Raw genomic sequence first — 138,783 nt, forward strand, 5'->3', positions numbered from 1 at the left:
AGGAAAGACCAAACTTTTAGCCAGCAAATACAGGATTGACTAGAACAGGCGACATTTGCATATAAAAAGCAAGACACCGACACTCTAGCACTGTGGACTCTTTCAGGAATGTGGAGGATTAAGTTTCCTTCTAGGCTTGAGAGCTGCCCCAGTGTTTGCAATCCTGAATGAAGTTTAAAAACACCGCTTACCCTCTGTGTTAAAACCTCACAGCTATTACCTTGAAGCTTTGGCAGCACCACACACACATAAACACACCATCAGCAGCACCTAGAAAAGCAGCCGAGTCTCATTTATAATCAGACAAAATATACAAGTGTCCCGCATCTTATCTGCTGGTGAGCAAGCCGAATGCAGAAAGGAGAAAAAAAAAAAAAAAAAACAGGCAAAGGTAACACAAAATATGTGACAGTTTATCTTGGGATATCTCAGCTCAGAGCAAGCCAGATTCATATCACAGTCGGACACCAGCAGGACAGGGCAGCTGTGATTTATTATAATTTCTTCTGGTGTCTATAACAAGATCCTGTGGTAGATTTGTTTTTTTTAACAACAAATTAACTTAAAAAAAAAAAAAAAAAACATGTAAACTTTGTTACAGTGTACACTTCCATATTATAAATAACTGGGATCTCAAAGGCAAGCGGTCCTAAACACCAGCAGCAACAGGATGCTCCGATTTACAGATTCACTGTAAACCACAAACACAACAAAAAAAATACTAATTCTAAAACCTGCCCATTCCCACAGAGAATGAATGTGCCATTATCACAGTGAGATATCCCAACATAAAAAGCTCCGATGACATGCACCAACCCTGAATATCTTTTATACAGTACACAAAATGTAACATGTAAGACTTAAAAAGGTAGATTTTGCCATAAATACCTGATATACATAATCCCACTTTAGTTCCCTATTAAGGCAAATATGCTTTAAGTTTGGGGAGTGCATAAAGCGTCAGTGTTTCTCGTAACTGCGTGGGTGCAGTTGCATATATACCTACTATATGCAACTCGCCTGTCTTTGTCAAACATGCAGTTTTCAATGTATAACGCAAGCTAAGGATTTAGCTCAAATAAACCCTCATCGTGTAGGTAATTATTATAACCATTACCAGAATAGTTATTTCAATACATAAATCTATCAAAAACAACTCCAACCAGATGTTTTCTGGTTATTCGTGGTTAACAATGACAGTACTGGGCGTTCTTTTCAAAATATAATGCTCATACCTCTTTAAACTTCACCTTAGCATCAATACAAAAAGCCTAAAAGACAGCTCTACTCAGAGACAGACAATACTCACTGTACATATCAACAACCAGGATACTCTAAGTTCTTAAATAGTCGTTATTTCTACAGCGGTATATCTTCTAAGTTACACTCGACAACATTGATATTACATAGGATTACTACATAGATTATGTCGTCTGGCTAGTTTCTGACAGCTATACAAAGGGTACTTTTCAACACAGAATAGTCCTTTGGGAATCACAAAAGATATTTGGTTGGTTTCTACGACGACTGTTACAAACTGAAGGGCATTACTAGCTCACAAACGCCATTGAGTAGCCAGGATGAGTTTCTCCTACAGTACATGATTAAATCAGAGTTGGTCTTTCGACATGCAGCTAACTGCTTACCTGCGTCGTCAAAAATCGGTTGTTACCATTAACCTCACACTCGAGCATTGTGGGTAATTAAATAACTTCGGACTAAGGACAATAACATGTTTACACACGGAAATACTCTGCATACCACTCTCAAAGTATATGAGTTTAAAAGCCTAAATATTTTCTTTGTTCTTGGTTGTTTGTCTCTTGAGCTAATCATATAGTAGAACTATTTCTGGAGTGACTTAAGTTGGATGGAGCACTAAGACTTTGAAAATTATTACACCCTCCAAGTACTCAAATTTCTATCAATATGCCATATTTTTTTTTATTCATCCTAGGTACTGTGCACTACTATGCTGAGACATTTATTCAGCATTCATCTGAGAACTAGTTAATAAACCATAAAAGAGAGGAGCGTCAGTGTGCAAGGTTGCATGGCAAAAGATCTATGATTCAGTGCCCTCGAAAGTAGAGTAACCCATACATATGTGCACGTAAACATAGTAACTACTATGATGGGCTTTGGGGTATTTTTATCAATTCTGTACAAGAGTCATTATTAACATGGGCAAGTTTAACTTAAGAGCACATTTCTTGGCCGAGTAGTGACACCATGTGCAAGCTTTTGCTACTGCTACGTTACGGGAAGTTTATACATGACAAACGACTCCAAAGTGCTGCTACAAGGAAAGCACTAGATCTGAATGATCCTGGTCTGGCACTGTGTAAACATTGCCTTCAACTCGTTCTCTTGGACCTCGTTGACAGCTTCTGGCTCAGGGCTTTTCTGTACCTTTGCAACTGCAAAATTGATGCCCTGAGTGAATCCCGCCTGGGTCATGCTGGCCACCTGGACCATGGAACTCTTGATCTTGGCAAAGGGGGACACCACTCGGCTGCCGTTGCTGTCGGCAGGCGAAGGGCCGAGGCTGCCCTCCACCTGTGAGCAAGCGCTTTTCTGAGAGCCTCCTGAGACTGCAGAGCTAGGCTTCTGGATAGTGAGGAGGCTGGAACTGGAGGTAGAGGATTGGACGTCTAGCTGGGATGGCCTGGGGAGCTGAGGCTCCTCCTGCTCCATCTGCTCTGAGCTTGGCTGCTTGTTTGAGTCTGCTGGGTTCTTTTTATGCACAGGCACTGCAGGGTTGTGGAGTGGAGGTATGGCAGCTTGTGGCAGCTCTCCGAACACCTCAACAGGTTTGGTCTGTGCATCCTGGATGAACTGGTGGCAGTAGGCATCGATGGGAGTACCAAAGTCAATGAGAATGGCTTCTTCAGCCACTGAGGCAGCCCCGGGAGACTTGTCATCACTAATGTGAGTTGAGCTTTCTTGCTTCCCGTCACAGCCCGTGACCCGGATAACAGAGGGTATATTTAGCTCTGCGCTACCGATGGACTGGGAGCGGCTGCCCAGTCTGGGATTTGATGCTACGATGCCGCAGCTGGGCAGCACATAGTCCACATTTTCTAAGGACCCAGAGCACGGGTGCTCCGGGTCTGAATTATAAGAATCTGAATCTGAAGAGTGTCCATAGTTTTCATTACCAATGTCTTTTAGGGCTCCCGTGCCAGCGACGTTATCTGATGTCTCCAAGCTGCTGTCCGACTTCCACAGGTTGACATGCATAGTTGGCTTTAGAAAATTGACTTTTACATCAGGCTTAGAGAAGCTGCCCAGCTTACCGAGGGGCTTGAAGGGGCCGATGTTCACATTTGTCTTGGTCTGTTTCACTTTCTGATTTAGAGTGGAGAATTTATTGAGGATAAAACTTTTGCCTTGTGCAAGGCCGGAGCTCCCTTGAACTTGGTCAGCAGGTTTGTTCTGGATCCCCATGATATCCTCGTGAGGTTTACTCTGCCGCCTGGAAAACACACGCAACTTAAGTCACAGCTCTAGCTGCTGTCTAAAAGTTGGCAATGCAGTCTGAATGTTTAACTTCGTTACACTGAAATCATATCAAAGAGAGACCGAGACGAATGCTAATCAGCATAATTTGTACTTACCTCTCCAGCTTCTTTTCAACCACAAGCAGGTCATTCCCTGTAGCCTGCTTAGTTATGCGAAGCATCTCAGCTATGCACTGCAATGTATCTGTGAAATGTCACAGTGTTAAGTCTTAAGCAATATCTGCACAGTTTAAAGTGTAAAACTAACTTTTTCTCATTTTATTTAAAGAATTCAAATAGTCACACACTACCTTTCCCATCATCCTCGGGATTTCGCGTTGCAGCTCGCAGCGTGTGAAAGTATCCGCTAGTTTCCTCGTTCTTGAAGTGCAGCCGCATACAGCAGAACTTTGGCTTCCCGAACAGAGTAGGCTCAGGACCTGCAATGCGAAGTGCAACTTCTAATATCCGTTTGTAGTGATTTGCTTCCGTTTCATGAATCATAATGAGCGCAGATATTTCTAAAAGGTTACGGAAGAAACTGTTAAGCACACTTTCGAGAAGTGTTGAATGACTCACTAAGTCTACAAGAGCTCTCACTTCTCCTTGGAGTTTAACTTCTTACCAATTTCGATCTTTTCCAAACCCTCTAAAATGAGGCGTTGGTACTGGTTGACTTTATCTGCTTCTTCATCATAGCTACAAGGAAATAAATGTACATATAAGTCAAATATAAGAGTTGGGGGTTTTTTCTTTCGCAAATTTAAGGTTCAACTTACAAGGCAATATAGTATGCTTTATCAGACAGGAGCAGCAGCACATCTTCATCTTTGTTGGTTGCATCAATGAGGCTGGTGGGAGATAAGAGAACAGTGGGATTAAAAGAGCACGGAAAAGCCTCGATGGAACTATAGTTCAGCTATATCCTGATTATATAAAGCCATTAAGCATCAACGCACAGTCAGAACAGCATTTCGCTCACCTCATGTCACAGTTTATGAGGGCCCAGCCTCCGTGAAACTTCTCATCGTCTAGTAACAGCAGCTGCATGTAGGTCTGCAGGAGGAGGCTGACCTGCTCCTGGGCCCCTCTTTGGCTCTCCTTTTCTTTTTCTTCATGCTCCTTCTCTTTACTGAAGATTGAGTAAAGGTCCTCCGTCACTGGCAGGCCCATCATCAGGTCTGCAGACAGAAGCAAAAGGAGTTTTAACAAATGCAAATTAAGGATTGATTTCAAGACACTATAGGTAGAAACCAATATGAGTAGTTTTTTGTTTTCAAATACCAATCACTGCTTGTCTGTAAGCATCCCTAAAACGGTTCAGATAGTAGCGATTGGCTGAGTTCACCCCGTCCTTCATGACACCGGCCAGTTTCCTTTCTCCCGTCCTGGTGAAATCCCCCTAAAATAGGACAAAAAGTGTTACCTTTAACTCGTCGCACTGCTTTTTTTATTTAATTATTTGACGACCTGAGTGCAGTGCTAAAAGGTTATGTCCATATTTGTGACATCCCTTTTTGTTTAAATATGGCTTACCTAACACTTGTGTATTTGCACATTCACAGTTATTGCCCAATATGACAATATGTGAGAAGTACTGTTTCTGTTTTTAACACTTTTTTCTCTGTCAAGTCTTCTAAAGAACATTTAGAATACTAGATGCTTCCCTGTGTGTCATTTGGTTCTGAAAAGGTGCTGTTCAGTAAGTTTACAGTAGGAAAACATTACACTGTACTCAGATTTGGGTAGCACTTCTAAGTAGGATTATCCCAGACCTCATACAATTAAGATACCTTGAGAGCTGCTGTGCCAGCGTACTGTCTGCTGATGGTGTCACCGTTGTTTGCCCACATGACCTGATAAATCCTGTAACACTTGAGAGGCAGAGGCTGCTCTGGAGGCATCACACCCAATTTCTTCAGCTGCAGGAAGAAAAGCACACATAAAATGCAATCCTTGATATTTATAATGGTTATGACCTTTTTTTTTTTTTTAATAATCAGGATTTCTAAAATATAAGTTATCATAAACAAAAAAAATCCAGAAAATCACACCTGTTGTTCCATCACTACCCGGGCAATAGCAGCTTGGACCACATTGGTCCTGTCAAGACAGTCCATACAGTTTACTCTGAAGATGCCCTCCTGCTTGCAGATTACTCCTGCTTGGTCCACCCTGGCAGAGGGACACACAACCAGAATCAAGACACATTCACAGAAATCGCATTTTGACACCAAACCTATCATGCTATAGTGCTCAGGTGGCACGACACTTACCAGGCCCACTTCATGTCAGTGATGATGTCAGAAATGGCATCTGTCAGTATCTGCACATTCTCAAACTTCATGCCGCGGCTGAGAAACAGGATACAAGAACCATACAGGGGAAGTGAATGTACTGTGGTCATATATAGATTGTGAAATTCGTGTAAAAGACGCTCGTGTAAAAAGGGTCTGTCTCACCAGTGCTCGTGAAAGTCGAATGAAACATAAGTGAGGTTAGAGTTGTTGTACAGGAGGACTTGTTTCAGATATGCATCACCAATTATCTTCTCCCGCCCACTTTGATCCACCAAGTTAACGATGACCTAAAGAAGACACCAAAAAGTGCTGTCACTGGATTTTTAAGATTTTTGGGTTCAGTGAAGAGTGAAAAAATAAATATTAACTTTATCACATGAAGAAAAAAAACAAACTGGGAAACAGGCTTAAGTCTTTAAAAAAAAAAAAAGCCAACAGCTGAGCTCATCACAAGCTTAAATAAAAGTACTGCTACACTACTGTAAACACTATCTGAAATAATCCAAGCTACTGACAAGCAATGTCACTGATCATTAGCAGGATGTTCTGCTTTAGTTACAACAGGAAGCGGGTTATGCAAGCACTATGTATAGCTGCAGACACCACAACCCAAAGTAAATAACAGAAAATGCATTTAATAAATAGCCTAAGCGGATATACGAGTATGCACTCTGGTGAGGAACACTCACCTGCTTCTTGTACAGTTTAAGTTGTTCTTCAAAGTGAGCAGCAAAGTAGGTCATAGTCTCCTTCTCTCCTGAAATGTCAGGTGAAAATATGCATTAAAAACTTTTTTATTATTATTGATTCTGGTGAAAGAGTTATTTATGTTGTTTCCAATGCAAAACAAGGAGGCAGTCACAGTTAAAATAATTTACTGATTACAATCTATAATTTATGCAAGAAATAAAAAATAATAATAATCAGAGCAAGGGCAGAGAAGGTAGGCTACAATTTTTAAGCTACCAAAAAATTTCATGAGAAATTGCTACTGGAAAGATTTCTACACAAAGAGTGTCAGAAACCATCAGTTTAGGTCTAAATACAAGATAGAGCTCTACTGACCTTTTTCTATCCGTGGCCGGGGGTTGTAGCGATACCCTGCCTGACTCCAAAAGACAGGCACAGAGCCACGAGTCTGCACAAAGGACAGAGTGTGGCTGTGCACGTGAATCAACTGCTCCGTCTCCACATAGTTAGCTACATGGCCGTCTGTATCCACTCCTCTGCGTTTGTACCGCATCCCTTTGGGGGAGAATAATGCATGTGTATTTATATCCTGGATCATGCTTCACTTGCAGACAATAAATCAGCTAGCTACCAGAATGTGCCTTAATTACTTGTTGCAGCCCATGCAACTGGACTGAATCAGAGCATGACTCCCCTAAGGCAAACTCTACCTGCGCGGTGGCGGCTACGTCTGGAGATCAGGGCCACAGTGAAACGAGGATGGATGTCATCAACACAAGTGATCTCCTTTGGTGGGGTGTCAGGGCTGCTCCGCTCTTCATCAGAGGTCTCATTGTAGTTTACCACCAGTTCCTCCACCTGCACAAAGCCTTGGATGATTGGTATCACCCAGAAGTCAACCTCTGGGACCTGGAACGTTCAACAGACATTAAAAAAAGAAAAATAGCCAGACAGATTAAAATTTAGTTTGAGGCCAGGTTGATAAGAAAGTACTTTGCATCCCGCCTTTGAGTATTTTCATGCTGCTTTTGATAACGCCCTGGCATTTATCAGTACATACAAATGCCACATTTAAACAGCATGACCAACTACACTCTTTTAAGCTGACTATTTTACAGAAAATACAATGACTCTGTAAGCAGTTTTCAGGAGAACACGGTGTTTTCATTTAATTCTAATTACTCAGGCCTGAAAATAGAAAAGCAGCACTAAGCAGACGCTCTCTGTATTTCCCAGTAGATGGGTGGGGCGGGTGTTCAATACCTGAAGGTCAATAAGTTCTTGGATCATGTGTTTATTCCAGAAGAAACGGTCATCCACCTTTAACACAGAGTAAAAACACAGTCAGCCACAATAAGGAGTTTGTGTAGTAGACATAAGCAGAATAAAATAACTTCAATAACTCCAAACCTGCTTCCACAGAGGCATGTCAGACTTATCAGAGTCTCCTTGACGCTGGACACTGTTTGTCAGGTCGTAGGTCATGCTGTAGTAGAAGGAGTCTGAGTCCATGAATATCTTGTACAGCTCATCCAGCAGCCGCCTCTCCAGGCGTTCCTTCTCTTTGTTTTCCTTGACCTGGAAAGCAGGGGAATACTGGATTGGGCAGGTGGAAAGAAAAAGTAAGTCAACAAAAGAAGGAAATCCTAGAAGAACTTCAAAGCCTTCACTAGTTTGAAAGAGAGGAAAGGTAGGGGATCAGTTTCAATATGATAATCCATGCTTGTGTGTAAAACAAAACAATACCTTTTTCTTGATGGGCACAGCAACATTAGATTTGATCTGACTTAAAGTTTTCATCAGCTTGGACTCATCTGGAGACTGGGCCAGCTTCTCTGGTTTGTCGATGCCAAAGTGATGCTTCTTGCAAAGCTGGAAAAAAAAGAAAAGAGGATGGTCTATCAAATTTCTGCAGCTTTACAAATCGAAACATGATAGTGATATTTAGACCATCAAACACGTTCAATGGGACGAGGACAGAGTTGGAAAAAAAAGTGAATTTGGTATCAAATGTCAGATATTAGATAACCTCTACAAAAACAGCCAAATAGGACACTAGAGTAAACTATAGTAGCAATACTACTACAGGGCTGCTGTAAACAAGCCAACATCTACACTGATGCACACACCAGGATTTCTATGCACAAAGGGAGACACGTGTTCATTCTGCGCTATAAGGGACAAGTGGACAAGATTTAAAAGCCATTGTGCTAACAATCCACCGCCATTATTACTCACTTGGAAATATTCTGTCTCACCATCCACGAAGCTCCCCTGAAAAACTCAAATCTCAGCAATCAACATTCTTTGCGGTCTGCTGCGGTTATTTTATGTCTGCATGTATTTTTTTTTTAAACTAGATATGTGCGGGCAAAAACAAAACTTATCTAAACAACTTCTACACCTCAGTCCATTCTCAGAGCTGAATCATACACTGACTCATAGTGTATTCTTGGATACATTAATACCAATTTAGGATTTTAACTGTTAGAAGTACTGCCCAGGGAACTGAAAGCATGATTAAAACAGAAGTTAAAGAGCAGAATAAACAGCCCATGTGTGCACACCTCCAGCTCGAGCTCCTGAGGCTCTTCGTCAGACAAGGGGATGACGGCGATCTTGGTGATCTTGTAGACTTTGTGGTTTCCCGGTAAGTGGCCGACCAGCGCTTTCTGACGGATTAACACAAGGCCGAGAGGAAGATCTGTCAAGAGGAGGGGAGAAGAAAAAAAAAAAAAGGTGGGGGAGTTGCATCACGGGTGCAAAATTCCTCACATTCTGAAAATGTGTGAAGAAAGCAGCTGCACATCGGTCATTAACGGCAACACAAGAAATCTCTTAAATAATATCGCTTATACTAGAATGTATAAAAACAACAAAAGCACTCTGCATCATACAAATCGGGGCTTGTCATCAATTGAATCATCAGTATTGATTCACTCCTCTTGATTACTACACAGATTTCAAAGCTCTTTCACACATTTCTTTTCACACCTTTACTGGTGAACAAGAAACATCCTGAGCACCGGATGATTTGGCGGCTCAAAAGTCCAAGCACACACAGATGGAAAGCACTGGCGAGAATGCGCCTGCTCTGCGAAGTGTTCAAAGGTCTTCCGTGCTCCACGTACCTGTGTGAAGCTGTATCTTTCCAATGACACCTTCCACCAAACCCAAACACACTGGGTTCCAAGCTAACAGCAGGTCTGTGGCTGAAAGAAAAATACAGAGATGAAACACGACAACAATGCTGTAATACATGCTCTGCAGCATATAAGAAGCCATAAGTAACATTTTTCTGCAGACACAGTTTGTCTGTTTTTTTTAGTCACAGTTTTGCATATGAGTTAATCAAACAAAAGTACAGTAGTCATGACAAAACGACAGTCATAGTTGGCTGGTGCTCTGTTACATGCAGGAACTTGTTTTTTGTTTTTTTAATTAATACTTAGAACACTCTCAAGCCTAGATGATGTGAACGCTGTGTAAAGGTGGTGACAACTCACAGGCAGTAGATTTTCTGTCTCAAACTTGTAAGGTCTCTCACTGTTTGTTCGTGCATATCTATATAAAATGACAGCTATACACTTGCAGGAAAGTCTGCCTGCTTTCATTTTATTGAATAAAATGTGATATGATGCATGAAAAGACAAGCTTTGCCTATTTATTTATTTTTTATTTCCGAACACCAGGTCAAGTATAAGGTCAGCCCAGCAAATAAAACGCAATGTTCTGCATTGGTGAGAGATTACACATCACAGTGGAGGAAATTGGAAAAATGTGAAGGGCGTGGCTAAGGGTGGAGAACATCAACTGTAAGCTGCCCTAAACAATGAGTCTTCCTGTTCCACAAGGCAGACAATTTAATGTGCGGGGGAACCGGCTGGGAGGGTCCCCACAAGAAAGGTCTAGAAAACGGCAAAATTAAAAAAAAAAAAAAAAAAAAAAAAGTAAAAAAACCAAACAAACAAAAAACCAGTTAAAAAAAGTAACAACAACAGCTTCACATAGAAAGTACAATCAGTGAAATACTTAACTATGTGCGAGAGAGTGGAGTGGAAACGCAGTGAGGAGCGGAAACCCTTTTTCCAATTAAATAATGAAACAGTGGTGCAACTAAAAACCTGTTCAGGATGGCTGCACAACCATACTACTTCAACTGCCACAGGGGACAACCTGCACAGCTCTTGTGCTGACTCTCATAAAACTTTTTCTTTCCCTTCTGCTGGGAAAATGTTAATACCACAGGCCTTGGTATTCATTTAACATCAAAGCATGTCCAATCATTAGTCACAGCTGAGCCAGTGTTTCAGTACTCGCTTATGTGACTCAACAGCCAGAACCTGGCAATAACACTCAATATGCTAGCTTTAAATTTTGGTCTGAATGCACTTTTATATCGGAATTATATTATAATTTAGCTCTCATTAATCAATCACTTTTCCGGTTTTTTCACCTTCTCGTTGTCTTGTTTTATATCAGATTTGTCTTTAAAAAAAAAAGAGCTGAAGAGTGAGATGCACCTTCCAGTGTGTAGCATAAAGAGCAAAGTCAGAAGTTTGAAGTCTGTTAGGGGTGTTGGCACTATCGAAATGAAAGCAAAGAAGCGATCATTTCAAAGCTTGGGATCAATGCTTGAACCATTAAAAATACCGTTTAGCAAGCATTTGTTGTGTTTAACGGAGGCAGGTAAATTAGCTTCGATCTAATAATCATCAAAGGGTTTATCACAGAGATGAATACGCGTCAGACACGAGAGATTAAGGTTGCTGATGTGTTTGAGGTGCACTGGGACAAAACCCATTGAGCACAGTGATGCTGTCAGCTTAAAACAAGCCAGCAAAAACGACGCTTCGTCTTGACTTTAGTGGTAAGTCCAAATGTTAGTGGCACTGTAATGTAATGTTAAATGGCCGGCTGCAGCAGTGAAAAGCGACATCCACATCCAGTACCTACGTACCAGGTCTGACGGTCATCATCCCGTCTTTTCGGCTGCACCACAGAGCACGGTCCCCGCTCTGAAGAATGTAGTCGTCTTTAGCTTGAAACAACTCCATTTTTGTCTCTTCAGGTTACACAAAAACAAACAACTAGCTGGTCCGACAGCCCGGTCCTGGTCCTTCACGTCTCGACGATTAACCGTCGATAGCCTCGGTTAGCTCGTTTCCCACTGGCTCGCGTGCTACTAGAGCTAGCTACCTAGCGAGCTAGCGGGTGCAGCAGCTGGATGCGTGTCGGATTTGTTTATTCCACTTCTGTGCATATTGATACTCAAACTCGCTCTGTACCGGAGTAGCATCCCTTCCCACGGTCATGCTGGACAGAGTGAAGGCGGCTACACATCAGTGAGTGAGAAACAGCCCCGAGGTGAAGCAGCGGTGAGCCGTTCAAGACGTAATAGGCTGTTTCCTGGTCTAAACAATGACACGTGACATCCGTCATCACCGGTGTGTGCAGGTACTGATCATAACCCCCCACCCCCATACTGTTTGCCATATGATTACTGTAATTGTTAACTAATCTTATATTTACACTTTAAAGGACTAAGAAGCAATAAAAATGTTACCAACACATTTCCCAGGTGTTATTATTTAACCAGCCACCCTATAAGGGCACAATACCACAGCTAAACCAGTACTGGGCTTAAATCTGAATGATAAATGCTTTCAAAATTAGGCGGTTATCTGCTTGAATAACCACCAGAGAAATATAATATAATCGTTAAACTCATGTTAGAGGTTAAGCTCATTCATCAGTGAAGGGCTCATTTTAACTGTCCACACCCATCCAGGAAAAAGAGGGCAGAAATGTTCCCAGTCATGATTCACTGTGAGCCTTAGGGAACAGGGAGGGAGCAGCTGACCTCACACTGTGTGATAACTGTTAATCTCACCATGGAAAAGTCTTTAGCAGGAAATAAGGCAGACTTAAGACAGCTGCCTACTAGGCACGGGACACGTTTGCATTGGAAATGGAGGATACACATACTTGTGTTTATTAAAATCAGGCTTGATTTGGTAGCTGGCCAAGTGGACATATACGTATACATATATACAATTCAATTACCTGGTAATTTTCTTGTCCTTGAGTAAACGATTAACATAAAAACATAAAATAAAAAGGCTCACACTTTGAGAATCTTTGGGAACCCAAGCATCAGTCAAAATTCATGTCAAAGTCATTTTATTTTCAGCCATACCAACGTGAATTTCTTTCATCAAAGCTACTAATAAACCGTGATCAACATTAAGCCACGATCTATAATTTCTGGTTAAGAGTGTTAGGCAGATGGCTTACAGTCTTGTTAGAGTAATAAATTACTACACAAACAGTGTGATCATAAAACTGACAGACTATAGTGTTTTGGGGGGTATTTTATCGCTGTTGGCATCTTTAAGGCTTTTAGGGCCATTTGTGTGTGTGTGTGTGCGTTAGTGTTATTACAGATTGTGGCTTTGGTAGTTATACAAGGACATTCTGACAATCTCTTAACTGCATCTCCTATTTAGCACCAAGTGCTGATTGTCTCACATCTCAAGTAAGATACAAATCTCACCCTCCATTTATTATTACACATTCATTAATGTACCAAAATACTTCATATAATGATATAAATACTAATATCATGATTTGAAATAACGAGAAAACCAATTCACATACAAACACTCAAACACATCAATCAAAACTCCTTTAACTGATATACTTAAAACGAAGTGCTGCTGATTTTCAGCATGATACAATTCAATGATGGCAAAGTGCAAAGACAGCAGAATCAGTAATGCACCAAAAAGCAGCTTCTAATAAACATATTCACTGTGTTCTGTGACAAAGCAGCTCCAACATGGCCATGTGGCGATAAAGGGGGAGAAATGCTTTCCTTGTTGACTCAGTTTAGCAGAGTTCTGCTTTAAAGCCCCGACGTTTGCACTTGTGTACAAACACGTGTACCAACTGGATTGTGAAAAGCTTCGTATGATATTCGATCAGACAAAAGGCAATTACACATGACATTTCTTAAGAAAATACTTATGCTTCTCTTCCATTTATTGAAAAAAGGCCTCTTATTTAACCCTTGCCTGGTATTTGTTGTCAACCAATAATCATGACGGCCGTCTTATTATAAAGACATCGGCACAACATAGAAGGCAACAACATTGGCTTGAAAAAACATGATTGCACTGAGCTACCATCAATTATGTGCTGAATGGCTGGACATACCAACACTGTTAATCAATGCATGCAACTTCCACAAATGCTGTAGGTAGAGGAGGAGGAGAGTTAGTCAGAGCAGACTTATCCACTATCAAATATACAGCAGGTAATCCCTCTTGACTCTTTTTATGAAGTGTGCAGTCATTGCGATGTCTCCTTTGTCATCTCAATGTTCTCCTTCATGCTGGGCTCTCCTTTCTGTCCCTCCATCACAGTCTCCTCCAGTTGCTCTAGTTCTTCCAGTATGGTCTGGACGCGACGGACTCCGTCTCGTCTCGCTTGCCGTACGTCTGAACGGCCCTCCGGGTCGACAGAGTCCAGCGCTAAGAGCTCTTTGGTGAGCAGCTCCTCCAGTAACAAGTATTTCTTATCATTCTTCTTCCCATCAAAGCACTTCACCTCCTGCTCCAGTTTAGCGACTCTTTCCACTATCTGCTGTACCTTAGCTAATCCTGGGTGGATGGGACCCTGAGCAGCTTGTCCAGCCTCTACTTTTCCAGGTGGGACCTCTGGAGGAAAAGATTTCGTGTCCTGGGGCTCTGGTTTTGGAGGTATTTGAACTGTGATGTCTGAACTGTGGTGTTGTGGTTGTTCAGGTTGCTGAGGCTGTGGAGACGTTTGAGGTGGTGCCTGCTGAAACTGCTGTGGCTGCTGGAACTGTTGAGGTTGCTGAGGTGGAGGCTGCTGGAAGTGTTGAGGCTGCTGAGGTGGAGGCTGCTGGAAGTGTTGAGGTTGCTGAGGCTTTTGGACGTCGGCTTCTGTGTGCATCGGCTGGGGGAGCTGCGTGTTCTCGGGTTTCTGCTGCATGCTTTGTTGTTCCTGCTCCATTTTCTGTGGCGGCTCTCTCGTGAGGATATGCTGCTGAACCTTAGAAGTCAAAAACAATTTATTGGAATCTGTCAAAATCTAGGCCACAGCATGCTAACAGGGAAATCAAAGCTTTATATATATCTGAAGAAAACAAAAAACAACAACACGCCAAGTGAATACACAGAAAAAGTAAAATTACCTGTGGCCTTTCTCCCATCACTTGTGATATAACAGGTGACTGGCTTCTGATGTGAGGAGGGAGATGAATGGAGGCAGTATCGCGGTGCTGAGGAAACAGAGTTGGCGAAGCCTGTTCCCGGGGGGGCTGCATTGCAGCAGAGTAGCCGGGCCATTCATCTGTCTGAAGACGATGGAAGGGCTGCTGATGTTCTGGGTAAGGGATGCGCTGAGAGTAAACTGAGGGATTTAATTGAACCTGTGTCTGTCCCCCTCCACCCTCATGAATCACTGGTATAGGGATATAACCAGACTGGAGACCGGTGCTGCTGGGACGTGAAGGTTGGTGATGCGTAACAGTATAAGCCTTAAAAATAAATGACCAAATTAAAACAGTCAAAATTCAGTAGTTGTTTGAAAATTGGAACATTTCTGCCTACTGTAAACATTATACTCCATCTGGTGGCACATTTAAACTCAATTCCCACCTCTGGTGTCTGTGAGACAGGCGAGCTGGTCTTTCCAGGCTCAGAGGAGGAGCTGTCTGACGGGCCATGTAAAGGCGATCTAGGCCTGCAGTGGAGAACCGGCGTTGGGGAAGGTGTCCGCCCGTCTGTCCGGATGTTCTGTGCAATGCTCGGCTGGATGTAGGAATAACACGGGTGCTGCTGCTGCCTCAGTTCTGCGCCTTCATGAAAGACTGGGATGGGAACATAACCTGGGCGAAGAATGGGATGCTTCATCTCCCTCACAAAGGTCTTCTGTGTCTCCTGAGGACTTAGTTCTGGCTGTATGTTGGGTCCATTTGCTGACACTTCTCGAACCTGAAACATAGCAATATAGCAATCTATATAACCTTATACTCAGATGAATTACAGTTGCTATTGTAGTTTATTGCAAATTTTAGGCATCGGTTGATTACAAAATGTGCTTTAATATATTTTTACCCAACTTATTCTTGCTCATGGGTGTGTAACAGAAGCAACATTACTTTTATATATGTTAAATATTCAGCTATAAGCTCGTCCACTTAAAGAGTTACATTTAAGTCCACGTACAACAGGACATTTTACGATGTCCCACTAAATGTTTTTTTCAAACTATTAAGGAATTTTAAAAAGGAAAGTGTTTTCCGTCCTGAGGTAACTGCAGAGGTTACAGTTTAAAATGTCACAATTTCGCAGAGGGATGCCAAAAGTATCACCTCATTGAATCTTTGATATGTGAACCCACAGGCTCTGGTGTGTTTCCCGTCAGACAGCTTGCTGTTTCCGTGATAAATATTATTGTTGATTGTTTCACAATCAGAGTAACATAACCTGGATGAATGTCCTGACTTATCCAACAACAACAGTTAGCACATCCTTGGATCTAATAATATCAGCCAAACATTAGGATTTTTACAGAGAGAGGAAATGTGGTTTGCTTTGATTGAAAAAAAAAGAGTAAATATACGAGTTCTTTCCACATAGAACAGTAAATTCTTTCTTGAGCAACATTTATTCATCAAATCATATACAATCCCAGGATACATTTGTATGCATACAAAAGTAAAATGTAATTAAAAGAAGGGGCTGGGTACTACAGTGTGACTAGTAAATCGATGCTTTAAATGTCCATTTTCTACTGCAGAAAGGCGCTTGTTTTCTATTAGTATTACTTTAGAATAGACACCTGCAGTTGACAGCTATGGATGGGTACAAGCAACAGGTCTGCCAGTTCAGCACTCAGTTAATGGCATAACTGAAAAGTGACAAAAGTTGTACCAGCTGCCCAAAACACACCCAAAGTAAACACCTACAAAGCAAACACTGCATTTATCTGTAAATCAGTGGCATTCTTCCAGTAGGACTAAAGTAATGAAATAGCCGTGAACGACCCTTTGCCCTCTGCCACTATGGGACACTCCACGCTGCCAGCACCATTGCACCAATTTTATCCCCCAACAGCTGTGTCTTTCTAGCAGATTCCTCTGGACGCTAACTTTGGACAACAGCGTCTCTCTCTCTGAGACGAAAGATTACCAGCTGGCAGGCTGTGAAGCTCACTTCAGCCCACGGGTTTTCTCTGCAGACCTGTGCGCTTTCACAACACGGTTTTTAATACAGCTGAATGCGATACGCGGGGGGCAGCCAGCGCCCGGCTACAGCCGTACACAACCGAAGCAAGTGGACCAGCCTCGATCCTTGTAAGGGAAAAAGTTTAATATGAGCAGGACGTCGCAGCAGTGTTTTCCACCGTGAAAGAAACACATTAAAATACCGGGGAGCTCATCATGGGTAGCCTTTTGCATGCTGCAGAGTGAGTCATCGAGTAATAATAGTGTTAGATCATGACTCGGGAACATATCAGAGTTGATCACCCGTTATAATGGGCTTATGAGCTGTCCGTGAGGGGGAGGCAACGGTGCCAAACAGGGCCTACGGTCAACAAGACTAATATATAACAGTGATGTAGCGCAAAGGCTTCTGCCGCTTTAACAACGCAACAAACCAAAACATGCACCACAACCGACGCACGTCGACAGAAAAAAAATAGCGGCGAAACTGCCGTTAGCCGTTACCGTTAACTAACCAACTTTATCCCGCCGCTCTTTTACCTTTTTCGTGTCGTGTCTCGGGTCATTCCAGGTTGTGGTGCGGTTGTTGTGGTCCACGAAGAAGGGCCATCCAGTCTGAGGGTCAATTTTTACTTCCCAACCGAGGGGGAGAGGGTCGTTGTCATTACTCGCCATGGTCAGCATCGGTGACTGTGTCTTCATGCCGTTCATATTGCTGGCTGTCGAGTACTGAGACATTTTATACGGGCGACGGACGCTTTAAAGATTCCTTCAAGTGACGTGGAAAAGTGGGCTGGAAGTTTCTCGAAATAGCAGGGTTAATGTTGGGGGCGGACAGCGCTGGATACAGTGGCATGGGTTCCCAGATTTTTTATGTCGCAGGCAGACCCCCCTCACATAGGCACAGAGTAAACCCTCGGTATTTATTTATTTTTGCCCACCCCACCAGGCAACCTTTTTTTTCATCTTTGCTGTAGCTAAATCACAGTGTCCTGTCTGGGCAGAGAAGAAATCACCCTTATGTCTACAGTGGGCACTGTGGACCTTCCTCAGTTTCCCTTGCCCCTGGACCATTTTCCAAGACAAGGGAATCCCAAAGTGTTTGCTTAAAAAGATGTTCTCCAAATAGATGTACTCAGACTCCCACGTGATAAATGCTGTCCAAGGGAACTCAGTCTGGGTTTGCATTGATTTGGTGCACAATTATGTAACTGGTGGTGTGATAAGTGTGGGCACAGTGACACGTCTAATGACTGATCTTTCTTAATCAAAGGACTACTCCAATTGTGCCCTGTACTACAAGGAAAACACCAGTGCAGCAAACCTTTGATTTCGTGGGATTAACAGTGTCACAAAGGTTCGACACATGGATTTTTAAAGGTGTTTGATATTTTGGACATTGCAGGCAACGCCATCTAATATTTGCATTTTGACACTCCAGAAAATACACACGTGATTGACAGTAATAAAATATGTGTATTAAGTAGCTTATGGGAGCAATTCGTTTTAATTGGATATCTGCCTGCAAGGAGGGGAAGCCAAATTTAATTGTTGCAAGCCTGTCAATTATATCACCGTTAATTACCCATCGCCACGCTTTTCTTAATCCACCTCAGACGGTTTCTTATGGCTGTAAAAATATCACGGTTGCGCAACACAAAAATTAGAGCCAGTAACATTAAAGAGTGAGAGTAACTAAAGTCTTTTTAAATGGAAAATTACTAGTAGACTTAAGAATGACAGGGGATAATTTTTTACGCATTTGTCCTTTAATAAAAGTCCTTCAAAATAAAAGCGCCCACCATGCGCCAAGTTTAAACCACAAGGAAAAAATAAAAATGAGGGGGGAAAGAAAAAAAAAACACAATGTCTTTGGCTAGTATAAAAAAGTACAATTCTTTGGTACTGTACACCCAGGGTTATCACAACAGTTCAGGCAATGAACTCAACAATCTTGTTATTCAACTTTTTTTTAACATATATGTTGACATATAATTTCCTTCCATCCCCCACTCCACAACCACTGCCTTGTTGTGACTAAATATTTAAAAGAGTTTGTTAAAAAAGCGTGAATGTACAAGTCAAACGGGAAATTTCTTCACAGTGACATCTGAGCTCAGATTCGAGAAACCTCCTGGTGGTTCGCGCCACTGCCTTGAGCCGTCAAATCTCGGCATTAAAAACAAGCGTACCTTTGCTTTGCACTTCAAAATAAGAGTTTCGTATGCAGCTTCCTTTGCCAAAATGAATAAAATAAGTACACATTAGGTTTGCTCTTTTGGCTTTTTACAGTTAATTAAAAAAACCGTATCATTCAGAAGTAACGGTCTTTAAGAAATTTTCATTTTTTTACAATTAAGAACATAAAAAACCCTTTTATTACTTCAACCTTATGTGACGGGTCTCTTCCTGCACACGCACGTACGTACTCTGGACTCTCACAGTGTGACGTATGCCCTGGCGCCCGGTTAGCTAGCTTCTAAGCTAGTTAGCTAGTTGCGGTTTCTAATTGCCAGTTAATACCAGCTAGAACTAGCTAGTAAGTGGCGTTTTCTTCCCTGGTTACTCTCAGCATCGACTATGGACGACGAAACCCACCCCAGAACCCTGTAAGTAGTTTTTCGTGTCCAGCAGTAACGTTGCGTGTCATTAGTTTCGCTATCGTCGGTATTCGGTGGCTAAATTAGCTACCCGTTGTTTTCACAAACAACTGGACGACATAAACATTTAGCGTTTATGATCCACTACTGTCAGGTTAATTGACATAAGAGTTAATTAATAAGTATATGTGAGTTATATATACGTGTTAACAACTGTCTGTTAGATGTTACTAACATCGTTAAAAACAGACTACTGTAAGGAACTTCACTTCAAAAACTCATAATCCCCAATGATACTGTAATACCAGAAACGAAGTACCCGTAGTTCACTTTTTCGAAGTAAATATAGCTGTAGCTTGTTTCCAGGAGTAAGTGGACTTCTTTTTATTTTTCCTCCTCTAGGTATGTGGGAAACCTCTCCAGGGATGTAACAGAAATTCTGATCCTGCAACTCTTCACCCAGATAGGACCATGCAAAAGCTGTAAAATGATCACAGAGGTAAGCAGCGAAGGTTGCTGGGTTATCTTGTTTTCTACGTTGTTGTCGTGTCCTAATGTTAACTCAAAAGTTAACGGCAAAGATAGCCTTCACTGTTGAGAAACCTGAAGACAATAAAAACATTTTCACTGAGTTGTAGTTTTAGTTGAGCCACACTGTTAATCTGTTGTGTCTGATCTTATCCTTACAGCACACGAGCAATGATCCCTATTGCTTTGTGGAGTTCTTTGAACACAGAGATGCTGCTGCAGCCCTTGCAGCCATGAATGGGAGGAAGATATTAGGAAAGGTGGGACATAGCTGCTCTAAAAGATTATATGCAAAGTTATTAAGTTTATTTGTTGTGTTAATGCTTCTCATCCTTGAATATCATACAACATTGTTTTCCTGATTCTTCTTCACAGTTTTAAGTGCTCTCTGTGAATTCTGTTTTCAGGAGGTTAAAGTAAACTGGGCCACTACTCCAAGTAGCCAGAAGAAAGACACATCCAGTGAGTGATCACCTATTGATTCCCCTACACCACCACGCACACAAACGCACGTACACTCTGCTAGAATCAGAGTCTACTGGGGATTGGCAAATAGTTTGTTTACTATGTCCGTGTTTTCTTTTGTACTAGATCACTTCCATGTTTTTGTGGGTGATTTGAATCCAGAGATTACTACTGAGGATGTCAGGATTGCGTTTGCACCATTTGGGAAAATATCGTAAGTTTTTACGTGTGTGTGTGAGTGGGAGAGTGTTTGTGTGTGTATTTTTTTCTACTTGTCTTATGTGTAATAGAATATGTTTCAGTGCAACCACTGATATTTTTTTTTCTTCCTCCCAGTCGGTTGAGAAACAGGTTTTATAGGTTGTAAAGGTGAAACAGAAAGTTGCATTACACATTGAGGCCTGCATTTCTGACACAATCTTTTTGGATGAAAGACAATTATGTTTTTTTGTCAAGGACTGCAAATTGGCGCTTTGTGCACACCTTTTGGAGAGAAAAACGAACCAGACAACATAATGAATGTGTAACAGGAAAGGATTAACACTAGAATAGAATAGAATAGCATAGAATAGCCCTTTATTGTCACAAAGAGTATTGCTTACATTGAGTAGAAAAGGCCCCACATCGATGCATGTAAACATACTTAAACATGGAGTAACTTATACCTTTAAAATCATGTCGTTGTTGTTTTTAGATATAGAGTGGCGACACATTTGCATTGACAGTGTGGTCGGTCTATTATGTCTTTATTTTTATGACTGAACTGTCAGTTTTATATGCATATGTAGGGTGTGGTAAGTAAACTGTACAGTATGTTAGCAAAATGTAAGCTGTGTATATGTACCTGAACAGCTTTTAGTTTTGAGTCTCAGTGAAGTAATAGCACTTTGGTTATTTTACAGAAATGCTCATAGGATTGGACAGGAGCTTGAAGGCTAACAGCAAGGAACTGTTCACTCTGGAGACTCAGATGTAGTTTTTTTCTCTATTTATTCCATTCTTTCCATATGTCTTTATTTGTAGATGCCATGTATTAACATGACCTAGCTTAGATTAACAAATTCCAGTACAAAATGTCTTCCTCTAAATCTGTGTTTTGTCTTATTTTTGATTTGCATAGTGTTGTTTGTAGTGCCATGATCCTCTTCCAAAAATTCTGAAAATGTCAATTTCTCAAAATTTGCAGCTCCCCAAACTCCATACTCCATATTGGTGGTAAAGAATTGACCAGGAAAAATAAAGAAATCTGTTAACAGGCCATGTATGCCGTTTAATTCCTTTTTTCTCTTTTTGATATTTTCTATTTATCTCTGTCTGTAGTAAGAGTACAAACAGCAGCTTATGAGAATGCATGGTAATCCATAGCCATTTGCTTTGTGATTTTTAAATCTGTAGCCTACTGTTGTGAGGACTGAGCAAACAGTGGTGCTCTAGTGGTAAAGATCCATTAATACATCAGAAATGATTTAATGACAGTACTGTAGGCTGCATGTATTTGTACTTGTTTTGCAAGTGTTGCTTTGAAGTTATATTACGAGTCAGTACAAGGTCATGATAGCTAATTTAGCTTAATGTAGGGCAGAGTAGAGGATTCACAGTTCATTGTGTTTTGCGTGGTTCCTTTTTTTGTTTTAGTGTAGAAGATTTAAACTTCAAAGTGCGCTGAAGTTGTTCTCATTTCTCCTTCCAGGGATGCCCGAGTTGTGAAGGACATGACGACAGGCAAATCAAAGGGGTATGGATTTGTGTCCTTCTACAACAAACTGGTAAGGCTCCAGTGCGAGAACACAGACTGAAGGTTATTTCTATTTTCTGTTTCTTATCCTACTTGAATACATTCAAAACTCAATTATTAATAGTTAGTCTTATCACAACTACAAGCATCTAGCATTACTAGTTTCCTATTTTAATCACCAGTTTCAGTTACTATTTTAAAATTAAAAAGAGTCATGCATGGCCACAAATGAGTTTTATAAATCTATCAAATCCATGAGTAATCGTTTGGCTTGGGTTTGCAGGATGCAGAGAATGCCATTATTAACATGTCGGGACAGTGGCTCGGAGGGCGCCAAATCAGGACTAACTGGGCTACGCGTAAACCTCCAGCTCCTAAGAGCACTCAGGACAGTGAGTATTGTCACATATCCAGTTTCGGCAGGTGCTATGATTACAAACTAACTGGCCACTTCAATAGGTATACCTTGCTAGTATTGGACCCCCTTTTCCCCTCTGCCCGAGCATCAACTAAGTGCCTGAAGGATTTTAGTCCATATTGATGTGATAGCATCACATGTTTGCTGCAGATTTGTTAGCTTGAATCCATGATGTGAATCTCCCGTTCTACCACATAAGATATGATAAGCTTTGTTGTTCTAATGCAGGAGGGTTCCATACAGAAGAGGATTATGGCCACTGGGGAAAAAAAAGAAAGAAGTGAGCACGTCTTTTTTCTGCCTTCTTTTCCAGAATTCTGAGAAAAAAGTCAGAATTCGGGAAAAAAAAGAAGACGTGCCCACTTCTTTTTGGCCCCAATCCTCTTCCGTAGATTCATGCATTCATGTTTTTCACACCAAATTCTGACCGTACCGTCTGAATGCTGCTGCAGATATTGAGATTAATCAGATCGGGAAACGGTCCAATCTTCTGTTTTCTGGTTTTTGGTGTATTGTAGCTGTGTGAATTGTAGCTGACAGGAATGTCATCCGATGCTGATGTAGCCCATCTAGTTGAAGGTGGTGCGTTCACAGACGCTCTTCTGCCAACCTTGATTACAATGAGTAGTTAAATGAGTTACTGTTGCACTTTTGCTCAGACAAATGACACTCATTGGATATTTTAGGTTTTTTTTAGACTTATCTCTGTAAACACTCGAGATGGCTTTGGGAAAATTCCAGTAGATGGAAACTCAGACCAGCTTGTCTGGGACAAACAAACATGCCATGTTCAAAGTCACATAAATATATTTTATTCCCCATTCTGATGCTTGGTTTACTCAAATGCATTGAGTAGCTACCATGTGATTGACTGATTAGATATTTGCATTATCAAGCAGTTGAACAGGTGTACCTAATAAAGCAGCCAAAGAGTCTGTTATCAACGCATTTTGATATTGTATTTAAATATAGAAGAAACTCTCTTAAGAATAAATTCTCTTAATTTCCTTCACTTTTATCTTCACTTTCACCTTTTCATGAGTCACATTTGGGTGTAGTTTGATTTTTAAAAAAAATAGCAGCGCTTTTATGGGCATAAATTGCAGATTTGATTTGGATTTTATTATCAGCATGAACTAAATGTGTAAATTATAATCATCTATTTAAAAATAATCTGTTTTTATTTCAGATGGTTCAAAGCAGCTGAGGTTTGATGACGTAGTGAATCAGTCCAGTCCACAGAACTGCACTGTGTACTGTGGAGGGATCCAATCAGGGCTATCAGGCAAGTGTCACATTCTATAGATGCCATTGTTGCACCCTCTAGTCACTTTGTAATAATAACTTTTTAAGTTGCCTCCAATGAACTAACCTTGTAAACCCTTTTTTTGAACTCTTGTTTATCTTATCCAGAACATCTAATGCGACAGACCTTCTCACCATTCGGTCAGATAATGGAAGTCCGGGTTTTCCCAGAGAAAGGATATTCTTTCATCAGGTAATACTTGATTCTGTTGCAGCATTTGGCCTCTAGGTGTCAATACAAGCACACTGCATGAGTCAGAGACCATTTATACCTTATTCAATGTCAGCGATAGTTGCTGTTATGTTTATTCAGCTTTCCTGCTTGTAGAACTCTGGATAAGAGAGAAAAATATCTCCACGTTGTTGTCCCTATGCAGTTTTCCAAAGCATTTCTAAAGTTTTTTAGTTTCGATGTGCATGTGATGTTATTAAAGGAAGTTATTTAACATGCTGGTAAACATGTCCCTGTCTTAATGTTAAGTATAGGGCTTAAATTATTTATTTTCATTTTAAACTCCATCCAAGCTTAGCAGGAAACTTGGTTCTTTTTGTAATATGATATCAAATATGGTCTCAGCAGTATGAAAGTGAACTCCCCCTGTGATTTGTCTGGTAGAAAATCTGACTTTCAATCTACTCTTTTGCTTTGAAGGTTTTCCTCCCATGACAGTGCTGCCCATGCCATTGTTTCAGTAAATGGCACAGTCATTGAAGGACACGTAGTGAAGTGCTTCTGGGGCAAAGAATCACCCGACATGGCAAAAAGTCCACAGCAGGTAGCGAGAACGTGTGACATAAGTGGTGTTAAAATGTGCGTTTTATATGTCACAATTGGTAGGAATGACTACACACTAGTCACACTAGAATCAGAATGTAGTTTATTGATGTCTTAACTTCCAAACCACAAAAACACCCTGAAACTCGTGACTTTGTCCACTCTTAAAATAATCTTGCTTTTAAGCCAGAATATAGAAAAAATGACACAAAAAAAGGAAGAGGAAATTTACTCATCAAAAAGGTTTCTAGTGTCGTATTTTTGTTGTGTTATTTTTGCTGTTGAATAAACGGGTAAGAGATTGTATATTTACTCACATTTCTGTCATCTGATGTCCTTCAGGTTGATTACAGTCAGTGGGGACAGTGGAACCAGGTCTACGGGAATCCGCAGCAGCAGCAGCAGCAGTATGGGCAGTATGTGACCAATGGGTGGCAAATGCCCTCTTACAACATGTATGGCCAGACATGGAACCAGCAAAGTTTTGGAGTAGAGTGAGTTTGACTTTTGATATTTTGTATAACTACACTGTTTCACTTAAACACCACTTATTATATTTTAATAAAGAGAAGAACTGTCTCTTTGATTTGTTTTACAGCACACTTGATATTTTTGTCCATATTTGCACTAACTCGGTAACTGATATCATTTCAGGCAGTCCCAGTCAACAGCCTGGATGGGAGGCTTTGGATCTCCATCAGCCCAGGCCGCAGCCCCGCCTGGTACAGTCATGTCCAGCCTGGCCAACTTCGGCATGGCTGGCTACCAAACGCAGTAAGAAGGCCCTAACCTCAATGTAATACCAAGGCGACACAGCATTCTTACATTTGGACAGCTGCTGTGGTAAAAGAAGGGCGGGGCCATATTCACAAAGCCTTTCTAGCTAATAGTTGCTCCTACACAATTACAGTATACAACAGAAGGGAGCACACCCCTGTGCAATATTACATAAAGGTCAGGTGATCAGAGCTGTACTGTCCAACAGTAATTGTGTTACTTCTGAGTACAGCAGTATGGTATTTGCTCTCATGCAAAGTTAAAAATGAATGGTAGATATTTCCTTTATAATAAATGTGTTTATATAATATTTGCTTTTCTTCATCAGAGGAAATACCCTATACGCAATAATGCTGTTAGTGATACAGTTTTGAATCTTTTGAAATCTAGGTAATATTGTACAGGTGTGTATTCGCTTTTGGTGTAGAGTGTATGATTTTAATCACAGTCAATTAAACTCAAAACACTTAAAAAAAAAAAAAAGTTTGTTCCATTATTATTCCTAATTCTGTTTTAAAAGAGGGGGAAAAAGTGCTCTTGGGCTTCTCAAGTAAAGCCAAACCAACTGTTTTTGTCTGAGTACGTGTTTAAGGACACACCGTCCTTATGAGTGCTAGACCATGTGAAACATCGAGGATTCATGCCTACAGGGTAGAGATCTTGGCACAGAGACAGAACTTACAATGCCTTTCCTTTCATCACACATTTAACAGGTTGACCAGTGGGCCAACCCATTAACCTCCTAGGACCTGGCGTCCACATATGTGGACATCACATTTTGGGTTATTTAGACCAAAATACTGAATTTTGCTCTACAAGGGCCTGATATCCACTTACAAGGACATTATACTGCTACTGTTCTATCAAAATTTTAAACGAATATCCTCATATTTGGCTCTTATTTTTCTTAAAAACAAAAATAAGGTTAAAAAAAATCTGGTAATTCTTTGTTTTTACATTCATCGGGCCCCAATATGTCCAAATATCAAAGAGAAATCAAAATGCATGCCGTGGAAGAGTTCGGGTCTTAGGAGGTTAAAACATCAATTTAGTACAAATTCTTTCATATTTTACAAAACAAAAGGGCCTTAGAGAAAATGTACGTGTAACATAGCGCACACTTTTTAAATGCCACTATTATAATTTTTTTTTTTAATCCATCAGCTCATGAGGATTAAAAACCGTGAAAACCTCAAACATACCAACATTAATATTTAAAAACCAAACTATGGCAATATTTTTTTTTTAGGTTGAAAGTTTATTTTCTGGTCATGCTTGTCATTTTAGGGCGTAAAACAAGCCTTCATGCGAGTTCATGATAGATTGAGCAGGTAAATCCTCCATGGATTTGTGCTACACTCCACTGAGCCGCAAGAATGACCCACTCAACATTGGTCTGGATCTTCAGGGAATAAAATATCCAGACTTTTAGTCCTGTTTTAATATTTTAAGTCAAAAATGCTTTGTGAATAGAGGCCCTGGAATGGTAGTTTACCTTTCCATTATATGTGAAGAAACTCTCTGTACAACAACTGTGGCTTTAAAGGAGATTCGGGTGGGAAATGGGATTGTGTACCAAGAAGATTTCACCTACACAGGTCTAAAAGCAAAAAATTATTAGAATTTTCATGTTTTTTGTTGTTGTCGTTTTTGTTTTTTAAATCCGATTCCCAGACTTCAGTGAATTTTAGTTTACTCCGTACTGCAGCCAAGATGGACTAATTCATAATGTCTCAAAGGAACGGCTGCAGCACCCAGTCTCTGTATATAGAAAGTATTGTAAAAACTGCTTAACCCCCCCAAACTTTGTAAAGGTAACAAACCCTGCTGTGCTGATTCTGGGGCTGGTTTCCTAGAGGAATGCTGACTCTTAAACGTTTTTGTCCGATTCTTCCTCTGTGTTAATGCCATCATTTAAAACCACTTCTTTCCAGTGGCTTTGAATTTTCTGCATAGAGTTGTAGAGTGAATTTTGTACTATAACCAGCCCTAGTTTTATTGCATAATTCAAATATTATGGTTTAATTACCCACTAGCATAAAGAAAAGCTCAAATGTTTTAGGGTCACAAAGAATTATTTTACTTTTATTCTGAAAGCGGAGGGTCTCCTAAGTGCACGTATTACTGTTTTGTTAATGTGGCAGAAACTTCCCCTTACGCATTCTGAGTTTTCGGTTTAAAGAATATTGACACGTCTCGGGTAAATCATAAAACCCGCTGAAAAATTACGACAGAAGGATTTTTCTCAAACATCCTGCAATTTTGGATTTTATTTGTGTTTGTGCCATTTGTACAGAATATCATACTCCCTGTTTGCTACCTGCTCGTTCTGTAGTGCTAGCCAACAAACCTGATACAGATTTTGTTTGTTTTCATTTGCGCTGGGGTTTTCATTGAATTAAACAGGGTCTTGTTTGTCTAGAGTGTAAATACAAACCTTGATCACAAATCCTCAAAACTTAAACTGATGTAGATACTGTAGGTAGAATGTTACAAAGTTAATCTCCATCATTAAATTTAAGCAATATAGTTTGTGAATGAGCCTTAATTGATTTGTTGGTAAATTCTGAATTTGTTATTTAAAGATGCTCCATTTTAAATCTAAATTATCTTCCTTTTAATTTTTCCTCATTTTAAGTTTTGTGCCATTTTCAGGATGTAGCAGGAAGCAGGTGATGTATCAACTTGAACTGCACGCTAATGACATGTAATATATTTGTTGCTTAAACTATTGAATGTAATGACGATTTGCTTTTTTTTGACCATTATACACATAAATTGAACAACAGAAGTGATGTTTATATAATAATAAAGGATTGAATCGATTTCACATTTAATGGAAAAACTCAACAAAGTCACGTCAAATAAAGAAACCTTTGAACCTTTGAGTGTTCGGTACATTTATTGAGGACTAATAAATGCTGCTGCAGGAAACCATATATTCACTGCCTACCAGACACAATAAATGACAATTATTAAACTTTAGATTAATATAGAAGACAACACGTTTCACACATTTGCTCAAAATCTTTCTGCCCTTTTTAGTGTTTACTGTACTTGGATAATAGACATATTTTTCCATTTTTAACAGGAATAGGTTTGGTATCTGCCAGCATTCACTTTTGACTGCTAGTGTCCTATCAGCAGATAATGATGACATTAGCTATTGTTTGATGTCTCAGTTATGTGTTATGGTTTTTATAATACTTAACACATGTGTTAAACCTCTCGTAAAACAAGAAAATACAAACCTATCAAAACTTGTTTAGAACCAAAAATCATTGAATTCACATTTTTATACCCAAATTTGAACCAACACGCTGGACTAATCAGAAAAAATCAAACATAACATTGAACCACTAAATTAACTAATTTTGCAACTTAATCAAAAACAATGTGTTTTACTACTTTTCTTGTAAAATGGTACATTCATGGAAAATTCACGGACAATAATAATTATATTTTAATATTATTTTGGTGAGTTAACCATCACAAAAACGTAAACATCGTTTTGTTATTACCTGCCCTGGTATTTTAAGACAGCTGTGGTATAAAGCTTACATTTAGTGGTGGTCTAATAAATTTGTTAAACACTGTGTATTAAGTTTTATTCATTTTGTATGTTTAAATTGATCTTCCTTTAAAGATGGTGTGAGAGCTGAAAGATTTACTGAAACAAAACTTGAGAAAAGAATTGTTGCAAGATTTCAAACACTGGTATCATTTCATAGGGAGTGCATCCCAATGTGATGAGTATGATTATTACACCTTTGAATGGTGTTGAAAAATTGAGCCATTTCGCTAAACCATATAAACTATCAAATTGGCCAATAGATATTGAGCAAATGTAAGCGAATGTGAACATTCATCAATAGATTAAAGCAAAGTATTCACTTGGAATTTAGTTGATATATGTATTGCCCAGAATTGGATTATATTACACAACTTCTCTATTTAAGTATATTATATTACACAGCACTAATGCATAACATAACATAACATAACATTTTATATATATATATACTTAAACTGTGCAGTCAGCTAGTAGACAAAATATTATTTATACAATTTACATATCTGCATGATTTCTGTTCTTTCAATATTGAAATGTCGTATTGTCAGTACTTTATTTAACATGTATATTAGGAAGTTTTTATCCAGTTGTTTTCCTCAGAGGTTAATTACATACATCACTTGCTGGTGGAGCTGTGTACTGCTTGCCTTCGGGATGACATCTCTGGCGTCTGTTGTGCTGTCCTCACTGACCAAAGTCATGACTATCTGAGACAGTTTCATCCTTCTGGATAAGGGCAATTTAAAATTAATTGTTGTGTGTTTGTAAGACTGCAACCAAGAAAGTCTACTCTCATTTTCTAGATACTACAACACACTTGGTAGCTTGAATGTACTCTTCTGGAGCTGTTTAAGATTTCTAACATGTAATCTTGCTGTTTACAAGTGATGTTTGCTCACATCGTTACTGGTCACGGTTTCTTTGCTGTTGCAGCGTCTTTAGCTTTCCCTTGTAATCCCAGTTTCTCCATAATCAGCTCAGTCTGGGACGCAATGCCTGCCACGGAGCTTTCAAGGTGAAGAACCTGTTTGGCCAGACTTTTGTGGCAATAGAAAGGTAATTGAGTTAAATGTATTACTCTGGTTAGGAGAATGAGATAAGTGCATTCGCAGGTTAAGTTTAAAATTTGTCCCACCTCAAGAAATGTTCCCGCTCCACAAAGGTTTGACTGGAATTGCTCTTGTGCTCGTTGGATTTGACAGGCGGCTTCTCGTGTAATTCCATCTGATAGTTCATTCCGAGATTGTTGATTTCGGCACTGAGAGCCTCCTGACAAAAACGCACAAGCACAAGAAACATTTATTTTGTTAATTGGCAATCAAAATAAGAAATGATCAGAAAATTTTTATAAATATGAACATAGTCATATTTATTTTTTAATGTGCACAAACCCTCTTTTGCTCCAGCTCAGCTTTCATCCACCTCTGTTCGTCTTTATCTAGAATTTTGTTCCCGTCACGGTCAAACTTGGAGAAGGCTGCGTTTATTTCTTGATCGCCATGTCCCATCCTTCAAAATCATCACAGAAGTGAGGCTCAGGTTTAACAGTAAAATAATCAAGTGTTCCTTTTTGATATTTTGTCACTTACTCTTTAAGAGTTTCTCTGAAGTCCTGAAATTCAAGATCTCCAGATCCAGAGTGTAGAACCTTCTGAACATCTGATATTTTCTCTTTTTTAAGCTTCAGCTTCATAAATGTCTTCATGTAGCTCTGATTTACAAGAAAAGTCTGGTAAAACATCATCCATAAATATGGCTAGTTTTATGCCAGTTTCCTTGAATTAGCTTTTACCTGTTTAAAAATGTCAGTAATTTGTAGTTCATCTTTTTCAGAGAGCTCCTGCTTCACCTCTGCATATGTATCATTTATGATGGCCAGGAACATGTTCTGAGGGAAAAATACACAAGATAATGTGACTTCTCGGATCAGATGCTTTTATTATCAGTTATCTCGTGCATGACTTACCAGCAGAACAAAGAAAACAAAAAACACATAAGTGACAAAGTAGATCGGCCCAAGGACTCTGTTAGCGCTGTCGATGGCATCAAAATCAAAGTCTCCAAGAATAATTCGGAACTGTGTGAAGCTGTGGGGTGGACAAAAATTGTAAAGAACTACTAATTAACTGATGCTCGTTACAATTAAAACCCTTCATCCTGCCATTGTTTTCAACACGACTTACATGCACTTTACAAAGGTGCTGAATGTTTGAACCTGCATTCCAAAGAGCAAATATCCGAGTTGAGCATAAGCAAAGAACACGATGAAGAACATGATGGCGAATCCGAAGATGTCTTTGGCACATCGGCCCAGCGTGGAGGACAGCTGATTCATGGTCTTACTGAAACTGATGTACTTAAAAATCTACAAGGACGAGAAGAAAGCACACATTCTCTGGAGAGACAACAAAGCAAAATCGCACAAGCAATATGTTGGACTGAAAGGTGTCAGTTCTTTACCTTGATCCATGCGAAAAACAGGTTAACCGCATTCATGTTGTTATACTGGGTTTGCCAGAATGCCAGAAATTCAAAATCTGAATAGATGTTAGGATTTTTCAGCAGATTCCCAAGCAAGCTGTCCACTTTGATGGTCCGAAATACATTGAATATGATGGCAACAATGGCAAGCTGTAAGAAGGTTGTTAGTCTTTAGAAGGCCCTGAAAAATCTGATAAAATGACATGTTTGAACCATCTTTTCTTACCAATATGACAACAATGTCTAGTATGTTCCAGATGCTATTGAAATAGGAGAACTTGTGTATTTTCAGCTCAAGAATCTCCTCCACAATGTAGTAGAGGATGAATACACAGAAGAGCAACTCGCAGCCTAGGATGAAGTAGTCCCAGGTCGTTATGTAGCGAATCAGTTTGACTGTTCGGATCTGGTAGGAAGGGATTGCTCCACCGGTCGCTGGGAATTCAACCACCAACCTGAAGAAGCAGATGACACTTTGGTCAACCAATGGATGGGTATCAGCAGGTGGGTAAAGGTGCAATTGGCAGTAATGCTCCTTACGTGATGACGCAGAACAAGTTGATGTTCGCGTTGTAAGTGGAGAAGTCGATGAAGACTGCTCTGGTTCCTCTGTCCAGCCAAAGGTTGTTCTGTAGCTCTGTCAGTATGTTGGCACTCTCCTCTTGTGTGCGACTCAGGTCTTGATAGTATCCTGCTCCACTGTAGGTGGCCACCAAGCCCCAGTAAGAGGAACCCTTTATCTCTTTCTCTGTGTGGTAGGTCCAGCTGCAGTGGAAAAACACAAATACTTAGAACACTAAATTGTGCTTCTGCACTTCTTTGTATGTCAGTAAGAAAACAGTGAGTGAATTACGCAGAGCCGTTGATGAGGCCGAAGCTCTGCTCGTCTTCCTTCTGGTTAGTGTAAACAGCGAAACAGCCTTTGATCCCATTTTCGAAGTCACTGTAGACAGTGCAGGAGTTGTTCTTGATCTTGATCTGCCTCATCCTGGGGACACCCAGCAGCATGTTCTCGTAGTAGATGAAAGACGTGTTTCCGCTTTCCAAGGGCTGGTTATTGTACCACGTTGTCCAGTAGAGTCCGTTCAACAGTGGGCCCTGGGCGAACTTTTCATAAAAAGAAAGAGTTTGATTTGTACCTTTCTTTGTGTTCTTAGTGAATTTTACCCCTCAGCCTGAAAGGTTTGGGGTATTGCTGTCACCCTGCAGGCAACGGGGGAAATAGACCGGTAGGCAAGCGTCAGGTGGTGTGGACACCCAACTTTGTAAACCCAGTAACTCAAAAATGAGCCGACGTAGGATTTTCAAATTGATACCATCGACTAAAAAAAACACATCTACAAAAAATCAAGACAAGAGTTTGGATATGATGTGATAGATGTTGCATAGATTTACATTTTTGAGTTTTATTATTTGTTACCATTTACAAGTAAGGAGAGCAGATGTGTTTAAGTTTGAAACTTACCAGGCAGGATCACTGGAAACCAAGCTTCTTATTTTTAGGCCTAGTAAAACAACTACTCATTTCTTTATGGGGTTGGAAGGACATATTTTTATATTCCTGCATGTACTAATAAACATATCAGTAACAATTAACAGTATTGGTAAAATCTTAAGCATGTGGAAAAAGATATGAAAGAAGCAGTAACACAAACATCACTGTTTGGTCATTTTAAGTGATGTGGTAATGCAGGGAAGAACATATTGTACTTAAGGAATAATCAGTTTTTATAATTGTTTTTAAGATGTTTCCATTTGAGTTCAGGCACTAATATACATGTTCGGTTAAATGAATCATATAGTTCCTTAAAATTTTGAGAACATCTCAGCTTTGAAGGAAATGAAAAAAAAAATGTTGATGAAAAGAAAGAAACATTTAGTAGCAGAAAAATCACTGCCATGGGAAAAATGAGGAAAACTTACGGTCCAGAAGTCAGCCATGGAGCCAATAGACTGAAACGTAACCCCACTGCTACTGGGTGTATTCACAAACAGGTTCGTCATGGCGTTAGTGTAATAGTAGGCGCTTGAGCTGGTCATCCCATATGTCACTGAAAGACAACGTAATCACATCGTTAATGCCCGGTCATTGGTTCCTATCTGGCTTTGGTCAGGCTCAGCTCTGAACGTTGCTCCATTCAGTTTTCTGAGATAAGACTCGAATGCTGACACGCAAACCTGCATTGAAGACTTGTTGTTTGGCTTCTTTTTTTTTTTGCTTTGTTTTTACATCGCTTTAGCTATCAAACAGATCCAGATGAGAGGCCGTAATTTGTTTGAAGAGGGAGCACGCTGTCCTGACGCAAATGGCCTCATCAAACAGTGTAAATCTAACCCAGACAAAGGATGACGCTAAAAGCTCTTATCGCTAAAAGGCACATCCCTTTCAATCCTAGCTGGACAATGGCTTTTGGGAAAGAAAAATGGGAAGGCTATTTTGTAGAAGCCATTAAAGCAACGGGGATACTTTTAATGTTAAATCAACAGTCCAGAGCCTGTCAAACAGTGAGCACTTTAAAGTGATCAGTAATGCAAATACAGTGTTTGAAAGTAGACTTAGATGTGTTTGGATGTGTATCCCATATTTCAATGACAACATTATGCAAATTAAATACAGGATATTTTTTGGTAAGTAAAAATGTGTCTGAATAACTTCTTTTTGTAAATGTAGGAAAACATTTTTCATATCATAAGATTAAGCGTGGACAGGAAGTTATTGACCAGAGTGTTGAACATTAAGCATTCATTAAGCATATTGAACATTCAGTCAAAACTTTTGAGATCAGTGACGAGCAGAAATGTTGATGTGGAGTACTCACGGAGGCATATGTCCACCAGGAAAAAGACATAGACCAACAGCTCCCGCAGCGTGGTTCGGATGAACTGCTCTCTGTTGTCAGAGGTGTTTTCGGTCAGCGTTGTCCCCCACAGTGCTACGGAAAATAGAAGTTTAAATCATCAATATGTAATTACATGACACAAGCTTTTTTTGTTTTTTTGCTGGTCTGTCAAGCAGAAGTGTACCAGGCTTCGACTGGTTTTACTCGTACTTGTTACACTGCTCATACAGCTGAGATTCGAAGAAGAAATGTCAACATGAGGTAGATTCAAATGTGTTCTTGCCTTTGATAAAACAGCAGCAGCCTCTTCGTTTCTTCAGACTTTGGTCTTTGGTTGGTGGGTCCTCTGGGAGCGCTATCGGGGTATCCAGGTTGTACAGGCTATTCATGTTCCCCTCGAAGTGGGGTTTGGGGTTGAAGACAGTGGTGACCCGGGGGAAGGGTGGAGGGGAGCTACAGTAGCCCTGGTTCACCCAGCCCCCATTACCTACTTTGTCCAACTCAAAGTCCACTTGCCCAGTCAGGTGGCTCTCAGCCCGATTGTTCAGGGTCTTCATGGTGCAAGACGCGTGTGTTTCTCTGTGTGGAACTTCTGGTGTTTCGATTAAAGAGGAAAGTGAAGCTGAGCAGTGTCGGCAGCTTTTGAACACCTGCTGGAGAGGTGGATGACATCAGCTGTGTTGAGGGAGGAGCTGCTGGTCTACTGTTGTAGTCTTGAGATTGAGACCCTTTGAAACACATTGACGTAACAGCACAGTAGGTGTTCTGCTAACACACAGCATTGACATACTGGTTTCTATAGTGTTTGAATATATATATATATATATAATGCAGAACAATAACTAACATTGTTTGGTTTTCCATTTGATTCAATTAGAAAACAAGAAGCACTCAGAGAGCGCAAACCTCCACCAAGTTAGCTCACTCTCTGGGCACTCCTTACTTTGGGGTGGTGGACGGATGTTTAGTTTGACTATGTAAACATTATGTAGGAGTAGTTAATGGACAACAGGTATTGATTTGTGAATAAGTCAAGATCATTATATAATATTATACCACAGTATATTTCAGATTAACTAGGCAGCTCATTCTCTCTCTAAAGGCAGATATGAAATGGAAAAGTGAGGTCAGAGGTCAAATGTGAGATGATAGTTCAATGCAAACTATAATGTGATATTTAGAATACATATATACTGGTATCATAAATGTTGCCAATACAAACAAAGGCAGTAGAACCTTAGAAACATCCATTCACTTCCGCTTATCCTTTTCAGGGTCGCGAGAGCCTATCCCAGCTGTCATAGGGCGAGAGGCGGGGTACACCCTGGACAGGTCGCCAGTCTGTCGCAAGGCTAACACACAGGGACAAACAACCATTCGCACTCACATTCATACCTAGTGACAATTTGGGTTATCCAATTAACCTATCCCCACAAGCTGTATGTCTTTGGACAGTGGGAGGAAGCCGGAGTACCCGGAGGGAACCCACGCAAACACGGGGAGAACATGCAAACTCCACACAGAAAGACCCCGGCCTGATGGTGGAATTGAACTCAGGACCTTCTCGCTGTGCGGCAACAGTGCTAACCACCGTGCCACCTTAGAAACATTTGAAAGATATTATATGAAACTGTATTTGACCCTAAGGAAGAGGTCAGAGGTCTAATGTTGCGTTATATAGCACAATACAAACAATGGCAATAAGAAACATAGTTTCAACTATCTCTAGCATTATTATGACTTTGATCTATTTCAATTTGTTGACCTTGAACAAGAGGTCAGAGGTCAAATCTGAAATCTTTATACAGTAAATTCTACATGTTGACAGTACACACCATACTTGTAAGAATCCTAGTTTATAAGTTATAAGGCTTTTTGTCCATTTGTGACCAATAAATCATTAAGCTGACTTTGAAGCCCTTGGTGGGTGTAAGCTAAATTTTAATGGACTGTTACCATGACCTCACTCTACACCCCCACAAACTTTCATCAGAATTCATTCAAACCTTTTCGAGCTATCGTGTTTACAGAAACAACAACGCGCTCGCTACCAAAACATGTCCTTGGCGGAGGTGACAAAATAAGAGTAGCTTTCCCATCACTCGCATCCTTCGAAATGACATAAAGGACTTTGGTAAATGATAAACTTCATTCTTTTGTAGGAATCTCTACACAGTCCTGCGTGTTAATTTGCTGGAAATGTCCTATTAAAGGATAAACACGCAGCCATGAGCTGAATAAGGCTGAATAATTCAGCAGTTGAAAGACAGTTTACTTCCATGCTGAGCACATTGTTGTCACTATCGATTAATTGCATGTCAAGTATATTCTCTGTTACCAACTGTTCACCACTTGTGGCTGAATTAATGAGTCTAATTGGAGTTTCACTTACAGCCTCTGAATAGTTTCCATTATGCACTTTTAGCTCTTCCATTTATTAATTTTTGCATCATCTGCTTGTGCTATAACAAGCCTCTCGCAGCACCAGCCACTTGTATTATAGTCTTAAGCACTTAAATCCAAACACAGCTACACAAAAGAACAGCAGGGTAATCAGATGAGTTTAATGCGTTAGTGTTTGGACATTACAGCTAAAGCACTGCTGTAGATGTCTTCATCTTAACGCGGATAGAGTTTGGGGCCAGCTATGGGCGTTCATGCTTCATTGGCTCTGAACAGAGCGATTACGCACACCCACTGCCACACAATAGAGTTTAATTTCTGCTCCCCTGCTGAAGCGGTGGTAGAATCTGGCACGCAGTCTTCCTTAATCTGCTGCGGCTTGTGCCACTGTTCAAACTTACTCATATCTGTAATAATCACTTTTCAGTGGCTTATGATAATGATGATGATCATGATGATGACGGCTATTTAGATGGGTAGCCCTGTGGCTGTAAGAGTCGCTGATGATTATCTCTGCTTACATTAAACTAAATGATTGTACTGTTTTTTTTAAAAGAAAAGTCTTTATGTATCAAGTAAATTTGATAGTTGATTTGCTAAATGATGCAAATTAATCACAAAGGCTATTTTCCACCCCGTGATGTAAAAGTGTCTTATCTCAAAGCACAGGACCTTCAAACTAAAGGATGATTTAATACCGAGGCTGCAGAGCGAGGCTTCGCTCTTACAGGGAGTTTGACATGTGCAACACAAACCATGCTGTAAATTATTTCTTCCCAGTGATAATTCCTCACGCAAAGTGACATTATAGGCATTTAAATGCCATACTTTGTTATACTTTAAACGTCACAGTTTTGGTATGAAGTACTCAGAAATTAGCTTTTTTTCATATGTATATTTTGCAAACTTGAATAGCAATAAACTGTGTGAAAAGGGAGAAAACCTCTCATAGCTGTACCAATAAAAACAACACTTATAAAGTTTCATACAAAATAATTTTATTTTTGATGAAAAACTATAATAAAAAAAAGTCTGTTGAAAAATAACATACTTTTTTCTTTTTTTTCAAATCTACAAACATGCATTTACACTTTGGGAAAATAGTTACTTTAGTTATCTGGACATCAGCTATGCATCTAAGACCTCAGTGATTTTTGCATAATCCATCAAACATTGCACAGCTTTTTTAGGGCCACATCAAAATAACCGATTAAAAAAATTACAACATTGCCTGTATCCTCAGTACAATCTAACGGTCTGCAATGACACTACAGCTGTTTCATTGCTATACTCTGAACAAAAACTTGCTCAACATTGCTGGGTTTCCTAGCAAAAACAAATGAAAGGCTTCAAGCCGAAACCGAAGACTCTTTGATTGTCATACAAAATGAAAATAATGCAATACAAATGTATTTACTGTCTCCTAGACTGGAGAAAAATGATTCACATTGTCATTCACATCCAACAACATGACTGATTATCTACTCGATGGAGCAGTTTACGCGTGCACCTCGTGCCCGTCAAACTGATACGAGAGCGATGAGTGGATGTACTCCTGTCCGGTAGCGGAGTCGTACCTCATGAGGCAGGAGTAGTTTTCAGGCTGCACGCAATCAAACTGCAGGTCCAGCCACTGCCTGTGAGAACCAGTGTGCCTCCTGGCATCTGTCAGGATCCGGTTGAGGGCCACGATGTAGCTGAGGGCCATCTGCAGGGTTTCATACTTGGACAGCTTCTTGTCCTGGCCCCACTGTGGGACCACCTTACGTAAGCGATCAAAGGCTGTGTTCAAGCCCTGCATCCTCTTCCTCTCTCTGGCGTTGGCAGCCATCCGGCGCCTCGTAGCAGTCTCGTACTTCTCCGGGCTCTTGGAGTCCAGCTCTGAAGATTCGGATCCAGAGTCGGTGCAGCTGGGTCGACGGGCCTTCATGGTTTTCGATTGAAGACGCAAACTAATCAGATTTATCAAAGAGGTTCCTACTTTCAAGATTCAGTGCTTCTCTGAGCTTTGATTTATTTGTTTTTCCAAGGCTTTCCCTGTGTGCGGGGTCTCAAGTATTTGCAACTCCAAGGAGTGCTCAGACTGAAGAGTCCAAGGTGTCTGTGATCCTGGAGACATCGGGGCAGCTTTTATAAGACAAAGCAGACGAACAGGTGGCAGCAGGTGGAGCCCCTGCCCCACCCCCACCCTCAATATTGCTCATAGAGAAAAACACACCCATGGAGACTCATAAACACCCACACCCACTCCTAGGCACACACACACACACACAAAACCTTAATGAAATTTCAATTATCTTGGGCTGGGCTATCTGGCCATGGCTTCACTCGGAGCCATGTGTCACAAAGACCAAAAGTCTACCATCTGGTAGCTCCACTCACCAGTGCTGAGGATGCAAACGAACTAATAGAGGCTAAAGCTCTAATGTAAAACCTACTAATAAACTATAAATGCTGGACTTCTAATTAAGTTAAATGCAAAAATAGATTTCTTGTATTAGAAGCTAAAACTTCAACACAAAAGGAATTTTATAAAAATCCAGTTTATGTCTCAGCCTCTAAAGGCGTGAAAGGAAGTTTTCAATCTGTACATAAATGAGTCTTTTCAGGTCTAATGTTTCTTTTACGTTGTTGTCTTTAACTGTCAGGATTCAGTCTTTACAACATATCCGATTTATATATAAATTAAATATGGACTCTTGGCTATAAAGCGATTATTAAGTCACATAAGCCATCGAGAGGAAGCCTTTCACTTAAAATGTAATTGCCTCTGTGCGACGAGAACCATAATCTGAGATTAGCCCGAGGCAACGCGAGTGTAAGTGAGGCCTGTAACCTGAGGGACATTAACAGCACATCAGGGGATTATGACTTTCAAACAATATGGAGCAAGATGGTGTAAAGATTACTGCACCGGTGGAGGATTTTTTTTTGGGGGGGGGGGGGGGGGGGTGGCAGCAGTTTATGTTCAGATGTGGAGACTTTTATAATTCTCTTTTAAGGCTTTTTATCAGTGGTAATGAATGAGAGTGTATGGGATGCATTAATGTTCTTTATGTACTTGCGTCTGCATGCGATATAAATAATTGATCTGTTTAGTCGGCCGAGAAAATGAGACAGACAGAATAATTTGTCTGTCTGTCCTTCCCATCTGCCCACGCTGTCATTCAGCAGGTTCTAGTGACACTCAGACTTATTCTGCTGAAACACCTTAATGTCATTTGACTTCAAAATAGCAGTGTTTTCATCACTTTTACACACTTGCACTGTACTTACATGTTTTAATGTACTTCTAGGTAACTATTTTGAGATGAAGTACAGCTAAAACTTATGGAATCAAATATTAAACTTCCATATTTTAATAATCCATCAGTATAATACACTGTGAGCCACATACAGCCCACTGTGATCTTAAGTGGGTCAGTGTAAAGACATTTAAATAAACATTTAATCACTCATATGTCTGAATATATGAAAAATAAGTGCAACAGTAGATCTCATTTGTATTGTATTTATTTTCTTTTTGCCTTTTTTTTTTTACCATGGAGAAAAAACAACAACTAACAAACAGAAATTTTTACAGTACATAGTAGAAAACAGGAACTTTTCTGTTACTTAACTATTTCAGTTCATTATTGAATACCAGTTGAGGTCTTTATCAATAGGAAATGCAGTAAAACATGAAAATACAGTTAAAAGTTAAAAATCTACACCCTCTTTCACAATTTCCAAAGTTGCCCAGAGGGCCTGATTGGAGTCATTGCTGGGCTTCTTCTGGCCCCTGGGCCTTATGTTTGACACCTCTAATTTACATAATAAGATTGTATTCTTAAAAAAAGGGACTCACTTTTGTTTACAATTCAGCTCTTTTACATGATAACTCTTTTTCTTTAACTGCTGCTTCTGCTGTGTTTTGTTGAGTTTTCTTTCCTGTTGTCATTCTTTGTCAGGAAGGACATGCAGCTCCTGCCACTGTGTATTGACAGGCTCAAAGCTTGGGTGTAGAGGCAGGTTATGAATGATTAATCACTGTTGGAGCCCGAGCATAATGCCGGTCTCTGGTATTGGGTCAAGCACACAAGCTGATGCTGTCTGGTCATTTTGGGATGGACTGGTTAGCTGTGCAGTTAGGCATGTAATCCCATCTACCAGTTGGTTAATTGATTACAGATTGATGCAGTTTGCCAGCTGCTGCTTGTCTTGTCTGAGGGGCTCGTCTCGACGTTGCCCTGCCCTTACGTGCCTTCCACCCTTTTCTTTTTTTGCAGCCCCTCATACGATTGGCTTGTTGGAGCACTGATGGCTCAGCCATGCCCCTCTGTCAAAAGCCATATGTCACATCTGAGGAGTGATTGGTTTGCTCTGAGAGAATCATGCACCCTCAAAAATCCAGATCTCCTCATGGAGAAATAGAGATTAGGGAAGAAAGCGTATGCTTTAGTGCAAGCGAAAGTGTAAGACCAGGTTTAATCTACATTGAGTTAATAAATCTCATTATCATCAGGATCCACCTTACCTTAAACAAGCAGCTTAAATAAGATTACACTTGCTTTCAGAGGAAATGCTTTGTGTGCTAAACTTCTCCTCAAACACATGTGAGTGCTTATCAAATGTATTTTGTGACAGTTACTTACAAAACTGTGTTCGGCACATTGATGTTACAGTGCAATGAAGACAGTAACAATTATCAGGTTTAACGTATTTTAAAAAACATCACGGCAATATTCATCACGAAATGAGCTGTAAGTGTAACGAATGCAGCTTAAAAAAAATCTAAGAATAAAAAAAACAAAAACAAAAAACCCACAAAACACTTGATTGTTTACTGCTTTACAACACCCACCCACACACAGCACCCAGTTAACAAGTAGGCCTGGCAGCTGGTCAGATGAGGCAGCGAGTATAATTGGGTCACGTAAGGTGAACATAATTTTATGCCTGTTTGAACTCTCATCCTCTATAATTGGACTGATTAGCAATGCTTAATTGGCTTCTGAGCTTTCCCATTTGCCTTGTATTTGGCATCAGTTTAAGCTAATAGGACTCCAATTAGAGCAGAGTCAAAACAGGCTCATAATCGTGAAAGCAAAAAAAAAATAAAAGTGGATTTTAAAGCCCTCTTAGATGAAAATATTTAAATGAACTGTAATCAAACAGACCCGAGAAGGAAATGGAGAAGATGTTTTTTAGGTGCTGTTGAAGCTGTTCCAGCAAAGCAAACACGTCACCCATTTGAATAAATATAACTCCATTCTGAGAAGGAGAAAACTATTTTACAATGTGCAATTTTACATTAGCTGAATGTGTGCCTGCAGTCTTGTTTTTACTTGAATGCTCAGTAGTAATGGCTGCTTTTGTTGTATATGTCAGTGACGCATTTTCAGTCGTTTTCAGACTCATTCCTCTGGGAAACACTTCTTGAACTTTAGTTTGCTTTTAAGCAGATTGATTATCTCACCTGAAATCAAGGCACCGGTGAGCACTGAACATGGCTGTATAATGACTATGAGAAGAGCCTGCGTGTTTCTTTAGTTATTTCGTAGTCTTCATCAGCCGTAGGCAAACATGCACATGAAAAACGTGATGCAAAATGTGATGAACCTGAAGGAAGCACCCCACCCTCCTAGAGCCATTTAAATACACCGATCTAAATGGCACATTCAAACGTCTAATATATACTATAAATAAAAACATACAAGCTACTTTCTATGTAAAGTCTTAAAGAAACTATTGCTACCAATACAGGTATATATGTGATTTGCAGTACAAATACATGGTGCCAGGACCACTCTTTAGTAGAGGACAAAATATTAAGAACAGATCTTCAGCAACCTCGCCATCATAGCCAAGTATGATGTTGACAATAAATCAGATTCATTCAAAAACTTCACGCATGAAACTGAACTCCACTGATGGCTCATGAGCTAAGACTTTGCAAATCTGTTATTTTTTTCTGTAGGTGAAACACTCGTTGTATAACTTGAGTAAATAGGAATGGTGACAAACCCCCACTATCAGTGCTGCATCTTTAACACAATAAATCTCTGCCGTCCTAATCTGAATCAGTCACTTCAAATGCATCACACAAAATCTGCTCAGGTAATCGCTCTCCTCAGAGAGGTCGCAGTATCTGTTTGGAGGGTCCCTCCCCCTGCGCCAGCTCTCACAGTTCTTCGCTCTCCAGTGTGGCCTCCGGTGGGGAGCTGGCGAACAGGATGGGGCTGGTGTCCGACGTGGGGAACACTGACTTGATGTCGAGCCCCTGGCCTGTCAGAGCCGCGTATCGACTTCCTGTTCGTGGAGTTTTCTTCATGGGTGCGGGGATGCTCTGATGCCACTGTGCTAAAGGTGGTAGCTAGCATTACTACACAGAGTGACGTACCCAAAAATGCCGTGGATTTCTTAATAAAAGTGATAGCTACTCAGCTGTACAGAATATTTACCATATATATCAAGTCTGCAGGTGCATGAAATGACTCCAGCCTCGTTTTTTGCTGACACTGTGTACCAGCCTGCATCGTCTTTTGTTGTCGGCTGGATAAGGAGACACACATATCCTGTGGCGTCCTGGGTCATGCTGAGGTAGAGAGATGATAGAGAAATTTGATTCAATTTCAAAAGAGTTTAAAATTTGTTATATGGATTTTGGCTGTGTCTTTTTATTGGACATACAGACAGGAAATTAAGAGAGGAGGAGAAGAGGAAAGCGGGTATAACATTGGAATTAAAGTTGCCAAATTTAACCGCTCAGGCTTCTAAATTCATTTCTAATCAAGCCACGGCTCTGAAACCGTGTCTGAGGGAGTCAGAGTTCTTACTAACCTGATTCGGTCTTTAGTTCTGGGAATAGTCTCGTTGTCTTTTTTCCAGAAGATGACCGGAGGAGGCATACCCACAACGCGACATTCCAGCCTTACTGGAGCTCCCTCAGGAATCCCCATGTTCTGCAGCTTCTCCACAAACTGGGGTGGGTGCTTCCTTTCCTTTTCTAAAACGAATATGTATAATTGAAATGTCCACATTGGGATTGTCAAAAAGCAAAAGTCCCAATCGTATTTGGTCCTTACCCACAACCTGCAGCTCCAGACTGAAGGAGCTCTGCCCTGCTTTATTGCTTGCGATGCAGGTGTATGTGCCGGCGTCTTTCTGAGTGAGAGGGTCAATGACCAGGGAATGGACGCCGTTCTCTCTCACCAGCATCTTGTGGTAAAGGTCTGGATAAACGGGCCTCCCGTTGACCAGCCACATGAGCTCAGGGTTGGGTAGGCCGCTCACCTGGAGAACAGAAACGTGTTACAGTGTGGGGAGGCAATATTCTTCCTGGCTTCAGTGGCACACGGGGATCTCCTGCCTACCTTACAGTCTAGTCTGCACAGTCTTCCCTCATGAGCCATCATGTCCCCTGGAGCCTGGAGGAAGTGAGGTTGAAAAAAGCGCCCCTGACTTTGTTCACCTTCAACTTCCTGTATGCGGTTTCGCACCCTGAAAACGTGGAGGCGATCACAGCATGTTATAGGAAACACACACATGAATCCACTTGGTTTTGTAAATGGCCACTAAGAATAGATCCCAGAATATCAATAACACTATGTTTACTTTTATAGGAATATTTCTGAAAGGTTTATATGTTCCTTTCAAATGCTAAACAGAATGACTTAGATCTACAGTTATAAAGCGCTACCAAACCAATATTACTATCAGAGAGGATAGTCTATATTTGCCTGTTCACCCTGCACACTCACCTCTGAGCATGAATGGGTGTCATTCGGTTTCGGGGAGGTCCCGTTTGGACTATTAAATGACCTGAGCAGCTGATTCGCCCCTGGTGATCAGTGAAATATCACATCACAGCTCAGCTCGAGCAGCTAGAACAAGGTGCTGATAACATGAAGAGGATATAAGTCAGAAGTTTCACCTGTGGATTGGCTACCATGATGGTGTAGTTTCCATCATCGTCACTGGTCGTGGATTCTATGTGTAAAGCACAGGTCCCGTCCCCCTCTCTTATCTTCTTGCAATGGACATTCTTCTTCAGGATCTGCTTGCCATCCTTAAACCAGTAAACCTGATGAGAGCCACAGGTGTGAATGACAAAATCTGAGGTCGAAGTCAGAGATGCTTTTGCATAGCCTAGCTGTTGACCTCTCACCTTTGGTGCCGGGATTCCCACTACTTTACATGAGAAAGTTACAGGCACTCCCTCCATAGCCCTGAAGTTCTTTAGTTTCTTATCAAATATGGGTGCAATGCATTTTCCCGTGGGAACGTCATCGTGCTGCACCTCGTCGTCTGACTCCTCCACCGGCGTCCTCTCCAGGCGGAACTCGATCTCGCTCATTAACCTTTGCTCAAAACTGGACACTTTATACTCCTAGTGGAGGAGAAGCACGACATAAATATAGTTACAACAGTCATACTGCTGCATGGACCGTGTCCCCTGTTTGCTCACACAGACTGGCCTGACAATAAATGGCTACAGTAACATGCACACCTGATACACAGAAACCACAACTCAGGGAGATAAGAGAGGTTTGCAGTAATCGGCAACATGAGACAACGTGCATCTCAAAACTCAAACCTCATAATAAAAAAAGATGCAGACTTTAAACCAGTTGTTGAAAGACCACACAGCAGCATCTGGGAGCACCAGGTTAAAAAAAACAAAAAAAACAACAACACCTAAGCTAAATAAAAAGGCTTATCTAACCTAATCACAAAAACTGAGGGTAAAACAGAGAACAGAGGAAGATGAGGTGTGTGAAATTTCATGGTAATATGTATGTTTTTAAAAGTAGAAGTGTTACTGAGGAAACACTGAGAGGAAGGAATTTTTTTAACTCATGAAGAAAAGGCTGCAAAATATAGTTTTCCAAAATAGGAAAACAATATTTTGAATCTTTTTTGAATTTGAACCCCTTTAATTGGATTATTATTATTATTCTCATCACCATCATTCGTGCAGGTTGTGCGCTGTATTAGTTAATATAAGCGTGAATGCTGGATTAGAGATATTAAGGAAACTAGATAAGTAGATGACCAGGGGTGCACATAAGTGGGCCGCAGGTGCGCATGCGCTGTCAAAATAAAAGATTCGCACCAGATAAGAAGTTGCAACGCGCGTTTGCATACATATAAAAGGCACTGTTTTTGTCCGCTAGAGTGGGATTTTCACGGCATATTCTGCATCAAATCTCTGTGCGTTCATCATTTGTTTGAAGCCAGCTCACCTCCTGCAACCACTTGTCCGAGAATACGTGCTTCTTTTGTGGTTCGGACTCCTTCTGACATTTCTTTGGAGGTGGAGGAAAACCAAAGTAATTGCTTGAAGGAGCTTGCTTCTTTGACATCTTTAAGAGTTCTAAACAAATGTCTGTCCTCCTTCAGAAAATCTTATGTACGCAAACGCGCGTTGCAACTTCTTATCTGGAGCGCGTCTTTTATTTTGACATCTGCGGACCACTTATGTGCACTCCTGTAGATGACAGTATCCTAAGTTGTGTCTGAAACAGAAGTATAACCCATACAGCCTCGAGCAAAGCAGTGCTTGGGTCGGGTCCGTGTACCTCATCATAGTTAATGACAGTAGCGGCAGTGTTTGGTCCAAGGGGCCTGCTCGCTGTTTTCCCCTCATTACTCAGCTTCTATGAAAGGACAGGGATGGATGAAGAACACCAAAGACACACAAACCCCACATACAAACACAGAGTGATGGAATAACGCACAAGCTGTTATTATTAGCATGCAGAGGTTGTTAGGCTACACTGACACCAGAAGATGAATGACAGTTAATGACTGGGGGAGGCACTGCTCTGTATTCATCATTTCCAAAAACACTGGAATGCTGTGCAATAAAAACACAATGTAATCCTTCAAAAATCATGTAAACCCTTTATTTCATTTAAAAAGGGACGATGTATAACAGTATTTGAAAGTTTAAACATTTGATGTGTCGTCTTAAATAAAGGGTTTAATGATCAGCGGATTAGCTACATTTGCATTTTACGCTGCATCACAATTGTTGTTTTTTTGGAAATGAGGTTTCGTATAAATGTCTCCATCAACAAGATGTGAGAATGCAGCACAGTCACTGGTTAATACTCGATAAAAGATGATCTTTAAAAGTATTAAAAACTCTATTGCAATTATTGATCACATACTAATATTTTAAACCGATGAGCGGGTGATCCAGTGGAGGCGAGAGAAACCACCGGATTCACCTGTTGGGCTAAGAAAAATCTTTTTGCTGATGCGCCGTTCTATTTTCTTCACCACTTCATCAGTACAAAATAGGCAGGCAAGCCACAGAGACCACCTAGTACCTGCTGATGTACAAAATGTGGAGTGTCGTCTTTAACTCGAAGCTTCTTCTCGATGTCGAGGAGGATAATTTCTCTGCTCTCGCGGATGGCTTCAGCTGACGGAGGGCGGATCTTCAGTGCCTTCTTTTGAAGCCTGAGTAAACAGAGGGCAAAAAACAGAACACATGGCAGAACGTGTGACAGTCACATTTGCATTAGCAGTCGTTTGTCAGACACGGCATACCCTAACGGAGCTCCCTTGGGCAGGCCCATTGAGTTGGTGGGCTGGCTCGGGGTCAGGGATGGCAGGACGGAGCTGAGGAAGGCGACGGGGTTTTGGATGGGACTCGGGGTGGAGCTGCTGGAGGTGGGAGAAGAAGCCTGAGGGGGTGACTGGGCTCTTAGGACGAACAAGCTATGCACTGACCCCGGTGTAGGCGAGGATACGAGAGACGATGGGCTGGTGGGAGACTTGAGCACCCTTGTGGGGAAAATCCTGGGTGGTGGGGAGAGGGGTGGGAGGAGAGTAGGGGAGCTAGCCGTGGAGGAGTTGAGCTCAGCAGCCAGCTCGTGTAATAGTGGTACTGGTGACTCTGTTGGGGAAGGACTCCTGACCGGTGAGAGGGTCTGAGCGGTTACAAACTCTTTAGGTCGGATGTAGTTGAAGGAGTGTGAGGTAGGTGTGAGATTCATGAGGGAGGCGTGGGTGCTTCTTAGAAGAGGAGCCGGGGACGTGATCTGCTGCAAGGCCGGGGTCGAATCTGTAGAAACCGTGTTGAGCTTTGGTGCAGGCGGAGAGCAAAACTGGGCTGTGGGTGCAGTTTTGGCAAAAGATGCAGGGGACAGGTTAATATGGGAGGCATGGATGGTGTTCATCTGGGTTACAGGTGCTGTACTGAGAGAAGGGGCGGAGTTTAGCTGTGGGGCAGGTGGAGGGGAGGTCACCAGTGAGGATTTCATATGCTGTGGAAGTGAAGGAGGAGAGCTCAAAAGGGAAGCTTGGGAAGTGTTAAGAAAAGGTGAAAAGGTGGTGTTGAGTGCTGCAGCAGACGTTGATCCTGGCGCATGTGGGGTGGTGGTCACTGGAGGTGCGGAGTGGGGGGTTTGCTGAAGGGCTGATGTAGTATGTAAAGGTGGCACATGCGGTATTCTTGGAGACCACAGTGGAGCTTCAGGGGAGGTCTGGACTCCGGGCTGGATTTGGGTCTGGTACGGTGGGTGAGACTGAGGCTGGATGGGGGTTTGCGTTTCTGGTTCAGTCTCCTGCTGCTGCTCCATGAGGACCTGGTTGTGCAGGATCTGGAGCTGAGCTGGGTCCCTGTTGATCAAACAGACACAAAATCAAAGAACCAAAACTATACATGGTGAAGACGAGAGAGGCTCAGTGCATCCAGCATCCAGCAGAATACTCTGCCCTTTTATGGACTACCAACAAGCAGCCCATAAACAACACAGACCGAGCTTTAGATACACTGAGCTTTCAGTGAAAACAAAATGTTTGCCTCTTTTGTAACCATGAAATGACTGCAAATTGGCTCACAATAAATTATTTGTCATGTTTATCTGTGTTTTAGCCTGTGAAGAAAAAGAAAAGCTAAATCATAGAACAGGATGTGATTTACAGCATTATTAGAAGTAACCGATCAACATAAATGCACAGAAGCAAACTTACAAATAGAAAACGCCATCCTTTGTCTTAGAAAGTCTGAAGGTCCACATTTGAAGTCCGAATGCATTCATTTATGAACTGAAAGGATTAGAGCCGCTATCTGAGCGAGTGGAGGAGGAACCACCCACCTCTTCATTTCATAATACAGCCCATCAAACACACTTCAACACAGACTTCAAAGTTTGACCGAATTTGGGTAAATAATGAACAAAATCTCCATCTGAGCGCATGTTTTTTTTCATCATGTTGTACTGTTGCCAACAACGCACTTTTTCAAAATTCAGCAACGTGTTGTTGCTTTCTTTTTGCTCTACTCACAGTTTAGGCTTAGCCAGCACTGGTGGTGGTCCTTTGCTGAGTGATGCCTCAGTGATGTCTTCATCAAAGGGACTAGATGTGTCACTTTGTTCACCCTCGTCATCCTCAGGCAGTTTGAAGTGCACACGTCGGCCTGCTCTGGAGTTGGTTCGTGAGTCTTTGTGGTTTGTAAGGTTGCCTGTCTTTAGGCAGGAGTTGGGTGGAGGATCAGGTAAGGGAACCACAACAGGGCTCCCGTTCTGATGGGCTGGGGTCCCCTTAACTTTGGAACTGATGTCAGGAGATGTCGCTGAAGATCTGGACAACTCCTGCTGTGCTGAAGTCTCAGCTGCAGATGGAGAAGTAAAGGATTTTGGATATGAGAAAATTTTTCTGGCACCATGTGCTCCACTGGATCCTAGAAGGTCCTTGTGTGAGAGAGGATCTAAATTTGGGGTGCTGGTGCTGTGAGAGTTCAAGCAGGAGCTGCTGCTCAGGCTGGAGGGCTCCAGATTGAGCAGGCTGGTGCGGAGGGGGTCGGGACGCAACATGCTAGAGTTGTGAGGGTCTAGACGAAGGCTGCTAGTGTTTAAGGGGTCCAGGCGTAAGGTGCTAGAGACGAGTGGGTCAAGACGAATGGTGCTGGAGTGCGGCTTAATGCTGCTGGTTATAACAACCTCTGGTTGAGGTTTTACAGCAGGAGCTGATGGGGAAAGTTCTTGAACTTGACTTGGCTCCACTATTAAACTGCTTGAAGACCTCACATGGTTGCTGTTGCTGCCATTGCCTGAGGAGAACCAGCAACACACATACAGAAATTTCAATAAGGATAGAAATGTGAAAGCTGTTGACTTTTAAAGCCAAAGAGAGGTGTTACCTTTGACCCTGAGTGCAGCACTGCTAGATACGGTTCCATACTTGTTGTTTGCTGTACATGTGAACACCCCCGAATCTTCAGGAAAGACCTCAGCAATGACCAAAGTGCATATTTCCTCTAGAGGTAAAGAGAAAAAACGTGGCATGCAATCAAGTCGGATATTCTATAGCTGCACCCCAGCGATTTCTCAAAGTGTTTAAGTGCAGAAAAGAAAGATACATGACTCTTGTTTCAGCAGTGAGAATCTACGTGCAGCTAAGGCTGTTTGAAGTGATCTGCAACGGTGATTTGACACAGGATGGGAGGCTACCTTATATGGTCCAGATTCAAGGAAAAGCAGCCCTGGCTTATGTAGAGGGGAAGAGCAGGAGCTTGAGCCAAGGACTATAAACACTTCAACAGAGGAATATGTACACACTGCAGCATCGTATACAGGCAGGCAGCTGCTATGGTGCAGTCAACACTTGTATTTTTGACAGACTGAATGAAATATGTACCTGAATCAGCTGGAGATCTGGGCTCTGAAATAGAAGCAAGTATCAAAATCATTATGAAACCAGGGGGGAGAAGCTCATGTTATTGTTAATGAATTTTTTGGAGACTCATTATTAGCAATCATTTCCAAAATATTTAAATACTCATGATGGTGAATTCCACATGCAGAGATGTATACACGTATACACAATCTGAGCTTTAAAATCTGTTAATGCAATATAAAGATTTAGGACCTGGAGCTTATGAAATTAACCCTTGGACAATTTTTTAATACAGTACTGTGCAAATGTCTTGACTCACCCCTCATTTCTTTATATTTTGTTTCTAAAGAGGCAGACATTCTTGTAATATTCTTGTAAGTAATCTTAAGCAATACTTCTCCAGGCTTTCTGAAGGTATTTCAATTTTTTCTTTGGAGATTGGCTACGTATTCATTCATTTTCAGTTCAGTCCTTGTAGAAGAAGTCAAAACAGTTTTTTAGGTTTGTAAAGTCGTTTAACGCTGACCTATGAATCATTCAAGCATAAAAAGGTAGCTAACTCGAGGGATGAACCAGTTTTGTGTCCACATGTAACTTAGCAAGTAATCAATTTTAAAACCAACAAAGTGATTTCCAAAAAGCTAGAAGTCGAAAACTTGAAATGACTTGGCATTGTATGCATTACGTTCTTGAAAATTTGAGGAACCTAGACATGTAGAGGATAAAAGAATTGAAAAAAAAACCCCAACTATGTAAAGCTCCTGAATGGGATGGGAAAGTCAGAAAGTCCTGACATAAGACCTGAGAAATACATTTGGCTCTTGATCCATCTATTATCAAGAATCCATTTTCAAGGAAGGGAAACAGGCTGAGGTATGCCAGATTACACAAGAACTGGTGTGAAAATTTGTGACAACGGGTATTATGGAGTGATGGATTCAAATTTGAAAGTCAAATCTTTGCCAAATTATGTGGAGGACATCTTGAAGTACAAGAGTGATTGTCTACAGCCATCTGTAAAACACGACCAACGCTCTGTCATAGTTTGCAGCTGTATCTCAGTCAGTGGTGTTGGAGAGCCTGTCAAAACTGATGAAACTACAAATGCTAAAAAGCACCGACAGAGCCTGATGCACCCTGCAATCTTCTGGAAATCCTCTGATGGGCTTCATTTTTCAGCATGACAAAAATCCTAAACACACTGCCAATGTAGTAAAAACACACCTGGCTAGAAAAATCAGTCATGGATCGGCCTCCCCAGAGCCTCAAAATCAATATTGTGGGATCATCTTGACACAGAGCAGAACAAAAAGTGACCCCTCTGTTTTTCTTTACATAGTTTGTTTCCATATATATTTGCATGTTTCAGTAAATTACTGTATCTATTTCCCATTTTCCCAGAAAAATCTAAAGAAATATGGAGAAACTTGAGATTTTTGCAAAGAACTTACTTTTCTGCAGGATCCTGAAATCAGGCGAGTCCTCCATGATTTTTCCTTCTCTGTACCAGTCCACTCGAGGTGACGGCACCCCTTTCACACGACACTCTAGCACCACCAGCTGGCCTTCTGATGCAATGAGGTCCTGTAGGCTCTGATGGAACAAAACCAGCTTCAAGTTAAATCCCTTAACAAGCAGTATTGTACAGAGCAGCCTCGTTCTGAGAGAAAAGTTACCTTCGTGAAGACAGGGGCAGCCATAATGGGTTGCCCGTTTAATCCTTGTGGAGAGCTGTGGTTGGGAGTTGGACTCTGAAGATGGAAAAAAAGTCCAAAAAAAGGGGGGGATGGATCAAATTATATAAACTTAAACTAAAATAAAGAATATGTAGTGAAAGGAAAACCTTTGAGGTATTCTACCTCAGCCTGGGGTGTTTGTGCTGGAGGTGACAGGACAGGCACTACAGAGTTTAAAGGCTGTGACGTAGCTGTTGTTGAAGCCGTGTGTTGCAGCTGTGGAGTAGATATGACTGGGACAGATGCTGACGCCCCTTGGGCTTCTCTAAGTTCTGAATCACCTGTTGAAACAGGAAACACCTGCACAGACAGCACAGATGTTTCCTCCTGAGCAGGATGTGCTGCTGATGCCACAGATTCTTCTGATAACTCTGAGACTGGAAGTATAGCAGCAGATGTCCGGATTGGTAGAAGAGGTTCAGATGCTGTTTGAGCAGCCACTGGAGGCGAGAGCTGCTCCTCTGGTTGTTCCTCGGGGGCCGCTGCAGTCTGGGATGACACGCTCTCCTCCTCCTCTGGAGGGAAGGTTTCATTTACAGATGACGGTAAAGATGGGGATGACTTTGGTTGGTTTCTCTGCAGCCTTTAAAAATCACAAAAGAAAGAAGTGTTTGTTTCATTTAGTGTTGATAACTCTTGTTGGTGGGTGACGATAACGACAACGGGGCAGGAACTCACTGGGCTACATGTTCAAAGTGCGGTTCCACATCAGAATCGGAAGATGAGGCACCTGTGACATTGAACAGGAAGGTGTGTATCAATAAAGAAGTTGAAGTGCGGTATATTAAGGTGTCAAAAAGGAGGAAAGAAGCGATCACCTTCTACGTAGATCTCAGCTGACGTGGAGTCGGTACCGTAGCAGTTAGACGCAAAGCACGAGTAGCGCCCGGTATCCTCCTCGAATGCCTCTGCAATAATCAGAGAGTGCTGCTCACCACTGGTGATGATTTGAATGTCAGGGCTGTTCTCCAGCTCCTTTCCCTCACAGAACCACCTATCGAAGACAAACAAGGTAAACTGATCAGCGGTGAGTTTCTTCCATCTCCGTGACAGTTTTCTTTTGTTTCTTTTTTGCCAACAAAGCCAATCATTACAGGACAATCCCAGCGAGCTTTAAATTTGGTGCGTTTCTCTGTTTATTCAGATTTTTCTTTAACTTGATTTTTTTTCTAGTAGAAGTAAAAACATCTGTTTCCATTATAGTCATGTTCATTTTTGTTTTAAACGCAGTTTAGTTTGATTTCTTTTTTATTAACCTGCTGACACTGTTTCTACCAGCCTGGCCTCTTTCCCACTTCCCTAGTTGTGTTTCTGGCTCGGTAGCATTCAGCAGAGTTGCGCAGGCCTGGAGGGAAATGTTTTGACGAGCATGCCCAATCCTTTTCCCTGTAAGAGAAGAAGCAGCAGCTTGCCGTGCCACTTCAAACGCCGTTGCTATTCACTGCTGATGTTGTCATGACAAGGAGCACAAAACAGTTAGCATCATTTACTTTAACATCAACGAGTTAAAATAATGAAACGCAACCAAATATGATTTTTTTTAAAAATTTGCTTATGACTTGATGAGAGAGGTGTTTAGATGCAAGGGAGCTTACAGCAGGTCTGAGTCCTAAAGCCAATCATCAGTACTGCAGTTTAAAATGTTATGTTATTAATAGCAAAAAAATGTATTTTAACAAATGTAAAACTTAAAAAAATGGCAGAAAACCCTTCCAGCACAACTAGTACTGCACAGCCTTCTTAGAGCACGAGTAGACAGGAGCTGTACTTGGCAACAGTCTATTTTTTTGTCATTGTAAAACTATAATAACTTCTTCCTCTAACTTCTTCCCCTGCTGGCCAGCAACATATGCAGCAGCCTCTGTGTCAGCGTACATCTATTTTGAGGAGATGAGGCACTGATGCTTTATAAAATCGAGCCAATAAACAAAGAGGAATGGGGAGCTGATGTGTTGCTCTCTGGAAACGCGTCACCACATAGTCCTAATTCATATCATAGCGATTACGCTGAGATTATGGATCATCTGCTTCGCTTTTTCTGTTCAGTATGCAGGCTCTGATGTCCCCCGCCGCTGTAGCTGAAGATTTCCAGAGGGCGAAAACACAAACCAGCGCTAAAGGGATGTTCCTGATTCTCGAATGCAGGACGGGCTGGAATGTGTACTGCCTGTGTCCTGTCTGAGCAGAGCTTTGTCACTCTCAGTGAGTAAGAGTCTAAATTGAAAGCATGAGTGGCAGAGGAGGTGGCTTGTCTGTGGGCCAAAGACCCTTGCTTTCTGCACCTGTCTGGGATATTTTCCCTCTGAAGATCAGAACGAGAGAGGAGATTCCCTCATGAACCCCGGGGTCTCTGACTGGCTGACGTAACCACATACGCACAAAGCTAAACATAGACTCAGGATGCACACAATGCTACAACCTGACATATCAGAGAGAGCACACCACTGAAAACAGATGGAAAATATAAGCCTCACAACTCCATTTTGACTCATTTAATTCAGACACGGTAACAGCTACGTCAGACAAAAACACACTTAATTAAATGAGCTCTGTGTTAACACAGAAAGTAGACTTGTAAGTAGAAACTGTTAAAACACACCTCAGATCTTCAGAAATGTACATCTGTGAGACACTGGGGCACACACAACAAAACATATAAAATTATCCACTCGGGAGAAACTGTAAATCATCTTACCAAAGTCTTCACACTTCTGTCAAGAGCTCAGTTCCATTATCAGACACGACTGCAGCTCACATTTCCAGCCCAGTCTAAAAATGGCTGAGAGCTACATTCTCCCTGGACAAGTATAAGGTAGTGGCTCAACAATGTGCAGCGGGGCTAACAAGCCCATGCCCCCTATAGTCAGACACCTCAGCGGGTTAAAGCTGCTCACATACGATTCACATAAAACAGATCAAACAAAACAGCCATGAAAACACCATGTGGCAATTATTATTATGACGCCTCTTTAAAAATGTCTAAACTTTTGTTACAAGAGGCCTTTAACTGAATGTGGTAAAAGGTGTAAATTGTTCTTAAATTCTAGCCTTTTTATTTTCAGTGTAGTTTTTAATGATTTATAATTTGTATGACTGCTCATCTTAAAAGGAGAATGCCTCGTGCGGTTATCATTTACTCCCCCGACGACACATAAATCGACACAAACGCTCACTCGTATGGTTCAGAATCAGCTGTCGGCCGTCATCACATGTCACTTCTGTCTGCATCTCCGAATAAACCTCTGCGCCATTCATCCAGAGTTACAACCTAAATGACTTTGTAATTTAGAGACGGGCTCTGACGACAGGTAACCAAAATATGTCTTTTAAAATAAATATATAAATCACATCAGAAAAGACCGTTTTCATCTTTTGCATTTGATCAGCAAAGAATACAGAGTTATACATGCTGATCAGGACATTTCATTGTTACATACATAGGTGCCAATACATGTATGAAATGTTAATATTATCAGGTGCTGGACTCTAGTATGCATATGTATAACTGTGTGCAGTGTTTAAAAAGCATGGGCATACCATTAATTCATTATTTTATCTACCAAATAAAATATATATATTTAAAAAATAACATATTAAAGTGTATTTCCTTCACCATGATGACCCCTTGTGGAGAAGGAACAGCCGAAAGTAGCTTTTCTCCATATAAATGAAGGCTAGCTGAAGAGGATTAGGCCCGCAGAACCCCCCCCAAACTTTTACCTTTGTAATAAATGTCTGTTGCAATACTTAAACATGGTTACATTTTTAAAAATCATTATATTGTGCAGTAAAAGCTTAAGATATATTTTTATGTACCAAATGCAAAATCACTAACCTAATGCTGCAAAATAAATGTAGTGGAGTAGAAAGTTTGATATTTGCTGCTGAACAGTAGTGAAGAAGAAGAAGTACAAAGTAACATTGTATCACTTGTGTTCTCATGCTATGTACTCACTACTCAAACAAAATCTTTCAGCTGAATTAGACCCTTGTGTGTGCTGCTAAAAGTCCACTGGGATGCTTCTGTTGAGGAAAACCAACAGCACATTGAGCTTTTACAAACACTGCATTTGAAAAAAATGTGTAGAGTCTGAAACAGATATTGTGTCCTGCAAAACAAAGAATAACTTAATGATGACTTATGATCTTACCGGACTTCAGGCAGAGGGAGTCCTCTAACAATGCAGTCCAACCGGACCTTGGTGCCCTCAGAAACCTCCCTGCTTTTCAGTTTCTGGATGAAGCGAGGCGGTTCACACACAGGCTCTGCTGGATATGGAGTTTCTGTTAAGGCAAAGCTTTGAGGCTCTTCCTCCGCCTCCTGGAGCACAGAGTCACACTGGTGCTCCTCAGTAATCGAGCAGTCCTGAAACTCCACATGTCCTGTCTCAGAACCCAGCTGGGCAACTGGTTGGTGTGTAACGGGAGGGCTGGGTGTCTCCTTCTCCACCTCCATGGACATGACTGCGCGCTCCCGGTTGTCAGCGACGAGGGGATAAGTTGTCCCATCGTTCTGGCTCTTGTTTGGGATCCTGCTCCTGTGGGCTTTGCAGGCTCTCGGGCGTATCCGTTTGGAGCTGTTGGCCTTGAACAGAGAGGACAGCTCCTCAATGAAGTCAGCTGCCTTATTGAGGAACTCCTTCTTGGACTGGGTCTCCACACCGTAAGGGGCATTTCTTGCTGACCTGTTATAGTCTTGGAATCCTTCACCAAAGTCCCTGCTGCTCCTGATCACATTGTCCTGCCGTGTGGATGCTTTGTGCATCTTTCTGTCAGATGTGAAATTTTCCGGCTGAGTGAGGGGCACAGTTGAGGGGGAAGCAGAAGGAGCATTAGAGGGGTTAGAGATGGGAACAGAACTGTGTGTGGATGAAGAAACTGAGGGTGAGGAGATTCTGGACGGGGTAGATGGCGTGACAGAGGCTTTGACCTCTGCCCTCTCCTCACGAGGCTCGTGTCCGATGGCCTGGCGGGCCAGGTTCACGCTCTTATCCAGTTCCTCCTGGCTGAGGAAGGCTGAAAGGTCTGGAAACTGGCGGTCACTGTGGCCAATAGTGTCCTCCGCCTTGCCTTTGAGTGACCCGTAGATCTGAATGCGAGAGGACGAAGCGTCTGAGCGGCTCATCTCGCTGTGGCGCTGCTGGGCTGTGGCTTCTGCCAGGTAACTCTCCCTTAAGAGCTGAGACAGCGACGGTGGCTGGTCAATGCTGTTCTCTTGCATGTTGCTAAAATAAACACAAGATTTAATTTAAAAAGTATGAAAGTAAAAACATTCATGTAGGCTTTCGGGCTTAATGTGATCCTCTGCAGGTTTATAGAATAATTCCCTGCCCCCTCCTCTTAAATAAGTCATTAACAAACGTGAAAGAAACAAGACACCCTGCAAACTTGTGTGTAGCTGATCCACATGAATGTAAATCAGTGAATGTCAGCAGAGTGAAATGTCACAAACAAATACATTTTGACGTGATCAGCTTCTATCCTAATGCAGTCAGTGGTGTGATCACACATCCTGTGTGATCTGAGATTGAAAATATTTAAACAGCTGTGGATGGAAATCTAACTCCTGAGGACAAACTAATGCAAAACATCAATTTGCTGACTTCAAGCATTTAGAAAAGTTGCTACTTGACAATCAGCACTCAGTTGTCAGAATAACTCCTTATGTACAAACAAATCCAGTCCTGATTAAAATCTGCGACAAACATATATTATAGTGGCTCATTTCCTCCATATTTTAATTCTTGGACACTAATGGAGTAGCTTGGGATTTTTCACATGTCATTGATCTTATAAGGCGCCTCGGTATAGCGCCTCAATTCACCTTCTGTTTGAAACAAGGCATTTTCACTCCCGTCCTTCTTTATTTAATCCAACTTTCTGATTCGCTGCCCCTCATCACCCTCTGTTTTTCTACAAGTGACTCAGTATGACGTCAGAGAGGAGTATATTCTTATGGTTATCTCAGGCACTCTGGCCACTATCTGAAACTGAATGCTTTTAAAGCAATTGGAAGCTTGAGTGTTTGGACTCATGATGATTACTTATTTCAGTAACTTTGGCCATGTTTAATAAACAGTATATATGACATGTATATCCTTGATTTACAGTTTTATTTTATTCTATTCTATCTCAATCAAAAGATGCCAAAACATGAAAATTAACTGTTTCTCTTTTGACTTTTGTTAGATAGTGATAGCTATTGAATTTTCTATTTCCACTAATTAATGACACTGAGTTAACAGTTTATCAAGAAACTAACTGGATTCCCAGCGAGTAAACAGTAAATCTGAGAAATCATTCATGGTTCTTTAGGTCTCTGACAGGTTTATCAGATCTTTATGTTCAGAAGCTGATGTCTTGTTTCAATGCTTTTTGTCTGCGTCGTGTGTTAAGGAGTCAGTAAAAACTATACAGTGATAATTATCTGAGCTTTAACTCTCGCTACTGCAGTTTTGTTTGAACAATGCCTTGTGAAATATTTGGCACGCAGTCAGAACATGAATGCAGAGCCCGGGGTTAAAAGCAGAGATATGTAATAAAAATAGCTTTTTATTTTAGCCTAAATTCAGCCTCGACAGGGTATCAGGTTCATGTGCTGTCACCAGATCTGAGAGACACAGGCAGGCTTTTTTACCCCCCTGACCACCTCAGATCAACATTTTTATGAGGTTTAGATTTTGCAGCGCTTTCTGACACCATGCATGAGCAAGTTATTGAATGCAGACATGAGATAGGGTACACATATGCCACTGACACTCAAATCAGTGCAATTAGGAGAGACAGCGATGCCCTTCCAACAGACCTGAAGCTGCAGCTGTTGTGTACATTTATCCTTTGCAAACAGGCTCCAAGCCTACCAAGTCATATCTAATAATAGCGAGGGGTCAGTTTACTGAAGGGAAATCAACAAAAAGAAAAAAAGAAAAGAAAAGCAGCAGCAATGCACCTGTGGGCTCTTGCTATCATAAGTTTGATCATTAATCAAGTTACACAAACACTACTATAATTATCATAAGTGTGGCACTGCTGAGTGAGATGACACACATGAACAGACCCCTTGACTAAACACAACAGTCCACACAGGTTAAGCTCATTGAATTAAACAGGAACGTATGGTCCAAACAGAAACAGATTAAAGCTTGTCTGAGGCTCAGTGTCAGTGTTTCTGAGGCTATACACAGCATCTGAGGCTGATGCCAACAGACGTCAACGAGATGCATGAACAATTAAATTAGGGGCTGGTGTGTTTTTACCTTCAGAATAAACCCAGCTGGCCCCTGTGGAAGGACTAGTAAATCCTCAGAGTGCACCTGTGCTGAAAGGGGGCCGATTCCAGTCTTCAGGCTCCTGCCACCCAGGAAAATCTCAGACACCGGCAGCTGCTCGGCCTTCCCTCTTTTCTTGCTGAGAATTAACCTTGAAGTTTACAGGAAAATGTGGAGCCGGGCAGCTACGATAACCTGTCACCAGTAAAAGTAGCAACATTTGTCAGTGCAATAGTGGCAGGTTATTTTGGGGGAGGCCTTGCCCATGTGGCTGGGTGGTGTCCCTCCTTATTGGTCATGGGGAGCTGTGCTGTAGGGATTCCTCCTCCTGTGGTTCATCGCAGACCTCCGTACTGCAGAATTAGAAGCCCCTTGGCGAACCTTTCTCACTCACACAAACACACACTGACACACTCGTGTGAACCCTGCAGATGAGCAGATAAAAATCTATTTCCAAACAGAATTTGCATTAGATAAAGAAACGACAACAGTAAGCGTCTGTCATTAGTGTTACAAATACTAAGACTGAAGGATTTTATTGATTTTGAGATAAAAACAGATTGCTGAAACAGTATTTGAGCCATTCACAGTGGGTTTAAACATGAATTAATTTTGCATCATGTAAAATTAAAAGGTGAGACATGTAATCTAGTACAGCTAGTGTTCAGCATCCCTAATGATTTAGATTCCTCTTGACTTCATTAGCTGTATAACAACCCTGCTTGATGACAGGACCCAGTTGTAAAAGCTAGAATAATGAAATCATGTCCTGTGATTAGTTCATTTGAAGTAACGCGAGATAGAAACAAAAAGCAAGCCTGAGCATCTAATTACACTTAAAACAGTGTAGGAACTTGTATCAAACACATTTATTCGAGTGACTTGTTTAACAAAAAACGCACCTGTGACAAAAGCTAGTGTACACATACCGGTATGGAGAGGCAAAAACTATTTACAACATGAAGAGCATGTGCTCTGGCACAAAACCACATTTGCATATCATTTGCTTTGTTAAAGTGGACCCATTATCCTGTTCCAGTGGTGACTGCTCAAACTAAACATCATCAGAGTTTCAAATCATGAGTGCAGTGAACATACGGGTAACCACTGCGAGGCTGAGGTATCAAACTGCTTTAAACACTTAATTTGAGACAGATTTTTTTTCCCCGGCTCTCTATGATGTCACTCTAAGCAGATATCCTTAATACGGTCATTCAGCTATGCAGGCCTGTGACTGAAGCCCCTCCTACTTGCTGTTCAAATCTTTTGTTCATGCGGCGGCAGCCAATCAAAAGAAAGCGAGCCCAAAAACAATACTGCTTCAGGCGGCACTGAGGCTCAGTATAAGATAAACAGGGATTCTTTTGGATGGGAAATCATGCAGAGCCACTCTGGTTGGGTCCAAGAATACAAACATGGAGGTGGCAATTTAGGGGGAAATTTAGGCAAGGTGAGGTTACATAAAATAAATAAAAATGTAAAAATAAAATAAAATCAGGAAATCCTCAAATGGTATTATGTGGTCCTTTTAACTGTATGGCACTCAGTGTTACTTCCTGTATACGGCAACCTCCTCCTCCTACGTGCAAGGCTTAAACAAACAAGTTGTCATTAAAGGCAGAATGACTTGAGGGTAAACCAGTGGGTGAACCAAAGCTTTAACTTATTAGTAAAGAATAAAATTAAATGGCTCAGTGACTCAGACAGCATACAACATTGAGAACATAAACTGGAACCCAACACATTGTGTTTAAAGAAAAAACAAAAGAACAGTTATCCTCTTTGGCAAAACTGGAAAATACAACCTGGCTTACCCAAACAGTAAAGGCAACAGCAATAACCCCTACATCTGGATGTAGCGTTTTCAGTGGGAGAAACATTTTCGTCAATCGGTGACTTCTTCAGTCTCAGCTGACCAACAACAACTGATCAAAAACCATGGTCTTTGGTTGGGGAAACCTGCACTCAGCTGAGACTGAAGAAGTCACTTGGGATAAGTGACGAAAAAATGTTTCTCCCACTGAAAACGCTACATCCAGATGAACAGAATCAACTTTTTGGGAATTACTTACCTGGATGACTGAGCATGATAAGACATTTTAAGCAACAGGAAGAAGAGAGTCATAGCTAAGCTGAGTGACCTAGCTCCCACTTCTTTCCACACTCATTTGTGTTGACTGTAGCCACTGAGATACACAATATGTGGGCGACACCAAGGGATTTATGATATTAACACACAAACAATATTATTAGCAGCAGCAATAGAGTCTTAATTAGCCCCGTATATCAAAGACAACACAAAACACTTCCATGTTAAAGGTTAGGAATGGATCGTCAGCTTCATCATGATATTCAGTCAGACGGACACCGTGAAGGCACTCTTCAGATGAGCGGAAGATGAAGAAATCAGAAGGAAAGCACCAAAATGGAAGTCTGTGAGCCACTTTTTCCTTTTTTTAAATCCTTCTGCTCAACAACCCATCATGCTGTCTTTGTTATTCACAGTGTTTCGTGACCTCGAGTTAAAAAGGGATGACGCACTGTTAGCGTTGTACCTAGTCCAGGGAGACAACTTGTGATAAAGACTTAAGAGGCACAGTATTAGTTCTGCAGCAAATCCAGTGACGCCGGCCATCACGAGTCCTCGCTGGCCCGTTTGCGAGACTGGTCACCTCTGGAAAACAAGCACAAGACCCAAGTTAAAGCAGATGTGACTCAGTCTTCATTTGATCCTAAAGACTCTGGAAAACTGACCGTGGGAATCCATTCATGGAGAGCTCCATCTGTAGTTTCTGGTCATGAGCAGCGTAGTCTTGCAGCAGAGACTCTACAGCAGGAGGGTTAATCTGGGGGATAAACCCGGAGAATAGATCTGGGGCGAGCTGGGCCCACTCTGAGAGAGGAAACCAAAATCAAAAATTAATTAATTAATTAAAAAAAAAAAATCTGTGAATAAGAGGAGTGTGAGATAAATAATTTATCTAAAATCACCTGGTCGGAGGCTGTAGAGGCCCTTAACCACACTAGCCATTGTTGAGGGTTGCACTTCAAAGGGCATGGACCGAGCTTTAATGAGCAGAGCTGAAAAGAACGAGCACAATGGACAAGATGGTGTCAACTGACTTGACCAAAGGGAGGATTTTTATTTATTTAATTTCCCCTTTTTGTGACTTTGCATCACATCGTGATTAATCAGAGCAAAGCGCATGAGATGAAGCGGTACACTCACGCATCAGTGTGTTCACGTGTTTTTCTGCGACGTGATCAGCGAACAGCTTCATCAGATCCTCTCTGAGGTCTCGGTTCAGTTTGGACTCAATGTAGAACTTGTTCTGAAAAGAGAAGCGTGTGCAAACATAAATTTAAGTAACAAACTAACACAAAACTACACTTCCCTGCATGGGATTTGCCAAATATTGGATTAAAAGGGGGGGAAAAAAGCTGATAAGTGGTACCTACCAAGTACATAAAGACGGGGACTATACACTGAAGAGAAGCTATATATTGTGTCAGTGCAATGTTGAAATTTTCAATGAAGTTCTCGAGTGGGCTAGCCTGCAAAACATTGCAAAAAGAGTTAGTTTTTTAGTTTCTGCATGTGCTGTACGATTACATCTTGCATTTGGGTTTGCTTACTTGTAGATGGGCGGAAACCTGCTGCAGGTGACCTGTTATTTTTGATGTCAGATCATTGTAGAGCAGCTCAGAGTGCTGCTGACAAACACACTTGTAGACATAACTAGGAAAACAAAAGACAGGCATTTGAGGTTATATTAAAATTCTCAGTTAATCACATGGTAATATATATATATATGGCGCTTCTTATGGCAACAGAAATCATAATCTGGGGGGGGTGTCTAGTTCAGAGGGGTGTTTATTCAACATCCCTTTACTTGTGCTGTCTCACCTGTATATCTGTGCATAAGAAACCGAGATGTGGTCTGTGGGATTCTGAATCAGCAGACGGTCAACTGCCTTTTCCAGGTTTGGCCAGTGGTTTTTCCGGTAGTCCTCCACTGCCATTGCATTCAGAACTGTGTGAAGAGAGGGGAGCTGAATTAAGCCTTCATGTCAGACCGAACAGAAGCCAAAAGCATCACTCTCCACATACATTACTAACATAATCGGAGGCCGAGCTGCGTTGAGACCGTGAGCTCTCGGGCCCTGCTTCGAGTGAACTTACGGAACTTGGAAGTCGAGTCGAGGGCGAATTTTCCCTCGGAAGCAGCTCCCGGAGCGGTGCTGTCAGTCTCGCTGACTTCGCTGCTCTCGCTGCCTGTATCCGAGTCCATGAACTTTGACCCGCCGGTTGCACCGGACCACAGTTTCCCTTGTCGAGTACCCGCTTCTCCAACCGGCACCGTCGCACAGACGGGCTGCGGGACCGTCGATATCTCCGACAGCTGGCTGCTAAGATACGTGCGGACTTTATTACTGCCGCTCGCGCGGTAGTTGTGGTTATGGTCGTCTTTTACGTCCAAACTGTCATCTTCCATAGCCTCCATTTTCACTGGTCCGGTGAACCGAAGCACTGCGTCGCTAGATGAACATTTCAGACAACAATTAAAGATGAACACAAAAACTGTCAGGCGTCTCCGGCGGAGTCCATCACCGTTTTCCTTTTAAGTTTTACGACACGCCGTATTACAGGGCAGCTGAAAGGATGTTGGGAAATGTAGTTCCGAGGTTTTAGGGCTATATAATGTTCCTTGGCTTTCTATACGTGAATTTGCGGCTAGCTAAACAATGTGATAAGCCGAGTGACAACTAAAATGCTTAATAAAACACATTTAAAACTAGGTACCATAATACGCATGCGCAAGCCCCCGATGCGGTCCACCAAATTTGATGTTGAAATTGGACCCCACCGTCTCACCAAACTTCAAGAGCTCACGTGACTCAGGAACTAGCCGGATGAAACACTAGGTGGCGCTGTGTTAATGTCTGACGATACTGATATTGACACCAATCAGATGCGTTTGCAATAATAGAAATGAGAGGTCAGAAAAATTTTCTTTCCTATATTTTTTACTGAGAACTCCATGAGAAATAACAACTAGAATGATGTAAAAATGTTCCTTCTTAAAACGTAAACAAAACATTACCTTGTCAATGGCATGTGAATTATGTTGGTGTAGACATGTATCCAACACAGTGGCTCAATTATGTCTATATACCAACACTTTGCAGGCAGCAGACTCCTTAATGCTCAATGAAAAGTGACACAGGCAACAAAACCAGGTTTATAAGGAGGACAAAAAGTGCCATTTTCAATGTGAATATATTCCTAAGGCTTATTATTACAACTCAGTATACCTTTGTACAGATAAAAACCATCATCTACCCTTTGATGAGTATGTCTCACATCAGAGTATAAAAATAAGAGGCTTGACCATAAAAAGTAGCTGCCACATGTCAGAAGGAACACCTTGTCGATAGTTATATATTTTTTCCCAAATTTTAAATGACAGATTAAACATACAAAGCTTATGACAATGAAGGAGAGTGTTGATAAAGTGTTCTTTGGTCTAAAATTAAAGAGTACTGTCACTTTTCCACCAATGACCCTTATGAAAAGGCAGAACTGAACTTTCTATATTGCAGTTAGTGCGTTCAAGTAAACCATCAGAAGATTTATGTATGTGTCTGAAACTCATAGTACCCACCATTTATCAGCTGCTGGCTTACAAACTGATGTTTCTAATGGTAGCATGAACCAGCTCTAAAAAGTATTATTAGACCACAGGTGATGTCGTTGTATGGACCGAAAATAACATTTGGAACATTTGCCTGTAGTCACTGCAATGTAGAAATTAAAGCTTAATCTAAATTAAAGTAATAATTCAATTTCTGAAAATGTGAATGTAAAATCAGAAAAGAACATGGAAAGTAAACATAAGAAAAAAAAACCCCCCACAGTACTCTATTTAGTAAGTAGTATACAGTATGTAGTTTCAGACACATGTGCATGTGACCAAACAGGGCAGAGAAAGAAAGAAGAGGGAAAAAAAACCTGCTGCATATTCACACAAAGTTGCCACACAACTTCAACTTTATGAAAAACGAGAGCAGGGTTTCCACCAGAATACTGACAGCCCAGAGGCCCGCTGAACACTAAACATGTTTGAATGTATTTACATTTACTTTCAATCTATGAAAGAGCAGCTACAGCTGTTCAGTTTGTTAGCCCACAAATACACACACTCAGAAGAGTTATAACAGGGAATCCTGAAAGTAAAAAATGAACAGGTGAACTGTGATAAACTAATACTCTTTTTTTGATTTGTGTAGCTAACAGCCAAGACTTTTTCGTCTAATTTAATGCTCTTCCACTCATACAGCCTATTATTTACTACCTACTTATGGTTTGAAAAGCGAGAAAGACTGGATTATTTGCTACCAAACAGAATAAATCTCCTTTGACCACTGGGTCTAACAACATTTCTGGAGGAAACCCTGAATATTAAGGATGAAGAGTCAAAAATATATGAAACTTATATGTATATATTTATATATATCTATAAAAAGACAATTAGTGCTTTGTTGACTGGGTAATTTACATTTAAAGGTGTGTGGTACTCTCAGTCTTTTCAGAATTATTGTCTGTCTGCACACTTGACGTGGCCTCAGTGGCTACAGTGTGCTGTACTATGTCTTTGAGGCATGTTTCTCCATCCACTGCTGGTACTACGTCGGCATCCTCCGGCTCGCTGTCGTCTTCCTCCCCTTCAGCACAGCATTCAGAGTCCTCGCTGTCACTCCCGCAGGAGCTCGACGTCTCATCTTCAGAGTCAGAATAAACCTCTGCCCCGTGGAAGATATAGTGATTTGGTGGTTGAAACAGGTATTGGCCTGCTGTGGAAAACAAAAGAGGATCAGTGAGCTTTGCACACCTATCTGGGATCTGTTCATTGTTTATGACAGTTGTATGGAGGGAGAAAAAAAAAAACTGCTGAGCAAAGGGACACACAACATGTCTTTGCACGATTTTGTCACACATCCAAAATCAATTTATTTGTTACATTAAAGCAGCTTTGCTTGTTTACCGTGGTCTAAATCTTACCCTCAAGGCGTTTGCTGATTGGAGTTCTGTTAACTCGACTCATCCAGCAACGTCTACGAAATTCAAGGTTGGAGGTTTGACTCTTTCGTTCGGGTGCCTCCTCTTTTGGCGCACCTTCTGCTGCTTTCTCTGGAGATTCAGTGCTCTCCGTTGGACACTGAGCATTTGGACAAGGCTCTAGAGGTGTAACATTATTATCAGCAGTCTCTGTGACATTCAGACTTTCTGTCTCCTCCGAAGGCATATTTACAGAGTCTGTAGTGTGCCGCTTCTGCTCCTCCTGAGTCGCATCACTCGAAGCAGACAAGGCCTCGCTTGGTGGCTGTTCTGGTAACCGAGGGGGTTTCTCTGTGATCTCAGTTAATCTTACAGTGTTGTAGCAGAGCTGCTCAAAGTCTCCACCCAATCGATGACAGAGCTCGTTGATAATGACGTCACAGTCCCCGAGTAGCTCCACGTCAAAGTTCAGATGAGGCAGCTGCTCCCGATTGATCAGGACCTGAGGCACTTCATGAGGAATGGAGTCTGGATAGAGAGGAAAAACAAATATTCGGTGTTTGAATGACATGCAAAGCATACAGAAACATATCGGTTAGTATGTTTAATGTTACAGACACTAAAAGTGAATCCGTTTCGATAAAACATACTTGGGATGAGGGCAACCGGTCGGACTTTAAGCGAAGAGCCAATGACGATCAAGAGATCCACCTCATCTTTATCCTGTTTCATGGCTCTGTGAAACATTTCTGGAAGGTTCTCTCCAAAGAAGACAATGTCTGGTTTCATGATTGCCAGAGGGATATCTGGACACCGTGGACAATGAGGGACAACCTGATGGATGAATTTAATGTATTATTTATTTACTACAGCGCCACTAAACACCATCCAAATTTTATGGGGTGGGCAATCACTCACAGCAATAACAAGGCAATCTTTCTGGAATATTTTAAACAGTCAGCTATGTTATGGGTTGTTTGGGAGGTAAAACTAAAAAGGGTATTATCAGCTTTTGATGTCCATGTGGTTTCCCTTGTTTACAAGTAATTACGTAGATATTTGAGACCCCTAACAGCAAATATATACAGATAAATCCTTATACTTATTAAAGAGGTTTTTCACACGATGTTTCTACATGCAATCTGTATCTGCATTATTGGCCTTGGTGATGGTGCAACATCCAACAGTGTCTGCAAAAAAGTGGTATCCTGGATTAGATTGCAGTGAACACATACCTGGTTAAAGATGTCTTCCCTTATAGCCTCACAGTCCACTTTGTGCTTACAGACGAGACAGGATGCAGTTGCAAATGACCCTAAAATATAATTGACATTGAATTACTGGGGAAGAACTATAAAAAAAACAAATAACGAAATAAGCAAGAGGGATCAATCACATGCACCACTCACCGTGACACTGGATAATCCGCTGAACCCCAGCCACTTGTTCCAGTGTATCAATGTTTTGCGTATAATTGCGCAGCAGCTTTCTTTGCTTATCTAGCATAGATATAAATCTATGACAGGGAGAAGGTTCAAACTGCCCAGGGTAGATCTCCTGTAATATAAAATTATGCATTCAGTACTTGTGAAGAAAATGCAAACATTGCTATAGTCATATGCCCCCACCATGGCTTTTCTGGACCATATTTAAACACTTAATAACTGTTTATATTTCATGCCTCATAGCATGGTTTGAATATATTTGATAATAATAAATCAGTGATCAATCTTTAAAACCTTTTTTTAAACCTTTTTCAGAGTGCAGTATTAACTGACTTAGAACACAATATATATACAAAATGCTTAATGCAAACTAGTCTGTGCATTCAAAGCAGTGCTAGGAAACCTGGCATGTGTGGGACTTCCACATCAGTTTCTCACACTCACTGAAATGGCAGCTCAGGTCCTTTTGTAATGTTATGACCCAACCCATCTTATGAGATCTGTTTTAATCTCTATTAGCAAATACATACAGTACTTTATTCGGAGTACTTAATTGCAATTTTATTCATGTAGCACATTTATTAATATGTAAACACAATGTGCTTAAGAGAGAAGATAAAAACATTAAATGCTGTGTAAGTTTACAAGACACACCCACACAGCTATTGAACTTTAAGCAATTTTTTCAACCAGGAAAAGTATTGCTGTGAGGCAACAGTGCTACCCACTGTACCACAATATACTACTGTAGATGGACCACCTTCCCACCCTATTACAGATATTGTGTCTATGATAAGGGACCCTCTGACTTCTGTATAGCCTCTGTTATTTTGTGGATCTTATTTGATCACTCCTGTGTTCTTTTACTATTTCACTGTTTGGAGAATTCCCCACGATCCTTTAAATTTCCCGTCCCTGCAGGGGCCTGATCAAATCTGGTGGGAACACAAACAGTTCTTGTGATAAAATTTTAAGTTACTTTAGGAAAATTAAACAATTTCAAGCTAAAAGACATACAGGGAGTGCAGAATTATTAGGCAAATGAGTATTTTGTCCACATCATCCTCTTCATGCATGTTGTCTTACTCCAAGCTGTATAGGCTCGAAAGCCTACTACCAATTAAGCATATTAGGTGATGTGCATCTCTGTAATGAGAAGGGGTGTGGTCTAATGACATCAACACCCTATATCAGGTGTGCATAATTATTAGGCAACGTCCTTTCCTTTGGCAAAATGGGTCAAAAGAAGGACTTGACAGGCTCAGAAAAGTAAAAAATAGTGAGATATCTTGCAGAGGGATGCAGCAGTCTCAAAATTGCAAAGCTTCTGAAGCGTGATCATCGAACAATCAAGCGTTTCATTCAAAATAGTCAACAGAGTCGCAAGAAGCGTGTGGAAAAACCAAAGCGCAAAATAACTGCCCATGAACTGAGAAAAGTAAAGCGTGCAGCTGCCAAGATGCCACTTGCCACCAGTTTGGCCATATTTCAGAGCTGCAACATCACTGGAGTGCCCAAAAGCACAAGGTGTGCAATACTCAGAGACATGGCCAAGGTAAGAAGGGCTGAAAGACGACCACCACTGAACAAGACACACAAGCTGAAACGTCAAGACTGGGCCAAGAAATATCTCAAGACTGGTTTTTCTAAGGTTTTATGGACTGATGAAATGAGAGTGAGTCTTGATGGGCCAGATGGATGGGCCCGTGGCTGGATTGGTAAAGGGCAGAGAGCTCCAGTCCGACTCAGACGCCAGCAAGGTGGAGGTGGAGTACTGGTTTGGGCTGGTATCATCAAAGATGAGCTTGTGGGGCCTTTTCGGGTTGAGGATGGAGTCAAGCTCAACTCCCAGTCCTACTGCCAGTTTCTGGAAGACACCTTCTTCAAGCAGTGGTACAGGAAGAAGTCTGCATCCTTCAAGAAAAACATGATTTTCATGCAGGACAATGCTCCATCACACGCGTCCAAGTACTCCACAGCGTGGCTGGCAAGAAAGGGTATAAAAGAAGAAAAACTAATGACATGGCCTCTTTGTTCACCTGATCTGAACCCCATTGAGAACCTGTGGTCCATCATCAAATGTGAGATTTACAAGGAGGGAAAACAGTACACCTCTCTGAACAGTGTCTGGGAGGCTGTGGTTGCTGCTGCACGCAATGTTGATGGTGAACAGATCAAAACACTGACAGAATCCATGGATGGCAGGCTTGTGAGTGTCCTTGCAAAGAAAGGTGGCTATGTTGGTCGCTGATTTGTTTTTGTTTTGTTTTTGAATGTCAGAAATGTATATTTGTGAATGTGGAGATGTTATATTGGTTTCACTGGTGAAAATAAATAATTGAAATGGGTATATATTTGTTTTTTGTTAAATTGCCTAATAATTATGCACAGTAATAGTCACCTGCACACACAGATATCCCCCTAAAATAGCTAAAACTAAAAACAAACTAAAAACTACTTCCAAAAACATTCAGCTTTGATATTAATGAGTTTTTTGGGTTCATTGAGAACATGGTTGTTGTTCAATAATAAAATTATTCCTCAAAAATACAACTTGCCTAAAAATTCTGCACTCCCTGTATATGTTTTTTTTTTTCTTAACTGTTGCCAAATGTCAAAATGGGTCAAATTTAACTGAACATTATGTTATGTTTTAAGTTAACTTAAAAAACAGGTTCTGATTCTCCATTTAAAAGTTGGTGTAAACATGGGGGTGTGGGGCACCGTATTAAACAACATTACAAAATTTAACAGGAACTCATAAGCGGCTTACATTTAAGTAGTTTCCCTTTCAAAATGACCCTTTCACAGAATGAAAGTGCACAATCCACTAGTCATGTAGACCTTGCAATGGTCTACATGAAGAGATTTATGGTTTGGATTAAGATTAATAATTCTTTGTTAGAGAGCATTCAAATTGTTATTCTATTGTTCATGTAAAACCAACCTTAGCAAACTTAAAAAACGGTCTAGGGTCCCGTCTGAAGTACTCAATGTCAAACATAGCTTGAGGATCTGGAAGATCTGGAAAATCTACAGCAAGCCGTGCATAAATTCCATCTCTGGAGCGGAAGTCTGGTATTCCACATGAAACTGAAACCTACAACAAATAAAATAAAAATAATAAGGAAATGCAATGAACACTAGTACTGAAAATCGAATTTACACAGTAGAGCTACATGATAAAGTAAAAAATGCATACCCCAGCACCAGTCAGCACTAGTATCCTTTTACTTTCATGTAGTAGCCTGACTACATCTTCTAAGGTATTAATATCTTTCCGCTTCTTTCTTTTTGGAGGCTCTGAGATGTTGATGATGATCTGCCACAATGTCATGTCATCTAAATCTGGTGGGAGTACAGTCTCGGGCAGCAAATCCCTCAGGATGGCCCTTGGATCTGTCTCTCTAATGTGCTGCTGGATGAAACTGTAGGAACCTGCGAGCAAGAACATAACATCTCAGTATGGCTGGATTTCAAAAATTGTACACACATACTTGTACAATGCAAACAATTATTATGTGGTTTAAATATATACATACACACTAAATACATATTATAAGTGGCGTAATCTAAGATATTGTAGTTTATTAATGATCTGATTATCTTAGTTACCTATTTGCGGTTGAGGAGTCCAGTCGCTGGAGCTTGCATGTGAGGACCTGTCATCGTCTTCAGTGATGTGCTCCGGAGTGACAGCCAAACCGTTAGAGGGAAGATCATCGTGCCCAAGAAAATCTAAGTACAGACATGGAGAAGATTAACTAAATAAGACTAGATATAAGTCGCGACTCTCTTTAATAACTGCTACGACCCGTTACAAAAGTAAATCGGTGAACGCAGTCTCTCAAAGTCAACTTTCAACCGGCTAACAAACGCTAAGTTGCTCTCAAAGTTTTGCGTGGTTATGAAAAAGTTAAATGGACAAATTTGTGCTGGCAGGATCACTGATAGAGTTCTACTTCCGTTTAGCGAAATATAATTTAGTGGAAAAGTTCCCGTTTTCAGGAGTACACAGTTCTCGACACCCACACAGCATTACTGTATTTAACATTAGCAAAGTTAACTGTTTCACATGGAGCCAGTTAGCTCACCGGTTAAGTTGGCAAAGAGAATTTTTCTCACTGTAAGTCACTTAAATACTCAAAGTTTTTCTCTTTTTATACCTGGACTGTCCTCGGTTGCGCCAAAGACAGTGGTGTCGTCCAGTTTCCCAACTGGCTTGTGAGGGTCGGAGAGCAATACTTCCAGTCCATTGTTGTCTCCGCCTAGCGCTGCCGGGGCCTGTTCTACCGCCATCACCGGCTTAGCTTCCTTCTCCGCGGGCTGCGCACAATTCAACGCCGCCTCCCAGCTCTCAGTTGCCGCGGAGACGCACGAGAACTGGTCCGCTTCGACGGCTTTTAGTCCATAGTTAGTTCCTGGACTGATTTTCGAAATCTTAGCCGGAGGTTCCCCCGTATCGGAGGCGCCCGAAAGGGCCGTTTTGAGACTGTTCTCTCCGTCCGCCATCTTCAGCCCGCAGAGCCGCTGAGCAGGAGCCTTCCTCTCGGACAGCTGGCTCATTTGCATAGCACACGTGACTCGTTCTCCACCAGTAGTCACGAGCGAAACGCCCCCCTCTACGTCGCTGACATTATACCATAACAAATATTGTTGCCTTCAAGTGCTGTCGGATGATTTCTAATCATAGGTTAGCCCTCACGAATCTTTCAAGCCTTTCGGTGATGTGTTTCGCGTAAATATAAACGATTTTATATTGACGTGCAGCCGTTGAAAGCTTAATTAATGCCCCAGTTACAAATCTGTCATTTTCTTAGTTTTACTACATAAAAATATAACATTTTTAATTTCCTAAAGCTACCATTGCCTTTGTTTCTTAGCCAGATGAATAAATGAATTTTCTAGTAAGCAGGACCATTATCAAGACCCTTGAATGCATCGTACGTCATACGGTAAAAAGGGGCAGCTGGGCTCTCCCAACAACTCAGGAGAGATCTCCCTTGACAATTTTAACAGTTTAATAATCCCTGAAATCTAACGCTAGCTGACAAAACCATACTAAGACAAACTTTGCTAACAGTTAGTAGTTAGCTAGTTGGTTATAGTAAGTGAGTGAGAGGGGGGACCCTTTGGCAACGCTTTAACTGATCAGCTGTGATCACGTTCAGCAGCATTTGTGGTCCGTTAAAAGAAGCCATACGTGCTTCTCCGACAGATTTTTATGGAGGCTGTTTTGAGCTGTAAACCTGAGGATTTGGAGGATTACTACGGGTTACTGGGATGTGATGAACTGTCATCGGTAAGTTCTCGTCAGTGGGTTTAAGGCTCAGACTATTTCCTGGGTTGCTGAACGGATATAGTCTCGATCTATAAGTCAGTAATTATTTGGGTCAATAGCCTATACGCTGCTGAGTCAAAAAATGTGAAAATAAAAATGTATGTGTGCCTCAGATTAGGCTGAACCAACAGAGACCTGTTGATGTGAAACTAGTCGTGCGTCATCCAGTGTCTGCCAGCCAGCATTTAAATTCATTTGTGTATAACTAGATTAGATATGCAATCAGTGTGATTTTTTAATGTATCTTACTAAAACAAATCTTTGATTATCAACATCAACACACATATCCACCGTGGTCTTGTGATCGCCAATTTTCACTCAATATATTACTCAGCAATCAGCAACACTCATAGACTGGCAGAGCTGAGGGTCTCAAATAGTCAATAACACGGTCAAGATAACATAGATCTTATTGATTAGATCACATCAGACTATGAGGTTTGTTTTGTTTTGTTCTCTTGCAGACTGAACAGATTCTCAATGAATACAAGATTCGAGCCTTGGCATGTCATCCAGACAAACACCTCGACAGCCCAAGAGCAGGTAATGCACACACACCACTAACTGTGTGTGAGTCATATTTCATATAACCTTTTTTTCATAGCCCGAAGCAATAAAGTATTACAAAGTGTGCTATTACCCCTTCATTACCTCTTCATTCACACTTTTCTTACATAGTTAATGTCTGTTTCTGATGTCTTAACTTCAAAGCAAATAATGCTAATAGAGCGGATGCTTACAGCTGTATACAGTAAATTGCTTTATTAAATTCTAAATTTTATATTAAAACCGTTTTTTCTGTTGTGAAAGTGGCAGATTTCCAGAAGCTGCAGGAAGCCAAAGAGGTTTTATGCGATGAAACCAAAAGGAAAAACTATGATCTTTGGAAAAGAAGCGGAGTTACGATCCCATTCCATGACTGGCAGGCCTTGAACGACTCAGTGAAAACTGTACGTAATGTCCTCTCTTTAGATTCTTAAAAACACTGTGCAACCATTGACACTTAAAAAGCCTGCTAATTTGTTTACAGTCAATGCACTGGGCTGTGAGAAATAAGAAGGAACCAATGTTGGAGGGCTCCAAACCAGAAGACCCCATCACGTCACAAGCAGAGAGCTTTCACTGTGAGCAGCAGGAAACGGGGAAATCTTCGTGTGAAAGCACGGCATACTCGGGTAACTGAAATTTATTCCAATTCTTTAAAGCAAGATGTTGCTGGAGAGCAATACATAACAACACACAAAATACAAGTAAGGAAGTGGTCAGTGCCATAGGATCCTTATTTTTGAAAGTCAGACATGAGAAAAGTTTAATTGATACCAGTATGATAGACATGATTTGGTGTATTTTCAATCTAATTTCATTGCAGAGAGGCAATGGATATTCAGAACAGCTGCTCAAGAGCTTCTCTGCTCTTATATTAAGCTGATGGAATATAAAAGTAGGAGCTCTTTAGTGCTCATATTAAAGAGGGGCTGCACGCCCACCCAATGTTTTGTGAGGTTTTGCACTTTGCACTTCAAAGCTACCACTTTAAAGCACTGATTTCATTTTATTTTGGTTATAATTTCAGGTTCAGCAATTATTCACAACTTGGCTGTGAGACCATGTTAGTAGTTTCCTCTTAGCTAGTTTTTAGCTTCAGTGTTCAGGGCTGACACTTTCCTGTAGCCCTGAGGACTGATGCAGTTTTCCTGAGATTCTACAGAAGCTCGCTGTGGATTCCTTTTTCCTTTATAATACTGCCACAAAATGTTTCAAATATTTGCCGCTAAAGAGCACTGTAAGGACTTTGTTCTGAAACTAATTTTTAGAGTTAGAAGTCAGTCATAACCTCTGAGATAAACACTTGCAAGTCAGTATTACTATAGCTGAAACACAGCTATGATTATAGACTTTCCTCCACGAGCATCAGTACAGCTTACCGGATACTCAAGCCGAGTACACAACAGGCTTGAGTACTCAGTGAAGGATCTGAACTGTTCCTCATGTGAATTTCTTCTAGAGTAAACAGCAGCTGTTTAAAAAGTACTGAACTGCATAAAGGGAAGTGAAGTGACTTTTTCTTATCATTGCTGCAGGTGATTTCTGCCATCGACGCTTCCGCTGGGCTGGTGACTCTCCATCTAATCTGCTGCGGAAATTCCGAAATTATGAAATCTGAATATATTAAAACTTTCATGTTGTCCAAGTGTTGCTAGACTTGGGACCATTTTATTGTAATGCCAGCTTTTATAGAGTATGTTTAGTTGTTGTGCAGCTGTGACATCAGTAACTGTCTCACTGTGTTTACTCTTGCCTAATAATTGGTGGGACTGTTGCAAAGCTAACTGTCAGGTGTATGTTACGTTTGGCTAAATTCTTTATTATTAATATTATTTTTCTTCCGTGGTGTGTACCTTCCCTACAGTTTGTTGTAGAGACACATATTCTGGCACCAAATTGCTTCCTCATTTTATTTCTGTCATGTTTGAATTATTTAATGTGTCCTCACTAATAGCTCCTCATTCAGGTGAATGGGAAAAGAGAGCCAGAAAAATGTTACTTCAGCCATCATTTTACCACTGAATCATATAAAAATTTGTCTTTTTTCTAACAATGTCTTCCTCAATGTCTACCAGATGTATACTTTTTGATCTGGCGGCATTTGAGTGAGACGAGTTCCATCTCACCGCCCAATAGACTTATATGAAGCCTACAGGCAGTCTATTGGGCAGTGAGATGGAATACATATATATGTATCTCTATCAGTAACATACAGTGGAGGCATGATTGTGCGTGATATTATTGTTTGCTGTAATGTATTGTGTTTGTATTAGTATTATTCTTTGACTTCTTCAGCTTTGTTTGAGACCAAACTAATTCTTTGAATTGAAACCTTAAGTTTTCCACAATTGTGCTTTAGTACAGCATGTTCACCCTTTATCAGAAGGAAGTCACAACATGTGGTCTATAGCTAAATATAATATGTTATTTTGTAAAGATATGAAATCACTTATTGTTTAGTTTGTTTTAACTGCACGGTCAGAAGAAATATATTTTAAATGTTCAGTAGCAAAACATATGAAGTGAACAGAGGTTTCAAATCTTTAAAGTTAATATAGCTAATATAAATATAGTTAAATATCGCAAATAAAATAAACAATAATAACAAAAAATTAAGATTACCTATAAAAGTAGCTGTTAAAAATAGCAGGCTACAGAATTTTTTTGTTCCTATAATGAAAAACACAAAGGCTGAGTTTCTGTAACACAGATTTAGCTTTGAGCACAAACCTTTTAAGGGAACTTGCTGACACAGTCTCTTCCACAATCCGCCCATGCTTTCATGTTGTTTACACCAAGTTCTAACCCTACAATTCAAATGTCTTAGCAGAAATCGACTCATTAGACCAAGCAACATTTTTCCAAGCCCTTGTTGTCCAAATCTGGCAGATTTTGCAGTGTCTTAGTTTCTTGTTCTTGGCTGACAGGAGTGGGACACGGTGTGGTCTTCTGCTGCTGTAGCCTATCTGGTTTAAGGTTTGACATAATGTGCATTCATGGATGTTCTTCTGCAAACCTTGGTTGTGATGAGTTATTATTTGAGTTAGTGTTGCTTTCCTATCAGATCCAGTATTTATATGCCTAAATACTCTGAGATTCTGCCATGTGATTAGGTGATGATATTTTCATTACTGAGTGACTGGTGAGTGTATTTATGAGACATTTCATCATAAATAAAATGATGGCATGACAACCCAATGCTTGTAATGCAAGTGACCTTCTTTTATTTGTATCACTGACTATTATTCATGTAGCGGACTGTAAGCAAAGAAGAGGAAATATATTAAAATCTAAACAATAAAAAAAAAAAGTTTCCGAATGCTGTCATATTTACTGGTGGTTATCTACTGGTGAGTTAATCCAAGTTATCAAGATGTGTTAAGTAATCAGTCCAGTTTCCAGTTCATAGGCTAGGCTTGAGCTTATTTTACTTTATAAAGAAGGTTACATTATATGGAAAAAGTTATGTCAATACCAAGTAAATTACTATGATTTATTGGCCTATTACAGAGTACATAGACATTTGCTCATGTACATAGATATGTGGAATAAACAATGGGGTTTTATTAGTGCTGGAAATTTAGAAAGAAAAAAGAAATAATATTTCCTGGAGTCTTTCACATTCAATGAATCCTTCTAATTGGCTATCCGGGGAACCTTTTGTTTTTTCAGGGAACGACTTACTAACGTTCCTAAAGAGGAATTAAAAGAACCAAAGGAAACGGTGTGTAGACCTTTTATAACAGTACCCGGTTTTCACCGCTTGATAGCGCTGTGTTACTCGTGACGTCACTTTTGTGAAAGATAAAAGCCCGAGGAGCACTTCTGTTTCTCGCCGGGTGCGGTGGCGCGCGCCTGTAATCCAAGCTACCGGGAGGCTGAGGCTGGCGGATCGTTTGAGCTCAGGAGCTCTGAGCTGCAGCGGACTATGCCGATCGGGTGTCCGCACTAAGTTCGGTATCGATATGGTGCTCCTGGGGGAGCTCGGGACCACCAGGTCGCCTAAGGAGGGGTGCACCGGCCCAGGTCGGAAACGGAGCAGGTCAAAGCCCCCGTGCCGCTCAGTAGTGGGATCGCGCCTGTGAATAGACGCTGTAGTGCAGCCTGAGTAATACAGCGGGACCCAGTCTTTTTACGCTCTTTCTCCTCTCCACAGAAATATACACACAGCACACACACTCACACATCACGTTTTTACAGCTTATAAAAGCGTCAAACACGGTCTCTCTGTCCTCTCGTTCCATTGAAAACCACCGCTGTTTCTTGGTCCAACAGCGCCTCCAACTGGAGGGGAGTAGCAATGACCATCACTGCAAATTCAAAGAGACGGTGAACTTTTTTTTTCTTTCAGTGATTGACTTTGATGAACACGCAGGACTGGACTGGGACAAAAAATCAGCCCGGGCATTTTGACTAGAGAACAGCCCACCAGGAATTATAGGAAAAGCCATAAAGCCTCTGAATGAAAACAAATGCTGTTGTGACAGTGATGTACGCTGTCCTGTTGGTATATATGTGTCAATCTAATAAACTTAAACCTACACCATCCTCCCTATTCTGGTATTTTAAACAGTACTTACCGGAAATATCAAACAACCTAATCAATAATTACATATACCTAACTAGCAGAGTTGCCAACTCCCAGCAAAAATAGGGAACCGCCCCCCACCCTCCACCTAATGATGCTTAATCAACGTAATCGACTTTAATTTATTGCCAGGGTAAAACAAATGCACAGAAACCAATTATTTTTCTACAGTAAATAAATAGATTCAACATCTTTCCGCAACAGAATTGCAGACTGCACACATGGTACCTTCCCAAAGGAAAAAGTACTATAGCTTATTAGGGCATATATTAGACTTAATATTTACTATATACAATAATGAATTTTATATATTTTTACATGAGATGACCACTTTGGTTGTAAGATTCGGTTGTATTTATTAAAACCTAGACATTTTAAATGAGTAACTGTGTGTTGACTGTGTGTTGAGCAGCACCTTTACGGCTGCTGTTGGCTGCTATCTGCAGCAGTTTCCTGATGACGTCAGGTGTGTAAACCTTAAAGTCTGCTTAAACGAGGGCGCCTCTTGCCGGGTGCGGTGGCGCGCGCCTGTAATCCAAGCTACCGGGAGGCTGAGGCTGGCGGATCGTTTGAGCTCAGGAGCTCTGAGCTGCAGCGGACTATGCCGATCGGGTGTCCGCACTAAGTTCGGTATCGATATGGTGCTCCTGGGGGAGCTCGGGACCACCAGGTCGCCTAAGGAGGGGTGCACCGGCCCAGGTCGGAAACGGAGCAGGTCAAAGCCCCCGTGCCGCTCAGTAGTGGGATCGCGCCTGTGAATAGACGCTGTAGTGCAGCCTGAGTAATACAGCGGGACCCAGTCTTTTTATACTCTTTCTCCTCTCCACAGAAATATACACACAGCACACACACTCACACATCACGTTTTTACAGCTTATAAAAGCGTCAAACACGGTCTCTCTGTCCTCTCGTTCCATTGAAAACCACCGCTGTTTGTTGGTCCAACAGCGCCTCCAACTGGAGGGGAGTAGCAATGACCATCACTGCAAATTCAAAGAGACGGTGAACTTTTTTTTTCTTTCAGTGATTGACTTTGATGAACACGCAGGACTGGACTGGGACAAAAAAATCAGCCCGGGCATTTTGACTAGAGAACAGCCCACCAGGAATTATAGGAAAAGCCATAAAGCCTCTGAATGAAAACAAATGCTGTTGTGACAGTGATGTACGCTGTCCTGTTGGTATATATGTGTCAATCTAATAAACTTAAACCTACACCATCCTCCCTATTCTGGTATTTTAAACAGTACTTACCGGAAATATCAAACAACCTAATCAATAATTACATATACCTAACTAGCAGAGTTGCCAACTCCCAGCAAAAATAGGGAACCGCCCCCCACCCTCCACCTAATGATGCTTAATCAACGTAATCGACTTTAATTTATTGCCAGGGTAAAACAAATGCACAGAAACCAATTATTTTTCTACAGTAAATAAATAGATTCAACATCTTTCCGCAACAGAATTGCAGACTGCACACATGGTACCTTCCCAAAGGAAAAAGTACTATAGCTTATTAGGGCATATATTAGACTTAATATTTACTATATACAATAATGAATTTTATATATTTTTACATGAGATGACCACTTTGGTTGTAAGATTCGGTTGTATTTATTAAAACCTAGACATTTTAAATGAGTAACTGTGTGTTGACTGTGTGTTGAGCAGCACCTTTACGGCTGCTATTGGCTGCTATCTGCAGCAGTTTCCTGATGACGTCAGGTGTGTAAACCTTAAAGTCTGCGTAAACGAGGGCGCCTCTTGCCGGGTGCGGTGGCGCGCGCCTGTAATCCAAGCTACCGGGAGGCTGAGGCTGGCGGATCGTTTGAGCTCAGGAGCTCTGAGCTGCAGCGGACTATGCCGATCGGGTGTCCGCACTAAGTTCGGTATCGATATGGTGCTCCTGGGGGAGCTCGGGACCACCAGGTCGCCTAAGGAGGGGTGCACCGGCCCAGGTCGGAAACGGAGCAGGTCAAAGCCCCCGTGCCGCTCAGTAGTGGGATCGCGCCTGTGAATAGACGCTGTAGTGCAGCCTGAGTAATACAGCGGGACCCAGTCTTTTTATACTCTTTCTCCTCTCCACAGAAATATACACACAGCACACACACTCACACATCACGTTTTTACAGCTTATAAAAGCGTCAAACACGGTCTCTCTGTCCTCTCGTTCCATTGAAAACCACCGCTGTTTGTTGGTCCAACAGCGCCTCCAACTGGAGGGGAGTAGCAATGACCATCACTACAAATTCAAAGAGACGGTGAACTTTTTTTTTCTTTCAGTGATTGACTTTGATGAACACGCAGGACTGGACTGAGACAAAAAAATCAGCCCGGGCATTTTGACTAGAGAACAGCCCACCAGGAATTACAGGAAAAGCCATAAAGCCTCTGAATGAAAACAAATGCTGTTGTGACAGTGATGTACGCTGTCCTGTTGGTATATATGTGTCAATCTAATAAACTTAAACCTACACCATCCTCCCTATTCTGGTATTTTAAACAGTACTTACCGGGAATATCAAACAACCTAATCAAAAATTACATATACCTAACTAGCAGAGTTGCCAACTCCCAGCAAAAATAGGGAACCGCCCCCCACCCTCCACCTAATGATGCTTAATCAACGTAATCGACTTTAATTTATTGCCAGGGTAAAACAAATGCACAGAAACCAATTATTTTTCTACAGTAAATAAATAGATTCAACATCTTTCCGCAACAGAATTGCAGACTGCACACATGGTACCTTCCCAAAGGAAAAAGTACTATAGCTTATTAGGGCATATATTAGACTTAATATTTACTATATACAATAATGAATTTTTATATATTTTTACATGAGATGACCACTTTGGTTGTAAGATTCGGTTGTATTTATTAAAACCTAGACATTTTAAATGAGTAACTGTGTGTTGACTGTGTGTTGAGCAGCACCTTTACGGCTGCTGTTGGCTGCTATCTGCAGCAGTTTCCTGATGACGTCAGGTGTGTAAACCTTAAAGTCTGCTTAAACGAGGGCGCCTCTTGCCGGGTGCGGTGGCGCGCGCCTGTAATCCAAGCTACCGGGAGGCTGAGGCTGGCGGATCGTTTGAGCTCAGGAGCTCTGAGCTGCAGCGGACTATGCCGATCGGGTGTCCGCACTAAGTTCGGTATCGATATGGTGCTCCTGGGGGAGCTCGGGACCACCAGGTCGCCTAAGGAGGGGTGCACCGGCCCAGGTCGGAAACGGAGCAGGTCAAAGCCCCCGTGCCGCTCAGTAGTGGGATCGCGCCTGTGAATAGACGCTGTAGTGCAGCCTGAGTAATACAGCGGGACCCAGTCTTTTTACGCTCTTTCTCCTCTCCACAGAAATATACACACACTCACACATCACGTTTTTACAGCTTATAAAAGCGTCAAACACGGTCTCTCTGTCCTCTCGTTCCATTGAAAACCACCGCTGTTTGTTGGTCCAACAGCGCCTCCAACTGGAGGGGAGTAGCAATGACCATCACTGCAAATTCAAAGAGACGGTGAACTTTTTTTTTCTTTCAGTGATTGACTTTGATGAACACGCAGGACTGGACTGGGACTGTAGCATCCAATCGAACTGAGAAGGCCAGAACTGATGGTTGTTGAATGACCTTTATTATTCCTTGCCGTGTATCAGACAACGAACCAACGTAAGAGCTAGACAAACAAATGAAACAATTACCATATTATTCATGTACAGCATCTTAACCGCTCATTACGCTGGTCTAACCGTTATCTATTAAACTATATAATACATATTATGCATTTCAACTTGCTCAAATTAAATCTTATACATTACAAACCTTGTTCCCCTGTCGACTGTAGCTAGAACCATTTGTCTTCGTACATTTTAACTATATCCCTCTCTCCCTTTTCTCCGTTAGCATTAATTTTTCACCTTCTTCCGTCTTTCTGCACATCAAGCCGTTTACCGTTAAAACATTCACTTCCGGTCCCACAGGAAGTTACCAAAACAAAAGCACAAACGTTACATTACGTGAATGTGGGCCAGCTTTACACATCCGCCGCTACACTCCCACCAAATTATTTGCTGTTACAAACAAATAAAACACAAATAATTTCTAAACAGGTAACTTAACAATGATAATACCTTTGTATATGCAACAACAAATTCTCATCGCATTTTAACTGCTTAGTGCATCTTGTTTTTCACAACTTTCCAGCAGTAGAACCAACTTATGAACTGGGCGTTCCACTGTAGACATCTTATGCAAACGTTCACCCTTTTTACTAAGGTTTCTGTCTGCAAAGGTTACTTTGACCTTTCTCACAAGTCCATCTTCGTCTGTTATGGTGTCCACAACCCTACCAAGTCTCCATTGGGATCGTGGCAGTATTTCTTCCTTGTCCATCACTATGTCACCTACTTGCATATTCCTTTTAACAACATGCCATCTCTGCCGGACCCTGATGTTGTGCAGATATTCTCCCTTCCATCTGCTCCAAAATTGCTCCGTTAGGTATTGCACCTGACGCCATTGCTTCCGGGCGTACAGATCCTCTTTAACAAACTGTCCTGGAGGAGGCAAGGCTGTTGTGGTCTTCATAGTTAGGAGATGATTTGGAGTTATTGGTTTCAAACTGTTTGGATCATTGAGATTGTCTGTCGTCAATGGGCGGCTGTTTACTATTGCAGCTGCTTCATAGAGAAAGGTTCTGAGCGATGAATCGGTGAGTCGTCTCTTTGCGAGAGCGAGCGTGGCGTTGAGGACGTTTCTCACAGTCCGAATTTGTCGTTCCCATACTCCACCTGCGTGGCTAGCATGGGGTGTGTTAAACACAAAATCACATTGTTTTTCAGATAGAAAGGTTGTCAGTTTTTCAGTGTCTATTTCATTCAGTGCTGCACACAGTTCATTTTTGGCACCTACAAAGTTAGTACCTCGATCACATTTTATTTGTCTGACAGAGCCTCTCAGAGCTATAAAGCACCTTAGTCCATTAATGAAAGCGTCCGTAGTCAGGTCTTCTAACATTTCTACGTGTACTGCTCGTAAATAGAAACAAGTGAAAAGGAGAGCGTACCTTTTGTTTTCTTTTCTTGCTTGTTTGGTTAGGAACGGGCCGAAAACATCCATACCACAATATGTGAAAGGCGGAGAATGCTCGACTCTTTCTGTGGGGAGATCTTTCATTTTTTGTCCTTCCACAGCTCTCCTTAGTCTCCGACATGTCACACACTGACGGATGTAGTCTGATACTGTTTGACTTAGCTTGGGAATCCAATAACCGCTGGACCGTATTTCGTTCATTGTGAAGCTCTTTCCTTGATGATTTATTCTTTCGTGACAGTGAGCGATTATGAGTTTTGTAGTATGATGGTCTCTTGGAATGACAGTTGGATGTTTGAATGTGTTAGGAAGCGATGAGTGTTGTAGCCTTCCTCCCACCTTGAGCACATTGTCTTCGTCCAAGAAAGGATCCAACTTGTAAATTTTGTTGCTCTCATGTAGTGCCTTTCCTTTGCTTAATGTCTTTATCTCATCTGAAAATGTTAGTCCTTGTAGGTTTTTGATAATCACCATTTCAGCGTTTTGTCTTTCAGTTACAGTGCTGAGTGACTTTGATTTGTCTCTGAGTAGGAACCGCTTGAGACGTGCTATGGCACTGACAGCATGTGACCAGGATGAGAACCTTGTGAGACGGTCACAGAGACTCCTGTGTTCTGTAGTTTGGCTGTTGAGTGTTTGCACTTTTCTCACCTCTGGATCTCCCACCAAAAGTTCAATAGACTCTTTAGTTGGAAGATTTAACTTCCTTTCCCATAAGAACTGAGGGCCTGTGAGCCAGTTTGATGATAGCAGCTCTGCTACTGATGTGCCCCTTGAAGCTATGTCAGCAGGGTTTTCACCCGTTGGTACATAGAACCATTGCTGTGGTGCGGTATCGTTACGTATTTTTTGCACTCTATTGGCAATGAATGTGTGGAAGCGTCTTGCTTCATTGCTAATGTACCCCAGCGTGACCTTTGAATCTGTCCAAAAGAACTCTTCCACATTGTCATAGGGTAACTCTTCCTTTAGCATGCTGCTTACTGTGATTGATACTGCAGCTGCAGTCAACTCCAGCCTCGGAATTGTGGTAACCTTTGTTGGAGAGACTCGAGCTTTGCCCATTACAAAACTACAGTGTACCTCTTTGTTTTTGTTTATCAGTCTTAGGTAAGTGCATTGTCCATATCCTGTCGTACTTGCATCAGAAAAGTGGTGCAATTCTCTTTTTACCACATCTCCAAACGATGCAGGAACATAACATCTGTTTATCTGCAACCTTTTCAGGTTGTGTAGATCTTCTTTCCAGCACTGCCATTGCGGGTTGAGATGTTCAGGAAGTGGATCGTCCCAGTCTGTACCTTGGCGGCACATTTCCTGCAGGATTCTTTTGCCGTTAAGAACGTACGGAGCAATGAAACCCAACGGGTCGAATATTGCTGCGACTGTGGACAAGATGCTGCGTCTGGTTGGGGGTTGATCCTTTACAGCTTTGTTGAATGTAAAACAATCCTTTTCTATGTTCCAATACATCCCGAGTGCTCTTTCTGTTTGTGATTCGCTGAATGTCAAGTCCCTTGTTTTTGTGTCTGTTGCATGTTCTGAAGCAGGAATGTCTTTGAGTGCAACACTGTTGTTAGACACAAACTTATGTAACCTTAGCCCACCTTTCGCACATAGCTCACGTGCTTCTCTTGTGAGTTGTGCAGCGTCTTTCACGGTCTCAACGCTTGTTACCCCATCATCGACATAGAAGTCTCTGGTTATAAACTGTGCCGCTACGGGGTACTTGGAGCTGTTCTCTTTGGCTAAACGTTTAAATCCGTAATTTGCACAACCAGATGATGAAACAGCACCAAAGAGATGTACGGTCATTCGATAAGCTTGAGGTGGTTTGCTCATGTCTCCTCCTTTCCACCATAGAAAGCGTAGGTAGTCGCGATCGTTCGTGTCGACTTTGAATTGGTGGAACATTTTTTCAATGTCGCACATTAGCGCTACCTGATGTTGTCGGAAGCGGACGAGCACGCCGATCAAGTTGTTTATCATGTCGGGGCCATTTAGTAAATGGTCGTTGAGACAGGTACCCTTGTGTCTGGCTGAACAGTCGAACACCACACGTAACCGTTCTGGTTTCTTTGGGTGATAGATGCCGTGGTGTGGTATGTACCATGTCTCGCCTTCAGGTCCATTATCATCGGTCTCTTCGGCGTCGCCCCTTTGTATGATGTCATTCATATATGTGACATAGTCTCTTCTGTATTTTTCATCGCGCGTTAGTTTACGTTTGAGCTGATTGAGTCTGCTCTCGGCGAGTTGTCTGTTATCTGGCATTTGTGGCCTTTCCTTAAATGGCAATGGCATTTCGTAATGTCCCCTTTCTGTTTGTGTTATGCCTTGTTCAAGTTTCTCGAGAAACCTAAGGTCGTCTTGAGACACCCTCTTTTCGTTTATTTCGTCTTCTTTAAAGTCCCTTTCTAGTGCACGTATTGCATCTGCGGGAGTACATGGAGGCATTTCTTTAACAATTATTCTGTGACAGAGACTCCTTGTTGTCTCTGATGCACTGCATGGCACTGAGTTGCCAACTATGCTCCATCCTAAATCAGTTTGGATGGCATATGGCTCATTGTCTTTACCTAAGAGTACTTGTCTAGGCGCCAGAGCTTGGGGACAAGTATAACCAATCAGGAGACTCACCTCACAACTGAGGAGCGGTGGGATCTCATCTACAATGGACGACAAATGGCTCCACAGTTTTGCCGTGTCACATGTTGGTATGTGTTCTCTATTTGCAGGTATGTAGTCCTTTGTGTAAGCAGTTGGGAGCCTTAGCACTGTTGCTGAATTGTAACCTCTCACTAGAAGATCACACACCTTTCCGCTGCTTACTACTGCATTTTTACCCATCATCGTGGTTAGTCTGAGTTTCACAGGGCACACATTTGCTTGCAGTTTCTGTGTTACATCCTGATCTATAAAAACAGTGTCGCTCTGCGTGTCTAGTAGCGCATAGACTAGTTTTTCCCTTTGTGGATTAGCAGCCGTTGAGACCCATACTGGGACTATCATGGAGGTGCTGACTGTGTGTTCTGCTCTAGCGACGTTTAACGCTATGGCTGTTGCACTTTCAGGTGAGTTCCCTTGTGTTGCGTTGTCTATACTCACTTGAGCTTGCTTTTCTCTTTGCAGACTAATGCTGTAGTTCTCATCGTGAAGACAGGTCGGGTGTCTCTTAGAGCAGGTTTCACAAGTGAGGCGCCGTTTGCAGTCCTTAGCACTATGACCTTGCTTTAAACAACCATAACAATGTTTATTGTCCTTTACATGTTTCTTTTTCATTTCCAGGGTCATTTGCAGAAAGTTTGGGCACTTTATAAGTGGATGCAACTCTTGGCACAGTGTGCATGAAGAACTGTTGTATATTTTAGTCTTTGCATCTCTTTCAGTTGTGTTAATGTTAAATACACTTGCCTTGTTTCTTTTGACTTCTCTTGTGTTTCTTTTGTCATCATTTATTTCCGTGGAGCGAAGTGCATGTATGGAAGTGACTGGGTTGCATGCTACTTCTGCTTCAAGTGAGAGAAAGGAGGCAAATTCACTGAAGCTGGGGAATTCACCACCGTCCATGAGTGTCTTTGTTACATGCCTGTTCCATCTTGTGTTTATCCAGTCTGGCAATTTATGCAACAGTTTCTGATTTTCTTCACAGTCATTGAGTATTTGCAGTCCTTTCACGTGAGGCATAGCAAGTGTGCATGCATTCACAAAATCAGCAAAGTTCCTTAGCCCATCAGCATCTCTCGACTGTATTTTAGGCCAACTAGATAACTTCTCTCTAAATGCCCTTTGTAGCACGAAAGGCTGGCCATACCTTTGGTTTAACTTTGCCCAAGCATCGTTATACGCTTCTTCATCATTTCTGAAGAAAGTCCCTTCAAGGCACTTGCGAGCTGAGCCAGTTACATACCTTTTCAGATAGTACAGTTTATCTGCTGCTGACATGCCAGTTTGTTCAATAAGTGACATGAAAGTGGATTTCCATTCAATAAATTTTATTGGCTCACCACTAAACATCGTTGGTTCTGGCGTGGGGAGTCTATTTATTCTTATGCTGTCTTGTACCGCCTGTGCAAGCTGGCTGACACTAGGAGGGGTTGTTGGCGCCGGTATGGAGTATGATGGTACAGTGTGTTTGGGTGTGTGCTCTGGGTTCACCTTTTCCATCTTAACTGAATATGCATCATCAAGTTGCGACAACTCTCTGTTGTAGGCGTCCAACCTGGCGCGAGCGGCTTCCACCTCCCTTTCGGCTTTCAGGCGTTCCAACTCTGATGTTTGAACTGCCATTTGTTTCTTATGCTCCTCTTCTAGAGCCTTTATCTTTTCCTTCTGTCTTTGTTCCTCTTGTACAATCTTGTACTCTGCCTCCTTTGCTGCTAGTTCTGCTGCTGCCTCTGCTCGTTTTGAAGCAAGATGTGAGGCTGAAGACAGTTGGCTACGTTTCGATGCTGCAGTTGAACCATAGATGGATTGGGCATAATCATGTTCTAATAGTCTGCGTAGACGTTTTCTTTCATATTCTCCATCAAAATCTCCATCTACACCGCTTATTCTTTCCAGGATGACTTTCACGATGTCATGAGTAACTGCTTCACATGCATCGGTTTTTCTTCGTATGTCCGATGAAGGTGCAATGTGACTTCTCATTTCAGTGTACAGCTTTAGCAGTTCATCTTTTCTTTGCTCTACATCATCTGCAAGATCTGCCATTTCTTTCTCTGAAATGTCCAACTTTAATCTTTCTCTTGTTTCTCGCACTCGTATTTTCCATTGTTCATAAAGAGTTAATAGTCTTTTTTCTTTTTTACTTATCTCTTCTTTCTGATAAGTTAGCATTTTTTCGGTTGGCACCTTGGCTCTTTCTGAACGTCTTGGAATCGCGGAGTCACTTTGAGCTTTATCTTGTGGCTCATTTAATATTTGTTCTTTGTTTGCAAACTGTTCATTAATGTCTTCTTCTAAATCCTCCATTTTAACTTTATTTTCCTTAAGCCTTTCACCGTTTTATTCTCTGACCTGCTTCTGCCATCTGCTGGACGTTGTGGGAATTGCCGTTAAACCTTGAGCCCTCGTGGTGTAGCAAAATGGCGGCGGTCAAGCTCTTACTGTAGCATCCAATCGAACTGAGAAGGCCAGAACTGATGGTTGTTGAATGACCTTTATTATTCCTTGCCGTGTATCAGACAACGAACCAACGTAAGAGCTAGACAAACAAATGAAACAATTACCATATTATTCATGTACAGCATCTTAACCGCTCATTACGCTGGTCTAACCGTTATCTATTAAACTATATAATACATATTATGCATTTCAACTTGCTCAAATTAAATCTTATACATTACAAACCTTGTTCCCCTGTCGACTGTAGCTAGAACCATTTGTCTTCGTACAATTTAACTATATCCCTCTCTCCCTTTTCTCCGTTAGCATTAATTTTTCACCTTCTTCCGTCTTTCTGCACATCAAGCCGTTTACCGTTAAAACATTCACTTCCGGTCCCACAGGAAGTTACCAAAACAAAAGCACAAACGTTACATTACGTGAATGTGGGCCAGCTTTACACATCCGCCGCTACAGGGACAAAAAAATCAGCCCGGGCATTTTGACTAGAGAACAGCCCACCAGGAATTACAGGAAAAGCCATAAAGCCTCTGAATGAAAACAAATGCTGTTGTGACAGTGATGTACGCTGTCCTGTTGGTATATATGTGTCAATCTAATAAACTTAAACCTACACCATCCTCCCTATTCTGGTATTTTAAACAGTACTTACCGGAAATATCAAACAACCTAATCAATAATTACATATACCTAACTAGCAGAGTTGCCAACTCCCAGCAAAAATAGGGAACCGCCCCCCACCCTCCGCCTAATGATGCTTAATCAACGTAATCGACTTTAATTTATTGCCAGGGTAAAACAAATGTAGCATCCCTGGCTGAATGATGGTCTCTTATACTGATGCTTCACAGAGGTTTTATTGGAAATGTTTTTATTGAAACATTTAGTGAAGACACCGTAAGAGCTAGGAGCAAAACAAAACCAGCAATATTAATACCATAAGATCAAAGGAAACAAATTTCTCCTGCTCACATATAGCATATACATCAAATTTACATCACTCAATTCATTGTATCACCTCACTAACTTACCACTACACATAAAGGTCAAGTTCAAGGTTAACAATATAAACTCTATTAAACGACATTTTGATTGCATGTAACTTATTCCGTTAAAGGAAACATTAACAAACCTTGTGCCACTGTCAGCCAGGTACTAATTGGCAAAGTAAACGTACATATTTTTCACTTTAAGGCACACTATTTTACCATATCCTAAAAGAAACGTTACTAACAGCCCTTTAACGGTTTTGTGCCAGTTTCCTGTTTCAAAATAAAAGCATGGATTTCAAAATAAAACCGAAGTGCCTTTCAAACAAACGTAAAAATATTTACAAATTTAAAGGTCATTTACACTCCCACCAAATCATGAGTGTTTTAACAAAAGGGAGAACCATAACACGAATGATTTTTAAAAACGAATGACCTTAACCACAAGGCCTTTTACATAACGAAAACAAAGAATTATCCATGCATGAGCCTGCAGGTAATGTCCACAAGTCTTCATACAATAAAGGGTATGGTCGTTGTCTTAGACAGCCTCTAAAAGCAAGATCAGTTTCTGAATGGGCCGTTCAACAATGGATGGCTTGCCAGAACATTGACCCTCCCTTTTCATTTTCTGGTCTCCAAGACGAATCTTAACTTTCCTCACAAGCCCATCTTTATCAGCGACTGTTTCTTCAACTCTGGCTAATCTCCACTCGTTCCGTGGCAGATCATCCATCCTTTCGATGACTATGTCACCAACTTTCAGATTCCTTCTAGAAATATGCCAACGTTGTCTAGTGGCAATATTAGAGAGATACTCTCTTCTCCAGCGGTTCCAGAATTGCTCTGCTAGATACTGGATATGACGCCATCTCTTACGAGCATACATGTCTTCTCTGATGAACGTCCCGGGAGGTGGTAAGGCTCCAGTGGGTTTCATAGTGAGTAGGTGATTAGGAGTCAGCGGTTCTGGACCATTTGGATCATTCAGGTTATCCACAGTGAGTGGACGGCTGTTCACAATAGACATTGCTTCGTAAAACAATGTCCTCAAACAGGCATCATCTAATCTTCCAGGTGAGAGTGAAAGAGTGGACCGAAGTACATTTCTTACTGTTCTGATCTGTCTCTCCCAGACACCTCCAACATGGCTTGAATGGGGAGCATTCATAATGAAGTCGCACTGCCTCTCAGCCAAGAATGCAGTCAGACGATTGACATCCATCTGTTTCAGCGCATTATACATTTCATTCTTAGCTCCAATTGCTTCCTTGGTCACATCTTATTTGTCGTACTGCTCCTCTTATGGAAACAAAACATCGGAGGCCATTAATGAAGGCATCTGCTGACATATCATTCACCATTTCAATGTGAATTGCTCTACAACAAAGGCATGTGAAAAGCAGACCATAACGCTTATTCACCTTACGCCCTTGCTTTGTAAAAAATGGCCCAAAACAGTCCATTCCGCAATAAGTGAAAGGTGGAGATGGATCCACCCGCTCAGATGGCAGGTCTGCCATTCGTTGCTCTTCCACTGATCCCCTGAGTTTCCTGCATTTGACACACTGATGCACATAAGATGCAACAGCTCTGTTCATTCCTGGGATCCAGTATCCATTTGATCTGATCTCGTTGATGGTTATACCCCTTCCTTGGTGTTTAACCTGTTCATGATGATGAGCTATTATCATCCTCGTTATGTGGTGGTCCTTTGGAATGATCATTGGATGTTTCTGAGAGGCAGGGAGAGATGCATTTTTCAGTCTTCCTCCCACCTTGAGGATTCCATCTTTGTCAAGAAAGGCATCCAATCGAAACAGTTTACTCTGCCGTGAAAGTTGTAAGCCATTACTAAGTAGCTGGATCTCATCTCGATACACTCGTCTCTGTAAATCTCTTATAATGATGCGCTGTGCAACCTCTCGCTCCTGAACTGTGCTGTGGCTTGTTGACTTGTCACTCTTGGTTCGGCGAAGAAGTCGCGCAACAGCTTGTTTGACCTTACACCATGAAGAAAACTTTGACAAGCGGTCTGAAAGAGTCACTTGTTCTGCAGACTCCAAATTTAGTGCTTGAACCCTTTTAACTTCAGGGTCCCCAACTGGGATTTCTGGGATTACCTATACCTCTGGTGATACCTCTTTCTCCCATAAGAACTTGGGTCCAGTAAACCAGTTCGATGTCAGAAGCTTGCTTGCACTAGAACCTCTCGAAGCAAGGTCTGCAGGATTCTTGTCAGTAGAAACATATCGCCACTGCTGAGGAGTTGTACTGAGATGTATTTTCTGAATCCTATTTGATACAAATGTGTGGAAGCGACGTGACTCGTTGTTAATGTACCCCAGTACAACCTTGGAGTCTGTCCAGAAGTATTCATCAATCCCTGAAATTCCCAGTTCTTCCTTTAGAGTATTGCTTGCTGCAACTGATACAACAGCAGCAGTCAGTTCTAACCTGGGGATGGTCACAGCTTTGATTGGAGCAACTCTGGACTTTGCCATAATCAGAGCACAATGAACAGTTCCATTTCCATTCACATGTCTCAAATATGAGCACTGGCCATAACCATACGTGCTTGCATCAGAGAAGTGATGTAGCTCTCTCTTTGTGACCTTTCCAAAGTCAGCTGGTACATAGCATCGGGGTATGGTGATTTTATCCAAATTTGCCAGATCACTCTTCCAGGATCTCCAGACTGGTTGCAGTTTACTGATGAGTGGGTCATCCCAACCTGTACCATGCCTACACATTTCTTGAAGAACCCTTTTCCCAGTTAGCAGGAAAGGAGCAATAAGCCCAAGTGGGTCATAAAGAGAGGCAACAGTGGATAGTATACCACGCCTGGTTTCTGGTTGGTCCTTCAAACGGGCATGAAACCTGAAACTGTCTGACTCAATGTGCCAGTGGATTCCTAAGGCTCTTTCCAGCGATGAATCACTAAAGGCAAGATCAAGAGCCTTTACTTCAGTGGCACGCTCAGATGGTGCTATACTCTCAAGCACCTTCGCATTGTTACACACAAATTTGTGTAGTCGCAGACCACCCATAGCACAGAGCCTTTGGGCTTCTTTTGCAAGCTGAATAGCCTCATCTACATCTGCTATGCTTGTGACACCATCATCCACATAGAAGTCCCTCATAATGAATTGGGAGCCCAGAGGAAACAGGCTCTCGTTCTCCTTAGCGAGATGTTTCAACCCATAGTTGGCACATCCCGGTGAAGATGCAGCACCGAAAAGGTGAACTTTCATACGGAATTCCTGTGGCTCCACACTGAAGTTCCCATCCTTCCACCACAGGAAACGTAGGTAGTCTCTATCCGCTTCGCGCACATGAAACTGATGAAACATCCTTTCGATGTCGCACATCAGAGCAACATGGTTCTGTCGAAATCTGATAAGAACACCAGTTAGAGTATTTGTCAAATCTGGGCCCGACAGGAGATGATCATGTAAAATTATGATATTATTTTATGCCATGTTATACCCCTAATTAAAGATTGTGAAGTATTATGTAGTTTTAGTTTGCATTATTCTCCTGAATTAGAAGAAGCTGATAACTATTGCATTAGTTAAACTGATTTGCATTACATTAAATTGCTGACTTGTTGTGAATGAATGATATTGTTTTATGATGCATTATATTGCTGAGTTATAAGAAATACTGTTCGCAGAAGGTTATTGTCTAATTTGTCTGAGTAGAAGAGAACAGAGTGTACTGGAGTTTTCTGCCCCATTTCAGCAGGAGCAGATAAACAGGGAGCCAAGGTCGTAGCTTAGGCGCTGTGTGAGAGAGAGCATGTGAATGTTTAGGCTTTTTATGATAAGGTGGAGGCACCAGAGGTTATAAAAGTTTGAGCAATGCTCCACCATTTTGAGATTTTGAGGCTGTCTGCATCAGTGTCCATCTCCCACGTGTGTGATCATTAAATCATCGTTTGACTCAACCCGGCCGGACCAGTGTTGTTATTGTGGTTTTTTCTCTTGTCTCCATCCCCAATATTTTGAACCTTAACAATCATTTAGGCAAGTTCCCTTGTACTTAGCCGAGCAATCAAAAACCACTCTGAGCTTCTCTGGTTTTTTGGTATGATAAACTCCGTGGTGTGGAATATACCATGTTTCACCTTCCTTCTCTTCACAGAGAACTTCTTCAGCATCATTGTTTTTAATTACCTCATTCAAAAACGTTACGTAGTGAGTCTTGTAGTTCTTGTTGTTCAGCAGCTTTCGTTTGAGATGGTTGAGCCAGATGATAGCTAACTGCTTGTTGTTGGGAAGGTAGGGTCTCTCTTTAAAAGGGAGAGGCATCTCATAGTGACCATGGGCGTTCATGTAAATGCTTTCCTTTAGCATATTGAGGAAGAGGATGGCATCTTGAGACACTGTTCTGCTGTCCTTGCTGATGTCCTTAAAGTCAGACTCAAGTACTTTAATGGCATCGGATGGCGTCACTGGAGGAAGCTCTTTGACAGTTACTCTATGGCATATGTTGGCGACAGGAGGAGATTCAAGGTGAGGTGGTGAGCAGCCTATGATGCTCCATCCTAGGTCTGTGCGGACTGCATAAGGTTCATTATCTCTTCCTAGGATGACCTGTCTTGGTGCTAGTGCCTGTGAGCAGTTATAACCTATTAGAAGACCAACTTCACAGTCTAAATGTGGTGGAATATCATCTGCTATTGCTTTGAGATGATTCCAATGCCTCGCCGTTTCACTGGTAGGAATGTGCCTTCGATTCACTGGTATGCAGTCTTTGGTATAGGCAGGAGGGAGATCAATGTGATTTGTGGAGGTATAGCCACGCACTCTGAGACCTGAGACTCTTTCACTGTGTGTTACTGTGTCCTTTCCGATCATGGTGGTTAGCTTTAGCCTTACAGGATAGGTCTTGGTTGTCAAGCTACGACTAACATCTTCATCAATAAACACAGTGTCACTCTGGGTGTCAAGCAGAGCATAGACAAGCCTTTCTATTCCTGGGTTGTTGGAAGAGGAAACCCAGACTGGCAAAATCATGGATGTAGTTGTAGATGTGTGCTCAGTCTCTGTATTGAGAGACAATGTCGTAACTGCTTCGTCTGTATTCTGATTAGAGGCTAACACAGCATTCATGTTGGAATATCTGTCGTCATGAAGGCAAGTTGGGTGTCGTCCCTTACAGATATCACATAAGTGTCTGTGGCGGCAGTCTTTAACATTATGGCCTGGTTTCAGACAACCATAGCAGAGTTTGTTTTCCCTTACATACTTTCTTTTCTCTTCCAGAGGCGTTCCTTTAAACTCTGGACAACTATGTAGGCGGTGTTTGTTATCATGACAGAATGTACAAGGGGGCTTTAAGCTTGTCTTGGATGGTACATTCTTCTCATTCTCTGTAAGTGTCTGTGTATGGAGAACAGTAGATTTATTTTTCCTTTCTTTCAGATGATGTTTCTCTGCAGGTAAGTCTGATAAACGTAATGCATGGAGGGAAGTTACTGGGTTACAGGCAATCTCTGCTTCTAATGACATGAAGTTGACAAAGTCCTGAAAGGCTGGAAATTCCTGTCTGTCCTTCATAAACTGGGTCACCTTGCGGTTCCACCTTGAAGCTGCCCAATCAGGTAACTTTTGGACCAGCTTTTGATTCTCTTCACAGTCATTCAGAATGTCCAGCCCTTTAATATGAGGCATGGCTTGCTGACATGCATGTAGGAAGTCGGCGAATGCTCTGAGTTGTTCTGCATCCTTTGAGTGGATCTTTGGCCAGCTAGCTAGTTTTTCTCTGAAAGCTCTCTGCAAGACGAATGGTTGACCGTACCTGCTATTAAGGCGATCCCATGCATCCTTATACGCTTCATCATCCTCCCTGTAAAAGATACCATCAAGTGTCTTTCGTGCAGGACCTCCCACATATCTTCTCAAGTAATGCAGTTTGTCAGCTGAACATATGTTCCTTTTATCTATGAGGGATATGAATGAAGATTTCCATTCAATGAACTGGATTGGGTCGCCGGTGAATACAGGTGGCTCTGGCATTGGAAGTCTGTTCATGGCTATGCTGTCTTGTACTGCTTGAGCTAAGTGGGACACATCTGTCTGTGGAGGTGAAGCTGGAAATCTTATGAGATGCTGAACTGGAGCCAGAGACACAGCTTGATGTGGGTGCATATGTTCCTGGTTCCTTAGTTTGCTGTTAGCAGAGCACAAGCTGCCCTCCTGCATTACATCTTGGTTGTAAATTGACAATCTTGCTCGTGCTGCTCTTATATCCTTTTCAGCCCTTAGTCTTTCTAGTTCATGTTTTTGAGCTTCAAGATCCCTTTTCTGTTGCTCTACTAAGAGCTGGATCCTTTCCTTTTGTTTTCCTTCCGCCAATAACAACTCATATTCTGCTTCCTTTGCTGCTAATTCTGCTGCAGCATCTGCTCTTTTTACTGCGACAATGGAGTCTATAGTGTGTTGACTTGGAGGTGAAACTGTGGATCCATATATAGAATGAGCATAGTCTCTGTTAAGGAGCTCACGAAGGCGTTCTTTGACTGCTTCACTATCATAGTCTTCGTCTATGCCTGATATTCTTTCATATGCAATTTTAATAATGTCCTTTGTTACGGCCTCACATGCATCAACACGACGTCTCGTTTCACTGGATGGTGTGAGGTGATCTCTGATTTGTACATAAATGTCCGTAATATCATTCATGCATTTCTCTAAGATATCAATGAGAGCTGCGATTTCACTTTCTGGAATGTCTAGCTTTAGCTGATTTCTTGCCTTACGTGCCTGGATCTTCCATTGATCATAAAGGTGCATGAGCCGCTTCTCCCTTTTGTATGCCTCCTCTCTCTGAAATGTAAGCATCTTCTCCGTGGGATTTCTTGGGCGATCAGATCTGCGAAGTTCCTCATCCTTGCTTGCTTGACAGATGTCTTTTATTTGATCTGAGCCTTCTGCTTCTGCAGTTAATATCTGAGATGCTTCCATTTTGAGCGAGTGTCACATTTAGACCATCACAATGAATCCCTCTTCTTTCATCATAGACTTTGGCAGTCAGGTGAAACTCGTGAGGCTGAAGCTCTTACTGTAGCATCCCTGGCTGAATGATGGTCTCTTATACTGATGCTTCACAGAGGTTTTATTGGAAATGTTTTTATTGAAACTAGAGATGGCACGATACCACTTTTTTATGTCCGATACGGATACCGATATCATAAATTTGGATATCTGCCGATACCGATATGAATCCGATATAGTGTTTTTTAATCAACAAAACTGTTTTTTAAAATATCTTGCTGCATTTTGCAAGTCTGCAAGTTCATACTCAAGTTTAAAACAACAACTACACTAAAGCTATTCTGTTATACCTGTATACAAAAAAAATATTTCATAGTTCAGCAATACTGATCAATCTAATAAACTTAGACCTACACCATCCTCCCTATTCTGGTATTTTAAAGAGTACTTAGCGTAAATATTAAGCAACCTAACTAATAGGGTTCCAACTCCCAGCAACAACAAAATTAAATAAATAAAAAATAGGGAACCACCCCTCACGCGCCACCTCATGATGCTTAATCGACGTAATCAACCTTAATTTGATGCAGTGTGAAAAAAAATGCACAGAAATCAATTATTTTTCAAGAAATATTAAATAGATTCAACATCTTTCTTCAACAAAATTGCAGACTGCACAGATGGTACCTTCCCAAAGTAAAAAGTACTATAGCTTACTAGGGTATATATATTAGACTTAATAGTTACTATATACAGTAACTGACTTCTATTCATTTTACATCAAATTAAAACTTTGGGTGTCAGATAATTATTTATTAAAAGCTCGACATTTTAAATGAGAATAAGAAAGAAAAGTATGTCTTTGTGCCCCCTTTTCCCAGTTAATGTCCTATCGGCCCCCCTGGCTAAACTTTGCTAGATCCGCCCCTGCACAGTTACCAGCGTCAGCTACGTAGAAAAAGATCCTCGAGTAGAAAGTAATATTAAATACATTCTAACAACAGCTGATCAAGCTTAAACGTGCTGCTGTTGTTCAGCCGCTGGTTTCCTCTTTCTGGCGCAAAGTGGACCAAAAACAAACGAGAGACAGACTCACGACAGAAAAGCCGATCAGCTGATTTAAGCAGTTTCACGATTGAAGTAGCAGCAGGAGAGCGAGAGGCAGTCGCTTGTTAACCTTAACGTGGGAATGCTTTACAAACATTCAGAGATGGACTTACACACTTGCTTTACTTCTCTCGGGGATAACTTTGTCGGAGATGAAATGCCAGGTTGCTAGCGAAGCTCCACAGGTCCCGCATGCCACAGCTGCTCTATCACGTGATGCATACGTTCTGAGGTGAGTTACAGCGTGTTGCAAGTTTTGTGAGGTGCTTTCGTGATATTTAATGGATCGGATTACATTTTTTATTTTTCTCCGATATCCGATCCAGTAATTTAGGTCAGTATCGGACCGATACCGATACGTAATATCGGATCGGTCCATCTCTAATTGAAACATTCAGTGAAGACACCGTAAGAGCTAGGAGCAAAACAAAACCAGCAATATTAATACCATAAGATCAAAGGAAACAAATTTCTCCTGCTCACATATAGCATATACATCAAATTTACATCACTCAATTCATTGTATCACCTCACTAACTTACCACTACACATAAAGGTCAAGTTCAAGGTTAACAATATAAACTCTATTAAACGACATTTTGATTGCATGTAACTTATTCCGTTAAAGGAAACATTAACAAACCTTGTGCCACTGTCAGCCAGGTACTAATTGGCAAAGTAAACGTACATATTTTTCACTTTAAGGCACACTATTTTACCATATCCTAAAAGAAACGTTACTAACAGCCCTTTAACGGTTTTGTGCCAGTTTCCTGTTTCAAAATAAAAGCATGGATTTCAAAATAAAACCGAAGTGCCTTTCAAACAAACGTAAAAATATTTACAAATTTAAAGGTCATTTACAACAAATGCACAGAAACCAATTATTTTTCTACAGTAAATAAATAGATTCAACATCTTTCCGCAACAGAATTGCAGACTGCACACATGGTACCTTCCCAAAGGAAAAAGTACTATAGCTTATTAGGGCATATATTAGACTTAATATTTACTATATACAATAATGAATTTTTATATATTTTTACATGAGATGACCACTTTGGTTGTAAGATTCGGTTGTATTTATTAAAACCTAGACATTTTAAATGAGTAACTGTGTGTTGACTGTGTGTTGAGCAGTTTCCTGATGACGTCAGGTGTGTAAACCTTAAAGTCTGCGTAAACGAGGGCGCCTCTTGCCGGGTGCGGTGGCGCGCGCCTGTAATCCAAGCTACCGGGAGGCTGAGGCTGGCGGATCGTTTGAGCTCAGGAGCTCTGAGCTGCAGCGGACTATGCCGATCGGGTGTCCGCACTAAGTTCGGTATCGATATGGTGCTCCTGGGGGAGCTCGGGACCACCAGGTCGCCTAAGGAGGGGTGCACCGGCCCAGGTCGGAAACGGAGCAGGTCAAAGCCCCCGTGCCGCTCAGTAGTGGGATCGCGCCTGTGAATAGACGCTGTAGTGCAGCCTGAGTAATACAGCGGGACCCAGTCTTTTTATACTCTTTCTCCTCTCCACAGAAATATACACACTCACACATCACGTTTTTACAGCTTATAAAAGCGTCAAACACGGTCTCTCTGTCCTCTCGTTCCATTGAAAACCACCGCTGTTTGTTGGTCCAACAGCGCCTCCAACCGGAGGGGAGTAGCAATGACCATCACTGCAAATTCAAAGAGACGGTGAACTTTTTTTTTCTTTCAGTGATTGACTTTGATGAACACGCAGGACTGGACTGGGACAAAAAAATCAGCCCGGGCATTTTGACTAGAGAACAGCCCACCAGGAATTACAGGAAAAGCCATAAAGCCTCTGAATGAAAACAAATGCTGTTGTGACAGTGATGTACGCTGTCCTGTTGGTATATATGTGTCAATCTAATAAACTTAAACCTACACCATCCTCCCTATTCTGGTATTTTAAACAGTACTTACCGGAAATATCAAACAACCTAATCAATAATTACATATACCTAACTAGCAGAGTTGCCAACTCCCAGCAAAAATAGGGAACCGCCCCCCACCCTCCGCCTAATGATGCTTAATCAACGTAATCGACTTTAATTTATTGCCAGGGTAAAACAAATGCACAGAAACCAATTATTTTTCTACAGTAAATAAATAGATTCAACATCTTTCCGCAACAGAATTGCAGACTGCATACATGGTACCTTCCCAAAGGAAAAAGTACTATAGCTTATTAGGGCATATATTAGACTTAATATTTACTATATACAATAATGAATTTTTATATATTTTTACATGAGATGACCACTTTGGTTGTAAGATTCGGTTGTATTTATTAAAACCTAGACATTTTAAATGAGTAACTGTGTGTTGACTGTGTGTTGAGCAGCACCTTTACGGCTGCTGTTGGCTGCTATCTGCAGCAGTTTCCTGATGACGTCAGGTGTGTAAACCTTAAAGTCTGCGTAAACGAGGGCGCCTCTTGCCGGGTGCGGTGGCGCGCGCCTGTAATCCAAGCTACCGGGAGGCTGAGGCTGGCGGATCGTTTGAGCTCAGGAGCTCTGAGCTGCAGCGGACTATGCCGATCGGGTGTCCGCACTAAGTTCGGTATCGATATGGTGCTCCTGGGGGAGCTCGGGACCACCAGGTCGCCTAAGGAGGGGTGCACCGGCCCAGGTCGGAAACGGAGCAGATCAAAGCCCCCGTGCCGCTCAGTAGTGGGATCGCGCCTGTGAATAGACGCTGTAGTGCAGCCTGAGTAATACAGCGGGACCCAGTCTTTTTACGCTCTTTCTCCTCATATATACTCACACATCACGTTTTTACAGCTTGTAACACCTTCTTTTTTTTGTCATCACCATGTGAGCCAGCATGTGAGTATTGATGTTTGTTGGTCCATCACCGCCTCCATCTGGATCACAGGAGAAAAATAAAAGAAACAACGTTTCAACAAGTTTCTTCTTTCTCCACTGCAGAGTACCTCTGTCAGCATTTTTCTCTTTCTTTCTGCTGGTCTATATTTATTCGAGCACAGTGGTAAAAGGATTTAAAATACCACACCTCATAGGGAAATATAGCACATTTTTACAAATAGAACAGAATAGAAAAATCCTTTAATTGTCCCACAAGGGGAAATTTGATTGTAACAGCAGCAAAAAACACCGTCTGGTTGTTGAGTTTGTTTGAGTTTGTTTTCACCCTCAAATGAGCTGACTGCTTCTGCTCTACAAAAAAACACACAATATATATATATATTTTTTTTTACAGAAACACATATTTACATCATGGACAATGTACAAAAACAGAGTACTGTACAGTTATTAAGATCGAAGTACAGATGAAAGTGGAAAACCCAGGTTTTATTGCGCAAACAGAGCAGGGTACTGGAAGATGTTTAAATAATTAAGAATATTTACAAAATGTACAGATTGTGCATTGTATCTGTGCATCAAAAGGTAAATGTAACTTCCAATATGTCAGTATATATAAACTGAGAAAAAATAATGTGCAAGTTATAACAGTAGTAGTTGTTCAGTTGATTAGTGCAAATTACAGCGCTGATGTAAACACCTATGTGTGTTGGGAGCAAACCTTATGTACATAAGATTTTAATTTTTATCTTTTATGTTTGTTTAAGTGTAAGTCTGAGGTCCGTGGGAGCACTGCAATTTCAAATGCCCGTGTATGGTTTGTACATTTGGTTTTTGAGTTTGATGGTTCCTTCTTCCCTTGTAATTGCACGGAAATGTAAACTAAATAACTACAATAACAGGTGCTATCTTAAAGTGTTTTTTTTTTTTGTTGTTGCTGTTTTTTTACATAACAAAAATGAAACTACGTTTTTCTATAATAAAGTATACAGCGGTGTTTACCACCCGTAGAGCGTGCCTCCCACTGCTGAATCTGATTGGTCGGATCAGCTGCGCTTCTGCTCATTGGCCCGCGCACCCGTCACTCAGGCGGTTGTAGTGGGGTCATTTCAGTCCGGTTTATAGCAGAGTCAGGTCATTCACTGTACTTGAAAAAGGCACTATAATGGCGGGACGTCTTCTTCTCCGAGCTTGTACAACAACACTGCAGCTGAGGAGCGGCGTGCTGGCCCCGCTGCACCGTTCAATGGCCACAGTGAGAGGTAGGACTCCGTATTTACGACAGGAGACGTGACTTCACAGGCCTCCGGAGTGCGTTACAGCCACAGCTGTCACCGCTCACTAGACTTAGTGCGAAAAGCGAAAGGCTGGTTATATTGGCAATTTTAGCGGCGTCTTTATTGTTTAGTTTGGTAGCTGACAAGTTAGTAACAAGGAGTTTGCAGTACGTGCTAGCTAGCTACCGCCAGTGTTTTATTTACAGCAAAAAGAAACACCTGTGTACATATTTATTTACAGAAGTAAAACATATTTGTGGGAGGCCTAAGTGCTTTGAGATACACAAAGCCCCTACCTAAATACGACTATAAAGTACACCTTAAAAAAAATGAAGGTCATTTGGACTTTAGCGAGTGGAAAGGCCTTTGATAGACCCACCTCCTTTGGCAGACTCTGTTGGGCAGGTGCCAGCACCCTGATAGGGGACAGGAGTGTGTTATTGTGGGAGGCGTCCAATGCTGACGTGCAGGCTTGCCCGCACTCATTACAGAGTTTATTATAGTTCTGTATTTTCTAATTAGTTATAATTTTTATTTCGTTTTGAGCTTTTCTTTTTAATTTAGTTTAGTTTTTGTTCTTAGAAGACGTTTAGTGTTGGTTTCTGTGTTAGTTTTAGTCTTTTTAGTTATTAGTGTGCAGAGGCCATATGCAAGAGGTAAGATTTAAGCAAGTTATTATAGGCTTTTAATATAAAACTGATTTTTTTTTAAGCAGCTGAATCAAATACAGATTTTTTTTGTTTATTATTTGTATATATTATTATCATTTATTCATTTTTTAAATAGAAACCTTTTTGCTATTTAATTTTTCAGGCATACCAACAGATGAAGAACAGGCCACTGGGCTGGAGCGCCGTACCCTCCAGGCCCTCAAACAGGGAAAGGTAGGCTACTGTATACATATGATAATGAACCTGAACTGCACATAAGCTAATTTTTTTCTTTTTCCCGTTTACATCACAGGACCCTTACAGCATCCTGAAACCAAAGCACTATGCTGGTACCAAAGAAGACCCTCACATTGTGCCAGGCATTGGAACCAAGAGGCTGGTGGGATGTCTCTGTAAGTGATGCATAATGAATACAATTTCCCCTTTATGAATCTGTTTTACCAGTGTTAAAAACTTTTTTTTCTTTTTTAATTATAACTTTTTAAAAATCTTTGCAGGTGAGGAAGACAACACTGCTATTGTGTGGTTCTGGCTTCATGAGGGAGAGGCCCAGCGCTGTCCTTCCTGTGGTTCCCACTATAAGCTTGTCCATCACGAGTTGCCCCACTGATACCAAAACTAACACACAAAGCCCCCAAATTGGGCAACAACAGACAAGTGTATTTGCCTCCTTTAAGGCCATATTCTGCAGTGTGTGCACATCATTCAACTTGTACAGTTTATGATTAAATTGTGACTTGAAGTGGAATGTGTTGATGGGTATTTTCATGAGGGAACAGACAGTTAAAATATTAAAGGTTAATTTACTATATAAGCTGGACTTTAAAGGGGACCTATTATTCTGATTTCCAACATATTTTAATTCATCACAGCAGCTTTGTTTTTCTTATACTCTACCTTAATGCAGGCCCTCAGATTTCATCTCTCTGACTTTAAGGTAACTTTATTTCTGATTGGCTGCCCCTCAAAGGTTTCTATTGCGCTTTCGACTACATTTCTGACACCTCAACAGTTGCCCTTGAAGAAATGTGTCATTGTGTCAACAATTAGCCAATCATAGGGAAAAATCACCTTCTTTGGAAGAATGAAGTGATATTGTAAATGTGAAATCTAAAAAAATCGCCATTATTTACCGTCTAGATTTTGGCGTAAATAATTACTTTGGCTGTCTTTAACGCTTTCATGAGCCCCTCCACTTGCAGGATGTGAATAGGAAATGGCTGTGTGCCCGAGATGACATCTGCCCTTTGTAACTTCATACAAACCCAAGAGTAGGAAGACGTTGATGCCTGAGCACACGGATTACACATACCTATACTTACCACCTCCTCTGAAACTCTGGTCAGGTGTCATAAGAACATCCATCATCAGAACATATTTGAAAGAAAATAACAAAAAGCAGAATTAACCCCTTTTAAAAACAAAATGTGGTATATTTTTTGTTAAAAAATACCTTCTACAGCAATATTCAAACACAAGGTACTATATTAAAAATAACCAACCTTTCATAAGAACTTAGAACCTTACCAGCAAGTAACCCATTTATTTCAGTGGCTGTACTTTGTTTTTATTTGTGGATTGTTAAGGCAGACAGCCAAGAAAATCCACTCAGCATCTATAGCAAACACTTCGCATTGCTCTCGAGCAAATGTCACAAGAGAACCTTTGTCAAACAAAGTAGATTTACATTGGCTAACAATTTTTGCAACAGGGGATGAAAAAACCCAAACTCCTGTAAAATACGGTGTCACTTTGATGACAAAGCCATGCAGAAAATACTGCTAGAGTGTAGTTTAAAAAATATGTTTCTGTTGACACCTTGTCAGATGTGAATCAGGTCTTATTTTTCTCTATATTTTTTGGGGGGGTGGAATTACGTGGTATTTTGTGGTGTTTGACTACATTTTAAACCAGTAAAAACATAATAGAAGCATCTCACTGTCACAATAAATTAGGTGTTAAGCATTAGAAAAATTTCACTGTATTTTACAGGAGTTTGTCAGTTTATTTATGCCCCTGTGCTGTATATACCAGTAGTTTGCTTCGTCCTATCCAAACATGAATAAAAGCATATCTACATGAGCAATATTAAATGTGAATCAAATTGTGTGGGATTGGACTTCAAATACTTTGATGGCAAGAAAGCAGCTGGAAAAAAAATAAAAAAAATCAACATTAACATGAAAGTCCAGCCGTTCATCTCAGTCACCTTTAGTGTCATGTGGCCTCCTTTTTAATTTTTATTTTTTTCAACTTGTGTTTGACTCATCCAGACTGAGAAGTCTGCAAAAAACCATCTGGGAATGTGGTTGCCATCAACAGTCTCAACATGGATTTTTATGTTCTATCAGGCAAGATTGAAGCCTTGATTGTGATCTATAGCCTGTAGCAGCTTCTCACGGAGCATTTCTAGACTCGTGTACTTGGGCAGGTCCAGCAGGTTGAAGCAGGTGTGGGCGACAGGTAAGTAATGCTCCCCTCCACCAGTAGGCTGGATCACCAGTTTCAAGCTTTTCATGCCCAAGATGGGGATGCGGTCACTTCCAGTGAGGAACACTGTAAAGACAAGATTTTTGTTTCTCTTCATTCTTCAAGGTCCGTATGTAACATGCAAACTCACACAAAATTAATGAAATTAACTTTTCTGCTGTTTAGGGCAACACTTACAGAGAAACTGTTTTTTCTTCTCCAATGGAAGATTGTGAAACACCTCCCAGAAAAGCCTGATTGTAGGGTGGTCTGTCCAGTACTCCCCTTTGTACTCAGTAGTCTATGAGCAAAAGAGCATAAACAAAAATGATTTTCATAATCCATCTTATAATGTACAAGGCTCACTTTAAAAAGTGAGATTCACAGTGGCCACTGGGGCTTTTAAATGATGTATTGACTGAGAAACCAAGGATACTGCACACTCTTACATCAGCAACCTGCCAATCACACCATACCGGCAAATGTTTCCTTAATTCACAAAATGAAGATTATACTGTATTAGATGGAATGTTAAACTAGCATACAAGACCATAAACTAAATTCGTAAAATGTTTACTGAGGTAATAAATCAAGTGAGACATAAGGAAATTTCAATACAGCTAGAGGAGTCGCCCCCTGCTGGACACTCGGAAAAATACAGATTTCATAGTCCTAAAGGCTATGCAGATATTTTCTTCACATTGCGTGGCCAGATGCAATTTTTACTAATCACTATTTAATACAAAACCTTTTCAAGCTCCATCCAGTCATAGTTGGTATTGCCGATAACCATGGCTTGCAGTTCGTTTGGCTGGAAGAGTTCTAAAACTTTCCCACCGCACACTTTGTGGAAGCCTGAATAGAAGCACTCGAAGAGTGGAGCTACCGATGTGTTGAAAACATAGTCTACATAGGCACTGACGAAATCTTGCCTAGAGGAGAAGAAAGTAAGAAAAATGAGAGTAACGTGAATGTTTCAACAACAGTCCAAAATATTCATGAATCCCTTAGTGGATAACTGCTAATGGATAAATATCAGGACAACTTAAAAAAAAAAAAAAAAATCTTTACCTGTTTGACATATTGACGTTAATGTTTTCCCCATTTGGTACAAGCTCCAAAACCTCTGTGGCACCGTAGTTTTCCTCTGTGATCTGAAAAAATAAAAAATAAAAATCATATGATAGGTGGATGACACAACTTACTTTAACCACAGCAGAAAATGTTGATAGTCAATCATCTTACTGTGAAATTCAAGCAGAAGGTTTCCTCAAGGTCATCTTCTGTGTAGTCTAGTAGCTGCTGCAGACTCCTGGATGAACAGGAACACAATTCCCTGTGTGATTACTGTGGCATTGAAAGGTTTAGATGACGTTAAGACAATGCCAAGGTAAACTACCATTCATAAACATATTAAATGGAAACCTCAGGTGACTGTTCCTTGATCTGACCTTCCCACATCTGGCATTAGCTCTTTCAGGTCTTCTAGCGTTGGCTTCTTCTTCAGAAGCTTCTTGTAAAGGGCCAAGGGGAAGTTGAGCTCAACGATGGTGAGATTGTAGATGGCCAGACCGCAGATGACCCCGATGAGGTTGAACAAGTCAATGTCCTCAAATGTCTGCAAGGGACAGTCGGTGATTGTCAGCATTTAATCGAGGAAGGTTTTCACAAAGATCACGCGGAGATGCCGCCTGGTTTAAAGCAAGTACCTTGTTTGAAAACCAGATGAGGCGAGACTCCTCGTAGTAACGAAACATTCCGTATTTGGGATCAAGCAGCTCTTTCATGATCAGAAGGAAGAACTCCTTTCTCACGCCGCCTGCATCGACAGCCTCTTCTCCCACAAAGATCACCTGCCACAAATGTCACAAGTAAGTCACAGTACCGTTTGAACCTGGCATACTCTGTGGGTTCATTACCATGAGCAGCATCTTTCACATTCATATATGTATTTTCATTCATAACTAGGAACTTCATCCTAAGTGTACTTGATTTAAATTTGGCTGTTAGCTCGTTCAGTTGTCTTCGTTGTCAAGGCCACGGCTCCTGCGATACTTAGCGATCGCTACCTGGAAATCCTGTTCCAACCACTTGCACCACTCTGTGTGCTCACTGGATCACCACTTCTGTGTCGAAATTGTGAGGAGTTGAGACAGAATCTACAGTTTTGAACCTTAAGAACGGATTTACAATTCGCAACACTGTAAAAAAAGGCCTAGCATGCTTTAAGTCAAGCTTGTGACCTAATGTTGATGCTACGTTTGGACGTTGTGGACTTATAAACCTGAAGAGTGCCTTTTTTACACTCTCTAGCTCTTAGCTGTATGATGTTTCTTCCCTGAGTTAGTGGTGTCGTTGTAGACTGCAAGGAGGTCCATGTTGAAATCACACACGCACATGTGCATGTTGTCAGAACGGGACTTCCTGGAAACAATCCAATAATAGCACAAGTACTGGAAGGGATCCAGAGTTTACAAGAATATGACTGGAATGGAAATGGTGGCCAAATTTAAATCAGGTTTGGGTTATGCTGCTTCTTTTTTTTAAAGCTTCAAACTTAAATGCTGTTTCTACCTTTAGTGGCTTCTTATAGTCAACATTCTTAGACTTCCTGAGCACTTCCATAGTGTCTCCAACAATGTTTTCCCTGCGAACGATGAGGATGAGGCACGGATTGACGGATTCCACAGCCGGTAGGAACATGGAGCTGAAATTTTGCATCTGTGCCTGGTCCACTGCCATCTGTTAATACAGAAAACACATGATTATGAAGCGATTAGTGAAAATAAAGGTAAGAAACTGCCTTTAAGAGGTTTAGTGAGTAGTACCTGCATTTGTAAGACAGCATCTGTCTGAAGGAGTGTAGTCTTTGCTTGGGCATCAAATACAAAGGGATACTTGCACAGAGTCACCACACCATCATGTCCCTGGGGATAGAGCATAAACAAAAGGTTCACATCAAAACCTTAACATAGAAAGATGTATTACTGAATCGCAGAGCCAACATCCAGACTCACCATTGGGTACATCTGCCTCTGAAGCCATGTGACATAGTCATTTCGGATGTCTATCAGGTTGTCCAACTCATGAATGTAGAACTTGCCATACTGAATGATGTGTCCCGCTTTCTCGCTCACCTGAAGCGAGAAGTGGGAGAGACTGCCACTTGTAGTCCTTTAAAGAAGGATATAATGTGCAGCAGGAATTTAACACTGCACCTTTTTCCTCACCTTGTGTAGGATTTCCAGGAGTCGCAGCGACGTGTCCAGAAAACAGGTGAAAATTCTCTGCTCTACTGCGGGAATGCCCACCTTGTGCATCTGCAGCAGATACACCACCACTTCCTTGTACAGTTCAACTAGCCGCTGGAAGACTGGGGACTCAAACGTAGACCACCAGTTTCCTGCAAATACATGAGCAAACACTAAATTTGTGCTCCTCAAAACCCTTTTAAGACAGTGTAAAGTGCTCATTTTTCCCAGTCCTAACTATACCATCTGGAATTTAATTCCTGCATAAGATTTATGACAAATATAAGCTATTTTAAGACCTTATTTTCCTGAACAATAAGGTCTTAAGTATAGTATGTAGTACTAATGTAGTATGGAAAGCTTAAAGAAACTCCTTCATCCTACCTACCTAGTACCTTCAGTGGAGCCTCTTTTAGGCTGATGACTGATTTGGCAAATGGGATAGAGATGGTGACGTAGTTATTTCGGTTAGTGAAGAGAGGGCATTCTGGAAGAGTGAGGTAGAGTCTCAGGGCTTCGATGTCTGGAGGAGAATTGTTTAGCCTGGGAATGAGGTTCTTCTCCAGACTAGCAGCAATCTGAGGCAGACAGACGAAGGGAAACAGGTCTGTTATGATTAATGTGATAATCCTGAATGCATACAAACTGCTGATGAGGTGTGGGGTAAAGTGCAACAATAACACACTGAATGGACCAGAGTACCGGAAATAACTGGAGCCGACACAGTAATAAAACGTCACTGGGGACATTTACACTATAAAAACATCTTCTGGTCAGGTACCAAATCAAAATAAAATGAACGTCGTTGACAAGACAGCAGATGAGCAAAGGTCATAAACACTGTTGAAGAGTATGAGGAATGAAAAAGAAACTCCAAGTCAGAGGAACTTCACCAGTCAGAGAAAATATATTAGTGCCCAAGTATTTGGCATGGCACTGACACGACACAGAATGCAGTTTTGAATTACAGTGAAGAATCCAGAATTTAGTCCCCTCCAAGACCTTGAATTGAACAAGTAAAAGGAGATGGATGGGTGGATGGAACTATATTATATGTGGCCACTGACCTGCTGAGCAATCTCAGGGTGACCCTCTTGGATTACTTTGTTGAAGAGCAGGCGAGCCATGTTCATATCCACCCCTGAACATTTACTGCTGGTACTGTAGTGATCTGGATGACTGCGTTTATAAAAAAAGGGAAAAAACAAAATCAGCACTCAGAATGAGATAATTACAAAAACGCTAGGCAATAACTACAACAATACATATATATATATATATATATATATATATATATATATATATATATATATATATATATATATATATATATATATATATATATATATATATATATATTATGTATTGTTATATTATGTATATATATATATAATAATATATATTAATCTAAAGTTCTAAACTGATCGGACAGCGCTTCAGAGTGCAGATGGTTAATGAGCTGAAGCACACTTCAAAAGCAGCCCAAAGGTTTCTCAAAGCAAAGAAACAGGATATGCTTCAGTGGCCAAATCAGAATCTGCTCTCAACCCAGGAGAGCACGCTTTTTATCTGGTCAAAGCGGTGACAACAGAACAAGCTCTAGATTTACCATGACAGCAGATAAGTGTCAGTACTGAATGTTGTTATCGTTGAGCTTCCTGCTTTCATGGCTAAAACTGTGGCCATCTCAATTTCATGTTTTTATATAGCCTACCAAACTCGTGCATTCACCTGGCTCATATGACGGGAGCAGCTTAAGAAAGCTTTAATTATCTAATTAGAGAGTAAATAAACAAGAAATTCAGCAAAAAAAAAAAAAAGTGTTGATTTTAATGTAAATCAGTCAAAATGATTTTTCTGACTAGATTATGACTTTTGAAATATCTGGAGTGCATTTACCTCATTGACAGGAAAGACCCATTTAGGCAGCTTGCTGAGGAGAACACGAGGTCGATCTCACTAAGGAAACCAGAAAAGGCAAATAATTACTGTGTAAATCTCCAAAAAGGATCTGGTAATTTGATTCTACTCAAACACACCATGTCTAAAACAAACTAAAACTCCAATATGCCGAGGATCTACTGAGGGGGAAAAAAAGAAGAAGAAAACTTTACTTGGAGATGTCGAGCGGGAGTCTTCCTTGTGAGTGGTTCAACCATTTTTGTATGAGATCCTCATTCAAGGAGTAAATCTTTCTCTGGGGATCTTGTATCCTTGTGTCATCTCCGTTCTGAAGGCTCTGCACCAAAAAGTATAAAAGTTAGACAAATAAAAACTGAAAAATGTAAACCTGTGTAAATAAAACTGAGTGAAGAAACAGATCAGATGTGTGTAAAAACAATATTCACAGCTATCTGCGGCACATTTTAGAAGAAGGTGCTTCTAAGAAAAGAAAAAAAAGTGACATACATCCTCATTACAAATTAAATTCTGCTTGAAAAATCATCATACGCTACATGGCAACGTGTTTTAAAACCAACACCAGCTTGCATTGACTGTCGGGGATCAGCTGGAGCAGTCTGCTTTAATTAGATTGACAAACGCAATTCTGTTTCCTGGAATTCGAAAACTTTAATTACAAGATTTTAACTTGAAGTCATTTTCTTATTTTTCAAATTTCTTATGGTTTTACTGGTACGTTTCGCCTTCTTTAACTCATGTGAATGGTGACGTTGTCAAACAACGCTGTGGTATAAAATTACACGCGAACCCATGTGCTAAGATTTTTTTTAAAATTCCAGATAATTACAGGTAGTGTCTGGAAATATTTACAATCTCAGCTCATCTGCCTGACATTGCTCTCACTCCCCAGCAGTGATAATAATGCTTTAGTTCAAATCACTGTTGTTCAGCTGCTCACTATTATCGAGTACTGCCAGCTTACCTGTGATAACTTCTGGACACTTGTAGATCATTAGGACTAGAGTGTTCTTAACAGAAACAGCAACATTTTATGGTTACCTTGTCCTCAGCGCTCCGTGTGTCTGTGGCCTAGACACAGCTGAAGCCTGATTACAGCGTCTGGGCACCGAGCAGCCTCAATAGCCTGGAAAGGTGCTAACCGCTAGGCTAACTAGCAACAAGATGCCTTCCCTCTCCACAGATGACTACCACAGCCTCCTGCAGAAGATTGCAGTACTGGAGACAAAAATTCATCGCTTAGAAGTAAACGTGGAGGTAAATGGACTGTGTGGAAATGAAACAACCTTGCCTTTGATTCAAAACAATGGCGATGAGCAAGCTAGTACACAGCTAAGGAGCACAGATAACATGACCAAGAAAGTAGACTCTGTGCATTATTATAAATCCTCAAGTGATAATCCCCCCTTAGACTGTCTTGGTGCAAAACCAAGACATAAATCATGTCTCCTGGAAAGGGGAGGACGTATCACAGGCAGGGCACAGCGAGCTGAAATCTCTGAAACCGACTGGCCTTCACTTCCTACGAGACAGAGAAGCTCTTCTACCCCTATATACGGGAGGAAACAGGAGTGGACAACCGTGAATAGGAAGGTTAACAACAAACCTCCAAAACAACTGAATGTGAAACTGCAGAACAGATTTGCTCCACTATCAAAGGACCCTGGATCTATATCGGACAACCATCCATCTAAAAGCAGCGAAATAAGGTCTGAATATCTGTTGAAAAGTGAAAGGCCACAGAGAAAGCTAAAGGCTAGGCCTGAAACTCTGATTGTGGGTGACTCTGCCGTAAAGGATGTACAAAGGATGTGCGGTAAGAACACTAAAGTCCTCTGCTTTCCTAACGATATGGTCAACAACCTGAAGGAGAGAATTCTTCAAATTGCAGATGAATATCCAACTGTGACAAACATTGTTCTGCATACAGGGTCAAACGATGTGTCCAAACAACAGTCGGAGGTTCTGAAACGGGACTTTACTGGATTATTAAATACTGTAAACTCTCTGAATGCAGCTGTATTCATCAGTGGACCTGTACCGCCGGTCAGAGGAGGAGACGAGAGATTCAGCAGGTTGTTTACACTGAATAAATGGCTTATATCAGCATGTGCTGACCACTCAGTGCACTTTATCGACAACTTTAATATTTTTTGGGAACGCAGGCATCTGTTCAAAGCAAATGGATTTAATTTTAACAAGTCAGGGGTGAAACTGTTCACCTCCAACTTGTTTTATTCCATACGTCATCCATCCGTGCTTGGTGCCAAGGCTGAGATAAACGAGGAGTTATCTCATAAAGAGGAACAAACAGTACTCCAAGAACAGACAAAGCCCAGCAGAAACCTTGAGGAGGAGCTCCATCTGCCCCCACCCGGGAAGAGCCTCAGAAAGGAGAGACATCCATGGCATCTGAGGAAGAGCCTCAGAAAGGAGAGACATCTAAGGCAAGAAGAGGGGTCCCTATTTGCCTCCAACTCTCTCAACAACACCAACGACCAGGACAAGGGACCACGACCTTCCCCAGTCCCCCAAACCCCTGACAGGCCATCACCCTCCTCCCCCTCCCTTTCTCCCTCCTCCCCACACCTGAAATTCACTGAGGAGATGATGGAGCGGGTCAATGCTGGGCTCAGATCTACCCCCCGTCCCAATCCCTTTTTGTCCCCCATAAACCCCCCACCAGAGCGGCCAAAGGTTCGCCATCGAGCCCCACCCTCAACAGAGCAATCGAAGTCACATTGCCCAGCCTCGCCCCCCTTAGTTCCTCTTCATGCCCTGTCTCCGCAGTCTGATGCGTGATGTGTGAAGGGTCCGGGCTGTGAGGATTATGGCAGTGATGACTTTTCCCAGGAGAAGCTGGGACCCTGTTTACTAGAAGGTTTTAAAATTTCTGTACTTTTAGGTGACAGGAGACATGTGGCCTGGTCAAAACACAGAGAGCTGCACTCTAAAAGATCTTTAAACATAGTAAACATACCTTGTGTGCCACAGACTGCTCCCAAACACGAGGGGACAAGTAATACCTCTAAAACACTTAAGTTGGCTTTATTAAACATTAGATCTCTAGCTGGGAAAACATTTTTAATTAATGATTTAATCACTGAGCACAGCCTTGATTTTATGTTTTTAACTGAAACTTGGTTGGACCAAAGTAACAGTGGAGCTGTTCTCATCGAGACGACCCCTCCTAACTACAGTTTTATCAGTGAGGTCAGGGCGAGCAGGAGAGGAGGAGGGGTTGCGGTCTTATTTAATGAATCATTTCAATGTAAGCAGCTATCTCCTGGAAGTTTTCAGTCTTTTGAATATGTGGCTTTACAGCTGAAGGCCCCATCCAAAGTTGTGTTTCTTAATGTTTACAGGCCTCCCAAATACTGCACAGACTTTTTTAATGACCTCAGTGAACTGCTGTCTGTGATCTGTGTTGATTTTGACTGTGTAATTATTGCTGGGGATTTTAACATTCATGTGGACAACCCTCAGGACAAAGGGACTAAAGACCTGAGTAACACTCTGGGCAACTTTGGGCTGACTCAGCATGTAACAGAGGCCACACATAATAGAGGACACACTCTTGACCTACTGATCTCCAAAGGCCTGAGCATTTCAAAGGTTACTGTGTCTGATGTGGGCCTGTCTGATCATTACTGTGTTTTCTTTGAAAGTAAAATCTCAGCCCACACAAATATATCAACAACAGTGATCACAAAACGGTGTATAACTGAACACAGTAGTGCAATTTTTAACCAGGTCTTCCCATTAACACCTGACCTGCCCAGAGGGTCAGTCAATGAGCTCGTCAATAGCTTCAATGCTAACATGTTAAATGTAATGGACACTATTGCTCCCATTAAGGTGAAGGTTATCTCTGGAAGGAAAAAGTCTCCATGGAGAAACTCCACACTGGTGAAAAAAGAAAAAAGAGAGTGTAGGAAAGCTGAGCGCAGATGGAGAAAAACAAACCTCCAGGTTCACTATGACATTTATAAAGAGAAACTTCACAATTATAATTTACAACTGAGGAATGCAAGGAGGTCCTACTTCTCTGACATCATCACTAAAAACAGCCATAATGCTCGGGTCTTATTTTCTACAGTTGACAGGCTAACAAACCCTCCTGTGTCAGTGGCAGCTGAACTTCATTCGACCATGGCCTGCAATGACTTTGCCAAATTCTTCACTGAAAAAATCCAAAAAATTAGACAAGCAATTGGTACATCAACAGCAGATCCAGGATATGTACTGTGTCCACCAAAAAACTGTTTAAACACCATGAAACAGTTTCAACCTATTAACAGCAAAGACCTGGAGGACATCTTAGGTAAACTGAACTCCTCCTCCTGCTGTTTAGATGTCCTGCCAACAAGTTTTTTCAAAAAGGTCTCAAAGACTTTAGAGTCAGACCTGTTACAGATCGTCAACTTTTCTTTATTATCAGGTGTGTTTCCAGAATCACTAAAAACTGCTGTAATCAAACCTATACTGAAAAAGGACAATCTTGACAAGACACAAATGAACAACTACAGGCCGATCTCAAATCTCCCGTTTTTAAGTAAGATCATTGAAAAAGCAGTTTCTCAACAGCTCAGTTACTTCTTAAAACAGAATAATTGCTACGATGCCTTCCAGTCAGGTTTTAGACAGAACCACAGCACTGAAACCGCTCTGACCAAAGTGTTTAATGACATGTCTGAATACAGACAGTGGAAAAATGTCAGTCCTAGTTTTACTGGATCTCAGTGCAGCATTTGATACAGTTGACCACAACATATTACTCAAACGACTGGAGAACTGGACAGGTCTTTCAGGAACTGTACTAAACTGGTTCAAAACATACGTAGAAAACAGGAAATACTTTGTATCAATAGGTAACTTCACATCTGAGCAGACAAGTATCACATGTGGAGTTCCCCAAGGTTCCATCTTGGGACCCCTTCTGTTTAACATCTACATGCTCCCACTGGCACAGATTATAAACAACAACAAAATAAACTATCACAGCTATGCAGATGACACACAAATATATATCACAATGTCACCAGGAGACCGAGGCCCTGTACAGGCTCTTGGTAAATGCATTGAGGAAATCAATGACTGGTTGTGCCACAATTTTCTCCAGCTAAACAAAAACAAAACTGAGGTAATAGTCTTTGGCGCCAAAGAAAAACGATTACAGGTCACCAGAGAACTTCAATCTATACACCTAAAAACCACAAACCAGGCGAGAAATTTGGGTGTAGTGATGGATGCAGCCCTAAACTTAGAAAAACACATTAAGACAATAACAAAGTCAGCTTACTATCACCTCAAGAATATATCAAGGATAAAAGATCTGATGTCTCAACAGGACCTGGAAAAACTAGTCCATGCATTCATCTTTAGTAGGCTTGATTACTGTAACAGCATCTTTACAGGTCTACCTAAAAAATCAGTCAGACAACTACAGCTCATTCAGAACTCTGCTGCTCGAGTCCTCACTAAGACCAAAAAAGTGGACCACATCAGTCCAGCTCTGAGGTCCTTACACTGGCTGCCTGTCCGTCAGAGGATAGACTTTAAAGTTCTGATGCTGGCCTATAAAGCTCTGAATGGTTTAGGACCAAAATACATCAATGACCTCCTGACCCAGTATGAACCATCCAGATCCCTCAGGTCATCTGGATCCGGTCTTTTATCAGTTCCCAGAGTCAGAACCAGACACGGAGAAGCTGCATTCAGCTTTTATGCTCCTTATATCTGGAACAAACTCCCAGAAAGCCTCAGATCAGCTGAAACACTCAGTTTATTTAAATCCAGGTTGAAGACTCACCTGTTCTCAGCTGCATTTGAATAAAGCACCAAATCCACACTTTAAGCTTAAATTTCAAAACTTACATTTAACTACTGATTTTATCTACTGTTCTGATTTTATCTGTTTTGATTTTATATACTGTTTTGTTTGTTTGTTTGTTTGTTTGTTTGTTAATTAGTTAGTTAGTTTATTTGCTTGTTTTAATCAATTTTAAATCATGCCTTTTATTTGTTCTTGTTTCTAATGTCTCTGTAAAGCACTTTGAATCACCTTGTTGTTGAATTGTGCTATACAAATAAACTTGCCTTGCCTTGCCTTACCATTGTTTTTACTGTAGAGTAAAAACGATAGCATTCAGGACAGCTGTGCAATTATTAAAACGTGCTGTACATTTGTAAGCATCTCCATGAAATCTCTGTTTCAGAGGAGAGGGAAAACTTACGTTGGTACTGCAATAGTGAGCAAAGCTTTGATCTCCTCCAGCATAAATCCGTTTGACACAACAGTTCTCCTCTGAATCTGCAAAAGTGAGGGAAAATAGGTTTTTTGTGTTATTAAAACATCTTACCATCGAGTTTTACGTTTGAAATAAACCCATCAAACTAATGATGTAATGTGCTTTTACAACTTCAGATTCAGATTAAAGCTAATAAATCTCCACGTTCAGATGGATACACAGCAGAATTATAGAAAACGTAGTCAGAGAAAACGTAAATGGAGAACCCTATCGATTAATACATTTGACTGCTTATGATTCAAACTTTACACCCCTCAAAAATGGAAGGATGTTTTGGTTTTACATTTGCTGTCCCCTCACCTGTATCTGTTGCAGTGCTGGCGACTACCCAGGGACCTTTAACAAGAGCAGGGCTTTTTCTGTTGGAAGTGGACCGTGTGCCAAGCTGCCCGTTCCCTCCGAGCCCAAATGAATCCATCTTCCCCGATGACGGCGTGAAAGCCAGCGTGTGTTGCCTTGACCGCACAGCAATTTGAAACGTCACTAGCAGCCTTGTGACTTTTTAGTATAATTCACTGACGTTGTATTTTAGATAAACGCGCAAAAACAAAGTCGATTTTACCTTCCACATGCAATCTGTGTGACTACATTTCCCATGAGCTCAAACACTTTTCTGGGGTTTATTTCATGATTTGTAGAGTTATGCCCAAGCTGTCCATATCCTCCTGCTCCAAATGTGAACACGCCCCCTTCCTGCATTTAAAAACAACAGAACCAGTTATTCCGACCTTCAAAAGGGTTAGCACTGTGCTAACTTGCTAAGGCCAAAGTGTTAGCAAAGACCACTGAACATGAGGCATGAAAGACAGCTGTCGTGTTAATGATTTCAGTCTAGTTTTTCCTTAACCAGAAACAGCTAGATTAGTAATGGCACATGCCAGGAGGGGGATTATTTTAACATCCAAGTCTTACAGCAGGGATCCTCCTCCTCTACAGCGTCAGGCCACTACTGAAACAAACTTACTGCGTCTGGGCACCTGGACAGGAAATGGGCATTTTTATCCACCGCTCGAGAAGATTTAAAACTTCACTATTTAACAAACCAAAAAACATTCCAGGTTCTAAATAACGATCCCAACTCATCTATTCTTTTCTAAAAATTAGAAGTAAACACAGAAATGGCATTACTTATGAGCCTAATTACTGAAGACTATTCATAAAAGAAGACTACATGATGAGCATGATTACCCACTGAAAACGTATAATGCTTTTCCCTGTGTAGAAGAGGTCACACCTCGTACTTGTACCAAAACATGTTGACATCACACCTCATGAAGACCCTGAAGAGACTTATCCTGGACCAGCTTCCAGCACATGGTCAGATCCCTTCCGGTCCTTGACCTGCTCAACAGGGCCTACATCCACCCAGCGCTGTGAGGGTCATGTTTTGATTTCTCCAGTGTGTTCACCACCACCAGCTCGGCTCTGCTGGGTGGATGCCTTGGCAGTGACCTGGATAGTTGGCTCACTGATCTGCAAACCACCTGCAGCACCATGTTGGACAGCAACACCGAAGCCCAGCAGGGGACTGTCCTCTCTCCCTTTCCCTTCACCATGTACACCACAGCCTTCAGCACTGCACAGACACCTGCCACCTTCACAGGTTTCTAATGACTCTGCAGTAGTGATGTATCACACAAGGTGATGAGGAAGAGCATGGGGGTTGTGGATGTGAGAAGGGTTAGAATGCTGGTCACCCCTATTTCCATCCGTGTGGTTTGGGTGCAGACAGGATAAAAATACCTCAGTGTTCATGCCCTCTACAAGAAGAGTCATCTCTATTTTCTTGGATGACTCCTTTAAAATCTAATGGATGACCCAGGATGTTTTGAGTCTGTAATGGCCACTGCCATCCTCTATGCTGTGGTGGGCTGGGGCAGCATGATACCAGCAGACTCAAACCGATCCACAAGGCCAGTATTATAGGTGTGGAGCTCGACTCTGAGAGCAGATGTCAGATGATAGCCGACAATCCTTCACGTTCATTCCATGACTTGCAGGACAGTAACAGGAGCAAAACCTCACTGCACTAAAACGCCACAGGAAATGATTTATAACTGCGATGATCAAACTTCATATCTTCCCCTTATGACACCTGGACTATTTTTACTTCTCATATTTTCTTTATATTGTACATACTATTGTTTAACTTTGGAGTATTTATTTTAACATAATTCACCATTGGTGGAGCATCTTAGTTTTATAAGGATGGTTTACATTTTTTTATGATTTCTTTCCATTTTCTACCTTTCATATCATTTGCTTGAGAGTCTGTGACAAAGCAATTTCCCCCCGTCATTATAAAAGTATTCTGACTCTGATATAAACTGTTACAATGGAGGGTGCTCAGACGAAATGCCTGCAGCATCAAATAATGAGCTCAGTATGTGCGCAAGTAATCCCAGTGAGCCAAATGCTCAGGCAGTTTCAGGCAGTTTATTCTATATCAGCATGATGTCAGTGAGTGCAGACATCCCTAATATAGTCATCTCAGGCGTATAGCTTTGGCCGTGAAGCCACACTGATGTGTTAGTCAAGCCTTCGGTATGAGGGGCAGCCAATCAGAAGAGACTTGGCTAAATGGGAGGGGAGCTAAGGAATATAAAAAAAGAAGAAAGAAAGCAAGCTCGTTTTAAGCAGTAGAGGAACCCAGAAACTGCACCTACAGCACCCGTGGGTACTGAACAGTTTGTTCATCTGACAACAGCTTAATGTTTTTCTAAAGGAGAGCTTTTAAACATCTGTGTGACAAAGCAAAACACTGAAATCTTAATGTATAGCAGACTTAATGTACTGCAGTGATACTGGGATGTTTTCTAACTGGTCGCTTGGCAGCAGCTGTCTCTGAGCAGTATGCAAACTGGAGAGCGAGGACACAACACACTGACTGTGACAAGTGATGCATCTGTAATCCTGCTTGGCTGCTGTTTGGGATCAGTTAAGAAAATGTAACACATATACACTGGCAGATTAAAAACAACAACAACAACAACAACAGCAATGAATTAGGAAGAAGGTAAAGAAAGCATAAGTCCAAGGCCCAGTTTAATGATTTTAAGCCTAAGAATTAAAACCATTAATTAGATTTAAAAGAGCCACTTTTAAATCTAATCATTAATCCCACAGTTTCAAATTTCGGTCTTCTGTACACACAACGCTGCAGATCTATCAAAGAACCAAAAAGTATGCAACTTAACTTGGTCAGTGCAGCCGTGTGATCTTCTCCACAGCAAATGTAAATCACTCTCTGTGATCTGAGGGATTTCAGGAGGGCCGGGAAATACCGATCTGAAAAAGACGTCCTGAAAATTAGTCAAAGTTTCGGGTTTGAATGTACAGGGGCACCTTCTAACCTTCTACCACTCACCGTTGCAGTCGTTGAGACCAAGCTGACCGAAATTGTTGCGCCCCCAACCGAACACAGCTCCCGAGGGAGTGAGGGCAAAGCTATGTGCTCCACCTGCTGATATTTGAGCAAAAGGAATGCCCTGCAGAGACTGAATCATCTGGGGTGTGGAAATGCTCTGTCCGTTGATTCCTAACCCAAGTTGGCCATATCGATTCTGGCCCCATGAGAAGATGTGGCCCCCTGTGTTAAAAACGCATATATAATTGAAACGGTTTAACATGACATAAACACTGTAAGCTGCTCTGGATATGTGCTAAGTGCAAACCATTCCTCACCCTTTGAAAGTGCATGGGAGTGCCAGTACCCACAGGCTACCTGAGCAATTTGAACATCTGACAAAGTCTTGATGTTTCTTTTCATACAGAGGAAAAAGAGAGAGAGAAGAATGGCTATATTAGGTCTTTTCATGGTGCCTTTACAAAACAAAGGATGAGCAAGTAGTGCGTTAAGTAGGACACACAGGGGTTTCCTGATAGTTGATGAATTTACCTAGGCACGCGAACACATTCTTCAAAGTTATTTAATCCCAGCTGTCCATCTGAACCAAGACCCCACGAGAAAACCTGTCCTTTGTCATTTAGGGCGAGTGTATGGGCCTCTCCACATGATACAGCCACTATGATCTGTGCATCCAAGGCCACAACTTGCTCTAATAGATGACATAAACAAGTGCTTGCACAGTGAGCAACTTTAAAAAACAAAACAAAACCCCCCAATGTTTTATTAGAAAAACAAACAAACAAACAAACAGCAGACATCACCAACCGGGTTTCTTTCTGGCTTTCTCATGTCCAAGCTGCCCAAGATCATTGCAGCCACAGGTATACACCGTCCCGTCCTCCAGCAGGAAAGCTGTGTGTCTGCGGCCACACCCCACATCACTCACTTGCTTCCCGTGAAAGAATTCACATTTTCGTGGCTCAACCACAATCTCTTCATCAATCCCACCCAAGCCCAGTTGTCCATAGGAAGCATTTCCCCAGCACAGCATTGTAGTTCTCCCTTTAGCTGCACGCAAAAGCAGGATCTCAGGCTCTGTGAAGAAGACACTTGGGCTAATATAACCTTCCAGAGTATAGTCACATATCCCCCGTTTCATTTGCAAGGTGTAATCTAGCTGGTATCACCTAGCAAAGCCGAAAGAGGCAAAACAACATCATCGCCACATGAAACAGACGCAAGCCTGCGGTCAGATTAAGTCATGACTTCAGGATCGTACACCTACATATATATATGTGTGTGTATATATAGCGAGAGCACTAGTACGTTGCAGTCTAAACTGACCATGTAAACAGATTAGCCTAGTAAGCTACAGTTAACGGTGTTGGGTGAGTTCCGTTAGGGTTGCTAAAATCGTCAAATAACACCACTTCCGTCGCGGGCGGCTGGGTTTACAAATTAAAGCACATGCCAAAACGTGTTTAAATACGAGTATTGCCAATAACTGTATGTACCCCTACGATTTACACTCTCATAAACATAATTAATAAACTTACACATTTCTTTCTGGGTCACAAATGTATGCGTTTATAATATTGTAAGCGGAAGTATAACTCTTGTCCGTAATGTTAGCACACGCTAGCATGCACCTTGACGAATACAGGCGAGGTAGATCATTTCAGACTGATGGCACTTGACCAACTTAATGACAGTACTTAAAATTATCATAGTGCGATTGGAAAATATTTTAAGAAACATATGTTTAAGCACTCGACACGTGGTACATGGCTGACTTATACAGACAGTCCTGATATAGCAAGCTAACGTTAGTCAGACCCAAAGACTTTATGTCTGTGTTTGGAACATAACGTACTTAAGAGTTCATTCAGAAACCTGAAGTGACTTCACAGCTGAGTATCTGAACTTAAAGCCCCGCTATTCTTTACTGTTCCGCTAAAAACACAAGTTTAACAACTTACAGCCAGGTGTCTCTTATGTTAGAGCCAAGAGCAAATCTTACCAAAGCCACCAGACCCGACAAGTTTATGATCTGCCAGTGCCTTGTTCGTTAGTTAGTCCGACTGTTAAAAACACACATTACAGTACGCTGCTGTCCAAAGACAACTCCCAGGTAAAACCCTACTTAACGCGTTTCTTGGCCGTACAGCAGTTGTTGACAGAGCATCGGAGTGGTTACATTAAAGCAGTCGTCTCAAACTCTGAATGTCCGTTATGTCCTTTTAGAAATAAAAGTGTTTTTATAATAGCAGAGCGGAGAAGAGTACAAGATAGTTAAAATATATACATAAGAGTCCCGAAATGTCCAAAACACGGTCAAGGAGATTTGAATACTTCTCTGAAAGACGCGTAGAGAAGCTCTACACATAAACGCTGTAAGGCTTAATTTGAAGGCAGCTTACAATACCGGAAGTATTAACAGCGTTTTCACGCATTTTCCTTCATGGACGTGAAGAAATGTCGCGAAGCTGCCGAAATGTTCTAGAGCGAGCGCATCCGCGCATGCGTATACCGGCTGCGCTGTACTACCTTTACCTAGGTATGAAAACACGGAGGTTACTCTCCTAGTCCCCGAACTCCATTTCATACACACACATGCACACACACACACACACACACACATACACACACAGACCTCCCCGTTTTCTTTTTCTTGAATGTTTCGCGTTCATACAGAGCACACACGGCATTTATTTGTTATTAATTAGTAAGTAAAAGAAGGAAAGTGAAAGCGCGAAAGACTACTACTGAAGTGCGTAGTATGAACTAGCAAAAGAAAAGTCCACAAATGAATACATTCGAAATAACAACACATATAACGGTATTCAAGATTAAATGTTAATTAATATGTAAGTAGCCTACATATAAATATATAATACAAGCACATTTTGAATGTGACTATAAGTTGCAGATGTATGTGATTAAATGTGAGGCGTTATAAAAAAAGTGTTATATCTGCATTCTAATCGCAGATATTTTATTTACCTGTAGTTTTGTTCATCTTATGTAATCAGGCTGTAAGTATACTAGAAGAATCTCGAACTTCTACCGGTGTCGTGTCTTTTTCCAAAACCATGTTCGCCAACTTGAGCTGGTTCACAACCACCGGGCTCCCCCTGGTGGAGAGCAAACTCACTTACTCCGATTCAACAAACAAACAAATAGACTGTGTCACCTTCATTAAGATAAGATAAAATACGAGAAGAAGAGAAAATGTAACTTTAAATACAAGGTAAACTCAACAAACATATTAAAAAAGTAGGCATTAAGAGACTCAAATATGCATATATTTTAAAATAATGAAAACAGCAATGCAGCTAATGAGGACATCAAATCAATGTAATTCTCTTTTTTATCATCTGGTTTTAAAAGAGCTTTTTGCACCAGTTAAAAATAGATTGGACATTTCCTTGATGTACAGTAAGCTTCTGTAACAGAGATCCACATCTGTTCATTCAAAATCCAGCGAACACAGCTAGGTTTCAGACCAAACTTTTGTTTGACTGAATGGTTTAAAAGGAGATGAAAAGTCAGATAGATTCATATCATTCAAACTCCATCTGCTGGTGCACAATGCCATTTATCAGTCTGTCTGTCTCTTTTTGTGTTAGCTGATTTCTTTTATACTGCAATATACTACACATAAAATATGAAAATGTTTATTTGCATTTGTGTAAAATGTAAATGCAAACAGAACGCAACGATTTGCAAAGCTGTCAAACCCATATTTTATGCTCATCACATGTTTAAACAGAGACATTTTAATATTTCACAAAAAATATTATCTCATTTTAAATTTGATGGCAAAAACATGTCTCAAAAAAGCTGGGATTGGGACAACAAAATGCTGGAACGATTTTACATCATACAGTATCATCAAAAGAATCAGAGAATGTGGAGAAATCTTTGTGTTCATGGGACAATACTGGACAGCCTCTGGCCTTTGGGCCCTGAGGAAACACAGGCATTAAATACAGGCATTATTGTGTCATGGAAATCAGTGCATGGGGGCAGGAACACTTCCAGAAAATACTATCTGTGAACACAGTTCACCATTAATACAGGTTGTATCATACAAAGAAGAAGCCATATGTATGCATCTCTCATTCAAATCTCTTTAAAATGAAACTGAGCTTGTACTGAAAACAAACAATGCTATCTGATCTGCATTTTAAAATCGACTACTGATTGCACGAAACAGGGGACAGGCTGAGTCAAAAACAGGTTTTTGCATACTTTGAAAGTATGATAAACATACAGTAGATATTATTTCAGTGCATTGCCGGTGAAGGAGGAGGAGGCAGTTTAGTTAAACTTTTCCAAGAGTTTCCAATGCGTAAATATATGACAGAGCGGATGACAGGCAGGTTGTCACTCTTTGACATCTGTTGTTTTTAGGTGTCACTGGTGAGATCATCTTAACCTGCGTTAAGACTTACAGCTAATGATAGCTCTTATCACACACAAATCCGCCTATTTTACGCAGTTGTTTGCGTAACCGCACATTTATCTCATGACTGACATCATTCAGGCATAAGATAACCTGTTTGGTGAATATGCAGTCTATCCTGTACGGCTGGTTCTTCTATGGGAGTTTTCCTCTCCTGTCTTACGCATTGTGGTCTGATGTCTCGGAGAAGAAGGAACCTCTTTATTTCTCCTTAGGTTACGAATCAGAGCACAAACAGGGCAGACACAACAGAAGCAAACATGTTGTACTTGATCGGAGTAAGTGCAGACCTATTTATATATTATTTTAAGTCTTTTAGCTGTAAGTAAGTTCATTTTTCAAAGATTGTGTTTTCTAGTGGTGACTGTAACCTGTGTGATACTGACTGCTGTTCGTTTTGCCTTAAGATCATTGCTGGTCTTCTCTTTGTCATATATTGGTTTTCAACGGGACTCAAAGAGGTAAGCAGCTATTTATTTTTCTTTCTTTCTTTTTTAAATGTAGCTCACATCAAGTACGAAGCAAACAGAAACATTTATAGAGAGTGCATAGAGGTGGAACAAGGAAGCAAAGACTAACTCTGTGTAATGATTCTTATCATTTTCAGGGAAACAAGTCACAAAAGTCCCAGCTCCCAGAATCCTCTGCAAACAACAAGTTGGTAAGTGGCAATCAAAAGTTAAATGCTGAGCTTACTGAGAATAGTTTGGATAAAATATCTGACTTCAATTTCTTCAACAGAATGATCTGAGCGACGATGACTTGCATTTATTGGCAAAGATCCTTTCGGTTGGATTGGTGGATGCGGATCCAAACTACCTCCATCACCTAAAAGGCTACAGGGACTTGCGTGGTCCCTGATCTCCTTTGGAAAAAAGAAAGAAAAAGAAACAAGGAGCTCATCTGGAGCGACGGATGGATACAAAAACAGACTTTCATGGAGATCTTGAAGGATTTGTGATGTCATCAAATCAATGCTTATTTGGATTACAAGTTATTCTCACGTCACCCTGCAGATTTTTCATGATCACAGGATAAAACATGCAGTATGTTCAGTTTAAATGTTGCACTGAATATCTCAGAGGTGCACACAACTGCGTTATGTTAAATATGGATCCTGATTGCTTTATTGTTACCTTTGTAACCCACGGCTGTACTGCTTGTTGCAAGTAATCTGTCTCAATAGTGCTATTTAATATTTAGCTAAATGCTAAATTGGTGCTACAAGGCGTGCAAGTGGAGAAGAATACAGTCTTTATCGCAATCATTACCCAGTCATCAAATCAGAACAATGTGTAACGCATTAGGCAAGGGTGTGTTTTGTCCTGTGGTTTAAACTGTTTTTAGTAAGAGAAAGAATGGATTGTTTGCATAGCTTCACTTCAAAAAGAACCATGTGGCCATGTGGGAGAAAGGTTCAATTAATTTGTTTCTCTTGTCTTTTTGTTCATGTCCTTTTCTGGAGAGAGGAGACAAAAGAGAGAGTTAAGCAAAGAGACAGATTAGATTCTGTTGTTGTTATTTTTTTAAACCTTTCTTTTTTGGTATGATATGGCAAACGTAACTCCTCTTACCCCAGACCCGTCTGCTGAGCTCGTTCCCGAGCAGGTAGAGCAAGATCACCACAGACATGTTAAAAAAGAAGAAGCCCACCAGACCAGCAGCACTGAAGCGCCCAAGAAGAGGATACACCCAAATCCCGACTGACATGTACACCCATATAATCCTGCAGAACATGTTCAGAATATAAAATAAAAAAAGGAAGGAAAAAAAAGGTTTGGCTCATACAAACATTCACCCAGTGTGTTCACGCAGTTATTGTAACAGCAAAACAGCAGCAAAACTAAACATCTCATATGCAATGAACAGCATGCTTATGGTTTGTTCTGTACTCATGAGGAGTTATTGGCTGCATTACAACATGTGAGCCCGAGCTGTGGAGGTTGAAAAGAAGCTTTTACCCGCAAGCTGTATACACACTGGAGCAGCAAAAATAGATGCATTTAGACAGTGTTGTGCTTTCAGCCACATGAAGGTGAACTTCAATCAGTGTCAAATGAAAGATAAAAACTGAAGAAATGCTTTTTTTAAAGTGCTTGATTATGCTGTTAATGCTGAGTCAGCACTTACCAAGATAAGTAAGCCAAGCCCACGATTCCTAATGCCGTCAGTGCATGTTTAGTCTGTGGGTAGACGTGAGGCTGCATCAGCACCTCTCCAAGTAAGATGGGAAGGACAAATGTGTGCTAAAGAAAAAGCCAACAGCAACATGAGAAGTCCCGGCAGGCCAACCAAGAATTGCTTAAAAATGTTTTAAAAATACAAACGATGCTGAGTAATTTTTTATTATGCCGAAGAACATAAGTCAACAGACCATAGCGTGGTTCATCCACGGAGGGAAGAAGGTGTCGATGGTAGCTGGGTAGACTAATTCTCTATCATATGCAAAGATTGCCCAGAAAAGTAGAACAACAAACTAAAGAAAAGGCAGCAAAGGCAGAGTTAATGTGAAGCATAGTGTTTTGCTTTGGGGGTTTTTTTGCACTTGAAAGAATGTAGGATTTGCAAATGTGGGGTTCTCACTGTGCCCACTGGAAAGGCAAAGACAGAGAAGAGAAGGTCTTTAAACTTGCTCAGAGTACTCTCAGCCTTTTTCTCAGGTTGAAGATCATTCACTGCCGCCAGTCCAAAGAACGTCATTTGCAATAACTGAAACATTACAAGCAACATTGTTGTTTTTTCCCACTGTCCTTGTTGGGATCGCAGGGTCATTAATCCTTCACAACAATTACCCATAAACGATCAAGGTACTCACCAAATTCAAAAAAGTGAGGTACTTCCAAGGTCCTCCATAAACAAAGATTCCTGGTGGCAAATCCTCTCCATCCATATCAATTAGATTCTTAATAATAAACGCATACCAGCTGAATGCTGCAATGTGATACACTCTCCTAACAGTCATTCTCAGTGTAAACTTATATTCTTCTGTAATAAATAGTGAAAATAAATTAAAATGCAAGCAAAAAAAGCAACAACAAAACAAAACAAAAAGACTAAACTTCAAAGTTTTCCCTTCAGATGTGAGGCACTTGAAGCAGTGAAGGTTCTTTAAAGATTAGTGTAATTCAGCGCCGGCTTATCAAGACATTTGCAGGCAGCAGAGACAAAGAAACACAAGAGAACCACTGTTCAGTTTTTTACGAAACATATGGCGACTTCTTTCATAACCGCTTGTGGCTGGGAGGCAAATTTATGCACAGTGAGAGTGTAATCTGTTATATAGTGTTTTGCAAGAGAAATCCCAACGAGTTAGGAAGGTTACGTGAGTTCAGATACAGTACTGTGCAAAGGTTTTAGGCAGGTGAGGAAAAAATGCTGTAAACAAAGAATGCTATTTATTTTCCACCAATCAACAAAATGTAGTGAATGAACAAAAAAGAAATCTAAATCAAGTCAATATTTGGTGTGACCACCCTTTGCCTCAGAGCAGCATCCATTCTTCTAGGTACACTTGCACACAGATTTTGAAGGAACTCGGCTGGTAGGGTGCTCCAAACATCACAGATCTTCTGTGGATGTAGGCTTCCTCACATCCTTCTGTCTCTTCATGCAATACCAGACACACTTGATGATGTTGAGATCAGAGCTCTGTGGGAGCCATGCCGTCACTCCAGTACTTCTTGTTCTTCATGCTGAAAATAATTTTTAATGACTGGCTGTATGTTTGGGGTCATTGTCCTACTGCAGAAAACATTTGGGGCCAATAAACAATCATTTATATTTCTGAAAGCATTCTTTGTTTACAGCATTTTTTCACACCTGCCTAAAACTTGCAAAGTTCAGATAGGTAAATATCTTCTGACAAAGACTGGATCACAGAAGAGTTACTTCTTTATTATTGCTGGAAATCTAAATTCAGGAGCTCGACACATCTCTCGCGAGCTTATTAAAATAATAGTAAATGTGTGACGACAAAATAACCCGATAAATTCATAAGAAAGAAAATTTCAAAGAGCAAAAGTTTCACGTTAGAGAATAAACGTGTTAGGAAAAACAGGCAAAAATAAAATAAAGTTTTCTCCTAAACTTGTTCTCCCATTACTTTTTCCTGTGATCCTTAAGGTTTTCATAGATGTCATAAATGGCCTGAAGATGGTGCTGGTGTAAAGGCTGTGATCTGATTGTACTGCGCCAAAGCCAATATGCAGTATGTTGCAATCACTGTGTTAAAGCTACTAAATCTGTGTAGGTTTAGAAGAGAAATCTGTTATATAAAATATAATGTATGTGTTCTTTTTGGATATTTTAAATCAAATGGAGTTTTCAAGTTACACACGAACATGTTACATATGAAACATTATATACGTAAATATTTAAAAACCTCTTGCAATTAAGGATTTAAATAATTTATTATTTAATTCTGGTTTTATTTTTATTTTAGATGGCATGTTTAATTTTGTGGAAATAGTGTCATAGTACCTAAAATTTACTTTTAAAGCAGTACCTGAGTTTCTTTCTGTGCTATATCAAAGATGAATTTAATGAACTGCACCACAGACATGGGAGAAAAACAACAACAAAAACAAACAAGCCTCGATATATTTAAGAAGTTTTATTTACAAACAGCAAAAGGTGATGAAGACAGGTATGATACTGTAAATCTGTGAGAACTCACTGTCACTGCTCAGCTCTACATACTCAAACATACATATGTAAACTCTTCACAGCTTCAAGATCAGTTTCAACAGACACGTAGAACAAGTACTGATTTAAAAACTGCAGGGTAGAGAAAAGTTTAAAAGACAAATAAAAGGTTGGTTTCAGCAGATTATAAAATGCAACCCCATACTGTCGGATAGTTTTGGCTTTCCACGGGCAAAGTAAACACTTAAAAAAGCTTCATATGCTGGATTTTGGGGTTTGTTCCCCAAAATGTGTAAATGAAAAAGCGTTGAATGGTGTATATAAACAAGACCTTGAAGTAAACCTGATGCACCTTTGAATATTCATCATTAACCTTAATGACATCTGCTTTCAACAGCTGAAAACAAAAACGACACAGTGTTACACGTCGACGTCTGAGTCCATCGTGTGCATTTCCTTGTTTTCGGTTGCATGTTTAGGATGAAAAACTTTACAGTTTATTTATGCCAGCATGATCCACAGATCCACTTACTTCCAAATATATGTAATTATCATCTTTTTAAGATGAAGGTGAACCATTATAATACAAACTATAGTATATTACAGCTTTACAAAATCTGACCACTGCAGATTATCAGTTCTCTAACATCTCGTCATAAAACTAGCTGACGCTGCTGTCAGTGTTGTAAAAGATTACGGCAAGAAGGCCTCTTCACAGAAACTTGGTTTGACACATTGCACGTTACCCTGCAGTCAGTAAAAACATGTTCGATCCTGCACTCATGCTCTCAGTTCATACTGGGAGCAACTTGATGATTCAGCCACAGTAAGAAGCTCGTTGTTGAACACGTCGCACGTAATTGGGACAACGGCTTTGCAATAACTTGCATATTGTCTAAATTCACGCTTCAGTACACGTTCCCTGACTCTTCTGTGCATGATAAGCCTTGTTTTCCATACAACCCAGAAGAGAAATCCCATTTCCAACAAATATCTTTGCCAGCTTTTTATTTATTTAATTTCACTTCCTTCTACACATCCTGTATCCACCTTTTAATATCTCATCTTTCTTTGGATCCCATTTAAGTTGTCATCTGTGATAGTAGAGACAAAAAAAAAAATAGATTCACCACAAGGGCAATTAAATATATATTAATGCTTCTAATAGCAAACAATATTGGTAATACATTCATACCTCAAATCGACTGTAAACCTTCCTCTCCTTTCTCATATTCTGGATCCTCTCCAGCAGCTTTTCTCGCTCCTGAGGTGATTTTTGCCCTTTGTTTAGTTTATCAAGTCCTCGTTCTTTCTCCCTTTTAGCATTTTTGTCAGCTTTGTCTTCTTTCTCGTCATCGGTAACGGGAGACTCTTTGGTAGCCTCATTCCTGCTTTGGCTATTAGCGGAAATCTGCTCCAGGAGCAGCTTGGTATCGTCTCTGAGGTTGCTGCTCGAGAGCACGTTGGCTGTGGATGAGTGGTAGCGAGACTGGCTCGATTTGGGCTGCTTGGATGTGATCTCTGCTGATTCAGAAAAGTTACTTTGCTGTATTTGGTCATTCGTTTTCTCACTGCCGACAGACTCTTTGGCACTGCTTTCCTTTGTACCCTGGGTATGATCTGAGTTTCTCCCGCCTGTGTCCAGTTGCTCAGGCTCTGTTTTACTATTTTCAGCAGGCACAGGTGGCTCTGAGGTAGGCTCATTTGTGCTAGAGGGAGTTTTGGGGGCTTTATCCGATTCTGATGGAGTCTGGTTGGAAAGGGAATTTGTATCAGCGAGAGTGTGCAATGCAGACATGTTGGTTTCTGCTTTTTTAGCTTCAGGGGGCAAAACGAATTCAACTGACTCAGACAAAGGAGAGGAACGTGATCCTGTTTCAGCAGGGGTTGGTGCCTCAGCTCCTGTAAAGTTGAGGTCAGAGGGAGGGGTTGCTTGTATCTGTGCGTCTTGAGGAGCTGCAGTTGTTTCTGACTGCGAAGCATTAAGAGTAGAGTCTGTAATGACAGTGGAGCTTGCTTCTGATGGCAAATGCTTGGCTGGAGTGTCCGTGGGTGTGGGTACAGTAATAGTGGGCTCTTTTAGCTCAGGTACACATGGCTCAGGTGGAGAAGGGCTACTAGGTATGATATCACCTTTGACATGTGAAGATTCAGGAACCACAGAATCCTCTGCAACAGCCTTTTGAACTGAGCAAATTTCTGATTCAGAAACTTCTTTTTCTGTCTCAGTAACACCTTCCTCTGATTCAGAAACAGTCTTTGCAGTCTCAGAAATACCCTTTTCTGATTCTGGTTTTCCAGAAATTGCCTTTTCTGTTTCAGATACATCTATCTCTGATTCAAAAACAGCTCCCTCTGACTTTTCTCGTTCAGAAACTATGTTTTCTACTTGAGAAAGGCTCTTTTCTGACTCAGTAACACCTTCCTCTGATTCAGAAACAGTCTTTTCAGATTCAGAAATATCCTTTTCCGATTCGGGTTTTTCAGAAATGGCCTTTTCTGTTTCAGATACACCTATCTCTGATTCAGAAACATCTCTCTCTGACTTTTCTGGTTCAGAAACAATGTTTTCTGACCCAGAAACACGTCTTTCTACTTGAGAAAGGCGTGTTTGTGGTTCACAAATATCGTTTTCTGATTTTGATGTTTCAGAAATAGATTTTTGTGATTCAGAAACACCTTTCTCTGATTCTAAAGTACCCCTTTCTGGGTCTGATGTCTCAGAAATGGCCTTTTCTGTTTCAAAAACAGCTGTCTCTGATTCAGACGTGCCTATTTCCGATTCAGAGATATGTTTTTCTGGTTCAGAAATGCTCTTTTCAGAGTCAAAAATATCTTTTACTGATTCTTGTTTTTTAGAAATGGCATTTTCTGTTTCAGATAGAGCTCCCTCAGATTTTTCTGATTCAGAAACACACTTTTCTCCTTGAGAAAGGTTCTTTTCTGATTCAGAGATATCGTTTTCTGATTTTGATGTTTCAATAAGGTCTTTTTCTGATTCAGAAACACTTTTCTCTGATTCCAAAGTACCCTTTCCTGGGTCTGATGTCGCAGAAATGGCCTTTTCTGTTTCAGAAATAGCTGTTTCAAACACGACTTTCTCTAATTCAGATACACGTTTGTCTAATTCAGGCATGCCTATTTCTGTTTCAGAGGCATCTTTTTCTGGTTCAGAAACCTGTATTTCTGATTCAGTCATGCTCTTCTCAGCTACAGAAGGATCTTTTTCGCTTTTACAATTGGCTTTCTCTGATTCAGAAATATCTTTTTCTGACCTTTCTGTGGAAGTTGTAGCACCAGAAACGCTTGTGGTGGACTGTAACGAGGATGAGCTTGACTCAGCACCACTAACAAACACCTCAGGAGAAACACCAGATTCCATATGTTCAGAGTCAGTTGCTGAAGGAGTCTGGGATGACGGCAACTTGGAAGAGGAATCTAGAGGAGTTTGGTTACTTGTATCTTTAGATTTAGAATCTTCTGCTAACCCTTTTGGCGAGGAGCTCATAGAGTCATGTGCCTCTGTTTTATCATCATTTGAAGCTAATATGCCAGAAGCAGGGTGTGAACTGGAATCTTCTGAAAGTCTGTTCTCTTCAGTGGTAGAAAGAGAAGGCGTACTGGACGATAAAGAAACTGGACTTTTCTGTGAACCATAATCTAGCAGATTATTCTCAGAGGAGGATCTCAGCATTGATGGGTCAGAGGCGTCAACTGTTGATGTTACTGCAGGAGGGGAGATGCTGGTTACTAAATGAGTCAATTCAGGATTTTGGGTGTGAGAAGCCAACGCAGAAAGTCCTTCATCAGAATTGGCACAGACTGATTTAGACTCCTTTGAGGTAGAATCCGGGCTTGGGGTTTCCTTTTTATCAGTACTTTGTGTAAGTGAAGAAACATTAGTGGGAGCAGGATTTGTGGGTGGATGACTGGGGCTGCTCTCGTCATCAGCAGGATCTGACAGCATGGGTTCTTGTGGTGATTTGTTCAGAGGTAACTCTGAGGAAGCAGGAAGAAGATCTGTTGACTGACTGTTGTCCAGTTTTGTTGTGCCTAAATCTTCTGCTACTTTATTTTGTTCTTTAGAGCTCTGGGAGGTATTGGAGTGATTTTCGATCTGACTGTCCTGCTGGTTAATGTTTTCACTGGATTCAAAAGACACACTAGCTAACTGACTGTCTGCAGTAGCACTCTTTTCCCCCTCAGTTTTGGAAGCCCTGTCTTCTGAGGATTCTCTTGGTTCAGGTCCCTCCTTTTTGACACCACTGTTGACTTTTAGTTCAGTTTCTGGTTTCACCGGGTCTTTTCCTTTGCCCTTTGCAGCTTTTGTGGCTGCTTCAGCTTTGCGTTTTGCTGCCAGCTCTTTGAAAAACATTAATCTTACATCAGGATCATTCATATCTGCATATGGTAGAAGGGTGGCTAAAGGTTTAGGTGGTTGTACCGGCTGATTGGTTTTGGGTAGCTCAGCTTCAGAAAGCTTGGATCGAGGCATGGATGGCGAAAGATTAGGCTGCTCTACATGGGGTACTTTTGCTGACTCTGTTTCCTCACGCTTTTCTGAAACGTCTTTTGAATCTTCTTGCTTTGATGAATTTTTATCATCTCCTTTAGTGCTTTCCTTGTCTGGTTTTGTTTCTGTGGATGTCTTTAGGTACCGAGTCCATTCGTAAGGTTCTCTAGCAGCAGTTCTCCTTTGTCCCAGAACTTGAGAAACAAAGGGTAGTTTTATCTTTTCAGATTCAGTTTTGTCACTGTCTTCAGTGTCTCCGTCCTTTTGCTCAGGAGGGGTAGTTTGACTATCCTGAGGAGCTGGCTGATCCAGAGAGCTGAATATCAGAGAGGACCTTAACCTGGAGCACCTGTTCATTCCACTAGCATTTAGTTTCCTTCGGAAAGAATCGGACCGCAGAAGCACAGAAGTCTTTGGCTCATTTTGTTCTCCCTCCTCTGTCCTCTTTTCCTCCTTGTTTGTGGTTTGTGACTCTGATGGTGTTGTTTTGGTTTCTTCTGCCACTGCAGGAGGTTCATCGGGCAATACCTTAGGCTGTTCTCTGGCTGTTGTTTTGGCATAATTTGGTATCTGACTCACCCTGGATATAACAGGAACTTTGAACTCTCTGACATTTGGGATTTTAGGAAGTGACAAATCAACCCCTGGTGCTGTTTTCTGCATGGTGTTACGGGGCTCTTCAAAAGGATCTGGGGCCTGAGGTGGTTCCACTGGCAGGCCTTCATCTCCTGAATTATCATATGCACTAAGGTATGAGTTAATCCTCCAGTTTCTCAGCCCCTTTTTAACCATGGGATCCTTGCGGTCACTGTTAGACTCCTGAAGAAACTGCCTCTGATCAGCGTGGCTGGAGGGCGTGGGAGAGGTTTGGCACGTATATGGATGGCCTAAACTTAGTCTTCTAGGTTGAGACGAACTAAAATCTGCTGCAGGAAGCATTTTCTCTGAGCTCTGATCATAGTCTTTGGTAGATGACAAGTAGTTAAAAACAGGGTCAAAATCAGGTGGTTGCATCTCTTGTGGTAAAGCAGATTCAGAGTATTGATCTCTTGAAAGATAGCCTTGGCTCCAGAACTTGTCATAGCTGTAATTTGCTTCTGGTCCTGGTGCTGGTCCTAGATAAGGCTGCTGGCCCCTGTAAAAATGCCTCCCCTGGGACTCAGGTTCTGGCATTCCCTGAGTTTGCAGGAATGGATAAGGATATCTTCCTTGAACACCTTCAGCAAAGCCAGGATGTTTAAAGGGTCGATTTTCCATCGGTGGAATCCTGGCACATCCCTGATCAAATGATGGGTCCACGTGTGGTTGTTGGGAAGGAAACCTATTGTACAAATCTGCGGGTCCACGCAGGGGTTCCTTAGTGTTAAAGGGCACCCTTCTCCAATCGTCATCCATTCGTTCATCACAGGACTGTCTGGCCCATTCATCTGGTTGACTAGAATCAGCTGCTGGCAGAGTTCTCATAGGCTCCCTGTACAGTGATAGCCTGTCACTGGCGTATTCCCTCTTTTGTAATGGATTCATGTCTTCCACTGGAGGAACCAAATCTTCAACAATCAGCGGCTGGGAATGAGCATACAGGATCCGAAACTCTTCATCAAAGGTAGTCACGAGCTGTCCGAAGAACAGGTGCGCCATGCAGCGGTGTAGTTTCTCAAAAGACCACATGAAGCTGGACATGACATAAGATAAGTGCAATTTAATACAAGAATCGTTAAAACGTTCAATAAACTGTTGCAAACACAACACATTTATTAGGAAACAATCCTGGTGTAGTAGGATTCTGCAGTAGTTTTAAACAGCCTCACCTGTAATTTCCACTCAGCACAGCCCTGCAGTCAGTCAACAAGAAGCGATCCATCATCTGACCTTTGAAGGATTTGCCTGAGCGACACTTGTACGAGCTGCCAGACACTGTTCTCACTCGTAAAAACTGCAAGGCACAAGGAATCACCTTAAGATTTATAAAACCTAAAAATGTATGAAGCACATCTAGCAATGTTTTCAATTGCATAAATCCAAGATAGGTGGCAGCATTGCATTAGCACTGCGTCTTCTGAGATAACGTCACAGAAAAGGAGAAAAAGATTGTATACGTAGTTCACTTTTGCAGTACTATACTGGTCATGTGATTTTTTTTAAACATCACTAAATGAGTCAGTCTCCATTTACTCAACATATCAGGCTCAGCTGTATTAATACTGGCATTTTATTTATATTACACAATAGCATAAAATGCAGTTCTAAGAACTTTCCTGTGCCAGTGGAGACTTGAGAGAGTCATCTTTTACCAATTGCTTAGCTTTTGTTGGACAATATAGCTTACTGTGAAAAGACCACTGGGAGATAAAGCTGGTGATATTCAAAATTTTGTAATACTGTCAACAAATCCCATGAAAAGACAAAACAACTATGGGTCATCTCTCAGTGCTTTCCAAACACCCCCACCCCTCCTCAGTGGCCTGTAGTGCCAAATCCATTCATTCCAAATGAAGACAAAACAGCCTTCAAAACGCATAATAAAAATAGATTTCAACCATTTAATCAGTTTAAGCAGACATAAACAGCAAATTTGTTAAGGACTACTTTGAGCCACAGATCGTGCATATTGTATATGAAGTAAAAGGCCAGACATAAAGTATAAATGGGAGTGGAAATTAAACATGTAAGAAGACAAAATGCATTGCAAAGAATACTCAATCACCTGAATGCTCTGCAGGTTTACTCTGCAGTTGGATACCATGCTCACAAAGTGATGTGCATTCAGCTCGTCTAGAAGGATGTAGACAGCAACGTTTCTCGTGGCAGCGTTAAGGACATCCGCAAAAATGTCAACATCGGTAAACATATCCATCGCTATGGCAATGACCTGAGGAAATGAAAGAAAACAAAGCGACCAAAGCGAAAACAAAAGTGCCATGAGCATGACAGTCGAAAAAAGAACAATGGTGATTAATGTGAAGGAAACCGCAGGCCAACCTGTTGAGCGTTTTTGATGAGTCGCCGGGCCTGCTCCTTGATACTTGGCATGTCTGGCTCAGGGGGGTTGACCAGAGTGGTAACCTCTGTGGGCACACTGAAGAGTTGCAAGTGGGGCCACCCGAGGTCCAAATCTGGGACGTCCTGGTCGCTGTGAATCGGCCAGTAAGTGTCTGAGGATCCATCTCCCCCGCTTTCCAGAAAAAGCTGTTCAGAGTGTCCGATCAGCTGGGGACCCTGAACGAAGCCCATAATGTGCTGAATCTCAGGTGTGGACAGAAAGTCCACCACATCCGCCTTTTTGAGGAACTCATAGTACCCCTCCAAATCCCCCTCAACCAGAGCGTCAATGGCCAAGCGGTACTCTTCCCGGTAGTGAGGAGGGAGGTAGTTGGGGTCCAGGGGGTTATCCCCAGCAGAGGAACACTGAGAGCGACGCGCCATACTGTGGTCTTAGGAGAGGACAAAGGGCAAAAAGATACGCAACTTGTAAATGTTTTTGAACCAAATTTGGGTTCAGCTGTAATCAGATACACTCACACAACCCACAGATGTCTAATTCGCTGCTTCTTGTTGTCATGCGAGATAGAATAAAATCTAAAGATAACAACATGTACTATTTGACAAAAAAAACCACCCTGACATGATAAAGACTCTAACAAATCAAAAGTAACAGAAGCATTTATTCTACTGTTTGTGTGGCATATTTACACTGTCTGGGTCCATAGTTACAACAGTGGTGGAGTTCACTTTCTTAAAAATCAACTAGCTGCACCCAAGTTGAGATACCACTCTATCAATACACCGTGACAAACCCAGCTCAACAACCCAAAAAATAAAAATAAATAGACGCCAGTGGATACTTCTCAGAGATATTGCAGCATCTGCTACAATTTCATTGGACCGGTGAAAGCACAATGAGGGAAATGGAATCTAACCACAGGATAGATGGTTAGGGTGTGGCCCCTCCCTCTGGCCAAACACCCTCGACTCCATTTGAACTTTCATGTAAAGCCAGAAATCTCATATAAACGAGAAAAGAAACACCAGGAGTAAAGAGTAAAGCTCAAAGCCCTGGAGCAGACGTTAAAGGACAACAAGCTCTAAGTAAATAAGTTAAAGATAAAATAGCTTTGTGTTGCCGCTACGCAAGTGAGTCTGTCATTTACGGACAAAACTTTTCCCCCCACCGAGTTAGAAAAGTTAACCGGAGCTGGGTCAGTCTGTAGTCTCATGTTGGATCCAGCTAGCCCAAACACCGCAGGGGCTAACAGCACAGAGCCATACAGCCCCCACAGTTACCGTCTGCTGAGCCTACCTCATTGGTGTACCCGTCAAGCTCTCCGTCGGTTAAACTTCACAGCAGTCATCTTGCTTTCTTCACCGTGTTGTTGTTCACAGCTGTACCGAGCTTCCAAGTCCAGGTGTGACCTGCCGAAAGTTTACTCTTACACTGCCTTTTCCCCTGTCACCCAGCTAAACCAGTTTGCTGTCATGCTTGAGACATGTTGGCGAGAATGTCTGAGACGCATCGACCGGAGGAAAAAAGTAGTGTCGACAGACCTCGCCCCGCCTCACCGGCTGCAGCAGCTCCGCAGTTTGTTCACTTCTGCTCAGCTCTCAGTGTCCGTGGCTGTCCTGAGCCAGCTGAACTCTGCCCAGATGTTATCATCCCACTCCTGACACTCACTCGCTACTACTGCTGTAAACTGGAGCCGAACTTTGTGGCTAGTTTTAGCCCTATCAGGTAATGCGTTGCTAGTTCATAAAAACCCTGCGTTGATCGCTCATATTTCTCTCCCGCCCCCACCTAACACTGTTCTGAATCATTAGTTATTATCAGTTAATACGTTTTGTGTGATCGTGCTGGCAGATATTGTTACCCGGTTATAAAGGCCAAGGATAAACCCACTGTAAATTAATTATCAACAGGTCATAGCAGGGTGTTCCACCAGGGAGTAGGGGCATACGGACACATTAATACAGACATAGTAGTTTGAGACGGCTGTTGTTACCAGGGACGGAGCGAAGGGCATGGCTCGGTACCCCCCCCCCCCCCCAAAAAAAAAAAACAAAACAACAAAACAAAACAACAAAACAAAACAAAAACCCAAACAATCAAACAAACAGGAAGAAAGGCAAAAATGACATAAAGGGTGGATGAGGAGATTTAGTTCCTTCTATAAAATGTTTAATAACATTACACGTAATAAAAGCTATTAGCTTTAATTGTAGGTACACTCATGTACCCACGCACACTCTGGAAGGAAATCGCACTGACATGGCGACAAGTGAAAAAATAAATTTTTTTTGAATCAATTCAAGCGACTTCAAACAAATAGAGGTGAAAAAAAATGCAGGCTGGGCAAAGCGAGTGGTATCTGGGATAAACTCAACATTCAGGCGAGTGACTGTAGCTACCTGAGGAGTGAAGAACATACTGTAGTTGACTGAGATATGACCTGGTAGTAAATAGAGGGCCATCTAAGCAACTGGAGCCTGGAAGTGACCATTTCAACACGATGTGC

At 41.3% G+C, this 138,783-nt stretch overlaps 13 protein-coding genes and 3 long non-coding RNA genes across 23 annotated transcripts in view; 4 read left to right on the forward strand and 12 right to left on the reverse strand.

Annotated features, from left to right (window-relative positions):
- inpp5f (inositol polyphosphate-5-phosphatase F) overlaps positions 1–11,893 on the reverse strand; it is a 12,133-nt gene extending 240 nt beyond the window's left edge. The window contains exons 1-21 of one of the 4 annotated variants that reach the window (XM_026190613.2): positions 11,454–11,893; positions 9,625–9,705; positions 9,061–9,197; positions 8,732–8,767; positions 8,240–8,365; positions 7,904–8,071; positions 7,757–7,813; positions 7,204–7,402; positions 6,869–7,048; positions 6,493–6,560; positions 5,966–6,090; positions 5,780–5,857; positions 5,558–5,678; positions 5,297–5,425; positions 4,788–4,905; positions 4,486–4,684; positions 4,283–4,354; positions 4,129–4,202; positions 3,815–3,943; positions 3,621–3,708; positions 1–3,478 (exon numbers count right to left, since the gene is read on the reverse strand). The exon at positions 1–3,478 is cut by the window's left edge and continues 240 nt beyond it. In XM_026190613.2, the coding sequence (XP_026046398.2) occupies positions 2,314–3,478; positions 3,621–3,708; positions 3,815–3,943; positions 4,129–4,202; positions 4,283–4,354; positions 4,486–4,684; positions 4,788–4,905; positions 5,297–5,425; positions 5,558–5,678; positions 5,780–5,857; positions 5,966–6,090; positions 6,493–6,560; positions 6,869–7,048; positions 7,204–7,402; positions 7,757–7,813; positions 7,904–8,071; positions 8,240–8,365; positions 8,732–8,767; positions 9,061–9,197; positions 9,625–9,705; positions 11,454–11,550 (3,447 nt within the window). In that variant the 5' untranslated portion in view covers positions 11,551–11,893 and the 3' untranslated portion in view covers positions 1–2,313. Of the gene's footprint in view, positions 3,479–3,620; positions 3,709–3,814; positions 3,944–4,128; positions 4,203–4,282; positions 4,355–4,485; positions 4,685–4,787; positions 4,906–5,296; positions 5,426–5,557; positions 5,679–5,779; positions 5,858–5,965; positions 6,091–6,492; positions 6,561–6,868; positions 7,049–7,203; positions 7,403–7,756; positions 7,814–7,903; positions 8,090–8,239; positions 8,366–8,731; positions 8,768–9,060; positions 9,198–9,624; positions 9,706–11,453 lie in introns of all 4 variants that reach the window. The other 3 variants (XM_026190612.2, XM_026190615.2, XM_026190614.2) reach the window with 3 other exon arrangements.
- A 766-nt stretch (positions 11,894–12,659) lies between these two features.
- On the reverse strand, positions 12,660–17,872 carry bag3 (BCL2 associated athanogene 3). The gene is made up of 4 exons (XM_026190625.2): positions 17,292–17,872; positions 15,181–15,516; positions 14,715–15,059; positions 12,660–14,572 (listed from the first exon to the last, which is right to left on the reverse strand). Exons 1-4 carry the CDS (start codon positions 17,487–17,489, stop codon positions 13,847–13,849), a joined length of 1,605 nt encoding a protein of 534 aa, XP_026046410.2. The 5' UTR covers positions 17,490–17,872; the 3' UTR covers positions 12,660–13,846.
- Positions 17,873–19,161: 1,289 nt separating this feature from the next.
- On the forward strand, positions 19,162–28,242 carry tial1 (TIA1 cytotoxic granule-associated RNA binding protein-like 1). Its single transcript, XM_026190626.2, has 12 exons — positions 19,162–19,360; positions 19,754–19,850; positions 20,041–20,139; positions 20,287–20,341; positions 20,471–20,558; positions 22,035–22,110; positions 22,363–22,471; positions 23,687–23,782; positions 23,911–23,995; positions 24,455–24,578; positions 24,920–25,071; positions 25,232–28,242. The coding sequence occupies exons 1-12, from the start codon at positions 19,332–19,334 to the stop codon at positions 25,353–25,355; spliced, it is 1,134 nt and encodes a 377-aa protein (XP_026046411.2). The 5' UTR covers positions 19,162–19,331; the 3' UTR covers positions 25,356–28,242.
- pkd2l1 (polycystic kidney disease 2-like 1) lies at positions 28,238–34,865 on the reverse strand. Its single transcript, XM_080287962.1, has 15 exons — positions 34,533–34,865; positions 34,229–34,342; positions 33,333–33,460; positions 32,263–32,516; positions 31,950–32,174; positions 31,636–31,864; positions 31,389–31,559; positions 31,112–31,293; positions 30,895–31,015; positions 30,721–30,816; positions 30,518–30,639; positions 30,320–30,437; positions 30,064–30,197; positions 29,828–29,965; positions 28,238–29,654 (listed from the first exon to the last, which is right to left on the reverse strand). The coding sequence occupies exons 1-14, from the start codon at positions 34,804–34,806 to the stop codon at positions 29,839–29,841; spliced, it is 2,295 nt and encodes a 764-aa protein (XP_080144088.1). The 5' UTR covers positions 34,807–34,865; the 3' UTR covers positions 28,238–29,654; positions 29,828–29,838.
- A 2,763-nt stretch (positions 34,866–37,628) lies between these two features.
- Positions 37,629–38,940, reverse strand: atoh7 (atonal bHLH transcription factor 7). Its single transcript, XM_026190819.2, has one exon. The coding sequence runs from the start codon at positions 38,580–38,582 to the stop codon at positions 38,151–38,153; it is 432 nt and encodes a 143-aa protein (XP_026046604.1). The 5' UTR covers positions 38,583–38,940; the 3' UTR covers positions 37,629–38,150.
- A 3,734-nt stretch (positions 38,941–42,674) lies between these two features.
- Positions 42,675–59,546, reverse strand: mypn (myopalladin). 2 transcript variants are annotated; one of them, XM_026190102.2, is made up of 21 exons: positions 59,262–59,546; positions 56,157–57,230; positions 52,824–52,999; positions 52,684–52,735; positions 52,129–52,588; positions 51,946–52,020; positions 51,721–51,862; positions 50,291–50,314; positions 49,794–49,910; positions 48,938–49,703; positions 47,195–48,268; positions 46,972–47,104; positions 46,216–46,293; positions 44,802–45,023; positions 44,568–44,717; positions 44,395–44,474; positions 44,008–44,134; positions 43,720–43,927; positions 43,475–43,640; positions 43,096–43,229; positions 42,675–42,994 (listed from the first exon to the last, which is right to left on the reverse strand). In XM_026190102.2, exons 2-21 carry the CDS (start codon positions 57,224–57,226, stop codon positions 42,816–42,818), a joined length of 5,433 nt encoding a protein of 1,810 aa, XP_026045887.2. In that variant the 5' UTR covers positions 57,227–57,230; positions 59,262–59,546; the 3' UTR covers positions 42,675–42,815. The 2 variants fall into 2 exon arrangements, with proteins under 2 accessions (XP_026045887.2, XP_026045888.2); XM_026190103.2 differs by lacking the exon at positions 46,216–46,293.
- Positions 59,547–61,474: 1,928 nt separating this feature from the next.
- On the reverse strand, positions 61,475–63,917 carry cacul1 (CDK2 associated cullin domain 1). The gene is made up of 8 exons (XM_026190182.2): positions 63,457–63,917; positions 63,181–63,307; positions 62,910–63,012; positions 62,733–62,828; positions 62,503–62,605; positions 62,265–62,354; positions 62,028–62,166; positions 61,475–61,947 (listed from the first exon to the last, which is right to left on the reverse strand). The coding sequence occupies exons 1-8, from the start codon at positions 63,776–63,778 to the stop codon at positions 61,908–61,910; spliced, it is 1,020 nt and encodes a 339-aa protein (XP_026045967.1). The 5' UTR covers positions 63,779–63,917; the 3' UTR covers positions 61,475–61,907.
- Positions 63,918–64,503: 586 nt separating this feature from the next.
- Positions 64,504–72,391, reverse strand: sirt1 (sirtuin 1). Its single transcript, XM_026190349.2, has 9 exons — positions 71,945–72,391; positions 71,394–71,516; positions 70,981–71,216; positions 70,726–70,878; positions 67,743–67,890; positions 67,569–67,648; positions 66,984–67,167; positions 66,337–66,861; positions 64,504–66,128 (listed from the first exon to the last, which is right to left on the reverse strand). Exons 1-9 carry the CDS (start codon positions 72,348–72,350, stop codon positions 65,836–65,838), a joined length of 2,148 nt encoding a protein of 715 aa, XP_026046134.1. The 5' UTR covers positions 72,351–72,391; the 3' UTR covers positions 64,504–65,835.
- Positions 72,392–72,469: 78 nt separating this feature from the next.
- dnajc12 (DnaJ (Hsp40) homolog, subfamily C, member 12) lies at positions 72,470–75,315 on the forward strand. Its single transcript, XM_026190350.2, has 5 exons — positions 72,470–73,080; positions 73,584–73,662; positions 73,930–74,069; positions 74,150–74,294; positions 75,201–75,315. The coding sequence occupies exons 1-5, from the start codon at positions 73,003–73,005 to the stop codon at positions 75,281–75,283; spliced, it is 525 nt and encodes a 174-aa protein (XP_026046135.1). The 5' UTR covers positions 72,470–73,002; the 3' UTR covers positions 75,284–75,315.
- Positions 75,316–81,867: 6,552 nt separating this feature from the next.
- Positions 81,868–82,177, reverse strand: LOC145419694 (uncharacterized). The gene is made up of 2 exons (XR_013901013.1): positions 82,075–82,177; positions 81,868–81,928 (listed from the first exon to the last, which is right to left on the reverse strand). It is a non-coding gene; the product is annotated as an uncharacterized LOC145419694 (long non-coding RNA).
- Positions 82,178–88,494: 6,317 nt separating this feature from the next.
- Positions 88,495–88,820, reverse strand: LOC113034891 (uncharacterized). The gene is made up of 2 exons (XR_013901012.1): positions 88,696–88,820; positions 88,495–88,549 (listed from the first exon to the last, which is right to left on the reverse strand). It is a non-coding gene; the product is annotated as an uncharacterized LOC113034891 (long non-coding RNA).
- A 12,623-nt stretch (positions 88,821–101,443) lies between these two features.
- On the forward strand, positions 101,444–103,099 carry cox5b2 (cytochrome c oxidase subunit 5B2). The gene is made up of 4 exons (XM_026189556.2): positions 101,444–101,665; positions 102,494–102,564; positions 102,644–102,743; positions 102,849–103,099. Exons 1-4 carry the CDS (start codon positions 101,569–101,571, stop codon positions 102,959–102,961), a joined length of 381 nt encoding a protein of 126 aa, XP_026045341.1. The 5' UTR covers positions 101,444–101,568; the 3' UTR covers positions 102,962–103,099.
- Positions 103,100–103,870: 771 nt separating this feature from the next.
- Positions 103,871–120,943, reverse strand: herc4 (HECT and RLD domain containing E3 ubiquitin protein ligase 4). 4 transcript variants are annotated; one of them, XM_026189552.2, is made up of 23 exons: positions 120,477–120,937; positions 120,201–120,360; positions 119,987–120,063; positions 119,670–119,891; positions 119,499–119,590; positions 116,865–116,995; positions 116,603–116,757; positions 116,228–116,304; positions 110,186–110,310; positions 109,971–110,030; positions 109,139–109,250; positions 108,460–108,649; positions 108,051–108,223; positions 107,838–107,957; positions 107,649–107,747; positions 107,395–107,562; positions 106,530–106,673; positions 106,272–106,438; positions 106,066–106,132; positions 105,892–105,974; positions 105,569–105,752; positions 105,019–105,121; positions 103,871–104,907 (listed from the first exon to the last, which is right to left on the reverse strand). In XM_026189552.2, the coding sequence occupies exons 1-23, from the start codon at positions 120,808–120,810 to the stop codon at positions 104,699–104,701; spliced, it is 3,252 nt and encodes a 1,083-aa protein (XP_026045337.1). In that variant the 5' UTR covers positions 120,811–120,937; the 3' UTR covers positions 103,871–104,698. The 4 variants fall into 4 exon arrangements, 2 of the variants coding, with proteins under 2 accessions (XP_026045337.1, XP_080144089.1); XM_080287963.1 differs by lacking the exons at positions 103,871–104,907; positions 105,019–105,121; positions 105,569–105,752 and having other exon boundaries at positions 105,888–105,974; positions 106,066–106,167; positions 120,477–120,943; XR_013901015.1 differs by lacking the exons at positions 103,871–104,907; positions 105,019–105,121; positions 105,569–105,752 and having other exon boundaries at positions 105,902–105,974; positions 106,220–106,438; positions 120,477–120,943.
- A 3,261-nt stretch (positions 120,944–124,204) lies between these two features.
- On the forward strand, positions 124,205–125,893 carry LOC145419695 (uncharacterized). Its single transcript, XR_013901016.1, has 4 exons — positions 124,205–124,397; positions 124,527–124,580; positions 124,727–124,780; positions 124,861–125,893. It is a non-coding gene; the product is annotated as an uncharacterized LOC145419695 (long non-coding RNA).
- LOC113035086 (androgen-dependent TFPI-regulating protein) lies at positions 125,545–127,191 on the reverse strand. Its single transcript, XM_026190372.2, has 5 exons — positions 126,935–127,191; positions 126,703–126,828; positions 126,494–126,595; positions 126,250–126,365; positions 125,545–125,845 (listed from the first exon to the last, which is right to left on the reverse strand). Exons 1-5 carry the CDS (start codon positions 127,079–127,081, stop codon positions 125,638–125,640), a joined length of 699 nt encoding a protein of 232 aa, XP_026046157.2. The 5' UTR covers positions 127,082–127,191; the 3' UTR covers positions 125,545–125,637.
- A 1,525-nt stretch (positions 127,192–128,716) lies between these two features.
- fam83ha (family with sequence similarity 83 member Ha) lies at positions 128,717–137,911 on the reverse strand. Its single transcript, XM_026190277.2, has 6 exons — positions 137,574–137,911; positions 136,256–136,707; positions 135,981–136,145; positions 135,085–135,209; positions 129,959–134,948; positions 128,717–129,857 (listed from the first exon to the last, which is right to left on the reverse strand). The coding sequence occupies exons 2-6, from the start codon at positions 136,697–136,699 to the stop codon at positions 129,846–129,848; spliced, it is 5,736 nt and encodes a 1,911-aa protein (XP_026046062.2). The 5' UTR covers positions 136,700–136,707; positions 137,574–137,911; the 3' UTR covers positions 128,717–129,845.
- Between the last annotated feature and the right edge of the window lie 872 nt (positions 137,912–138,783).

This window comes from Astatotilapia calliptera, chromosome 13 (assembly GCF_964374335.1).
Source record: "Astatotilapia calliptera chromosome 13, fAstCal68.1, whole genome shotgun sequence".
NCBI classification, from domain to species: Eukaryota; Metazoa; Chordata; class Actinopteri; order Cichliformes; family Cichlidae; genus Astatotilapia; species Astatotilapia calliptera.

Coding starts and splice junctions, on each gene's coding strand:
- sirt1 (XM_026190349.2), bottom strand. CDS start 72,350: ATGCAAATGAGCCAGCTGTCCGAGAGGAAGGCTCCTGCTCAGCGGCTC. Junction 67,891..70,725: donor CGTTTTTTAAGTTTGCTAAG/GTTGGTTTTACA, acceptor TTTATATTACAG/GAGATCTACCCTGGGCAGTT. Junction 67,168..67,568: donor GGGAAGACATCTTTAACCAG/GTATGTGTTCAC, acceptor TTCATCCATCAG/GTTGTCCCTCATTGTCCACG.
- dnajc12 (XM_026190350.2), top strand. CDS start 73,003: ATGGAGGCTGTTTTGAGCTGTAAACCTGAGGATTTGGAGGATTACTAC. Junction 74,070..74,149: donor TGAACGACTCAGTGAAAACT/GTACGTAATGTC, acceptor ATTTGTTTACAG/TCAATGCACTGGGCTGTGAG. Junction 74,295..75,200: donor TGAAAGCACGGCATACTCGG/GTAACTGAAATT, acceptor TCATTGCTGCAG/GTGATTTCTGCCATCGACGC.
- atoh7 (XM_026190819.2), bottom strand. CDS start 38,582: ATGAAGGCCCGTCGACCCAGCTGCACCGACTCTGGATCCGAATCTTCA.
- pkd2l1 (XM_080287962.1), bottom strand. CDS start 34,806: ATGAAGACCCTGAACAATCGGGCTGAGAGCCACCTGACTGGGCAAGTG. Junction 32,175..32,262: donor GGCCTCATCAACGGCTCTGC/GTAATTCACTCA, acceptor TTTCCACTGCAG/CTGGACCTACCACACAGAGA. Junction 30,640..30,720: donor TTACTGACATTTTTAAACAG/GTAAAAGCTAAT, acceptor CTTGTAAATCAG/AGCTACATGAAGACATTTAT.
- herc4 (XM_026189552.2), bottom strand. CDS start 120,810: ATGAAACGGGGGATATGTGACTATACTCTGGAAGGTTATATTAGCCCA. Junction 107,958..108,050: donor TCCTGGAAATCCTACACAAG/GTGAGGAAAAAG, acceptor TTCTCGCTTCAG/GTGAGCGAGAAAGCGGGACA. Junction 106,439..106,529: donor TCATCTGGTTTTCAAACAAG/GTACTTGCTTTA, acceptor TGTCCCTTGCAG/ACATTTGAGGACATTGACTT.
- LOC113035086 (XM_026190372.2), bottom strand. CDS start 127,081: ATGACTGTTAGGAGAGTGTATCACATTGCAGCATTCAGCTGGTATGCG. Junction 126,829..126,934: donor ACCTCACTTTTTTGAATTTG/GTGAGTACCTTG, acceptor GTAATGTTTCAG/TTATTGCAAATGACGTTCTT. Junction 126,596..126,702: donor TTGCCTTTCCAGTGGGCACA/GTGAGAACCCCA, acceptor CCTTTTCTTTAG/TTTGTTGTTCTACTTTTCTG.
- bag3 (XM_026190625.2), bottom strand. CDS start 17,489: ATGTCTCAGTACTCGACAGCCAGCAATATGAACGGCATGAAGACACAG. Junction 15,517..17,291: donor CGAGACACGACACGAAAAAG/GTAAAAGAGCGG, acceptor GCTATGTTTCAG/GTTCGAGAAGTGTCAGCAAA. Junction 15,060..15,180: donor CTGTCTCACAGACACCAGAG/GTGGGAATTGAG, acceptor TTTATTTTTAAG/GCTTATACTGTTACGCATCA.
- cacul1 (XM_026190182.2), bottom strand. CDS start 63,778: ATGGAGGCTATGGAAGATGACAGTTTGGACGTAAAAGACGACCATAAC. Junction 62,829..62,909: donor AGGTTTCCGCCCATCTACAA/GTAAGCAAACCC, acceptor AATGTTTTGCAG/GCTAGCCCACTCGAGAACTT. Junction 62,167..62,264: donor CCTCTACAGCCTCCGACCAG/GTGATTTTAGAT, acceptor TTCCTCTCTCAG/AGTGGGCCCAGCTCGCCCCA.
- fam83ha (XM_026190277.2), bottom strand. CDS start 136,699: ATGGCGCGTCGCTCTCAGTGTTCCTCTGCTGGGGATAACCCCCTGGAC. Junction 136,146..136,255: donor TCATCAAAAACGCTCAACAG/GTTGGCCTGCGG, acceptor TCATTTCCTCAG/GTCATTGCCATAGCGATGGA. Junction 134,949..135,084: donor GTGCTGAGTGGAAATTACAG/GTGAGGCTGTTT, acceptor TGTCATGTCCAG/CTTCATGTGGTCTTTTGAGA.
- cox5b2 (XM_026189556.2), top strand. CDS start 101,569: ATGGCGGGACGTCTTCTTCTCCGAGCTTGTACAACAACACTGCAGCTG. Junction 101,666..102,493: donor TTCAATGGCCACAGTGAGAG/GTAGGACTCCGT, acceptor TTAATTTTTCAG/GCATACCAACAGATGAAGAA. Junction 102,565..102,643: donor AGGCCCTCAAACAGGGAAAG/GTAGGCTACTGT, acceptor TTTACATCACAG/GACCCTTACAGCATCCTGAA.
- tial1 (XM_026190626.2), top strand. CDS start 19,332: ATGGACGACGAAACCCACCCCAGAACCCT. Junction 19,361..19,753: donor GAAACCCACCCCAGAACCCT/GTAAGTAGTTTT, acceptor TTCCTCCTCTAG/GTATGTGGGAAACCTCTCCA. Junction 20,559..22,034: donor GCACCATTTGGGAAAATATC/GTAAGTTTTTAC, acceptor TTCTCCTTCCAG/GGATGCCCGAGTTGTGAAGG.
- mypn (XM_026190102.2), bottom strand. CDS start 57,226: ATGCAAGAGAACAGCATTGACCAGCCACCGTCGCTGTCTCAGCTCTTA. Junction 49,911..50,290: donor CAGATCTCCAGCTGATTCAG/GTACATATTTCA, acceptor CTTTACCTCTAG/AGGAAATATGCACTTTGGTC. Junction 43,928..44,007: donor TGTGCAGACTAGACTGTAAG/GTAGGCAGGAGA, acceptor TCTGTTCTCCAG/GTGAGCGGCCTACCCAACCC.